Source organism: Lynx canadensis, chromosome D2 (genome assembly GCF_007474595.2).
Source record: "Lynx canadensis isolate LIC74 chromosome D2, mLynCan4.pri.v2, whole genome shotgun sequence".
Lineage (NCBI taxonomy): Eukaryota > Metazoa > Chordata > Mammalia > Carnivora > Felidae > Lynx > Lynx canadensis.
In genome coordinates, this window is record NC_044313.2 from 29,308,617 (window position 1) to 29,452,795 (window position 144,179).

Here is a 144,179-nt window from a genome sequence, read left to right on the forward strand (position 1 = left end):
TACAAAGGGTTAATACTCCCCCTCCCCTGGCCCCCAACTTGCTGCCAGAGATCAGCTAATCTGATAATTACAGCAACAAACACAGTTTAGACAAACAAGACCTGACCCTGAGGGTTTGGAATGAAAACATTTACTCTCTCCCTCCCCAGAGAGACGGTGCCTGGAGCATACACACAGAGACACTGGGAAAATACCCCTGTGCTGGAGTGAGGGGTGAAAACATCTGTGTTCCTGAGCTGCTTGGGAAGATAGCGTTAATGGGGAGGGGGTTCAGTGGGGGAGGCGGAGGAGTGGGCAGTGGTGCAGTGGGAGGGTGTGCAGGCTGGGAGCAGATGGAACATGTACCCATAACTGGAGCTATAAGCCAATTGTAATTGATTTTTACAGCAGAGGCAGAGTGCAGGGAGAGGTACATAGGAGACTCAGCGATTCAGAATTCTAGTGAAAAACCTGGAAAGTGGCTAAGTGGGGAGAAACGTCCTACGACACCAAAGTGGGGTCTATTTTTTTTATTAAAAAATGTTTTTAATGTTTATTTTATTTTTGAGAGAGAGAGAGGGAGAGAGAGAGCGCATGAGAGAGTGGGGGAGACACAGAATCCAAAGCAGGGTCCAGGCTCTGAGCTGTCAGCACAGAGCCCGACTTGGGGTTCAAACCCATGAACCATGAGATCATGACCCCAGCTGAAATTGAGCCTTAACCCACTGAGCCACCCAGGCACCTGAGGATCTATTCCTGAGAGCTAGAGGTGAAGAATATTCAAAACAGCCCGATTCTAAGTCAAGTTGACATCTGCCCACCAGGGAGTGAGGGGCTCATCCTTTTCTCACCCCCAAAATTTGGCTTCAAATTCTACCGGCTTCAAAACATGTCAAAGTATTTCCCCCCTCTTTTACTTCTAAATGCTGGTTCCTAGAAGAAACCTTTCTGGGTTGCTTAAACGGGAGGGGCTGATGTGCCTTCAGTCTGGAATTCCAGCAGTTACTCCTTCCCAACTCCACCCTCATCATTTCTTTCTTACACTTGGCTGATGGTGTGTCAGCCTGTAAACGCTTCCTGGCCACTTTGAGCTCTCCAAATTATGGTGAGGCATCCAAATCCTTGGGGGATTGCAGATCACTGTATGGATTACACCCAGCTAAGAGGAATAACTGTGATTGATGATAGGATCAAGGTTTAAAGTGAATTCCATAAGGTGAAAGATGGTCTAAAATCAATAAGATAGGATGTGCCAAGAATGTGACGCACTGCATTTAGGTCCAATAACCAACTGTACAAGTATGAGATGGAAAGACCTAGAAAACAATAGTTTATGTAAAAACAACAACAACAACAACAACAAAGCAAAACGTTTTGGCCAGTAACTGGTTCAATATGAGATGAGCATATTTGCTTAAAAAGTAAGTATTAATAAAAGTATTGTGATCCCATTAACATTTTACTGGGTTCTTAACAAAGACTGAACAAATCTTTTTTCTTTTTTTAAAAATGTTTATTTATTTATTTTGAGAGAGAGAGAGAGAGAGAGCGAACGCATGTGTGAGTGGGAAGAGGGGCAGAGAGACAGGAGAGAGATTTCCAAGCATGCTTTGTGCTGTCAGCACAGAATCCAACATGGTGCTCAATCCCATGAAACATGAGATCATGGCCAGAGCTGAAATCAAGAGTTGGATGCTTAACCAACTGAACCACCCAGGTGACCCTCCTTTTTCTTTTTTAAGTATAATTGTTGGCTGACCAAGCACAGTGGGGAACAATTTTATTTGTCTGTGCTTTAGTTTAATTTCAAATTCAAGTCCCCTATCACAATCTCTACAGGGTCTACTTTGCAGTTGTCAGTGGATTCCATACCTTATTCAGCTAGGTTCACTCGCCACATGGTTTGAATCTCCTGCGGGCCCTTGTAGGTGCTCCTCTGCTCATCTGTTGGAGAGCCCCCCAGTCCTCAAGGAGACATCCTTCTTTCCAAATAGGCCAGTCTTCTTATGGTTCTGCACACACGCTATGGCCATTTGCTCTTTCATTCATTTGTTCCTGTACCCCTTGGCCAGCCACTATGTGCTAGGCACTGTTTCAGGAACCGGGTGTTCAGTAATGAACAAGGCACAGTCCCTGCCCTCATCAAGCTAATGTTCTCATGTGGGTAGGTAAATCCTAAACAAAAACTAAAAAAAAAGATTAAAAAAAAAAAAGGTATGAAAAGTTACCAGGTACTTGAAAAGCCTTCCACTTGCCTAGACTTCTCTGAATGTCACCTCCTGCCTCCTAATCCAGCTCAAGTGCTTTTCCCTTGAAAGCAGAAAACTGCCCCAGCTCTGTCTTCCCTGAACTTCTGGTGCCCAAGGGCTTGTAACACATAATTAACACTCAACTGGTCTCTAATTGTTTCCCCAGCTAATTTTGCCTCCCAACAGACTGTAGGAGACATAAGCTCTTTGAAGTTATACGATATACCTTCAATTTAAATATATTCAGTTCATCTCTGTCTAGAGTGCTCTTTAAAGGGAAACGCAAAGCACAGTGAAAACACAAGGAGGTTTTAAAGCTGATTCCTAGATAACAAGAGAACTTCCAGTGTCTCTAAATTCCTCTAGAATAAGAATGTAAAGTTAGAACAATAGTTTGTTTATTTGCTGAACCTACCTCCTCCAAAGAGTCCTAGACTCTGTAAGGAGATCCTTAAAGCAACAAACATACCTTACATGGAGTAGTTGTCGGATTAGAGGGAACAGCAGGAGAGAAGCATCCACCAAGCTCAAAAAGGGAGGAAACATAAGGGCAAACAATAGCAAACTCAGAAAAATGCTCAATCCAAAGCTGAGGCCAAACAACATTCTTTGGGGCCCTCATGTTCTATAGAATAAAAGCGCCAAACTGCCCCCTACTGAAACAATACAAATGGCCATCAATGGAGGACCGCAAAGAAATAGTGGCATCTTCATATGGTGGGCCGGCATGTGGGAGGAGTAAAAGTAGGTGAAGCTACATACACTGACATGAAGAGATGGCCACTACTACTTGCTTTAAGAAGCACATCTCAGAACAATGCAGATAATATGATCCTTTTCATTTAAGAACTATGTTTATATATGTGTAGAAAAATGCACATAGAAATATATACCAAACTGTTAACAATGGTATTTCTGGGGATGGGTTTATAGGCAATGGAGTGGAGGAGAGAGACAGGCAGGGGAATTTAAGAATTTTTATAACTTCTGGGGAGGGGCCAAGATGGCAGAACAGCATGGAAGTCTTTTTTGCATCTCATGTCCGTGAAATACAGCCAGATCAACACTAAACCATCCTGCACACCTAGAAAACTGATTTGAGGATTAACACAACAATCTGCACAACCTGAACCACAGAACTCAGCAGGTATGCGGCAAGGAGAGGTGAACTGACGAAGAGAGAAGCGGCGGAGGGCAGGAAGCTGTTTTTGCTTGCGGACAGAGGACGGAGACGGAGGGGAGAGTATGGGAAAATCACCCCCCAAAAGCAGCTGGAGAGAAAGTGGAAAAGTGGAAACAGCCGCAGGGACTGAACAAAAAAGGGAGAAAAGAGAAAGCAGAGGGTTTAAATTCCATGAAGACTCTATAAACAGGGGGAGTGCAGAGTCTGAAACACCACAGCTCAATACCTGGCAGTGCTCTGGTGAGAAGCGTGAATCCCCAGGAGCAGAGTGAAGTCCGGAGGTCTTTGGGCCACATGGGAGACAAGGTTCCCCTGCTGGAAGGACATTTGGTAGAAGCTGTGTGGCCACCCAGTCCCAGCAGACCCCAGAGAATGGCCGCATTCGCTGGTGCTGGAAGAAGGTCGTTAAGGGTGAAGACTGGTGCCAGATGTGTGTTGTGATTTTCCATAATCCCTGAAACGCTGCTGCTACACAATCGCATGAACTTTTTCTGGGGTGGGCTGGCACCCAGCCTTAGTCTCTGGGCGTCGGCAGCAGCATGGTCCCGTAAATGTTCCTGAGTGCAGCCTGCACCTGGCCTTTGCTCAGTGAGACCCTCCCCCAGAAGGTCTGAGTGTTTCAAAGCCGCAGTCCCTCTGAAGTAAGGGGTCAGGAAACACAGCCGCATCTGAGATAAAACTCAGGAGGGAGGTGCTGCCTGGCAACCTGATGGCTTGGTCACGGAGAGTGTAAAAGTGGGGCGTGACTGGAAGCCGGAGACAAAAGACAGGTGTATGATCACCGATCGGGGAGGACAGAGGACTAGAAACTGGGTAGCTGGGTGTCGCCATTTTCATCCCTCGGGCGCATGCGCATAGACACCTACAAGCGCGACAACAAAACCACCCCATTAAGATAAGCAGCGCCATCTAGTGGAGAATGGAATCATCACACTAAGCCGCGCCCAACTGGGTCAACCTCGCTCTTCATGAACACCACAACTCTCTCTGCCTGCTTAGTTTGTGGACTATAAAGTGCTTCACAGTTTGACTTCTCCGGGAAAACAATGTAATTTCAATCGTATTTCAGTCTGTTCGCTGGTCCATCTATTCAATTTTCTCTCTTTTTTTTCCATTTCATTTCTTTTCTTTTTCTTAAGCACAGAAAGAGAAAAAAATCATTTTTATTAAAAACATTTTTCTTTTTTTCAATATATGAAATTTATTGTCAAATTGGTTTCCATACAACACCCAGTGCTCATCCCAAAAGATGCCCTCTTCAATACCCATCACCCACCCTCCCCTCCTTCCCACCCCCCATCAACCCTCGGTTTGTTCTCAGTTTTTAAGAGTCTCTTATGCTTTGGCTCTCTCCCCAAAATATTTTTCTTTAATTTTTTTCTACTATATTTTTTACTTTCTTGTAAATCTTTCAAACTCTATTTTACTTCCAACATTTCATATTATTCTATTTCATTGTATTCATTTTTTAAAATTTTCAAATGTTTTCCTTTTTTTCTTTTTCTTTTTTCCTTTTTTCTCTAATCTATCAAGCTCCTTTCAACAACCAGACCAAAGCACACCTAGGATCTAACGTCATCTATTTGAATTTTGTGTGTGTGTGTGTGTTGTTTTTAATTTTTTAATTAAAATTTTTTTTACTTTATTCATTCCTTTTCTTCCTTCAAAATGGCGAAATGAAGGAATTCACCCCAAAAGAAAGAGCAGGAAGAAATGACAGCCACGGACTTAACCAACACAGATACGAGCAAGATGTCTGAACCAGAATTTAGAGTCATGATAATAGGAATACTAGTTGGGGTTGAAAATAGATTAGAATCCCTTTCTATGGAGATAAAAGAAGTAAAATCTAGTCAGGATGAAATAAAAAATGCTATAACTGAGCTGCAATCTTGAAATGATGCCACGGCAGCAAGAATGGATGAGGCAGAGCAGTGATTCAGCAATATAGGGGAGAAACTTGTGGAGAATAATGAAGCAGAAAAGAAGAGGGAGACTAAGGCAAAAGATCACGATTTAAGAATTAGAGAAATCAGTGACTCATTAAAAAGGAACAATATCAGAATCATAGGGGTCCCAGAAGATGAAGACAGAGGAAAAGGGGTAGAAGTGTTATGTGAGCAAATCATAGGGGAAAACTTTCCTAACCTGGGGGAAGACACAGACATAAAAATACAGGAAGCACAGAGGACTCCCATTAGATTCAACAAAAACCGACCATCAACAAGGCATATCATAGTCAAATTCACAAAACACTCAGGCAAGGAAAGAATCATGAAAGCATCAAGGGAAAAAAGTCCTTAACCTACAAGGGAAGACAGGTCAGGTTTGCTGCAGACCTATCCACAGAAACTTGTCAGGCCAGAAAGGAGTGGCAGGATATATTCCATGTGCTGAATCAGAAAAATATGCAGCCAGGAATTCTTTATCCAGCAAGGCTGTCACTCAAAATAGAAGGAGAGATAAAAAGTTTCCTAGACAAACAAAAATTAAAGGAGTTCATGACTACTAAACCAACCCTGCAAGAAATTCTAAAGGGGAGTCTCTGAGGGGAGAAAAGATGAAGAAAAAAAAAAGCAACAAAGACAAGAAAGGACCAGAGAACACCACTAGAAACTCTAACTCTACAGGCAACATAGTAGTAATCAAAAATCTCCCCAAAAACAAGAGTCCAGGGCCAAATGGCTTTCCAGAGGAATTCTATCAAACATTTAAAGAAGAGTTAACACCTATTCTCTTGAAGCTGTTCCAAAAATAGAAATTCTTTTGAAGCTGTTCCAAACTCTTTCTATGAAGCCAGCATTACCTTGATTCCAAAACCCCACTAAAAAGGAGAACTATAGACCAATTTCCCTAATGAACATAGAAGCAAAAATCCTCAACAAGATATTAGCCAACTGGATCCAATAATGCATTAAAAAAATTATTCACCAGAACCAAGTGGGATTTATACCTGGGATGCAGGGCTGGTTCAGTATCTGCAAAATGTGATTCATCACATCAATAAAAGGACAAGAACCACATGATCCTCTCAATAGATGCAGAGAAAGCATTTGACAAAATACAGCACCCTTTCCTGATAAAAAACCCTCAAGAAAGTAGGGATAGAAGGATCATACCTCAAGATCATAAAAGCCATATATGAAAGACCCAACGCTAATATCATCCTCAATGGGAAAAAACTGAGAGCTTTCCCCCTAAGGGGAAACAAGACAGGGATATTCACTCTCACCACTGTTATTCAACATAGTGTTGGAAATCTTAGCCTCAGCAATCAGACAACACAAAGAAATAAGAGGCATCCAAATCAACCAGGAGGAGGTCAAACTTTCACTCTTCACAGATGACGTGATAGTCTATATGGAAACCCCAAAAAATTCCACCAAAAAACTTCTAGAACTGATCCATGAATTCAGCAAAGTCGCAGGATATAAAATCAATGCACAGAAATCGATTGCATTCCTATACACCAATAATGAAGTAACAGAAAGAAGAATCAAGGAATTGATCCCATTTACAATTGCACCAAAAACCATAAAATACCTAGGAATAAATCTAACCAAAGAGGTGAAAAATCTATACACTGAAAACTATAGAAAGCTTATGAAAGAAATTGAAGAAGACACACACACACAAAAAAAAAAAAAAATGGAAAAAGATTCCATGCTCCTGGATAGGAAAAATAAATATTGCTAAAATGTCAATACTACCCAAAGCAATCTACATATTCAATGCAATACCTATCAAAATAACACTAGCATTCTTCACAGAGAACAAACACTCCTAAAATTTGTATAGAACCAGAAAAGACCCCAAATACCCAAAACAATATTGAAAAAGAAAACCAAAGCTGGAGGCATCACAATCTCAGATTTTAAGCTGCATTACAAACTGTAATCATCATGACTGTATGGTACTAGCACAAAACCAGACACTCAGATCAATGGAACAGAATAGAGAACCCAGAAATGGACCCACAAACATATGGCCAACTAATCTTTGACAAAGCAGGAAAGAATATCCAATGGAATAAAGACAGTCTTTTCAGCAAGTGATGCTGGGAGAACTGGACAGTGACATGCAGCAGAATGAACCTGGACCACTTTCTTACACCATACACAAAAAGAAACTCAAAATGGATGAAAGACCTAAATGTAAGACATGAAGCCATCAAAATCCTAGAGGAGAAAGCAGGCAAAAACCTCTTTTACCTCGGCCCCCGCAACTTCTTACTCAACACGTCTCCAGAGGCAATCGACACAAAAGCAAAAATGAACTATTGGGACCTCATCAAAATAAAAAGCTTCTGCAGAGTGAAGGAAACAATCAGCAAAACTAAGAGGCAACCGATGGAATAGGAGAAGATATTTGCAAACGACATATCAGATAAAGGGTTAGTATCCAAAATCTATAAAGAACTTATTGAACTCAACAACCAAAACACAAAGAATCCAATGAAGAAATGGGCAAAAGACATGAATAGACACTTCTTCAAAGAAGAATCCAGATGGCCATGAAAAAATGCTCAGCATCACTCATCATCAGGGAAACACAAATCAAAACCACAATAAGATACCACCTTACACCTGTCAGAATGGCTAACGTTAACAACTCAGGCAACGACAGATGTTGGTGAGGATGTGGAGAAAGAGGATCTCTTTTGCACTGCTGGTGGGACTGCAAACTGGTGCAGCCACTCTGGAAAACAGTATGGAGGTTCCTCCAAAAACTAAAAATAGAAAAACCCTATAACCCAGTAATTGCACTACTAGGTATTTATCCAAGGGATACAGGTATGCTGTTTTGAAGGGGCACATGTGTCCCAGTGTGTATAGCAGCGCTATCAACAATAGCCAAAGTATGGAAAGAGCCCAAATGTCCATTGATGGATAAATGGATTAAGAAGATGCGGTATATATATACAACAGAGTATTAGTTGGCAATCAAAAAGAATGAAATCTTGCCATTTGCAACTATGTGGATGAAACTAGAGGGTAGGTATTATGCTAAGCGAAATTAGTCAGAGAAAGACAAATATCATATGACTCCACTCATATGAGGACTTTGAGACAAAACAGATGAACATAAGGGAAAGGAAGCAAAAATCATATAAAAACAGGGAGGGGGACAAAACATAAGAGACTCTTAAATATGGAGAACAAACAAAGGGTTACTGGAGGGGTTGTGGGAGGGGGGATGGGCTAAATGGGTAAGGGGCATTAAGGAATCTACTCCTGAATACTATATGATAACTTTTATGTAAATTAAGAAAAAACAAAGAGAAAGGGGGAAAAATATTTCTGTAAAGGGTTTAATATCCAAAATTCATAAGAACCCCTGAAAATGCAACAGAACAGGACTGAACCAAAGACTTGAGCATGACCCCAGGACTGATCTAGGTGGAAGTGTGTGTGGGTGGGGGAAGGTACCAGCTCTCTTCTCTAGGATTGCTAATTATGAAGATGAAACAAACCTAGGGATGCCATGTGAGGAAAGCCTGCCCCAGAGCAAAGCCAACAGAAAGAAAAGCAGTGTTAAGATGAAGAGAAAGCCTAAGCCCTGAGACCATACTCCTTGAGCTGAAGCATGTCTAAAGCCAGCATTCCAATTAATTGTCCAGTTACATGAGCCAATAAAATTTTTTTTGTTAAGCTAAAAAAAAAAAAGATATTATACATGACCCACAGATGAAGCTCTTCCTTTCACTGCCATATTGAATTGTGTTATTTAGCTTTCCTTGTGCCCCTGGCCTATCCCAGTAGTTAGTACCGTGTTTTACATGTAATAGACACAGAAGAATGTTTGTTAAATTAAGTGACACCATTAAAATATCTTTTAATTTCTTTCCTTAAAAAAAGGATTTTTATAACTTCTGAGCTCTTGTACATTATATATATATAGTTTTCTTAGCATGAGCATCTATTGCTTTAGTAAAATAATAAACAGTTAACAAAAGCGGCCAGAGTTTTAATTAATCTGTCTTTTGGAGAAGACACACATGTTGTAGAGAACTATATTATTACTATGTTTGGTTTGCCCCCTGGAGAATTATAGATACTCAGAGTGGTTCCTGGATTTGTACCGGTGCCCTGATAGCACATGGAAGGACCTCTGAAGAGAAAACCTAAGCATTTGCCCACAGGCTGTACATGGCTATGCCCTAGAAGACATTCTTAAGCAGAACAAAAGCATATCCAAGCCAGAGATACGGCGGGGCACACAGCAGAGAGACGAGGGGGCAGCTAGAAGTCTGTTTCATGAGTTTGCTTCCTGAATGCAATTCAAGGATCCACCGAACTGATTCCTTGACAAGTTTTTGTTTTGTTTTGTTTTGTTTTGTTTAGTTTTTAAATGAATGAGCTACTGGAAAAATATGTATAAATAAAATTTTTTTAGGATTTTTTTTTTTGAGAGAGAGAGAGCACGAGAGTGCAAGTGGGGGAGAGGCAGAGAGAGAGAGGGAGAGAGAGAATCGCAAGCAGGCTCTGCACCCAGAGGGGCTCCATCCCACTACTGTGAGATCATGACCTCAGCTGAAATCGAGTTGTACTCTCAACTGACTGAGCCACCCAGGTGCCCCTAAATAAAGTTTTTATATCAACCATAATTTTAGGTAGTAAGGGAAAACAATATTTAAGAGATGTAGGGGTCAAGAACATGGCTTTAGAAAGATAGAGACATTTTGAATTCTGAGTTTGCCACTTACTAGCTTTGTGATCTTGGGTAAATTGAGTCACCTCTCATTGTCTTCCTCTTACATCTCCTGAGTCTCTTCTGGTGGCTCTTCCTCCTCTTTCCAGCCCTGGAATGTTGGTGGTCCCAAGGCCCTGGTCTTCCCCCTTCCCTGGGTGATAGTATCTCCCTGTGACATGCACATCAACAAATCAGGCCACACCTCACCCTTCAGCTATGTGCTCTGACTGACACCTTTCAATGGATCTCCATTTCCCACACACTAACATCCTTTAACATGCTTTACATGGCACCTCAAAATCTAGTTCTGGTTTCTCTCTCCAGTCTCAGTGTTCACACATTGCCCTCTTCTCTCCCTGCTCCAATTGTACCAATCACTTTTCATTTCCTAGACTCACCATAGTATGTGTTCTCTTAACTCTGGGCCTTTTTTTTTTTTTTTTTTTTTTTTTAATTTTTTTTTCAACGTTTATTTATTTTTGGGACAGAGAGAGACAGAGCATGAACGGGGGAGGGGCAGAGAGAGAGGGAGACACAGAATCGGAAACAGGCTCCAGGCTCTGAGCCATCAGCCCAGAGCCTGACGCAGGGCTCGAACTCCCGGACCGCGAGATCGTGACCTGGCTGAAGTCGGACGCTTAACCGACTGCGCCACCCAGGCGCCCCATTAACTCTGGGCCTTTATAACTACTGTCTCCTCAGCCCCAGCTCTCCTCTCTCCTCTTCTCTTGGCTAATTCATCATTCTTTAGATCTTCACTCATGCCTCACTTTTTGCGAGAAACCCTCCTTAATCCTCCTGGTCTAGGCTGTGTCTTATCACCCAACCCAGTGATTTCCTGGTACCACACTCCTCATGCTGCACTGAATAACTTGTTGACACATTCAGATTGTTCAACAGATCATGCACACAGTGAAAGCAAGGGCTGTGTTTGTCTTGTTTGTCACTGTATACTTAGAATATAATATATAACCCCCAATCCTGGCACTCAATAGCATTATGATAGATACTTGTTGAATAAAGCACTGTTATGATTGCTATGATAATATCAGCAAGGTGAAATAATGGTTGAGAATTGGTCTCTGGATTCAAACATAGCCCTACTGCTTAACAGTTGTGCAATGTTTGGCAAGTAAATTAGTTTGTGTGTGTCTCAGTTTCCTCATCTGTCACTCCATCTAAAATGCTTAGGTGTGGGGCACCTGTGTGGCTTTGTCGGTTGAGCATCCAACTTTAGCTCAGGTCACTATCTCACAGTTCATGAGTTCGAGCCCCACATTGGGCTCTGTGCTAACAGCTCAGAGCCTGGACCTTGCTTCGGATTCTGTGTCTCCCTCTCTCTCTGCTCCTCCCCTGCTGATGCTCTGTCTCTGTCTCTGTCTCTCAAAAATAAACAAACATTAAAAAAATTAAAAAAAAAATGCTTAGGTGAAATGACAGACTAAATGAAATAATGTTTTTTGTTACAAAGCAAGTGCTCAATAAATACTGGTTATTTTAACACTTAGAAATACTTAGAGCAGTACGTGGCACATAATAAGAACTTAATAAAAGTTATTATTACTATATTTTTTGTAATGATAAAAATAATCTCTAATTAGTTTTAAAAGTTTAGATTTTTGAGTATAGATTTTCTCAAACCGCAGCATATTGGCACTTAGCAAGTCAGAATGTCTAGCAGCTATTTTCCTCCAGGAAAGTATTTGACTTCTTGGATAGAAAATTATTAGGGACATTAAGAGAGTGAGGAAGGAAAACCAATTGTGTTCAGTGGTAATAATGTTTTGGATCTCAAGTTTTGCAGTACAATGGTTGGAGTTTTACGAGGCCTTTGTTCTAAATGATGGTTCTCAAACTCTGGTGAGTATCTGCATCTACTGGTAGCTCGTTAAACTACTGATCAATCAGCTCTATCCTGTGGGTGGTTCTGGGATGGGGCCTGGGTCCATGGACTTGAACCAAGCTGCCCTGGTAATTCTGATGCACGCTGAAGTTTAAGAACCTGTGATCTAATAAAAATCAACTGGTTAAAATCAACCCTTATGCCTTGTGGCATAAGAGCAGGGGGCTCTTTGTTTCAAGTCTTTGTTGGGAGTTGCCTTCTAGGGGCTCTGAATGGCTGGTCTCTGGGAGATGTCTCTCTGCAGGGAGTGGCCTCTGAGGACTGCTGTTACCTGAAGAAGAATCCTGGAGACAGCTGGCTCCACTTCCAATTGAAACGGCTGCTGAGAACCGGCTCTGGGCCTGTTGGCCAAGGGGGAGAGGAACTCCCCCGCAAAAAGTGCTGGGAACACAGTTAGGAGCCCTTGCTGGAGGTGCTGGTGCAGGTAGCAACAGGGAGCAGCAGTGCTTCTCAAAGTGGGGCCCCAGGATCACCTGCATCCAGAATCACCTAGAGAGTTTGTTAAAATGCAGATTCCTTGGACCCACTCACTCCAGACCTACTGAATCAAGATCTGCATTTTAAATGAACGTCACAGATTTTTCCAAGGCATGTTAAAGTGGGAGAGCCACTGACAGACGGTTGAAGAGACCTTGAGATACCAGCGTGTTCAGTCTCTGAAGTCTGGAGCACAGTGGCGTTTCGTTTCCTTTTATCACACTCCCTTTCCCAGTAATTTGGCAAAGTTGGAGGCCCAGACACTCTGCTCAGAATCTCAGACAGACTTTTCAGATCTTAACTGGTCACCAGCCCTCAAAGACCAAGAGGAGGGTGTAACTCGGAAAAGGTTTTTGCTAATCAAAGCATAACTTCCTTGGAGTTATTAAGTGTTATGCACTTTTCTGAGGACTAGAGTGGGCATTCAGTTTCCAGGAGCTGTCTGGTTACAATGATTTTCTTTTGAGAGAAATCTCAGTTGTGGTCGGTGGATCTTGTCTGGATCACTCTTGAGGGAGGGCCCTGCAAAGGGCGGCCCGGCCGTCCTGGCTCACTTGGCTCAGGTGAGCAAAACGTTTTGTAGATGACATCTACTCTCCTTATCTGTCAAACACAGATAGATGAGCAGGGACTTGCTTGCCACAGGGGATCTTACCGCCTTGCTTTTCCCATCAAAGTCTGTCAGGATTTGTAACTTGAAGAAATGAAAGGGGGTTCAGGAGAGAGACAGTTTCTAACGAGCTGTCAGCAGGGCCCCCCTGTGGGCTGGAAGCCTTGCTCTGTGTCAGTCGGCCTCTGCACTGACTTTATTCCAATGCTATTAGGGTAAGATCCTTGAGTCTTTCTCAGAGAAAGTGGCCTGGGGCTGAGAGGGACAGATTCATAAGTAATTTCTCTCATTATACACTTCCAGTGCTTACTCACCATTTCAAAGAGGAAGAGCTATCCCAGCCGACTCTTGAGAATTTTTCCCTAGACAGAATGCACATCCCTCCTACAAAGGCTTAATCGGCATGCTTTTTGCAATTACCTAAAATGGAGGAGATCTGGCTCTCAGCAAGGCTCAGTTGTAGGGCCCTTCTGTCCTTAGTGACTTCTAGAGCTGGACAAGGGAGAATTTACATAGTGCTAATATAGAGACTCTTCTAGAAGTAGGATCTACTTACATGGGTGAGTTATCCAAGGAACTAGAGAGGTTGTTAGTGTCAATGCCAAGTATATCATTGGATTGGATGGTATCTAGAGAAGTCAGAACAACATAATTCCAGTAATCCCGGGGTCGAGAAGTGACAGGTTGAATAACAAAAATGCCAGGTGCCCTAGCAGTTTTTGTTTTGTGTAGGTATTATAGATATGTTTTATTTTTGTCAGCCACTATAATATTTATTATAAAATTATGCATTCAAGATTATAATATTAAAATAATAATTAGTTTAAATAGTCTATTATCCAGGATTACAAATGGTATGACAGCCAGCAGCCCTGGAATGTATTTTGAATACTTACACAAGTAGCGCATGGATACATTCTTGTAAAATATTTGGAAGCTTACACAGTGAAAAGCCCCTTACCCGCCAATTCTTCTTCCCAGAGGTAACCACTGTCAACAGTTTGGTAAGTATCCCTCAGTGATCTTTCTAAACATTTACATACCCACGGATGTATATATGCACACTTATCTTTTCAGATAAATGAGATCATATATCACATATTGTTAGGTAACTTTAAAGAATTTAACAATACATACCTTGGAGATATTCTCATGGCAGTAGATATAAGTCTTCCTCATTTGCTTTATTCGTTGGCACAGTATTGCATTATATGGATGTGCCCTGCTTATGTGATCATTCACTAATTGGCGGACACTAAAATTGTTTCCAACATGTTTGCTCTTACAAATAATGCCGCAATGAGCCTTTGTGCACATACATCTTTGTATACATATTCTGGTAGAATGGATTCCTGAAAACAGAACTACAGCTATTTTTACATGTGTTTATTATACCCTATATCTAACTCTCCTCATCTCTTATTTATTTCCATCAATGATTCTTAACCCTACCAGTACATTAGATTTACCTAGGGAACTTTAAAAAGTTAGGGCACCTGGGTGGCTCATTTGGCTAAGTGTCTGACTTCGGCTCAGGTCATGATCTCACAGTTCGTGGGTTTGAGCCCCACATTGGGCTCTCTGCTGTCAGCTCAGAGCCTGCTTCGGGTCCTCCACCTCCCTCTCTCTCTGCCCCTCCCCCCCCTCAAAAACAAATAAACATTTAAAACAAATTACATAAGCCCAAGCGGCACTCTAGACCCACTGAATCAGAATCTTTGGGAGTAGGACTTGGGATTTAGATTTTCAGAAAAAAATCTGAAAATTCTCACGTGCAGTAAGGATGAAAGAATTGTTGACCTATACATTAAACAAAATAAAACAGAACTCTAGGGTATTTTAAGATAGAACAACCAATTATTACAGAAACAGAGTCAGTCAAATAGGAGTAATCTTTGTTTACCTCTGAAAACAGCTTTAGTAAATCAAGTTATCTAGGTGAAAATAAATAATATTAAATCTGATGTTTAATAGTTGTATTGCATTTTTATCTCCTGAAAATGCCTTTTGTTATTATTGTTTTAAATCTCAGAGCATCTTCAATTCAAAGCTGTGAGCAAGGTGGGCTGGGCAGGAATGACCTTGTCCATTTTACACTCCTGGAAGCTGATGGGGGTAAAATGATGCTCCTCAATTTTAATGTGCTCAGAAAAAAATCTGAGGATCTTCTCAATGTGCAAATGCTGACTTAGTAGGCCTGGGGGTGGGGAGCTGAGATTTTGCATTTCTAACAAGCATCTAGCTAGGCGATGCTGATGCCATTGGTCCAGGACCACACTCTGATTAGTAAACACCTAGATAAAAGGTAATGAGCTGGATTGGGGAACCCAATCCAATAGCAGACATGGGGTGTCATCAAAACAATGAACACATGACACAACAAAGAAAAGAGTGTAAGGAGAAGGAATGCAGGGTGGGCAAGGATGGAGGGCAAAGGATCCCTTCTCCTACATCCTAGAATCCCAAGCCCTAAACAGGGGCACCTTCATAAATCATTTAATAAAACCAATTAGATCTTTAAATTAAAACATGTGTGTGTGTGTGTGTGTGTGTGTGTGTGTATACACACACACACACACACACACACATATATATATATTATATATATATATATATATATTACTAATGGAAATTCGATTTTTCAATTGATGTTTTGGTGTTTTTGTCTTTTGGAAAAAAAGGACTAGAAGCAATAAGAAAATAATAAATTAAAGATATTATTTTTAATGGGCCATTTTTTCTTGAATACATTGGCTGCCTAAATGGATTCCAGAAATGTAAGCTTAATATGTGCAAGTTGTAGGATCTAAGAGGTGCTGCTGGGGCAGGAATTAGAAGACGGATTCTATCCATGCTGGAGGGAATGTTCTGAGAGGGGAAGAATCAGCCTCAACTACATTCATTCCCCCTATTATATACTTTCATGTCCCTTTTCCACAAAGCTACATAGCACTTACCAAGGCTGTGATGTTCATAATTTCATTTATGCAGTGTTATTATGTGTCTTCTCCATCAGATTAGAGAAGCCATGAGGACAAGGACTTAGCCTTTTTGTTCACCATGTTATCCTTAACACCTAGTGCAATGCCTGGCGGATAGTAGATGGTCAATAATTATTAATTGAATGAATTAAATGCATGAATGAATAAATCATGAAAAAGAAAAGGTAGTATTATGTTATGATTTGAAGTTAAATTAAGGTTAAAACTAAAAAAAACCCCAAAACTCTCAAGTCTATAGGTCCATTGCGTTAGCCACATGGAAGATTAAAACTCACACACACTATCTTTCCCCTCTAAATAATTTTGATCTTGTTATGTAATTCTTCTCTGTAAGCCCTTATGCCTCTTCCATTTCTAGAGCAGATGTCTTTCTGTTTAGAACTTGGAAATGTTGTATGGAAAGTTTATGATGTCAGAAAACAAATATAGTGACTTCATCAAAGGAACAAGGACTGCCTGTGGTCTTTTTTTTTTTTTTTTTAATTTTTTTTTTCCAACGTTTATTTATTTTTAAGACAGAGAGAGACAGAGCATGAACGGGGGAGGGGCAGAGAGAGAGGGAGACACAGAATCGGAAACAGGCTCCAGGCTCTGAGCCATCAGCCCAGAGCCTGACGCGGGGCTCGAACTCCCGGACCGCGAGATCGTGACCTGGCTGAAGTCGGACGCTTAACCGACTGCACCACCCAGGCGCCCCTGCCTGTGGTCTTTTAAAACACAATTCAAGGGGCGCCTGGGTGGCTCAGTCGGTTGAGCGTCCGACTTCGGCTCAGGTCATGATCTCATGGTCCGTGAATTCCAGCCCCGCGTCGGGCTCTGTGCTGATGGCTCAGAGCCTGGAGCCTGTTTCAGATTCTGTGTCTCCCTCTCTCTCTGCCCCGCCCCCATTCATGCTCTGTCTCTCTCTGTCTCAAAAATAAATAAACGTTAAAAAAAAAAGTTTAAAACAATTCAAGAACTAGTAATACATTTTTAAATTAAATTAAATTTTATCTTAGTTTTATTTGAGAGAGAGAGAGGGAGCACATGTGAGAGCTAGTGGGGGAGGGGCAGAGATAGAGAGGGAGAGAGAGAATCCCAAGTGGGTTCCATGGTGTCAGCGCAGAGCCCAATGCAGGGCTCAATCTCACCAACCATGAGATCATAACCTGAGTCAAAATCAAGAATCAGATGCCTAACCAACTGAGTCACCCAGGTGCCCCAGTAATACATTTTAAACATTTAAAAAATATGCTCTACCTCAAAGGGATACTGCAGGATTAATTTTCAGGTATGATTTAACAGAACATATTCTCTGGAATAAAAGCACAATGTAATTTCTAATAAGCATAACATCTCATTAATTCTTTCATTGGATAAATTTTTATCACGTGACTGGCAACATGGCACGGTGGAGCAGGGGCCCTGAAGCTAGACTGTCTGTATTCACATCCCCACCATCGTCTAGCTGTGCTAGCTTGGGCAAATTGCTCAATTGCTTTTTGCTTCAATTGCCTCACCTGTTAAGTGGGATAATAAGACTAGCTACTTCAGCTGTTACTGCAATTTGTTAGTGTTTGTTAGTGTTATGTTTGTAAAGCACTTAGGACAGTACCTGGCATATAGTAAGCACTATATGCACGGTTTTAAATAAACAACCCCCTGTAATGTGGCAGGCTGGTATGAAGCTCAAACTGGCCTCCAGGAAAGTAGTGAACTAGTACCTACTAAACACTTGTTATGTATCAAGCACTAATCCTTAGGCAATCTTGCATCAAGTCTTATGACAACCCTCATGGAAGTATTATTCTCATTCATTCATTCAGCCAATATTTATTGTCGGGAACTGTTTTATTTACATCCTGGGATATAGAGTCTGGGATTTACATTTTTAAAAATCACTATTTTATCAACAAATGATTTTTAATAGTTCTCTTGATTTCCAGGTTAGCTCTAAACCACCACATTATTCTTTATTAAAAGTAGTTTCTCATAACTTCTGAAGTTTTAACTGACTATATCTGTCATGCTTTGGAGAACTATTTTTTTTCTGGTTCTACTTATTTATTGTTAGAGACTATCTTTTTAAAAAAATAATTTATTTAGGGGCACCTGGGTGGCTCAGTTGGCTAAGCATCCGACTTCAGCTCAGGTCATGATCTCACAGCTCGTGAGCTTTATTTCTGAAGGAGAGAGAGAGCGTGAGCTTTGGATTCTGTGTCCCTCTCTCGCTCTGCCCCTCCCCTGCTCATGCTCTGTCTGTCTCTCTCTCAAGAATAAATAAACATTAAAAAAATTCATTTATTTTTATACTTTAGTTAGATAACATACAGTGAAATGGTTTCAGAAGTAGAATTCAGTGTCTCATGACTTATATACAACACCCAGTGCTCGCCACAAGTACCCTCCTTAATACCCATCACCCATCTCCCACTTACCTCCCTCTGTCAACCCACAGTTTGTTCTCTTTGGTTAAGAGTCTCTTGTGATTTGTTTCTCGTTCTTCTCTTTTTCCTTCCTCTTCCCATATGTTCAGGTTTTGTTTCTCAAATTCCACATGCGTGAAATCATATATTTGTCTCTGTGATTGACTTATTTCGCTTAGCATAATACATTCTAACTCCATTAACGCCTCTGTATTCTTGTGAAATCTCTTTCAAATATGTTATTTTTTTCAATAAAAACTTGATTTTTTACATTATAAAATGATACATTTGTTGGAAAGTGTCATTGTTCACTATTTTTCTATTAAAGCAACACTGCAATGCACAGCTGTATACACTTCTGTACCTATCTATCTTGTCAAACTTGTATAAGTGTCTTTAGGATAGATCCCTAGAGAAGAAATTGCTTGGTAAAATGGTATGCCTATTTTAATTTTCACCAATATTGCCAAAATGCACTCTGAGAAAAACTTTCATGAATCAACATCCTTACCAATAGTGCATGAAAGTGCCTTCTCTCCTGTACTCTCAACAATGTCATTTATCAATATGTAAAGATTTTTGTCAGTCTGGTGGACAAAAATGGGTAAATTGGTATGGTTTCAATTTAATAATAAGGATTTGGGTTATGTTTGTTTGCCATTTGTATTTATTCTTTCTTGATTCATTTTTTTATATCCTTAATTCATTTTTCTATTGGTACAATGAAGCTCTGAGCATATAATAGATATGACTGATAAACACGCTCCAAATATTTTTTCCAAGTCATCATATTTCTGTTTATGGTGTCCATCACCATACAAAGTCAGTTTTGTTTTTCTTTATGGCTTCTGAGATTGTGTCATGATTGGGAAAGTCTCTTCTACTCTAATTCTGTTTTTAAAAATCTCCTTTATTTTCTGGGGCACTTGGGTGGCTCAATCAGTTAAGCGTCCAACTCTTGGTTTCATCTCAGGTCACGGTCTCACAGTCGTGGGTTTGAGACCTGCGTTGGGCTCCTTGCTGTCAGCACAGAGCCTGCTTGGGATTCTCTCTCTTTCTCTGCCCCTACCCCACTCACTCTGTCTCTCTCGCAAAAATAAACTTAAAAAAATAAAAATCTCCTTTAGTTTCCATATTTTGCTAGTAGTTTAAAATATTTAAATCTTTTTTAAAAAAAATTGTAATGTTTATTTTTGAGAGAGACAGAGACAGAGACAGAGTGTGAGCTCTGAATCTGAAACAGGCTCCAGGCTCTGAGCTGTCAGCACAGAGCATGATGCAGAACCCATGAACCTTGAGATCATGACCTGAGCCAAAGTTGGACGCTTAGCTGACTGATCCACCCAGGCATCCCTAAAATATTTAAATCTTAAATCCATCTAGAGTTTATTTTTGTTTTCACTTGGTGCAAAAGAAAAAGCCAAATTTTTTTTATCTTGAATGAATGTGACAAGATAATTAACAGTTACTTATGATGAAGCTCTGTGCTTGAAAAGATGCAGTTTCTAAATTTTTTTTTTTCAACGTTTATTTATTTTTGGGACAGAGAGAGACAGAGCATGAATGGGGGAGGGGCAGAGAGAGAGGGAGACACAGAACCGGAAACAGGCTCCAGGCTCTGAGCCATCAGCCCAGAGCCCGACGCGGGGCTCGAACTCACGGACCGCGAGATCGTGACCTGGCTGAAGTCGGACGCTTAACCGACTGCGCCACCCAGGCACCCCAGAAAAGATGCAGTTTCTAAAAGCACATGTTACCCTGAAAGAGTCCTAGAAGCACACATATCTATAGCCAAAGCAGGGTCTTTGGGGAGGACAGTTTCCCTCAATATGCCAGTCCTCACCCATACTAGCTACATAAAAATGCTACTGTGATACCATTAATGATTTAAAATAGTACTTTATTTTCAGTAATTAATAGAAGTCAAGATCCTGAAAATCAATTGGCAAGCGTTTATATTTTAATGTAATAGTTTCCTTCATATAAATGTTTAATTATATGTTAGATGCAAATGACTCGTGAATGCACTTTATAGAGGCACTGTCCTTTCTGGCATATGTTCTCAAGTTTATAGAAAATGACTCATCTGTGGACTAGAGAGCCACTAGGACAGAATCTCTATGAGGGCAGGAAAGATTCAAAAGAGTGGACATCTTTTGCTTTCCTTGTTCCACACATCCCTAGCCACAGGGCCATAGTCCTATATCAGTTTCCTGTTTTTGTCCAGTCAATCAATAAAGAAGCACTTTGGACACCATGAGATGTGGAAGATAGTTTTGAAGAATTCTGGATGAAAAAGTTCGAGAAATCTGTTGCTCAACAATGTGCAAACAGTTAACACCATTGTACTATACATACATTTAAAAATGGTTGAGATAGTAAATGTTATGTTTTTTCTTTTTACCACAATTAAATAAAAAGTCAATTCTGCCTTTTAGCTTTTGTTTTTCATCAACCAACACTTATTTGAGTACCTATTATGTACTAAATATATTCTTATAGAGGATACCAGGAAGTATAGTTGATAGTTTCAGTTCTCAAGGAACTAACAAGCAATTGAGTTGGAGGAGAAAGTTAAGTACCCATGAAGATGAACCATCTCAGGTAATATAATGATACCACATGAGGAGAAAAGACACACAGTCTTATTTTTAGAAAAGGCAGGAATCTCTTTGGGCTACAGTTATAGAAATATTCGTTAGGTACTTAAATGCCTTTCAAAGGGCTTTAATATGTAGTTTCTAAATTGACCCTTTTACTGCTAGATCTAGAAGACATTATCTCTGTTTAACAGATGAGGAAACAAACGCTCAGAGGTTGTAATTTTTCCAAGTTCACACAGGGAGCTGGGAACTAGACCGTCTTCCAGCTCTTACTCCTGGCAGAATTTATTTAAATTGGCACTGAAGATTTGCTGCCAAAAACGTTTTGAGGGTTAGAGCAGAATCCAAATGTGCTATGGACACTATGGTTATATATTTGCTGAAATTAAAGATTATTCTCTCCTCTGTCATCCTGCCAAGGAGCGTGAAGTAACTTTTAGTACAAAATAAGTTTTTTTTTCTTGCTACTTACAGGATAGAGAAACTCAAATCATAGTCCAATAGAATGAGGACCAGCATACAAGCTTTCAGTTTCCCCGCCAGATATACATAGTCCCTTAGACAACTACAGTCTCATGAAAGACATTCCTTACCATCATGTCTGACATCATTCTTTAAGGTCATAATACAAGTGGTATAACTGAGGTAGGTCTGATCTGATCCAAGTGTGACAGAGAGGAAAGCTAACTCAGACAGCAGAATAAAGTCAGTGAATTAGGATTCAAAAGCAGTTATCAGGGCTAAGCCCATATGAGTTACACACATTTTTAAAACCACATCCTGCTAGTTCAGTAGATTGATTTCTATCCAGAAAGTGCAGGAGAATTAGGTCTGTTCATACAATAACCCTATCTGATTGCACAGGGTCAAGCTACTGTTTATCTTTCCTAGGCAGAACCCATATCCTGAGCATACTCTATGTTTTTCACCAGTTACTTCAAGGCAATACAGGCTCTGACGTTCTTTCTACCTAATCACCTAAACAATAAGAAAAAGACTCTAATTTTTTTTTCCTCTAAAGTATTAGGTAAAAGTAAACACACAGACACTGTAGTCAAGAGTGTCTTTTATTTTCCTTCTTATGAGCACTCAGCCTTTTGCAAAAGAAGGGCAGTGCTGCCCTCTACTGCTGGATGTTGAAATGTCAGCAGTACGCTTCTATATACCTCACTAGCTGTGTGGAATAGATTAGGACAGTACATTACACTGCTTTTGACTATCTCTTTAGGAATTGTTTAAAAAGAAATATGTTCTTGGAAAGCCCATTTAATGTTTCCTTCATTATCTCTTCATCTACCTTCATCTTGTATCAAGCATAGGACGTTTGAACACGACCCAATTTAAAAAAGAAAAGGAGGGGCTCCTGGGTGGCTCAGTCGGTTGGGTGTCCAACTTCAGCTCAGGCCATGATCTCTTGGTCTTGTGGGTTCAAGCCCTGCGTCGGGCTCTGTGCTGACAGCTCAGAGTCTGGAGCCTGCTTCGGATCCTGTGTCTCCCTCTCTCTCTTTGCCCCTCCCCTGCTCATGCTCTCTCTCTTTCAAAAATGAATAAATGCTAAAAAACAAAAAATTAAAAAAAAGGATATCCCAACCTGGGTGAGGGGTTAGGGAGAGGGAAGCTTAAGACCTTCTCTAGAAGTAAGAGGCTGTATTTGTCATGCATTTAGGGAGAAACAGGACAAGGAGAGGAAATTTTCTTATGACTTAAGGTCTACAGTCTTCCCACTCTTCTGTTATTTAAGTGTCTTCATTTGCTTTTTGCTAAGTCTATCCATTTCCTTTGTGTTTTTTGACAGGAGACAATAGTCACCTTGAAATGTAGAGGGAATAGTGGAATAGTGTTTTTAAGACACTTTATATTCTTCAGAAAGAGATAATATGGAAACACAAAGTTATTATTAACATTGTTATATTTTAAGTAAATATTAAATATGCTGTCTTGTTACCTTTAAGTTGCTTTGAGATTTTACAGATATCTACAGAGACTTTTTGGAGGACTCCAAATATTTAAAAACTTGTGTTCTCTGCTTTCTTTTCCATCTTTAAAAAATTTCAGAGTATATGCCTGCAAGAGGCCAGGACAGAGAGATTTCAGAGTTAGCCTAACCATTACCCTACAGCTACACAGGGACCAAAGTATAACTATATAACAACAACAACAACAACAACAACTTCTACAACTGTGTTAAAAGTGTGTGTGTTTCAACACTAAGCAAAAATCTTTTTGTCCCAATTTACACTCAGCTATGTTAAGAGATTTACTCCCAAGTTTCAAAACTATTAAGAGGCAAAATTAGATTTTGATTGTGGGTGCAAAGCCTATGCATTGTTCTACTATGCAGCTCCTCATTCAAATCTCAAAGACAAGTGCTTGTAAACAACATCTGTGACGATGATGATGGTGAGAGCGAACATACTGAGTACTTACTGAGTGTCTTGCACATGTCAGTGTTTTAAATTCATTTAATTACATTAAATCATCTAATCTTCACCTTGTGAGGTAGAACTATTATTATCTCCATGTTACAAATGAGGAAACTGAGGCATACAGAGGAAATCTAGTTCCAGAGGCCATGCTTTTAACCATATGCTATACTGCTTCTTAAGTACAAAAACTATATAGCACAACAATTTCTACATTGTGGCCTGGAACTTAATTATGTTCACCAAGTGGATAAAATCATCAATAGTTGTCACCCTATTGATATCTCTGTTATACAAATCTCAGCAGCTTTAAAAAAAGTTCTGCTCATGGAGGTGCCTGGTTCAGATGCTAATATGAGACCCTCAGGCCTTACTGGACATACCCTTCTATGAATTAGGAAGCAACAACAGAACTTCACTTGGTCCAATCCTTGTATGCTGGTGGGGAGAGGAGTCATACATATGGGAGGGAGGAGAGAAATGAGGGATGAGAAGCAAAAGTAGATGATAGTTCCACTAAGTCATGCCCAGGAAACAAGCCAGCTAATTTGAAGGAAGAGGTTGATAAGCAATCACTTTCCTTAACAACAGTGAACTCAATACAGTGAGAGAACAGCACAGCCTTAGGGTCTCTAAGCTTATCTTGTTGCTCACTATTTAGCCACACAGTGGCTTTTTTTCAAGTTTATTTATTTTGAGAGAGAGAGAGAGACAGAGACAGAGAGAGAGAGAGAGAGAGAGAACGCGAGCGCACAAGATGGGGAGGGGCAAAGAGAGAAAGGGAAAGAGAATCCCAAGCAGACTCCACACTGCCAGTGCAGAGCCTGATGCTGTGATCTAGCTCACAAACCGTGAGATCATGACCTGAGCCGAAGTTGGACGCTTAATGGAGAGCCACCCAGGTGTCCCTGCCACACAGCGATACTTGAACAGATCTCCTCTTGCAGCTTTGGTTCTTAAAGAAATGCTTGTTCAGCATACAAGTCAGCTTCTAAATAATATCCTACCCTTAGTAACAGCATACACCTAACTGTAACTGTTCCAAAGCACTTTGCACTTGAAGTCCAAAGTGTGAAAAACTCCTCCCTTATCTGATTTGTTCCTAAGTTTAGACCTCCTGGGTATCAGGGGCAAGATTGAGTACAACAAGCAAGTGCGGATTTGCTTAGAGGTTCATGGAGTGGCCATGGCTGACCCAGCCTGGCCTGTCTATTACGCTATGGGGCACGCTGCTCAGCCCTGAAGGCTTCAGATTTCCCAGAGAGTATATTCTAAAGAAATTTATTCCAGATGAATAATTGGAACCCAGATGTGTGGGTTCCAAGTTCCTCCCTCCCAATTCTTTTGAAGAAAAAAAGGAAAAGGAAAGCATCCAGGAGGAAGATGGTAGTGAGGATGCTTGAATAGACGTCATAGCAAACTCATAAGGCAGGAAGAATACTAGTCCTTCTTTCTTTTGACCCTATTGCCTTCTCCCTGGACACTCACTTTACCTGGCTGCCTGCTTGTCTGGGCAATGTTCGCCTCTAGAGTCTTTTGCTTGATCTATCCATTCAGCAGGGAGGCAGTGTTGCTCAATTCCAAGTCAAAGTTGTTAAAATTAGCAATGGCCTGGAAAGCATTTTATTTCAAGATTGGCATTTTGTGTAGAGGGGTAGCCTGCAGGACTCAAGACAGGATACTGAACATAATCTAAAAGAACCTAAGATGGTCAAGGAAAAAGTTTGAGACTTGGATCCCACATAATATGTAGTTCCCCTCTTTGCTATACCAGTTAACTGTTTGCTCCTTTCCAAAATTTGGAACAGATATTATGAAGACATGAAGAAAAACTGCATATGCCACTTTCTTTGCCCCTATAAGCGTTGACTTGGTTATGGAGCTGCTTAGATTGCCAATAAATATTTATTTGGACTTAGCTAAGTTGATGTTTAGGTGGCCATGGGTTGTTTTTTTTCTCCAGGGAATGACGTAAGAAATGGCCATGATATTGTTGGCCAATGCTGTGAAACTCATGCTTTTCAAACTCTGCGGAGGTTCGGCTATAGGACACCGGTCTTGGCAGTTGCCCTTTGCCTCTGCTTTTGGCACCACTAAAAGTTCATTGTCATTTCACCTTTGGTGTTGAACTTGGAATCTTAGAGGGAAGCATTGTTAATGAAACACTACGGGCAGTTTACCTTTAAAAGCAGAGGCAAAGCTTCTGGAAAAAAGCAGGCGATACAAAGGTTGGCTGGTGTTGCACAGAGATTTCTTGGCTTGTGTTCATTACTTTGAATGGAAAATTCATTTTGAGATTTGTCGTATTATCCAGTGAACAGAGGATGAGGTATTGTTTTCTTCTGTAATACCAAGGGAATGGATTCTTCCTTCCACCATTTATTGAACACTTACTAAGTGCAAAAAACTGGGGGATACTATATAGAGTATGATCTCTAGCCCAAAGAAGCTTACCATCTACACGGGGTATGGCAGATGTGCAATGACAACAATAGCTAACATTTAGGGAGTACTTCCTATATGCAGCCAAACACTTTATATGTATTAACTCATATAATTCCCACAACAACCCTGAGGACAATACTATTATCTCCACTTTACAGAGCAGGAACAGAGAGGTTAAGTAACTTGCCTAAACCTGCCCAAGTCAGTAAATGACAGAGTCAGAATCTAAACCTATGTGGTCTGGCTCTAGAGCTAGGTTCTTAACTAGGGCATTTTCTGAAATGGTAATATTGTCAACAAGGTACAGAAGCACAGGAAATGAGAGACGGATTTTGACCAGAATGAGGATTAAGGAAAGTCTTTATGAAGGAGGCATTTACTTTGGGTCTTGAAGATCACCAGGTGAAGACGGGAGGTGGGGAGGTACAGCCCGACTAAAAGAACAGGCAGTTGGGGTACCAGCCAGCTGCTGACAGCGGGATCTGGTTGAGTGCGTGCGTGGGAGGAAAGCTGGAGAGGGACGCTGTGCCCAGATCCTGAAGGACCTTGAAGACCAGGCCTCCTCTGTAAGGAAAGGGGAGCCAAAACCTCAAAAAAGAGCTGCGAAGGGAATTCCTGGTCACTCCTCCACTTTTAGCAGGCTGTCCCTTGCCTGACACTCAGGCAGGAGGCCCACCCACATTTCCCTCAGGGGGAGCAGCCGACCTGGATGGTCAAGGTCGCCCGCGAGGGCTCCGGAGCTGCACGTCCTGGCCAAGGACTCTCGTTCCCGAGCGCAGACGCCGGGGATTTGGCTGCCAGCCGCGGTCAGGTACGCGAACGCTGTCGGGCCTGGCAGCGAGAACGCCTGCTTCATGGGGACTGGAAGGCCGGTCCTCCGGGACTCCCGCCGGCCTCCTAGCTCCTCTCTTGGCCCTCGAAGGTCATGGAGGCCACTTCCAGCGCACCCAGGCCGCTCGGCTCCTCCCCTCAGCACCGGAGACCCCAGGAATATCGTCCTCAACCATAGGAGTCCGCTCTGCCAATCAATCCTAGCCCCCGCCCCCATCTTAGCTGGCGTGCAGTGCATTGGTTGCATCATCACTGGCCTCCGATAAGATTCTTTTCTTGGATTGGCTAATAGCATACCCTCCCTCCCGCCCTGCTGCGTCAGAAGCTCGCGATTGGTTCACCGCGTTGCCAAGTTCCGGACGCAGCTAGGCCATTGGAGGCCGCGGGCCCGCCCCTGCCGGCTGGGTGAAGGTGAAAGTCTCCTCCAGTCGCCCGGGCTAGACCGGACCGGTGGCTCTGGAAAGTAGACTGGAAACTCTCTGTTGTCTCCAGTTCTTCTGCAATGGCGCCTCCTTCTGTGTTCGCCGAGGTTCCGCAGGCGCAGCCCGTCCTTGTCTTTAAGCTCACTGCCGATTTCCGGGAGGATCCGGACCCCCGCAAGGTCAACCTGGGAGTGGGAGGTAAAGATGCTGTGCTTAGGGAGTAGGAGCATCCTGGGGAGTGGAGCGGACCTAATCCGCGCCGCGGGGAGTGGGACAGGCTGAGGCCCAGCATAGCCTCACGGGGGAGCCCCGGAGAGAAGGCAAGATCTACGAAGCTTTTTCAACCTGCCCGTTTTACAGATGAGCATATGGAGTCTCTGGGAAAAGGAGATGTGCCCAAGGTCCACAGTACAGGTCTAGCAGCCAGGACACAAACCCAGTTTTTACGATTCCTCATTCTATGTTCTTTATACCGCATCCTTTCGCCTGTTAGTAAATGGGGCGCCCAGAGATTGGAAGGAGAGGGAGGAAGCTAGGAAGCCTGATAGGCTCGAAGTTCTGGCTGCTGGGGAATGGATGAGGGAGAACTCTAAGCCTTAGGGAGCTCTGATCTGGGTCAATAAATATTTGAGTGACTACCAGCTAACAATCAGTACTTTACCAAGACTTGTGGGGGCGAGGAGAGGAGACTGAGGGTTGGTTTTGGCCTCAAGGATGTTAAAGTCAAGATGTGATATAATAGAAATTTAGAATACTTCTGAGACAGGTTAATGCTGCCTGGGAGGATCTGGGAAGAATATTCTGGCCTTCACAGATGTGGTAGGAATGGGTAGAGATGGTGGGAAGGAGTGGAAAGAGTGTGGAGGTAGGAGCTCGCTTTTCCCACATTCTTGTCCTCATTTCTTGTTTGTATTTCTTGGACCTTTGACAGCTCAGAACATGGGCCTCAGTTTCCCTTTCTGCAAGAAAAGGGTTTAGACCGGAGTGCCTTAGAATAACTCCAACCTTTGGTGAATTTGTTGTTTCTGTCACTGTCATTTGAACGTTTGAAGCCCCACAGACACTCGACTACATACAAAGGCCAGCCACGTTGAAGAAAATGAGTATGATGTTCTGTGCTAAGGAACACACTTAGAGGACTACAAATTTTGGAAAGAGAAAATCAAGGGTGGCGAGAAGGAGGTTCAGAATCAGGCTTCCCACAGTGAGTGTACATAGGACCTGTTAAAAAAAAGTCTTTACTAAGGAGCATGGGAGAGGAGTGAGAAAAAAGCCATTAAAAAGTATGATTTGTTGAAGCTAGGTAATGGGTAAATGGAACATCCATCATATCATTCTTGCAACTTCTGTATATGTTTGAAATTTTCCGTAATAAAGCATTTTTTAAAAAGTAAATAGTATGTAGTTTAACTCATGGAGAGAAAGTGATGTTTTCAACAGGCAGCTGAGTGGGAGAAATATTGAAAGAATGCCTTGAATTGAATTGGAATCGGGCAGTATTCAAGCTCTTAATTTAAATCCAATTTAAAACCTCCAAGTACTTATTTAGGGCCAGATATATACGTTGATGTTGATTTAAATACATCTTTTAAAATTTTTTGACTCAGTTACCTTTAAACTATCTTACAGAATTTTTGTGAGAGTTAAATACATTTAAAGTACTTAGAATAGTGGCTGGCAAATAAGTAGGAGTTATGTAAGTATTAGTCGTTTTGGCATTTCTGTTACTTTTGTTACTATTGTTGTTTTGGCAGCTCTTAGGTTGCATAGAAGATGTTGAATAAATTTTTCAGCTTAAGAACTGCAAAATGAAATCATTTCTGACATCCCTTAAGAAATAAACTGCTCATGGGGCGCCTGGGTGGCGCAGTCGGTTAAGCGTCCGACTTCAGCCAGGTCACGATCTCGCGGTCCGTGAGTTCGAGCCCCGCGTCGGGCTCTGGGCTGATGGCTCGGAGCCTGGGGCCTGTTTCCGATTCTGTGTCTCCCTCTCTCTCTGCCCCTCCCCCGTTCATGCTCTGTCTCTCTCTGTCCCAAAAATAAATAAAAAAAAAAAACGTTGAAAAGAAATAAACTGCTCATGCAGAGAAAAAGTGCCCTGCCAGCCCAGGCCAGAAATGATTGGCTCAGAAGTATGGTTTGTAGTTCAGGTGGTCACTTCACCTGTGACAGTGCCTTTTTCATGGTTTCCAGGAACCCAGGAACTTTACCTGCTTACCATGAACAACTGATTTATGCATTTAATCTTTTTTAAAAGTTTATTTATTTATTTTTGAGAGAGAGCGAGAGAGCGTGCTCAAGTTGGGGAGGGGCAGAGACACAGAGAGAGAGAATCCCAAGCAGGCTCTGCACTGTCAGAGCAGAGCCTGATGCGGGGCTCAAACTCTTGATCAAGAGTCGGAAGCTTAACCGACTGAGCCACCCAGGCGCCCCTGCATTTAATGCTTACAACGACTCTGAGGGTTGTTTTAGACATAAGGAAGTTGAAGCTGAGATGGATGAAGCAGTTTGCCCCAAGTCATATGGCCATTGGTAAGGGAACTGTCCTCTATTTTGGGTCCTTCAGGTGGTCCAGAGGCTGCCAGTGCACTGTAGTGGCAGGTGCTTTGCATACAGGTCAGCCCCGCAGTTTAGTGACGTGACCTTGGGAGGGCTAGTTAAACATCCTAGGACTCAGTCTGTTAAATGAGGAGCAGGGATGGAATGACCTCTCTCTAAAATTGTACTCTAAGATTCACTAACATATTATATGTAAGATAATGATGTTACTGGCCTCATCAGTTGACTGAGGATGAAATGAATAATTATGTATGAAATGTGATATATAAGTGAAAAGTGTGATATAAATATTATTTTTCTTTTTATGATCACCTTGACCAGTTTTTGTTGTTGTTGTTTTGTTTTTTTGTGTGTGTGGATGGCAGGGGCTCAGGTGAGGGTCTCCTTCATCTTTTGAATGTCCTGTCTGTAGTTATACACATCACCAAGTATATCTTTTGTGAAGGAAATGTAATTAATCACTGACTTTGGGGAAGCTACTTTCTCCCCCTCCCCCCCCCCCCCATGTTAAGATAAAGCTCAGTGGGAATTAACCAGCTCAAGTTCTAGTGATGTTGGATGTGTTTAAAATAAACTACAACTATAATTTTACTACCTAGTTCCTACTTGCTGATAGTTTCTCCAGAGATATTCTTCTTGCTGTTTCCATAATTTCCTTTTAGTTAAAGCAGAGCATCACATGTAAGTATGATATGCTCTGAGTTGATCATTTTAGTGCTTGTCAAAGTTTCAGACAAGTGGCTTTAAGGGCACAAGAGACACAGGTCCATCCCGATGTAGCTGAAGCAAGACATTTCTTCATAGGCTTCAGTCTGTTTATCGCATAAACTTAGATTCCTTTTGTTCCAGATAAACTGCTCTTATTTTAAGGTCTGTTGCTGTTTTTAATGTGGATTTCTAGCATCTTCACATAAAACAGTTGGATAGATGTGCTGTATTAGGTGTTTCTGAGTACTCACTGGCCCTCTTCCCAGGAGCCTAGATGGAGAAGGGCTTTAAGAGGTGTGCATATGTGCCCGGGCTCTTGGGTAGCGGTGGGTGAGGGAAGTGGGGATGTTCAGAGGAGAGGAGGGGGGCGGTCTGATCATTGCATTCTCCATGTTCTTCCTTTCTTCTGGAAAGCAGCACTGCTGCACTGCCCTGAAACTTGGGTGCCTCCTCTAAAAGAGGGGTGCCTGGGGCTGGGAAGCCTGCTGGCAGAGGCCCCTCACACAGTGCTCTGGGGCCTGCTTGCTTCGGGCTTTCCCTAGACATCTCTTGTCCTTAAAAAAAGTACATGGATCCATGAGCGTAATATAGTATGACAGCCTAGCTCTTACAATTCTTTGATCTTGGACAAATTATTCAACTTTTCTGGTCTCAGTTTCCAGATCATAACATCTATTTTGTGAGTTGTTTATAGGAATTAAACAGGGGTTAAAAAAAAAAAAAAGGTGAAGCATTTAGGACAGTGCCTTGTGTGTACTAAGCATTCAGTAAGTTCTTGTTATTACTATGGCTCAGGTACCGTCGATGTCTATTAATTGTGAAGTCTTTCTTTCTATCCAGAACCTCTTCCCTGAATGCCAGACCCATACTTAATACAGTTTGCTAGACACACCAAATTCAGCATGTTTGGAACACAACTGGTCATTTTTACCTTCCCTTCAATCTTTTTTTTTTTTCTGCTTATGTTTTATATCTTGGTTGGCCCTCCCTGCCCCCCATCACCACCAGTCTTTATCCAGACTAGAGAGACTTTTGAGTCATTTGCCATCCTTCCCTTGAACCCATGTCAGTTTATTTGGTCACTGGGTTCTGTATTATCTATCTGTCTCATAAATCTTATGACTGTCTCCTCTTTTCTTTATCCTTGCCATCACTACCTTCATTCAAGATGTCATTTTTCCCTTTCTGGATTATTGCAGTAGCCTCCTGGTTTAACTGTCTGCCTGTGTTCTCCTTTCCAGTTTATTTTCTACAGTGTCACTCAAAAGATCCTTGATGTACAGCTGTCAACATCACCCTGTTTAAATGCTTCCAGTGGTTTCCCCATTGAAACGACGTTCCTTAGGAGAGACTCAGAAGAGACTCCAAAGACTTTTTTAGCCCCTCCTTGCTATTCCTCCTTGGATCTTATATTCGAACCATGAAAATGCACGTCCTCAGAAACCTCAGGTCTCCAGGCCTCTTGGACCCTGCACAGGTGTTCCCGCAGTCTGGTGAAGGGGAGCAAAATTTGCCACACTGAAGTATGGCTTAAGCTGGTTATTTTTAAGAAACTGCAGATAGAGGAGAAGCTCTGAAAACCATGTAGAAGTTGCCCTTTAGTAAGAGACATTTATAGGGGAAATATCCATTTGTAAGAGTGACTCTCAGATGACTCTAAATATTTAGAAACTTACCAGTGGAGAGGGCTGGGCTGAAGTCTGCGTAACAATCTTACTCTTGTTCACTGTGTTTTAATGATCATCTTCCATAACTGACTCCCCACCCTTTTTGTCTCTAGCTGAAGGTGATATTTAATGTGATGGCTTTGGCCATTTTGGGGAGTTACTCAGTTTTCCTGGATATACAGGGAAAACTGAGTAACTCCCATGTATACAGGAGCTACAGGTTATTAAACTTTTTTCTCCTGTTAACCTGTCTTATGTCAATTTAATTATTAGACCAGCCAAAGAACCGAAAAGGGTGGAAGGGAAAACTTCTCTGCCTCTACACTAGAATGCCCTTTCCTTGTCTACCTTTTAAACTTGTATTCAACTTTCAGACTTGATTCTCTGTGAAATCTTTCCTGACTCCTTACAGGAGAATTAAGGGCTCCATGTTCTGTTTCCTTGAGGGCAAACAGTATCCTACCTATTTCTGTGTAGCTACTTGTAGCCAGTGCCTTGTTCTTGGTAGATTCAGTAATGAGTAATGAATGAGTGAATGAAAGAATGAGTGAGAAACTCCTGGCTCCAAGTAGGAATAAAAATCCCCTGGAAAGCAGGAATCATAGTTGTTAATCATGTTTGACTTCATTGCTCTAATCACAAGAGCAGTCTGCTGTTCTGCTTCATTAGGACAGTTAGGCAAGGCATTGGAAATAAATCTGGAACTGAACCTGGGAGAAACTGGGTGGTGAAGAAGGAAGGGGAGGTATCAGTTGGCCAGTTTCTCTTTTGTCCCAATATAGATGCCTCCGTGCCTCCAGTCATGTATAAGATTTTTTAGAGTAGTACAGAATATGCAGTATGGGTAAGAACAGCAGTACTGCAACCTTTCATCTTCCTATTTTACTTATTTATTTATTTAACTGTTATTTTTTAAAGGATTTTATTTTTAAGCAATCCCTACACTCAACATGGGGCTTGAACTCACAACTCTGAGATCAAGAATCACATGCTCCACTGACTGAGCCAGCCAGGCACCCCCCCCCCCATTTTATTTATAATATGTGGTTTACAAATAACATTATTATCATAAATGCAATATATATGGCATAATTATGTAATAGATATATAGCATCCCAACACAGATGTGAAGCATAATAGAACTAGTTTTTCTATGAATACCCACACTCTTGTACATCTAAATAGCATCCCTTCTGTGTGTGTAGTGAAAGATATGTTTGCTGTTGCTACAAGTATCATTTCCAGCAATCAGATTTGCTTTCAAAGGACAAAGATTTGGCACCAATTGAGGATATTCAAAATAATGAGATTTCTCTAATTCCAAAAGAAGAATTCCAAGAATAAGATGGACAATGGTAGCATTGTGATTATAGATAGCGTGATTCCCTTCAGGGACAACTCTTAACTTAAAAGTGGTTATTTTGACATCTCTTTAAAAAACCAGGGGCACCTGGGTGGCTCAGTGGTTAAGCGTCTGACTTTGGTTCAGACCATAATCTCACTGTTCATGAGTTCGAGCTCCACATTGGGCTCTGTGCTAACAGCTCAGAGCCTGGAGCCTGCTTCGGATTCTGTGTCTCCCTCTCTCTCTGCCCCTCCCCCATTCATGCTCTGTCTCTCTCTCTCTCTCTTCCAAAAATAAATAAACATTAAAAAAAATTTAAAAAACCAGACCACCTGGGTGCCTCAGTCAGTTAAGCATCAGACTCTTGATTTCGGCTCAGGTCATGATCTCACCATTTGTAAGATTGAGCCCATTGCTGGGCTTTGTGCTGACAGCATGGAGCTTGCTTGGGATTCTCTCTCCCTCTCTGTCTCTCTGCCCCTACCCCACTCGTGCTCACTCGAACTCTTTCTCTCTCTCCCTCTCAAAATAAATAAACATTTAAAAAAGGAATTAAAAAAAACCCAGACCAAATCCCACCTGATAAAAATAGGCTTTTTAACTTGTTTGGAGGGAATTTAGTGGGTCAGGGGATAGTATGTGAGCATTGTGACAGTGTTACAGCCTCCTACCCAGAGACTATTGGTTGGTTAGTGGCTGTGGCAGTCTGAGCTCTGTCTACATTCTTATTACCAGTTTGATGTGCTTATCAGATCTGCAAATGACACATTCCTAGAGGGTAGAGTTAGTTGATAGAAGACAAACCCCAAATGAAAATGATCTTATAAAGTCTTGACTTATTTGTTGTATAGCTTTTGACCTGTAATTTTACATCTAGAAACATTTTTCTTTTTTTTTTTTTCAACGTTTATTTATTTTTGGGACAGAGACAGAGCATGAACGGGGGAGGGGCAGAGAGAGAGGGAGACACAGAATCGGAAACAGGCTCCAGGCTCTGAGCCATCAGCCCAGAGCCTGACGCGGGGCTTGAACTCCCAGACCGCGAGATCGTGACCTGGCTGAAGTCGGACGCTTAACCGACTGCGCCACCCAGGCGCCCCTAGAAACATTTTTCTAAGGGAACACTCATGAATATGTGTGAAGATACAAGAACATTTATCACAGTATTTATAATGTCAAATAATCAAAAGCAACACAAATATTTAATCAATCATGGAAAGGAATGTTGTCTAGCCATTGTGTTACAAATTGTGTTGTAAATGGATCATAAATATGAAAAATGCCCAATTGCATTTATAATAAGAGAAATGCAAATTAAAACTACTCTGAGGTACCATTTGCATCCTTACACTGGCAAAAATTTACTCTGGTGGAGGCTGTGTTAACTGATGAAAATCCCTGTGGAGGCTAGTTTGGGTATATCTGTCAAAACTACAGATACACATACTTCTTATCCACTTCTTCAATTTTCAACCTGCATCCTACAGATATATTTGCATACATGTATGATGACATATGTATGAGGTTGTTCATTGAAGTATTGTTTTGTAATAGCCAAAGATTGGAAACAACTCAAATGTCCATCAGCAAGACACTGGCAAAACAAATTATGGGACATGCATCAGTTATGCAGCTGTAAAAAAGAACAAAGACATTTTGTGTACAAACAGAAAAAAAAAAGATCTTTAAGTAGAAAAAGCAAGGAACAAAACAGTGTATAGTATGTTGTATGTTACCTTTTATATAAAAAGGGGGAACATAAGCAAGCTGTACTTGCTTGCAGTTTTATAGGGAAATTCTGGAAGGATACAAAAGAATGCAGCTGTTATTTATTGGGGGGTGAGGAGTTGGAACTAGGTAGATGGAGGATAAGGATGGGTTGGAGACATGTGAATATATTACCTATTATAAGAATAGTTAATGACAGTGAAAATACTCATATTTGTTAAGTGGAAAAAAGCATGTTGAAAATTTTATATACAGTGTGATGCATGTTTTATAAAAGAATATACTCATGTAAAATAAAGCTTAAGAGGGTTGTACACCAAAATGTCCATACTCTATCCCTGAGTGCCAGGATTATATATTAATCATAATGTTTATCATTTGCTTTCTGGGTTTTTAGAAAATTTCTACAGTCAACATGTATTGTTCAGTAAATAATATCAATAACCTTTCTAAAAAGTGATTTAAAAAAAAAAGGGATTAATGTTGGACAGAAATGAGCAAGATAAAACAATCAGAATTACTCTGAATATTTCAGTTTCAGGGCGCCTGGGTGGCTCCAGGCTAAACCAGTTGGTTTAGTGTCCAACTCTTGATTTTGGCTCAGGTCATGATCTCATGGTTGTGTGATCGAGCACCATGTAGGGGTCTGTGCTGAGCGTGGAGCCTGCTTGAGATTCTCTCTCTCTCTCTCTCTCTCTCTCTCTCTCTCTCCCCCCCCCCCTCTCTGTCTCTTTCTCTCTGCCCCTCCCCCCTCAAAATAAATAAAATAAACATTTAAAAAAATAAAATAAAATTTTCAGTTCCAAAATCACTTCCAAAGTCTGGGTCTGTTGGAGACATAAACATTCCAGCAAAGTCAAATGACCCCTGTCAGGAATCTGCGCAGATTGTTGGCTTGGGTGCAAGCCACAGCAGCTGCCCTCTAAAGCTATAATCCTAAGATAATCATACGTTAGTAGTGGGGAAAAAGTCAGCGATAGGATAACTGGACTAAAAATACTTTTAGTGTAGAGGTGCTTAGAAATTTGCTGTAGGCAAGACTGTAAATATTATGAAATAGATACATTTAGATCAATAAACGTGTGAAACATGAAGTAGGAGGAACAGTGAAAATGGCCAGCCCTGGCGGAGAGAGGACAAAAACGTGTGCAAATATCAAATAGGTTGCTGAGTGATTGTGTAACCATTTGCTGGAGTCTTCAGCCCCGGGGCATTTGCTTGCCACTTGTCCCGTTTCTGTTCTTACAGGACAAGAGGGGGAGGTGGGCCTTCTGCCATGCCCCTCTCCACATTTTATGTTAGAAGGTGCAGCATTCGTGTGAAGTAGCACCTTGTACTTTCTGGAAATCTCTTGGGGAGATGCAGAAGGAGGGAGATTCGGGGCCCATGGCTATACAGACCTCAGCGCGCCAGTCGTATCAACACAGCATCTGTAAGGTGTAGCTTAGTGTGCAGAGTGCTTTCACGTGCACTCTTTCTCTCAGTCAGGCTCTCTGACGCCCCAGTTGTGTTTCAGCATTCTGTCTTTTAGAGGTCATGCGTTTAAGGGCTCTAACTTCCATAAGGGTAGGAACTATGTCTGTCCTGCCTGCCCAGCATATAGCCCAGTGGCTGGCCCAAAGCAGGCAGGCAGTCAGCGAATGAACTTTAATTTCCCTCGCAGTTCTGTTTGGTTGGAAGATGGTGGAGTGCTCCTTGTTTGCAGGGCTAGCTCTTTCTTGGATGAAGCCTGACTCCTCCTCTGCTACTAACTCTTCCCTGTCTTCCAGCTTATCGCACAGATGACTGCCAGCCCTGGGTTTTGCCAGTCGTGAGGAAGGTGGAGCAGAAGATTGCTAACGACAATAGCCTAAACCACGAGTACCTGCCGATCCTGGGCCTGGCGGAGTTCCGGACCCGTGCGTCCCGCCTTGCCCTTGGGGATAACAGCCCAGCTCTCCAGGAGAAGCGGGTGAGTTTTGGGTGAGTTTTGGGTGAGGGTGTACAGTTGACCCTTGAACAGTGTCGGGGTTAAGGGTGCTGACTCCATGCCACACTGAGTCGAAAATTCTTGTATAACTTTTGACTCCCCCAAAACTTAACAGTCTACTAGAAGCCTTATGGATAACATAAAGTCAATTCATGTATGTTGTATGTATTGTATACTATATTCTTACAACAACGTAAGCTAGAGAAAAGAAAATGTTATTAAGAAAATCATAAGGGGGCACCTGGGTGGCTCAGTCAGTTAAGCCTCTGACTTCGGCTAAGGTCACAATCTCACAGTTTGTGAGCTTGAGCCTGGAGTCCGGCTCTGTGCTGACAGTGCAGAGCCTGCTTGGGATTCTCTGTCTCTCTCTGCCCCTCCCCGACTTGCACATGCACTTGTGCTCTCTCTTTCTCTCTCAAAATAAATAAGTAAACTTAAAAAAATCATAAGGAAGAGAAAATGCATTTACAACACAGTACTGTATTTATTTTAAAAAATCCAGGTATATGTGGACCCATGCATTTCAAACCTGTGTCATTAGGGGTAGACCGTATTTTCTTTAGATGCTACGCAGGGGAGAGGAGGTTGAAAACTCAGTTTGGTTAAAAGTGTCAGGTGTTATGTCTGTTGAACTGTCTCCTGACTGGTAGTGCAAACGGTGTGGCTGTATATCAAGCATGGCTTCTTTGATTGTTCTGTTTTATGCAATAGATGATCAGATTTTAGCTGCTGGGTTTGAAGCAGTCAGGGAATTTAATGAAATGATGAAGAGATCAGGGTCTGGACCCAAATCTGCCCCTTTGGCCATGGGCAAGTCATTTACCCCTCTGACCCCGGCATCTCATCTACATGTTATGAAAGACTAGTTTGTGGTTCATGATCCCATTAGGAGCACTTACATAGAGGGGATCATTTAAGAGGTCTCTGACCCCCTGAAATTTTATGCAGAATTCTGTGTGTACGTGTATTTCTGAAGAGAAGGTTTTAGCTTTTATTGGATTTTTTTTTAAGGTTTTTAAGGAATATCTATGCTATGCCCAATGTGGGGCTTGAACTCACAACCCCCAAGATCAAGAGTGGCATGATGGTGGACCAGCTGGTGGACCAGCTGAGCCAGCCAGGCGCCCTGCTTTTATTGGACTTTCAAAAGGAGTCTGTGTCCCCAAAAGTTCAAGAGCCACTAGTCTAGATGCTTTCTGAAGTTCCTGCCAGTTCTAATGTTCTTTAATTCTTCTAGCCTTGACTTCATCTTCTCCCATTTAAGTGCTTCCTAGTAGGTATTCTGTGTATAGCTGGAGATATATGGAAGAACATATTTGGAAGCAGATATAGCGAAATAGGCTGTATGTGGCTGGAAGTGGTTTGGTAGAGATTCTCGGTGTTGTAGGGACTCAGAGGACAGGGATGGTGGTATGGATGGAATTGGGATGTGAGCTGAACTTTGGGGAATGAGGCCAGGACACTGGCTATACGTTAGCATCACCTAGGGAATTTTACATACATATAGGTGGGCGGACCCCAGTCCAGACCAGTTAAGTCAGAATCTTAGAGGGTACCACCCTTCCCTGCCCTTTCACTCCCTGCCCCACCCACCCCTAACTCCCTTCCCTGCTTGGGCATAGTTTTAAAAGCTCCCCAGCTGATTCCAAAGTACAACCAGGGTTGGGAACCTCAAAGTAGAGAGGAAGGAAAAAGGGGGGTCCTTTTTTTGGAGTAGAAGGAATGCAGGGACAGAGATAGGAGGTAAGTGGGTCTAGGTTGTAGAGACACCTACCTGATTGGAGCTGGGAACATGTCACATAGATCGGGCAGGCTGATTTGGCACCCTGGGCAGGGGAAATCATCTGAAGGTTTGAACAGAGAAGTTACCCAATCAGAGTGTTTGAAGAAGATAAACCTGGCTGCATGGGGAAGGGCTCCGGTTTTTGCAATAGTCCAGTTAGGTATTGTGCAGTTTAAACCAGCTGCCCTACTGCTCCCCTGGGCCGGTGTCGTAGTGCAGCCTTTGTGCACGGAATGGACGAATTCTTGGAATCATCTGATTTATTCTCCACCTGCAGTTACCCAGTTGCCTCCATATGCAGAATGGCAGGGTGAAAATTGAGGGTTGGACACAGGCACAGTCTTTTGTGTATCAGGTGGCAGGGAGGCTCTGAGTGAACGTCCTGGAACTCAGGTCAGTGATCAGGCAAGTCATGAGTGGATTTTGATGACTGACACTGGAACGTTGAGGAGAGTCCTGATGAAGTTTGAGAGTGGAGGACTTTGGCAGCTGGGGGTTATCTTGTGAGATGCTGTTGATAGACGGATGGAATTCTGTTTTTGACAAAGGAAAACCGAGTTTCTGTGTTGGGGACCTTCTTCCTCTGAGACTGCACATTTCTTGTACACTTAATATCTGTGTCAGGTGGATGCTTGTTTCTCTGCCCAGTGCTCCTGTTTTGATTTCATTCTGTAAGACGTGTGGAACATGGCCCTCCCTCTTTGTCTGGTTCATCCTGTGTTGTGTTTTTGATCAGAGAACAAATTTAGATGGCAGTCCATAAATATTTGAAGGCTTTTTTTTTTTTTGAGGGGTGTGGAGGATGGTTTGGGATGCTCTCTTGGCATCTGCGTCACCATAGGTACTGGCTGGTTCTGAGCTCTGAGTCTGTCCTTTCTCCCTGGACGTCTTCACCATCCCCAAGTTCAGCCCACTGTTCTCTCATTTGGATTCTTATAATAGCCTCTTGTCTCTAGTCCCTTCCCCATCCTGTTACATTCTGCACAGTGCAGCTAGGATGATCTTCCTTAGCAAAAAAAGCTGATAATCATGTCAGCTGCTCCCTGCCATACACACACACACACACACACACACACACACACACACACCCTTCCATTATCTACAGGGCAAATCCAGACTTTGAACTTGGCATGTGGCATATTTCATCCTGTTCTCCAGTGACTCACAGCCCCCCTACACCCCACCCACCACCCATTCCCCTTGGGGTCCCTGCCATTCCACAGACCTGTAAGTCCTGCAAGGCCCGGCCAAGGGTCACTTCCATGCTGAGTCCTTAGCTTTCTCGGGCAGAGCTGAGTTATCACAGGACTTTGTTCACAGCTCAGGAATAATTGTACTTATTATGCTTACTATAATGTATAATTTTATAAGTCTGTCTCCCACAAGACCATGACTTCCCTCAGGGCAGGGATGATGGGTTACTAATTTATCTTGTAAATTTTCAGCATTTAGCTCCCAGTCTGACACATCAGAGATTCTCAGATGTTTGAATTCCCTCATTCATTCAGTCAACAGATGAGTGGTCACCATTAAGGGTAGGCACTGTTCTAGAAGCTGGAGCACAGCAGTGACCAAAAGACCCAAAATATTCTGCCCTGGCTTACTGTTATGTGGGGAGAAGGAACTGTAAACATAATAAATAAGAACATGATAGAGTATGTTAAAAGAAAATAAATGTTGTAAAAAGAAAGTAGGAGAGGCACATTAGGAGAGCTGAGGGTGGGAGTAGGGGTAGAATTGGTTTTCACTGGGGTGGTCATGATAGAAATAGAAATGGCATTTCAGCCAGAACTTGAAGGAAATGAGGCGTGAATGAGTAAACCAGAAAACAAATAATAATCATGTCTTCCCCTAGATTTTTCTTCTCAAGATTCAATGTTACCAGGTCCATCAACCATTTTGAGGAGACCTATTTTCTACACTCGTCACTGCCTCTTACTGCTTTCTATTTTCAGACCTTGTACTGTATGTCCAGTTTTCATCTCCAGCACTGTAATGTTTCAGCTTTGGGAATTCCCAAGCCACCATCGGTAGGAGGGCTCATAGGCCATGTGATGCTATCCCAGTTTCTCGCTTTGACCGTCACCTCTAGGAGGCTTAGGCTTTCACTGTGGCTTATCTTGTCACCGTTGTCTTCTTCATCCAGTTTGCCCATGCTTAGCACCCTGTGCCAGAGACCTGTGTGAACTGCTAGCAGTGCCCAGGTTCATGCATCATGGCCTTGGTTGCAAGTAGCTTCTGCTCAGCTTTCCTGCTCCTCATTACATCAGCAAACTGTGATCTCAGACAAATGTTGTCGAGTCTGGCAGGGATTTCTTCAGGCCATGTAGCTAAATCAAGATCACAGGTTACCTACTGGCATCATTCACACCACATGTTACTGGATTTTTCTAGTTCTGGACACCCCAGTTTAGCTGCCAGGTTGGTTGCCTTGTTCGTTTTGAACTTCGCACTTGTTTCCTTCATCCCAAATGTAGGGTTTCCCTGGACTTTAGAACAGTTTGCCAAAATTCAGTTCACAGAGTGACCAAATTGATACATTATTGGTTTGCCCCCAATTTCTTTCTTTTAATTGCTGATACAGTTTGTGTTTCACTGAAGCCGTCCAGTATTCAGTATGTTTTTAGGGAATGATAATTTCTTGAGAATTTGATGTCAAGTGTTACATAAAAGGATTAGGTCACGTTAGTGAAGTGGATGTATCTCTTCCGAACATGTTTTCAATCTAATCTACTGGCTTTTTGACTTCTTTTAGTTAATGAATTTGCATCTTGGAGTGGGAGAGAAAGGAAATAAAAAATTACACCTGAGAACATTTTCACTGATGTCCACGTACACCCGTCACATACCCGTGATAACTTAAAACCAGGTTCAAGGGAAGCCTTGCTCATCTGTATAGAAAGTGTCAACATTCCAGAATTGCCTAGGTGTTTGAAATGTGAGATAATGAATAAAGTTGACATTCAACTTAGCTCATGCCAGGTCCATGAAAAATAAATGCACATATGGCTTAACATCACTGACTAACCGTCTAACCCACTTAGCCACCCAGGCAGCCTGCAAAACCTTTATAAAGTAATGGGAGGGGCCTGGTGCTCAGTGGGGATCACTGTGGAGAACAGAGAAGTTGGTGTGCCCCATCTGACCGGCACTGACCGTTTTCACCCAGTCCACTGCCCTTGCTTTCCTACAGCGCACAACCATGCTCACTTCCTCGTTTGCTTGAACGTCCACTTGGCTTCTATTTCACATTTCAGACCGTATTCTTTCACAGATGCTCAGACCTCTGAATACAAATAGAACACTGGGGAATAATAACAAGTGGTGATAATTGGTATCACTGCCTCGTTCCTGGCTCAAAGAGGATTTCTGCTAATGACTCATTGTTCATCAAAAAGCTGACTTATTCATCATGGCTGAATGAATTTTTCCTGTTACTTTTGAGAAGTATCCATTATTTCCTGTTTTACTGAGCATCAAAATCAGGGATGTCTATGATTTTCTTATCTGTCATGAAGATCATTTGGGTTTTCTGTACCTTAGTGGCATGACACATTTTATATCTCTTAACAATCTTGCATTCATGGGATGACTGTCACTTGAGAAAGGGGGTGTTTTTTAGTGTACTGTTGGGTTCATGCTGTTCATTAATGTTTATCTGGAAAGTGAGTATCAGTGTTCATGAATGAGTTTGGTCTCCCTTTTTTCTGTTTTTTTTCCTTTGTTATCTTTTAGCATCAAAGTTTTGTTACTGTTTTAAAGAAGATTTCAGGAGCTTTTCTACTTTGTCTAGGGAGATTTTTTTAACCTTTCTATTGTGGAAAATTCCAGATATTTACATAAATAGATAATGCAGTGTGATGAAAAAACCCCATGTATCCATCACCGAGCTTCAACAATGATCTGTATTTGGTCAATTTTGTATACCCTCCCACCCCCGTGCCAAAGGTAAGTTATTGTACAGCAAATCCCAGACATCTAAATATATTTTAAAAATTATTTTAAAATTTTGCAAATAATACATGAATATGTTCTCCTTTTTTTAGAAAATCACTTACACATTAGGCCAAACAAAGTCCCCTTGATCACTATTCCCCCGTCCCAGGCCCCTCCCCAGAGGTTGCCAGTATTGTTAGATTGCTGTGCCCTTCCTTTTGATAGATTTTCTCAGGTGATCTTTTTCTGTCTCCTTAATCCTTTAGACACATTGAGCAATTTATGACATTTCTCTACTGAGTCATGCCAAAGCCTACTAAGAATTGTGAGAGGGCGGAACGGAAGGCATGTAGGCAGAACAGCAGAAGCAGGGCAGGTGACTAGATCTGAAGCAAGAAGGCGTGGAATCATTCCCAGCTCTGCCTCTCACAGCCACACAGCCCTTTGAGAGACCCCTTCTCTGCATCGATTTCCTCATGTATGAGTTGGGGATCTATAGCTTACTTCATAGAGTTGTGCAAGGATTGAACAAGAATGTGTGTGAAGGTATTTTGTAAATGGGACAACATAGGACTCTATTATTGCCCATGTGGGGTCATTTTAAGATGCAAGGAAGTTAAGGAAAGTTGTCTTGAGAGGCTGGTAACCGAACAAAGTGCTTCACTTCCCGTAGCCTCGGTTTCCTCATTTGTAAACATGGGCAAATATAGTTGTGAGGTTTTGATAAGATAATACATTTAAAGGGCTTAGCACAGAGCAGGCACAAAGTAAGTGCTCCATGGTACTAATAACAAGTGCTCGTTGTTTCCTAATAATCATCTGACTTCACTATTATCAACCAGTGACCTTGCTTCTCTTTCAGGTGGGAAGTGTCCAGTCTTTGGGGGGGACAGGTGCACTTCGAATCGGAGCTGAGTTCCTAGCACGATGGTACAATGGAACAAACAACAAGGACACGCCTGTCTACATGTCCTCACCAACCTGGGGTGAGTCCTTTAGCTGTAGTGAGAGGAGAAACAGAAGAGCCCCGGGGGGGATTACCCTCATGAATGTCACCGCTTATGCAGAAGATGTAACCCAGCCTGGATCAACTGACATTTGTCGATGGCTCGAGCAGTGGATTATGGCAGTACATGAGTAACCTGATGCTCCAGTTCAGAATAGCAATACTCATTCTCAAGTTTCTTGGTAGACTTGTGTTTTAGCATATGTTGAAATTTCCCAGAGGAGGTATAAAATGTAGACACAGGAAGTCCCATTGTGGTGTAGGATATAAATTTAGCATGACTGACCAGTTGAACTTGTTCTTGGTTACAATCATTTTTCTAAGTCTTTTTTTTAATGTTTGTTTATTTTTGAGAGAGAGAGAAAAAGTGCAAGCAGGTGAGGGGCAGAGAGAAAGGGAGACAGAATCCAAAGCAGGCTCCAGGCTCTGAGCTGTCAGCACAGAGCCCGATGCGGGGGGCTCGAACCCACAAACCGTGAGATCATGACCTGAGCTAAAGTGGGAGGCTTAAACTGACTGAGCCCCCAGGCGCCCCTCATTCTTCTTAACTCCTTACCTCGATGTTGCCCAGGGAATGTTGAACCTGTGAGGGCCCTGGAAGCTGACTTGTGTCCTTTCCAATTAAGCTTCTGTATTTGTAAAGCATTTAACTTTTTACCCCTTTGCTTACAGAGAATCATAATGGTGTATTTTCTGCCGCTGGATTTAAAGACATTCGGTCCTATCACTATTGGGACGCAGCGAAGAGAGGACTCGATCTCCAGGGTTTCCTGAATGATCTGGAGGTGGGCGATTAGATGAAAAGTAAACAGACCCCCATGGTGTCAGGAGGAGCAGGGAAAGGTCTTTGGATCAGTTGATAAGGGAGAGAGTCTGAAACATCCTACCCAAACCAGATGGTGGTTTCTGAGTTAGCACATAAGGAAGAAATATGCTGCCCCTTGCCCAGTGTGCCACTGACTCTGACAGCACCCCCACCATATTCCTGCTAGTGTGGCAGCTGACATAGCTTCCTTCCCCTCAGAATGCCCCCGAGTTCTCCATCTTTGTCCTCCATGCCTGTGCACACAACCCAACTGGGACTGACCCAACTCCGGAGCAGTGGAAGCAGATCGCCGCCGTTATGAAGGTAACTGCCTTTCCAGAGCATCTCTTGAAACATAGTATGTATTATTATTTTATGTATTCAAAAGCAATATCTGTTCACAGAAGAGTTTGGAAAATGGAGAAAAGCCCAAAGAAGAAGATAAATATTAACTGTAAATCCTATTACCCAAAGAAAGCCATTGTTAATTTGTTACACATGTAAATATATTTATTTCACAAAGATGGGGTCATTTTCTTTATGCTGTTTTGTAACATACTTGTCTTTCATTTGGATTCCTTTATGTGCCATGGAATGTTTTATAGCGCCATTTTCCATGCATGGCTACGTGCCATTAGGGATTGATTAAATCAATTCATGGACATTTAGATCTCAGGTTTCTTGTTCTTCTGAACAGTTGTGTATAAGACTCCTTGTTATAATTTCTTTGGGATGACTCTCTAGATTTGAATTTCTATCTCAAAGGGTATATATTCTTCATTAATGTGTTTAAAGAATACTCATTGAGAAACTGCTACGCAGCAGGCATCTGGAGGATATAATAGTGAGCACAGCAGAGACCATCTCTGCTCTCAAAGAGCATACAGCCTGTTTGGGCAGACAGCCAAATACTGTGGGACAGCAGTGTTGATGGGGTTATGTAGAGGCACGTAGCCCAGACTTTGGGGTGTGTGTGTGTGTGTGTGTGTGTGTGTGTGTGTGGAAGGCAGTAGTGGCAGAAGAAGCCATGTTGAGACTTGAAGGATGAGGACAGGTGGGGGCTGGCAGGGAAGGAATGTTCCCTACAGAGGGAGGAGTGTGGTCAAAGCCCAAGGTAGAAGTCATGGCCCATTTAAGGAACTGAGAATAAGTCTCAGTACAGCAAGAGTTCTAAGGGGTTGCAAGTGAGTTAAAGGTAAATGGGGGCAAGATCCTGTGCTGAGCCATTGGACTTTATTTGGAGGGCAGTGGGGAGCCACTGGAGAACATTTATGTCATGCTGTGTTGTGAGCAGATTTGCGTTGTCTTCAGGCTACATAGCAGGGAGTGGATCCAAGGGAGGCAAGGTTAGTCAGGCTGAGAGAGCAGTTAGGAGGCTGTTGTCATGATCCAGATGGGAGCTGTTGGGGATCTGAATGAAGTCAGTGGCAGGGGCAGACCTGAAAGGATTCTCAAGCCCCCAGGAGATGGGGGTGATGGGAATCGGGATGTGATTGGATGTGAGGGATGAGCTGCTGGGGTAGGAGTGGAGGATGCACCCTGGCCTCTGGCGTGGACAGTTGGGGGCATAGAAGTGGTGTCCTCTCAGACAATAAGCATAGTAGGAGGGGCAAGTTCAGTTGTGGGGAGTTCTTTGAGGAGGTTGGAGGGGTGAGAGTAGGGACTACACGGTCTGCTTTGTCTTCAGTGTCCAGTAGACGAGGGCTGGGGTTGTCAGGGACCCCTGGGGAGACCAAGCTGACTAAGCTTATCACACCGAGAATTCTGAGGAAAGAATCCTCCACCAACATGGGACACTACGTCCACGCCTCACAAATAAGCCCTGTTTGGCAAAGCAGCATCATGATACTCTAGGAGAGTGTACTTTAAAAGAATAAGGTTTACTGAAATTGTTAGACTTATTGTTAGCTTGATAGTCTAGAATATCCAACTGCATACTGGTATTTAGCTGAACAGAGGAACAGATGTAAGTGGCGGTTGAATGCAGAAAGGGGAGAGATAGGAGAAATGGGTAGTGTTAGAAATTTTGTGCAGGCACCAGCTGGGGAAGGAAGGCTGGTGTCTGAGGTTGGTTCCAGAAGGATCTCCTGGCCTGACTCACTTTCCTTCCTCACAGCGCCGGTTTCTGTTCCCCTTCTTTGACTCAGCCTATCAGGGCTTTGCATCTGGAGACCTTGAGAAAGACGCCTGGGCTGTTCGCTATTTTGTGTCTGAAGGATTTGAGCTCTTCTGTGCTCAGTCCTTTTCCAAGAACTTCGGGCTCTACAGTGAGTGCTCTCCTGAGTTATAGCCCTGTCCCGCCCCACCCCACCCCCATCACAGCTCCCAAGCTGACTCTCATCCCTCCCTTTAGATGAGCGAGTGGGCAATCTGACCGTGGTTGCAAAAGAACCTGACAGCATCCTGCGGGTCCTTTCCCAGATGGAGAAGATAGTGCGAATTACTTGGTCCAATCCCCCTGCTCAGGGAGCGCGAATTGTGGCCTGTACCCTCTCTAACCCTGAGCTCTTTAAAGAATGGTAAGGGGCGCAAAGCCTGATGGGTGAGTTGTGGGAACATAGGACAGTAATTGTCCCATCACATTTAACCGTCTCTTCCTTTTATTTTGGCAGAGGCAGGACAAAATTACTTTGAACTCTTTGAGTCGCAGATATTTCTGTAGAATAAGGCTGGCACCTGCTCACACGAGCGTAATACAACACACGTGAATAACACAGAACCAGGAACATAGGAGGAAGCACTCAGTGAATGGGGCGTTTTCTCCATTCTCCCACTACCCAGGCTTCCCCCCTAAAAGTTGGGAAACACAGGAAGGAATTCCTGATAGTCTAGAATATCCAACTGCAAGTTAGTGGGACAACTTGGGGACTCTTCATTTGTATCTAGTTTGCATATATTTTGCCTTATTTTGAAACAATTTTTATGTGGTAGCTATCTACAGTCTACTTAATTAGGCCTGATAAAATACATTAGCCTGTCTGGGTCAGTCCCTAGGTGAATTCTGGGTTAAAACATGAGCGGTATCACAGCCACTATACCCATGACTAGTGCTAAATTCCCATCAGAAGCTCAGTTATTTCCTTCTGCCTGGTAAGTCTCTCTGTGGTCTTTATCTGTGGGTTTATCTACCCATCTAGGCCTCCACGTACTGTCATAGCCAGGTCGTGATCTCATCTGCAGTTTATAGATTAAATTATATTTTTTAAACTTACGTGTTTCTGTGTGCCATCTGTCTTGTCTGGACTGATATTTATACTGCTGTCCACTCAGGACAGGTAATGTGAAGACAATGGCTGACCGGATTCTGACCATGAGATCTGAACTCAGGGCACGCTTAGAAGCCCTCAAGACTCCAGGAACCTGGAACCACATCACTGAGCAAATTGGAATGTTCAGCTTCACCGGCTTGAACCGTAAGTGTCCCCCCAGCTACCTGGAATGCTCCCTCCTCTCATTGTTGGGTTTGGCCCCTTTACCTATTTGGTCAGCCATAAAACTGTGGGCCAGAACAAGTTAGGTTTTCTCAGTGTGTCCCACTCATCTGCAGAGCCATAACTAAGTTAGTTTCATTTTTGTGGACTGGGAAGTAACAGGATTTATAGCTTGGAGACTTGCTTTATGAAACGTCTCTCATAAATGCTTGGGTACCTTTTGGTTTTTCTTTAATCCTAAGTATAAGTATCATACATGATTATTCAGGGACCTGATTTCTTTTTTTTTTTTAATTTTTTTTTTTTAATGTTTATTTATTTTTGAGACTGAGAGAGACAGAGCACGAATGGGGGAGGGGCAGAGAGAGAGGGAGACACAGAATCGGAAGCAGGCTCCAGGCTCTGAGCCATCAGCCCAGAGCCCGACGCGGGGCTTGAACTCACGGAGCGTGAGATCGTGACCTGAGCTGAAGTCGGACGCTTAACCAACTGAGCCACCCAGGCGCCCCAGGGACCTGATTTCTTAACAAGTCTTTCCTAGTCTCCAAGCATTACCCTCAAAAAAGAGGTTACAAAGTTCTCTCTCCACTTCACAAATAAGAACTTAGGTTGGTAGCTGGAGTTGAGAGCCGATTGGAAGTCTAGCGGGCAGCCATGTGTGATCTTGGTCAGCGGTCAGTAGGGCATATCAGCCATTGGCTGTCCCTTCTGATGATAGAGGATTCATTCATTTAATATGTGATTACGGAACCCCTGCCAGCCAAGCCACAGGTCATATGGTACAGATGTGGCTGCCCACTGTGTGTGGAGCTTGTGTCTGAGTGGCTCTGGGGACAGTTGTATGCCTGACTTGGGTAGCGAGTGGGACATCAGAGGTGCTAGGAAGCACTGTAAACCAGGGCCTTCAGAGTGCCTGTGTGAAATGGGCTCAGAAAAAGCCAAAGGAAATATAAACAAGAAAGGTGGTACTGTATATGGTAGACCCCCGGAAATACTTTGGGGGAGAATGAGACTACCCAAAAAGTAAAGGGATGTCTTAGTTAGCCATAGGTGTCCTCCTGATTCTGGAATGGGGCATTAGTTCACTTAGTAAAATCATCCTTTGCAATTTTAAAAAATATTAGGTATAATGGAAGTGGTATTTAGTAGCAGTATTCTAAAGGCTCAGAAGGTGGATGTGTCTCCCCATAAGATGTATATATTACCCCACTCTCCAGAGTAGGAAATTTGTTTTATTATGAATTAGAAAACAGTGACAATAGACGGGTGCTCATAACACGTAAGTCATATTTTTAGCACTTGGCACTACTTACTCTGTTTAAAAACATTTTTTTCCCCTCCCAACATTTTATTAAGGAAAACTTTTAAAACAGAACAGTTGGAGGAATTGTGACAGTGAACCACATATACCACCACCTGGGTTCTACAGGGCTCATGCCACAGTGCCTCCTTTATGATATTCTGTCCATCAGAACAGGGGATTGCAGCCTGTCATTTGTGGTGTACTCTAGGAGATCTCTGAAGCCCCTGAAATGATATTTTAAACATTGTGTATGTGTGTATTGGCTTTTTTCTAGGGAAAGAGTTCATAACTTTAGTTTCTCAGTTATGATGCTTCCTTTCCTGACAAAAGTGGAGAGGTTTCATCTTTATTTAAAAAAAAGAAAACAGGGTTGGGGTGCCTGGCTGGCTCAGTTGGTCGAGTGTGCACCTCTTTTAAGTTTTTTTTTTTAATGTTTATTTATTTTTGAAGGAGAGAGAGAGACAGAGTGTGAGTAGGGGAGGGGCAGAGAGAGAGAGGGAGACACAGAATCTGAAGCAGGCTCCAGGCTCTGAGCTGTCAGCAGAGAGCCTGATGTGGGGCTCGAACTCACGAACCGTGAGATCATGACTTGAACTGAAGTCAGATGCCCACTGACTGAGCCACTCAGGTGCCCCAAGAGAGTGCAACTCTTGATCTTGGGGTTGTGAGTTTAAGCCCAACATTGAATGTAGAGATTACTCAAAAATAAAATCTTATAAATAGACAAAAACCCCAAGGTTGGAGCCCTATAACTACATCTTTACAGGTGGTGGTGTGCCTGTGGCTCTGTGGGTGGTTGAGGTTAGTCTTTATCTCCTTGGGTGACTGTAATTCACACAGTTAAAGCTGGTCAAGGCTACTTCTTCTTTTTTTTTTAATGTTTATTCTTGAGAGAGACAGAGTGCGAGTGGGGAAGGGGCAGAGAACGGGAGACACTGAATCTGAACCAGGCTCCAGGCTCTGAGCTGTCAGCACAGAGCCCAACGCAGGGCTCGAACCCACAAACCGTGAGATCATGACCCGAGCTGAAATCAGACACTTAACTGACCAGGCGCCCCTGGTCAAGGCTACTTCTGAAGGTCACTTTGTTTGCAGGGGTCCAGAGTAACACTGACTACAGGGTCCAGATTTTCCATTTCCATACAGAGGCAACTCAGCATCCTGGCTAAGAGCTCAGACTCGGGAGTTACATGGCCTGCCTTAACATCCCAGATCTACCACTGACTAGCTATATGACCTTGGGAAAGTCTTTTAACTTCCCTGTGTACCATCTATACAATGGGAATGATAAGGTTATCAAGATTGACTGAGTTAATATAAGGTGCTTAGAATACTGCCTGGCACATAGTGTTTACTCCTGTGATTATTATGATTTTATCACTATCTTCATTGGGGCTGCTATGACAGAATAGCATAGGCTATTTATTTATTTCTCACAGTGCTGGAGGCCAGGCAGCTTGAGATCGGGACACCAGCATGGTCAGTTATGGTGGGGGCTCTCTTCCTAGTTTGCAGATGGCTGCCTTCTTGCTGTGTGGGGCTGAAGGGAAGAGAGAGAGTGTGCATGCATGCTTGCACCAGCTTGTCTCTTCTAAGGGCATTCCTGCCAACACAGGGACTCTACCTCATGGCGTCATCCAAACCTCATTATCTGACAGAGGCCCCAGCTCCTAATTCTATCACATTAGGGGTTAGGGTTTCAACATATGAGTTTTGGAGGGACATGAATATTCAGTCCATAACAATTATCCCATTCCCTCAAATTAATGGTGCTAATTAAGGGTGCTATTTATTTAGGGAAAAATCAAATAAAATTGTCTCTTGGCTTTGCAATAACCAGAAATCTCTAGAGATTGTGGCATAAGGGAAAAATAGGCCGTTCCTTCCTATTTCCTACACAAGCATTTCTACAAATACAGGAAAGCCCTCCTGTGTGTTTGAACAGGGGACCGAGAAGTGCCAGATCACAAGCGTCTTACCAGTTTTTCAGCCTGTTGGTTCATGCACACAGCACTTGCCCAGTCCCTCTAGCACGGGGTCTGTACAATGTGCTGTGAAAAGGAAATGTTAAAGGAAGTTTGCTGCTGTGTGCTGGGATACAGGTTAAGGAAGAAGAAGCACTTCATACCAGCGTTTCATATCAATGGGATGTTCTTAAGTCTGAGGGTTGTTTTAATAGGTTGTTCTGGTGAATGTAACACGCAAGCTTCGGTCGGGAGGTAGTCCCAGGTGAAAATTCCTATCAGGAGGAGCTGTATTAAACTTCCTGGGGGTTAGAAAGTTAGCTAATAAGTGGTTTCCAGAATCAATTCAGCATACTTCCCTATGTTTTAATTGGACAGAATAGCTCCTTTTATTTTGCTTCTCTGTGTTGGGGGAAAGAAGGAAACCTGAAACTGTTGTGGAATCTTTGACCCTCAATGGCTGAGAGGGTTCCTACTACTCTCATTATATCTCTTTTGGTTTTCAACAGCCAAGCAGGTTGAATATCTGGTTAACGAAAAGCACATCTATCTGCTGCCAAGTGGTCGGATCAACATGTGTGGCTTAACTACTAAAAATCTAGATTACGTGGCTACCTCCATTCATGAAGCAGTCACCAAAATCCAGTGAAGAAACACCTCCCCGACCAGCACCACCAAAGCAGTCCTGTCACGTGTGTTCCCTGCCTATGCAAGCCTAGCTGTACGTGTCATGGATAGAGACTACGGAGGGCTGGAAGGCTGCTCTGGTGAGGCAGCCCCACATGAAGAGAATCTCCCTTGTAAAGAAATGGGGGCCAGGGATTAGAGCCCCTTAGGAGGCCAGAGCATATTAAGGTTTTAATTTATGAAGAATAAAAAGGTACTTTGATCATGACACGTAGATATCTTGCCCCCTCACTAGAAGCCAGAATGTTGCCTCTGTTGCTCATGTGCTTCTGTGTATCACTTGACTCTGCACAAAGTCTTGTCCCAAAGATCAAGTTGTCTGAAGAGCCAGCTGTGATTGTGAGTGTTGGCTGTGTCATTAAAACTCGTCATCTCTACTCAGAGTGTCTGTCTCCTGCTCTTTCTGCATGGTTGTGTCCCTAGCCCTAAGCTCTAGTTCTCTAGGGTGATCAAGGTAAGAAATAGATTTACCTCTCTCTTACACACACACACACACACACACACACACACACACACTTAACTGACACAGAAGTTTAAGCAAACAGTATTTACCCTTGCTGGGAGCAGTGCGTTCTGATGTTTTCCATTCTATTGTGTTCTAACTAAAGAAATAAAAGTTGATTGAGACCCATGGAATTGATTTTGTGATCCACTAATGGGTTGTAACTCATAGTTTAAAATGAATGCTCTAGAGGGATTTGCTAGTTGCTAAAGAAAAAAACTAAACTGCATTCTTGAAGTATGCCTCCCCTTAGTGACCTCACCTACCACAACTCTGGTAGTTTGGTGGGCTTGTCTTTCAAAGGCCAGCTGTCTTCTTCTGTACTTAAGAAACTGGACTTCATGGATTCATGGAAGGGTTGGCATCACTCAGGGTGATTCTAGAACACAGCCCCTCCCACTGCAGGTGGGGTACCTCTTGGTCTGTTGAAACAATGAGAGCCACATAAATACAGTTCACATTTTCCAGAGAGTCCAAGTGACTCTCCAAATGACAGTTTTGTAGACTTTGAGTTTTAAAATAAGAGGGCTACTACTTGAAGTTTTTAAATATTGAGAGATAACTCTTATTATAACAGGATCTGCCCTTTTCTGGGATACCTTTGAGTTGTTCTAAAATTCTACAGTCCTGGGCTATGACTGGGGTCTTATCAGCTCCAGTCTGTCTCCCCCAGTGTGGAAATCTCTTCTGTATCATCCCTGACTCCTCGTTTGCAACTGGACTGGGTGGGAGATGGATTCTTCCAGTACTTGATGAAGCATCCCATTCTACTGGTGAGCACCTTAATTAAAAAGACCTTTACCTTGACCCAGAATTTGATTTGTCTGTCCTGCTCCTCTGTCCCCTCCTCCCCTCCTTTAGACAGTGGACACCACGCCTATTGGCATTTAGGTTGGACCTTTCAAATAGTTGAAAGTAGCAGTTATTCCTTGTTTTTGCTTTTCCATGAAACTCCTCCCTCCCCCCATTTTTCAGTGTTTCTGTACAGGATACGGTTTCCAGATCCTTCAGGATCCAGCTGGATCCCAGGCAGTCGTTCAGAGAACACTGTGTGATTGGGTCTGGTGGGTGTGGACAGATTTGAAGAGATGACCTCACACTCATTTCTTCATTACCTCCTGTCCTACTTTCCTTTCCATCAGTGTTTGTTCTTCCTATTTAAAGATGCTGGTCATTTGTAAGGGAAGACACAAAACCGGGATCAGTAATCCTACCTGCTGTCACTCTTCTGTCATCTTCTCTAAGCACAGCTTTAATCCAGGAATTCTCAACAGGGTATAGTACCTCAAGGGAGCAAAAGAAGTCTGAGAGTAAAATGGTGTGTGGCCCTCCAAAGCACAGTCCTACCCCACAAAGTCTTAGTTCTTAGTATTTCATTTCTCTTGTTAGGGAGAATTTAAATTCAATTTTTCTCTTGGGGGAAGACACTAGTGCAAAAACTGGTTAAAAACACTTCTTTAAACCAGAACGTCCCTATGAAAATGCTGAAATATTTTTTGCATAAAAGAAAGTCCCAATCAATGGGAATTTGGCTCTCATTCTACCCTGGCATATAGGCTAGTGTTTCTCTCAGTGTGTTCCATTGTCCCCATGCTCACCTGACAAAGGGTTTTGTGTTAAAGTTTGGGAAAAGCTGGGCTTAGTGAGTTCCATAGATTTTGCGGTAGGGCTTCTCAGGGCCTCTTCTGCAGGTGTGCCCTGCGAAGTTCAGAGGTAGGACTGTTTTTTTTTTTTTTCCGTTTCCTTTGCTCAGGAGGAGGACACTTACCTCCAGGGCCTGCCACTTCCTGGCTGCGTAACCTTGAGCAAGCCACTTGATGGCTCAGAGCCTGTTTCACAGACTAAAACCTTCACAGGGGGGTTTTGAGACAGAAATGAGTAAATGTATACCTAGCACAATACCTGGCACATAAAGACTTCACCAAAACAGCTGGTGTTTTCATTTATTATTGCTAGTAGGGTTAACAGACTGGAGAGTCTTAAATTGTCCACAGGCCACTAACTGACCGAAGTCTCAAATCCCAACCTTCCTTCCACAAAGATGTTAAATGCCCAAACACACCCTCTTACCTGTCTGGCTGCTCCGTCCTTGCGTTAGTTGGTTGAAAAATCAATATGCCTAGGGGCGCCTGGGTGGCGCAGTCGGTTAAGCGTCCGACTTCAGCCAGGTCACGATCTCGCGGTCCGTGAGTTCGAGCCCCGCGTCAGGCTCTGGGCTGATGGCTCAGAGCCTGGAGCCTGTTTCCGATTCTGTGTCTCCCTCTCTCTCTGCCCCTCGCCCATTCATGCTTTGTCTCTCTCTGTCCCAAAAATAAATAAATGTTGAAAAATCAATATGCCTAGCTCTCTCCTGTTCCTTTTCTCAGCCTTTGGTTGGAAAACACTGGATTTGTAACACTTTGGTTCCTCTCCAGAGGGTCTGCAGAAGGGAGCCAGTGTGGACCAACACATTGTTCAGGGGCTTTCCCGGGTCTGGCCCCCAAGACCTTGAAGTTGGAAGGTGCCCAGCCCAGTGCCTCACCCGTCACGTGGGTTCAACAAATGCCAGCCCCTTCTCATTATCGGCTTGTTACTTCCTGTCCTCATTCACACTTGGGCTTCTCATTTGGGTTTTACTTTCCATTGCTGGCATTTGTTCCAGCAAAATCTTACCCATCTGGCCTCCAAAGTAGAGCACCAGTGCTTTCCTGTAACCTTAAGTACAGCTTTGCACCTGGCCTTGAGAGCCTTGCCTCTTGAGGCAGGTGGGCCTCAGGTGAGACCATTCCATGTGTGCTCCGACCCAACCAGCATCTCAAATGTGAAACTGCTTGAGAACTGAGCTATTTCAGGGGCAAGAAAAACATTCCAGGAAAAGCATTTTCATTTTATTTAAAAATTATTTACAATTAAGCCTTCATGAATGCTTTATTTTAAAATCTTTTTTTTTTTTTTTTTTTAACTTTTTTAACCTGAAGGAAATCTTGGGGAATAGAGTGGGGAATAGGGAGGGGAGTGGTGACAGGCTCCTTTGGGAATTTGCAAAGGGATGGGTGTATGCAACAGCAGTGGCCTGAGCCCCATGGCCTAAGCAATAATGACAGGAAGACTAGCCAGGCAGGCCCCCTTGGGCCAGTGGCCAGCTGGGCAGGAAAATTGCACAATGACAGTTCTTGTTGAAACTCAGTGTTCACCGGTTTGGGTTTGAGGTGCCCGGCACTGAGGGCTGACACTTTGCCAGTTCCTATTAGGCAAGAGTAGGTGTTGGGAGTAGGTGGCAGCTGTGGAATCATCTAGGAGTCATGCACTGCTGAGCCTCAGGCAGAACTGAGCAAGGGGTGAGAAGTCAGGCATACACTGCTGGAAAGAGCATCTCCAGTGGGAAAATCTTTACTTCCAAATGCTGTGGCCCTCTTGTCTGCAACATCTGCTCTGGTTTGGTGGGGAAGCGGGGACAAACGTGTGGGGGTGTGGTATGATACCCTAGGTTGTGCCAAGGATCTCTGAAGACTTCCACTTCTTGGCAGGTCCTAGCTTTCCCCATTGATTTGCTAGACACTAGAGAAGACCACTTGTATCTGTCTCGAACTGCCCACTGTTCACTTCACTCTGCATTGCAGAAACTTTGGGCTGAAAGTTCCACTGAGTTCAAATAGTGGTTTTTAACTCTTTGTGGGTCTGAGACATTTGAGAATCTCATGAAAGCTTTAGCCCTCTGGAAAACACACATAAGAACACATACACTAAATTCTGACAGTCTTACGGGCTTCATAGACCCTCTGAAGTCCAATAATGGGACCCCTGGGGTGACTGACCCCTACATTAAGAACCCCTGAGTTAAAGATTCCTATGGGTAAGCATTTTCTTTTGAGATGCAAATAACCCAGAGGAATGAATTATCAGTCTCCTTCCCTCTCCATGTGATTACTGACTGAATGGGTATGGGGGTGTGGGAGTGACAGTTTGGGGGGAAAGAGGGGGTAAGCCTGGATAGTATACCCCAGGGGAAGGTTTGGAGATTGAGCAGGCACCACGGGATCACTGGATCCCTGATTGAGGGAACTCAGGGAATGGGAGACAGAAAGGGAGACAGGTGTCCCAAAGACAACCTTCACTTATTTCTACATTTTCCCAAAGGTTGGTTGGCTGTGTGGTTAGTGGTCTGTGTGATTAGTGATTTTATTCTTGAATTAGGTATGTGGAGTTATTTCGCCACCTAGTGGCCATACTTGGAATTGACTGTGCCCATCCGGGTGAAAAGAGATCTAGGAAATTCTTGGAGTGAAGTACACTTAGCTGACCTGCTGGGGAGGAGTAAGGGGTGGAGTGGGGGGAACAGATGAAAAAGGACAGCGATTCTTCAATGTTCCTGTTTAATGCACATTGAAGTCCCATGAGAGCTTGCATCCTTCTTGGCTGACCTGGGCACTCTTTGGTTTGTCATGGCTATACTTGCTTTAACAGCTTAGAATTTTTCTACATAAGTTTTTGTTTGTTTGCTTTGATTTGAACTTAAAACCTGAAATTCCATCTCTGGCTCCCAACTGGGTCTCTGCTCTCTGCTCCTTCTCTTCCAGAGCAGATTTATTGATGGATTGATGACTGCTGATAGGGAGCCAAAAAGATGTGTCCCTGGGCAAGACGGTGACTTGATGTTCCATCTCATTGTCTTTCCATTCCAGCTGAGACACACTTCCCAGGCTGCTAGAATCCTTATCTAACAGGAAACTGGTCACCGACAGTTTTCTGTTCTGTAACATCACATGCCACCATTGCCGAGTCCCACAGCTCTAAAGTCCTGGGGAAACTCTTGGTGTATCTCCTGAACTGACCTTCATACCTGCTGCTCCAGCCGCCTATACTCCTGTCTGTCGGTGGCGCCTTCTGAGCTAAGCTAAGCATGAAATATGGCATGGGGGGGATCCCAAAGAACAAAAAGGGAGTCGGGTCCCAGAGTGGCATTGTCAGCTTGGGGTCATTTCTTCTCCAGTCCCAGACTGTGCCGTGGAGAAGATCATTTCTAGCATGTTCCACCGGAGGCCCCTCCATCCATGATGGGCACACCAAGGCTCTGAGTCAAACTGGAGGCAACAAGGGGAAATCTGCCAAACTGACTGCTAGGGGCGAAGAGGTGGTAAGGAAAGCAGAATGCTCTGTCACCTGTGGGAGGCCTCGGGAGACACAGAAGATGGGAGGGTGGGTTCTCCCTCAAAGCTCTTGAATCTCATACACCCAGCAAACACTGTCTGCCCTGTCATGTGATCAGAGGCATTAAATTGGAGTTCTCCTCAGAGGCTCTCTCTCCGTCAGGTGACCTCTTCCTTTTTCGACCACCTGAAAAACAATTTGTAAGGATCAATCTCTGGCTGGGAGGACATTCCTTGATATGGACTCTCTCCAAAACAGATGCGGAAATGGTGGCAAAGCCCTTGACAGTTTTGCAGAAAGTAATCTGCATTGCATCCTGGTGTTGATATCAGCATATTTACATCTACCTGGGATGACATCTCCAAAAAGCCAGGCTAGTGCCAGTGGAATGGAGATTTCCTGAGAGGATTGAGTAAAGCGCAGGTAATGCCTCAGAACCAGGTCTTTCCATCTCCTCAGAACCAGGCCCAACTGCCTGGCAGACACCTCCTGTGAGAAGGCTGGTCTCACAGCCTTTGGCGTTCCATGAGCCAGGGTTTTGGTGGGTGTAGCTGGGGGCCATTCCCACACACCTACGTTCTATAGCTTGGAAACAACCTTCTTTCTGCATTGGGGCAGGTGGGGTAATCATACAATTGTCCTCAAGGATGGAAGGGCACTGTGTTCCCAGCTCTGTTGTTTTTAGGGAGGAGTATTTTTCTGCTATTGACTTCCTTCCATGAAAGATACTGCTTTCCTTTCTACTGAGTCTCTGGGACACAAATTCTTTCTTTAAAGGACCAGACAGTAAATCTTACAGGTTTTGCAGGCCATTTGGTCCCTGTTGCAACTGCTCAACTCTGCTATTGTGGCCATAGATAACAAATGGGTCTACGATCCAATAAGTCTTTATTTACAAGAACGGGCAGGAGAGGGAGGCCAGGATTTGGCCGTGGCCATGGCTTGCAGACTCCTGTCCTAGATGACAGCCAACTGAATGGGATGCATCCCCCCCTCCCCCATTATCAAGGGCACAGTACTGGCCCAAGCCCTGTTACAGATTTCCATGATTATACCTCATTAGGTTCCCACAAGGAGTCAATGGTTCTTCCTCCAGGGGTAATATCCTAACATAATTTTTCTACTAACTAGCTGGTGGGAGGCTTTCATCTAGGTGAAGAGCTACTCACTCAAGGTTCTCAGCAGCTTCTTGCCCACGGTTTCCTCAAAGTCGCTACTGCAGGGGCTGGTCTCTGTGTCCAGGTTGATATTGCAACATTCACTATCTGATGCTGAGAGAAAGGAAAGAAGAAAGAACTCAAGTCTTCCCAACCTACACACCCAGGGATGTAGGAAGGGTGATTCTGAGTGATGTTCCTCAGCAGGTGAAAGTTCAAAACCAGAGCCAAGGCAGCGGTGGCTGTAACAGGAGGGGATGTCCAGGAAGCTGTTGGCTCTCATTAGTTAGCAAAGGGCAGTTTAGTGCCACAAAAGGAACAAAGAGACCAGGAGCGAGAATCTAACAATATAAATGTTATTTGGCAGCAGAGAGATGAAGAGGACAAGATGTTCTCTGTTCAGTATCTTTGCCAGACAAAAAGCACATTTGAGGACCCTGAGGTGGGGATACTTACTCAGACCCTGGGAAATCACAGGACTCAGTAACAATTAAGCACACATCTGTTATGTTTCCCACCGAACCCAGTGGGGATTTAGAGAGGCACAGAATCTCAAAGCCAGGAAGAGGCCCAGGCCCTTAATACCAGTGAGGTAAGAACCTGACCTGGGAGGCAGAGTGGGGTGGTGGAAACAGCATTGCACGCAAAGCTATGAGGCTGATCCTGCTATTAGGGCAGTATATAGACCAGACAAGTCTTTTCTCAGGGCCTCAGGGTCCGCATGCAAGGTCCCTGTGTCATACAAGGAGGAGGAACTAGATGAACTCCAAAGACTATTTTCTCCATTCTTACTCCTTTGATACAATTTCTTGCTACATGATTTAGCTACTGAATTCAGTGTGTGAGGGAGAAAAAGAACACCAGTTCTAAATTCCGGTCCTTGCATGGTGCTTATGTATGTCCCAGATATTCTCAGTTAGCCACAAGTTCAAATATATTGTTGTACTGACTGCAAAAATTGATGAGCACTTGTTGGGTCATTGCTCTGGACTCAAGGGGTCTCAGACTATGGACTGGGGCAGGTCTGGGAGGTCAGGTGTGGGGGCACAGGCACTGCTGAAGGCCTGGGGAAGTAGATCTCAGTGGGGCAAGGACAGGAGGATCTCAGGACAGGTGGGACATAGGGAACTCAGAGCAACACCACTGCCAAGACAGAAGCGTTGAGAGACTCAGAGATGATATGCTCTCAGAACTCAGGACAAGTTCTACAGATTACCTCCTCTGGCCCAAAAGAGGGGAAGAGTGCTGCCAGTAAGAGTGCTGGCTGACGTCAGGCTCCTCATCTGTAAGGCAGGTCTCTAAGAACTACCTAATACAGAGCATGGTACCACGCACTGCGATACACCCTCTGTATAAGCTATTTCATTTATGCCCCAAGCTACTTCATGACCTAGCCACCATGGTTTACATCTATTAACATAAGGAAGAAACTTATCTGTTAAGATAAGGAAACAGCATCTTAGGTTAAAGTAACTTGCTGAAAATCGCATAGCTCCTAAATGAAGGAGCCAAGATCTGAATCCAGATGGAAACCTAGCTCCTAACGCCACCCTACACATGGTCTTCCTGGGAGAATGGATCGACAGGCCTGGTGAGGGGTTGGCACTTAGAAAAGTGTGAGTTTCCCTTCCCTCGCTCACTGTGTGAGGAGGTGGTAATATTACATGGGGGCTGGGGTCCCTCCTTGATTTTCCCCCGGGCCATCCCAGTGCCCAACGGTGACGACCCCAATTTCCCTGCCCGACCTGCTGTCGTAGGAATTGCTGCAGAAGACAGTGAGAGCTGCTGTGTGCTCTGTTCCTCGAGGTCCGTCATTTCTTCCTGGGTGAAGGCCATCTCCTCCATCCTCAGGTACACGACCTCGCCGGGGCTTCTCAGCCCATCTGAGCGGCTGCCTGGGGAGGATAGCAAGTGTGTGCCCATCTGCTCTGGAGAAGACCTGCGGCTCCAACTGCTACAGGATGGCAGCTCTGGGCAGGGTTGAAGGAGGAAGGTGGGGCTGCCCTCACCCCGCGGCAGCCCAGCCCATCCACCCAACGGACTTACACGGCAGGCTGTTTCTGTTGCTCAGGAGGGTGATGGCAGGGTCATCCTTGGGGGTCTGGGGTGTACCCCGGGTCGTAGGGGCTTTGGTGGAGTCTCCGTCAGCAAAGGCCTCCATGTCGGGGGACTGGGGTGAGCTGTCCATGTGGCAGGCAGTGAGTGCATTCTGGTACTGCTGCCGAGTGATCTAGAAAGAAGAGGCAGAGAGGGGAGGAAGCTCAAGAGGGGCTGGGCAGAGCCCTCCTTGGATGTGGTCAGCCTCTCCGAGCTCAGAAGCAGCCCTACTAGGGTGCTTTGGAACTCCTGACCTCTGCGGGTGAGGATCCATGAACCGGGTCCTTTCCCAAGCTGTACCAGCCTAGCAGTTGAGGGACAATGAGTCCCCACTGTCATTTTTATTGGCTCTGGACTTCCATGGTGCCCCTGGAGGAGCCAAGCCTTCTCCTGAGCCTCGGAGGAGGTTGGAGGGCACCTTCAGGTAGCAGAGTACTTGCCCATAGAGAAGTTTTAAATACGTGCTTCCACTATTGCCACGGGACCTCTTCCTAAGGGTCCACAGGGAGTGTAGTGAGGGAAGCTTTGCTGCTCCACGTCCTGCTGTCAGGAAGCTGGATGCTGAGGCCTGGGAGTGCACAGTCATTTCTCATTTGGACTTGGCCCGCCACCGGATGTGGGATCATGCTCCTATGTGGGAAAAGTCCACAGCAGAGGTCTCCGAGCTCCTTCATCAGATCATGGGAGACTTCCTAGCGACTTTCCTGATGTGTCAAGCCTCACCCACAAGTAAAAGCATCTGGAGAATCAGGCTTAGCCAGACCAGAAGGGAATTCCCGTAATTCCAGGAAGGAAACAACATGTCTTTTCTGGAATACAGAAAGGTTTATCTGTCATCTCTGTTCTCTGGGTGTATGTTGCAGACTCATGCCTCGCATCCTTGTGTCCAGTAAAAACTAGCTAGTTTTTGTGCCACCCAGGATAGAAATGTGCTACCATGAATCCATGAATGGCACGGGGTGAAAAGTGACAATGGCACATAGTGCCACACCATGTCTTCTCAAGCACTATGGTCACCTCAAATGTTTTCCTCCCTTCTTCACTGCATTTGGCTAGAGAACAGGCAAAACCACACACTGTTCATGTTCCTTCCCTTTCCTTTCAGGGCAGGATTGGTATTACATGTTGGAATAGTAAGGCTGCGTGGCTGGTAATAGGAGAGGGAATGGTTAAGATTTCCACGTTGGAATGGAGGCGGCTTGAAGCTGGTTTGGTATCTGGCAAGGGCTCTTTTAACAGTGGCCCCTTGTCAACTGCCCACTCTCCAGCACCTGCCCTCTAGACCCTCCCTTCCCCGGTGGCTTGGATGCCTGGCCTCCCTGGGGGCTGTGGGTGATGCTCAAACTGAAGTCCTGGAGTCAATCCTAGACAGCTCAGTACTCACATTCTCAGGGGGGTGACTCTCCATCACTTCTGGCTCATCCCACTTCTGCTTTCCTCATACACCTATGTTTCTCCTTTCCTTTCTGTACAGGCTGTTGCTCTGGTCATTTTTATTGAGTATTTTATTCTGCTTTATTATCCTCTGATGTTCTTTCTACATTTTCTAGATTCTATGGTCCTCTAATTACCCCAAAATGTTTAAAAATTTAGCACTCATCCTGAATGTTAGGTTGTAATCTTCACCAAAATATCTAGCCTCGACAACCATTCAGGCAATGTTTTCTCATCATAAAGAGAAATCTTCTATTTCCCCTCAAGTTGGGAACTCATTACTTTGTTGGACATTATCAATCTTTTCTTCTCTAACAAACTTCAGGATGTCTTGCATGAGGATCGAGCAAATTCCAAGCACAACTAATCTAATCACAAAACACCAATTAAGAATGTATGTCTTTTTGCATTTTGTATGGGAGACCCACATGCAGAGATCCCAAGCGTCTAGCTATACTACTGCCCATTAGAGGGGACAAAGATAGTTCTCTTGATAGTTTAAAACCGTTATTCTCAAATTTCAGCATCGGAATTACCCAGAGGCCTCGTTAAAAACAAGATTGCTGGACCCCATTCTCAGAGTTTCTAATTTGCTAGGTCTGGAGTAGGGCCTGAGAGTTTGCAGGTCTAACGAGTCCTCGGGTGATGCTGATGCAGCTGGTTTGGAGACTGCACTCTGAGCACCACTGACTTAAGACCTAGTTAAAATCAAACACAGTCCTCCTACTCAGGTTTTGAATCCTTTAAAGGATTCAAATGGATAAAGTGGCAAAGTGTTAACTGGCTTTGATATTTTTCAGGCCCAAATGGCATGTTCTCTGCTTTATGGCATGCAACGATGGGGGTCTCAACTTAGCATTTGCCTAAAGTCTTCAATAGATTCAATGTTACTGTAGACTTTTACAGCCCCCTTTGTTGGGAAGTGAGAAATCAGGTTCCAAAATTTCCCCAAGAGATGTCAACTCTGGAGCCTACCCTCAGACTAAAACCTTACCTTGAGTCAATCACAGAACATCAGGCGTGTATTAGAGATTTCACCATCAATTGACTGTGATGCTGCCCATACTGATGGTTCAGGGACTTGCAGTGTTTCAGAGAAAGGATCAAAGTGACACGCTAATTATTCATGCCTCCCAGGACAGTGGTTCTCAACCTTGGCAGCACATTTGAATCACTTGGGAAGCTTTAAGATATCCTGATACCCAGGCAACACCCTTAAGCAATTATATCCAAATCTCTGAGAGTGGGGCACAGACATCTGGATTATTTAAAGCTCCCCAGGTGATCCCAATGCACATCACGGGTGAGTCCAATGCTCTGGACTCTTGGAAATGCCCCTGTAACCAATTATTATCTACACTCCCCTTAATAATTGCCTTCACTGATGTTTGATTTTCATAGTGGACCCCCAGCTTGCATACAGGGCTGAACTAAAAAAAAAGCTCCATATGAAGAACATAAACTGGCAAAACTTGCAGATGAGGCCAATATGTACTATTTTTTTCTGATGTCTTCCATAGTCCTATAGTAATCCATTTGATAAATACTTCAAGAAATTACTGCCAGGAAAAAGTTCCTTTCTCTAGAAAAATGGTATACTTGATGAGAACACAAATGTCCACTACGTTTGCCCTCTTTGCTTTTAGGACCAGGAAGCTCACAGATAAATTTATTATTTACTTACAGTAACAAACTCATGCCTTATTGCTTTTTCACCGAATTGGTTTGCAATTTCTTTTTAATTTCTTATTTAAAATATTATATATCATTTTTGGAAATCATATATATTACTGGAAGGGCTATCAATTTCATAAAAGAGATGGAACTGATATTAGGTTTTAGGATGTGGGTGGGAGGTCTAGTGCTAGTGTTACTAACCCATAAGAGCTTGCTCTTGCAGGTAGAGGTTGGGATAGGAGGGTGGAACCTTCCATCCATAGGGTATATTATGGCTTACAGAGCACTTGGGTATGTGTTACCCCTTTGCTCTTCATAGTGACTGTGTTGGGTAGGCATGAAGGCTCTTTTGATCCCCATTTTACAAATAAGAAAATGAGGTCCAGAAATGTTGAGGGATTGCCTCAAGTTTGACAGTTAGCAAGCTTTCAGAGTCCTAGCCAGGGCACTGTCTCCACTGTATGGGTTTTGCCTGGGAAAGTGCTATTCACTCATGGGAGCCAGGGAGGTGGCAGGGGAAGTGAGACTATGAAGCTCCAAGTTTTCAGAGGGAGAAACTCCAGAGCCTAACAATGGTGCCCCTGTAACCTGGATATTGTAGTTTAAAGGCCTTTAGTCTTGCTCTTCAGGGACAACAATCTCAGCCTGGGCTCTGCACTGTGAGTGGGTGTGCCTGGCTGCACTAGGCTGTCTTTTACAATCCTTTAGAGGAGGTGTCCCAATAACTGCTTTGTAGCTTGGGGTCTATAGGCATCTGATGACCGAAAGCCAGCTGGCACACAACTGGAACCAGTGTCACCATCAAACCCAATTCTCTAATGTGTCCATGGGCTTCCCAAAGGTGGAGCTTTCTTTAGAGTCTTACAGGTTCTTCTGGCTTAAAGGACAGAAACATTTCCTAAATGACTCTTGATAAGCTCACCAGAGTACTTGATATTACTCTTTTTGGGTTAACTAGTTTAGATATGGCTTTTAGTTTAGTCCCAGTGTTGCCACTTTCAAGCTGGCCTGTAACAGAGGCCCAGTGATAATGAGATAACGCCATTGAACCTGCCATCCAACTGTTAGAAATGACTGTTTAAAACACGTCCACATCGGTCTCTCACAAGTTAACTCTATAATGGGCATACATTTCGAAGAAAGGCATCAAATCTATCATCATCTCATTTCATCTAAACTGTGCATGGCACATCATGAGGTGGGGAAGGGGCAGGAGCAATGGTCCCTCTGCCCCCGGAGTAGGAGTGAGTGGAGGTGTTGTCAAGGCAGGATGAGGTCTTAGGGAAGTAAATCCATAACTAAGAAAATAAAGTGAAAGACAAAGTAGGGGAAGGAAGGAGATTCCAAGTAGGGACAATGACAAAAGGAAGATGGAGAGGCAGAGATGATGAGTGAAGGGAAGACGGGAGGAAGGGAGAAGGAAGGGGGTATGTTCTTGTTTGACTGTGAGATGGATTTATGGGCTCAGTTGGGACATTAGCTGTTCTGCCCAAGCTAGAAGCCTCTCAGGAGTGTTGCAAAGTGCTGTATTTAGTTTATTTCTGGACAGGTTCTGTCCAGGCCACATGCACAGTGAGCTGTACCATTCTCTCTTTGTTCTTAAGAAAAAGTGATATGTCCCTTCAGGAACCTGGGAGCAAGGATCCGGGAACTCTAACCCTCTTTAAGCATTGTTCTGGAGCAAAAGAATGAGCTGGGAATAAAACATTACATCTGGTAACAATCCTGAGTAAATGTACTCCTTCCTTATAAGGTACTGAGTTCCGTGTCATGGAGGCATTCACACAGATGTTAAATAACCACTTGTCAATGATGTTAGAGGGAAGATTCAGACAGCTACGGCCAGGACCTAACATTAGAGGGAAGAAGCATGGTTCTGCGTAGGGGGAGCAGGGTGGTTGCCCAGTACAGGGGTAGGGGCAGAGGTTGGGGGCGGGCCTATACTGTTGGTGGATGGTTGTATAGAAGGAAAGGTACTACCCACTAGTTACCTTCTCCCTAAGTCTCACAGCCTTGTTTTCACAATGCTTCCTCTTTTTAAATATATATATTAAAAAAACCCATAATCATAAACTACTGACATGTCAATCTGTCGCCTTGAAAGAAATTGTTGATAAGGCACCACTCTAGAAAATGTGTTCAGGAAACAACCTCTCACCAGCTGCATTTTCTAGATTCAAGCATTACTATTTTTTTTTTAATTCAGTTCTTTTATTGTTACTATTTTTTCACATTTTTGATTCAAGCATCACTTTTCATCACCTTGCTTCTCTTGTTCAACCATGTGAGAATTTCTTACTATCTAAAACAGTACTGTCCAATAGAAATATAATGAGTTGCATAAGTAATTGAAAACTCTCTTGTCACATTAAAAATAAGTAAAAACAAATAGAGGGAATTAATTTTAATAGTGTTTCGTTTAAGCCAACATATCCAAAACAATTTCACTTCAACATAGAATCAATATAAAAGTATTAATGAGGAATTTTGCATTCTGTGTTTGTACTAAGTCCTTGGAATCCAACGTGTACTTTGCATGCACGGCACATTGATTTGGATGAACCACAGTGTGTTTGGCAGCCCCATGTGGCTACTGGCTACTATGTTGGGCAGCAGAGGTCTAGCAGATCAACCTGAATCTCTCTGCCCAGTTCTGATAATCCGGCCTTGTGCCCAATGGTGCTCCCACTGCTCGCACACGCAGAACCACTGGGCCAGCCCAGCTTCTCTCTTCACACTCCCTTGAATGCACTGTGCTTACTCATCTTCCATACGCCTGTTTATTGGTATCCCTCCTCCTGTTCTTTCCTAATTCTTAAAGGTCTGGTCCATTCACAGCAATACAGTGCTTAAAATAAGTGTCACACAAACTCTTAATCAATTAGATACTACCCTGCTTTGGTCACTATTGCTTAACCTACATTTCTTCTCTCTTACTAGATTTTAAACTCATTAGGCAGAGGATATGTTTTACATTTCTTAGTATAGCCACTGGTGTCTAGATCCCTCGTTAATGCTCAACCTACTGATTGGCTCATTGAGGAAGTCAAACCACTGCTCAAAAGCCAACATGTTTTTATTCTCTCTTTATTGCTGTAGATACAGGCATTTCTTAGTGCAGCTTGAGTTCAAATTGTCTTCTCTTACACAGCAGCCAGTTAGGAACTCAAGCATCCTCTAAATTACAAAGGAATGGAGACCTGTTTACCTTGAAACTAACCGAAGTAACTGTACACTTTTGGACATTTTGAGTTGGCAGCCAACGTGTCCAGAAGTTAACCTTCAACCAGTGTGATGACTCCTATCATTTAATGAAGTTCATCTCTCACAACACCATCTTGCAATTTAGGGATTCTGCCACCAGATGGTGATGGGGCATTTTGGTCACGGTTACACAATCTAGACTATAAGACATCGGCCAAATAGTCTTAGTTTAATGATGATATTTACCAAAAGCATTGTTAAAAAATTTATAAGGATTCTTTGGTACCTTCATTCATAATTTACTATGACTAATCGTGGCTTTAATATCTCTCCCAGATAATCGTTAGATACAACTTTCTAATTTTGAAGCTTATCTTTTTTTTTTTTAATTTTTTTTTCAACGTTTTTTATTTATTTTTTTGGGGACAGAGAGACAGAGCATGAGCGGGGGAGGGGCAGAGAGAGAGGGAGACACAGAATCGGAAACAGGCTCCAGGCTCTGAGCCATCAGCCCAGAGCCTGACGCGGGGCTCGAACTCACGGACCGCGAGATCGTGACCTGGCTGAAGTCGGACGCTTAACCGACTGCGCCACCCAGGCGCCCCTTGAAGCTTATCTTAAAGTCAAATTACTTCCGGACTTAATAACGTTCTGGAACTTTTGTTGGACATGAAAACCCCTTGCAAGCTCTCCATGCAGCCAATCACAGGAGCCTGGGCCGTGAGGACACCTCTCTTCAACAGTCTTTAGCTTCCTCAAAAGCTCCCCCTCTGTTAAAAAGGTAGGGGGGCAGGTGGGTGAGGGGAATAAAAGGGCAGCCCTAACAAGTCTATTACATCAGCAGAAGGGAATTTTCAACTTTAGTCTAAGGCATCAACTTAACATATATATATATATATATATATATATATATGTGCACGTGCACATGCAAACAAGTGCACGTTCAAACAAGAGCTTGAACTCCCAAAGTTCCCTTCTATAGAATTGTTACAATTGAAGTTTTTAAGAGACTGGGGCAAGGATTTGAAGGAGGTTTCTGAATAATACTTTAATTGGTTTCTAACCTCCCCTCAACTTCTACTTTTGACATTTAGTCTTCTCAATGTCAACATGTCGAGGTGGGAAAAGGGACCATGTTCTGTGTCACTTAGCCGCCCTGGGTCACAGCAAAGTCCTCTGGCCTGACCAAAAGGATGACACCTGCACCTGAGAACTGACCTCGGGTTTGGGGTTCTCAACATCAGGAAAGACACTTCCCTTTTATGTTCCTCATTAGCTGTAGAATGTCCCCTTTCCTTATGTTCTAGGCATGGATATCCATGAGCTCATCTGTAAGTTTCAAGAAAATCCTTACAAACTCCATGCCAGGTATTCATCTTAACACATTCCTCTTTGTGGAGCTGTCCAATACATCCCCTGAAAGTGCTCCCCAATCCAGGCACACCTAGACATGTTCCAGAAAACTCTGGGCTCACCAGTTGATCATTAAATAGGATGCCTCAAATTCTCATTCATTCTCCTCCCCAAACCAGCAAGCAAAATCTTCATATTGATTTCCTAAACTTAGGATGTAAATAACATTAGGGACTGAAAGTCTATGTCGCTCCCCGCCCCAAATTCCTATGCTGAAATCTTAACCCCCAGCGAGATGACATGTGGAGGGGGCGCCTTTGGAAGAAGTTAGGTCCTGAGGGTGGAGTAATTGTGAACGGAATTAGTGTCCTAATAGGAAGACAGCTTGCTTCCTGTCTCTGTCTCTTCCCCCATGTAAGGATACAAGGAGAAGATGGTTATCTGCAAACCAGAATGTGGGCTCTCACCAGACACTGGATCTGCTGGTTCCTTGAACTTGGACTTCCAGCCTCCAGGACTGTGGGAAAGAAGTGTTTGTTGTTTAAGCCACCCAGTCTATGACTATTTGTTATGGCAGCCTGAACTAAGACAAATGTGAAGACCTAAGAAACAAACTTAATTGAAAATTCCCAGTGCACTTATAGTAGAATTAAGTGCCTTCCTCTGGCTTAAGGATGCCAGACAACATTGCTGCTGACCGTCCACTGTCATTTCATGCCGGCCTCTGTCTTTGCACGCTGCGTACCAGCACTCAGATCCACGAACCACCGAGCTCTTTCCTGCCTCTGTGGTTTCTCTCTTGAACATTCTCCTCCCCTCCCCTTTCAGGTCCCAGAAAAAATGTCGTTTTGTCAGTCTGCTCTGATAACCATTCCTAAAGGAAACCCCTTGCCAGCTCTGCCCAATCACTGTTTATCCCGCTACCTTGTTTGTTACCTTCCTAGCCTTTATCACTACCTGAAATTAGGTTCTTCATGATGCGGTTACTTGTTTATTCTCTCTGTCCCCCTCCTAGAAACTCTAGGAAGGCAGGAGCTTATGGTCTTGTTCACCATAGTATCTTGTCAATATCAAGCACAGAGTAGGTATTCAGTCAATATTTGTTGAACCGCTTACTCATATTGTGACTTTCAAGTTCTTTTTCCACAAACCGTGTGACCAGTACTACAAACCAGGAAGAGCTAGCCCAGTAGAGTTTCTCTGTTCTCATTTTTTCCCTACCTCCACTTCTGAGGAAGGCCTGCAATGAGAGGGCTTCAGGACAAGGAGGCAGGGAGGAGAATCATGGACTTCAGTTTTCTGACATTTAACTTTAGTGTCACATTAGATTTGTTAAGTGTCCCCAGTCACACACACCCATGAGTATTGCTGGGTTAGTTTCCACAAGTTATTTCTTCCTGGGGCTCCTTCAACTCTGATTTCCCACAACTCTTCCTAAAGACTGGGGTTTTGAGGGTTTGGACTCTGGAGACAGAGAGACTGAATTCCAAAGCTTGGCTCTACCACTCACCAGCCATATGACCTTAGACCCCTCAAGCTCCAATGTCTTCATGTCTAAAATGGTTATGACAGTAGTACCTACCTGACAGGGTGGTGATCAGACCACCTGGATCATTCACACAAAGGAGTCCCAAAGCGCATGCACAGAGCACCCCACAAACAGTTATTCACCCCACCTTCCAGGCTCAGCCCCTCCCTTTGGTAACTTTCTATCTTTATGTTTCTGTCTTCACCTCAGGGTATCTGAAGAGTTCTGGAACACAGAAAGCCAGGCAGTGCACACTGCTCTCAAATTATCAGAGCTTGTGTTCTGGACAGAAGGAGAGAACCTCCTCCCTCCTTTGTGATAAATATATCTCTCATAATCCAGCCTGCGACTGGACAAGATATACCAACTCAACTCATTGGGTGTTTTGTTGGACTTGGATAAATGGGGCTCACTCCAGGCATGTAACAGTTTGCAGAATGCTAGCAAACAAAACCTATCAAAGCACGAGAAGGAGGACATTTTAGAAGGTTTCTGTGCAATACCAATCTTAATGTGAGGTATGAAGCAATGGCCCCCCTACTCTTTAACTACAAGGTAATGAGCACTGTGGCCTCTCTCCTGCATGTGCAAAGTGATGGATATTCCGAGCTCCACTGAGCTCAGTGATTGCTAAGGGTGTAATGGTTACACAAAGGGTTTTTGCTTAACATACCTGCCAAATTGCATTTTAGACTTGAAACAGAAAGACATAAAAATATACTATCTTATGGAAAATCACAGCATGGTTTCTTCCATATACTTGGTTTATTAATCACCTGCAAATTTATCTCGGAAAAACAAATCAACCTGGTGGCAATGGCAGGGGGTTCAAAAGAAACAGTTCACTGGCAACTTGTCTCAGGCAACCTAATTCCGCACTGGTTTATGCCTCAGTTTCCCCACACAAAAAATGGGGATCAGGAGATCTTAAAAGAGTGACAAATTAGTAATCAAGCTAACCAAAAACAGGGCCCTTGTAAAGCCAGGGAACAATTAGCACCCAGCGTTATCTTGGCGCATTGGATTGCACATCCTGTCCTGCTTCCCCAGCCGGCTGGCAAGCCGGGGATGGCCCTCCCGGGACAGTTACCTTCACAAATTGCACATCGCTGAGGATGTGCACTGAGTAGTCGGGAGTGTAGAGGTTGTTGCTGCTGCTGCACAGCTGGGTGTTGCTCCCCCCAAAGTCACTGCGCTCGCGGTTTGGAGACTCGGAGCGGTTCAACCCGCTGCAGCGAGAAGGGGACCGGTTTACTGCAGACAGTGAGGGAGAGGTGAGGGAGAAAAGGCAAGGAGAGGCGGGTGGGGAGAAAAGACAGGAGAACAGAAAGAGCGATGGGGAGAGGGAGGGGGAGAGAGAGAGAGAGAGAAAGAGAGAGAGAGAGAGAGGTGTTGTTTACTAAGGGCCCACAGGACTTCTAGGCGGTGGTAGAACCAGGCCCTCACCCTTCCCGTCAGAGCCCAGATGCTCAGTTTGTTACAGAACTCACGGCTCCACTCTGTGCAGGCTCCTCCTGCTCCCCACAACGTCCACCAGGGAGGGGCTGGGGCAGAGGGGTCCACAGCCTTTCTCAGTTCTGGTCTTTGGGTTAAGTGCTGGAGATGAGGACCGAGCTGTGAGCGTGGTTAGCTACTCCAAAGCATGAGATCCTCTATCAGGATATAAACTCTGTTCACGAACCTTATTTTACAAAGGCGAAGGCCTTGGGTTTGACAGCACATAGAACCAACCCTTGCCATGGTGAGCCATTTTGGCAGGGATAACTCAGGTCTGCCCTAACACTGTCAGGACACTGGACAAACGGAGACCCACAGACCTATTCAATCACATGGGTACCTATTCAAATCACATGAATAAACTGTTAAAATCTGTTCTATCCTTGTCCTTGACAACTATACCTTCATAATATAACGTAACGTAACGTAACGTAACGTAACGTAACGTAACGAAACGTAACATAACATAACATAACATAACCTGGAAGGCCAACTCCAACTCCTTAGAGTTTTCTGCTAAAATATAAAACATAAAACAGGGTTGTATGGGGACAAATGGCCCCTACCCTAGGGGCTTCCCAGCCTCCTTATCCGCCCCACCCTGCCCCAACCGGGAGGTTTAGGTGAGGAATTTCAGGATTCTGTATCTGAAATGTGGTCCTGAAGGAAGAACAAAGGCTCTCAGTGGGCACATCTCTTTGGCCCTATGAACTCCTCACCTACACGGAGGGCTGGGACTAAGAAGGACTAAACGGGGGTCCTCTAAAGTGTGTCTAGGGCAGGATTCCATCTAGGCCTAAGTGGGGGTGGGGGAACAGAATACTGGAATAACCCCCAGGACTTCTGTCAAAGGCATCTCAATGTTCAGAGTCAGTTTTGTTTTGTTTTGTTTTGCTTTTTTGTTTTTTTAACCACTTTCAAGAACCATTCCTAGGGAAAGTTCAATTAAGACCACATCACTTGGTTTCAAAATGGATTGTGTGAACTATCTTCCCCAGATCAATGGAAGAGAGGGTCTTGTGGTGACCCTAGCAGAATCTCAACCGCAGAATAAACCTGAAGGAGAGACTGTCAAGCCCCCTCCACCCCTCTGCTTCCCAACAAATGCCACTCTGCATTTCTTCCCAGAAAGGGGAGGGTGTGCCGTCAGCCTCTCCTGACAGATTTAGTTCAGGGGCTCAAATGCAGAGTCCGCTTCCTCAGAGATTCCGCTCCTTGTTCTTCTAGGGCAGGACCTCGGGAATTTAATTCTGTCTCCTGAGATAATGGTGCCATCAATCAAGATAATTGATTAGCATGTATTTGGAGCTGAGTCCTTGAGGGTTGATGGTCTGTTTAGCTGCAAGCTGTTATTGTTGTCTGGCAAACTAGTGCAAAGGGTAAAATAACAATAGGCTGAATCATTTTTTCTCATTAGAGCCATAACAATCGCTGCCTTGATAGGATTATAGAATTGAGGATTTTATTTCCAGCCTCCCCTTCTCAGTAAGTGCCCTTTACATATATTCTGTCACTTATACCAGGAACCTGGGGGGTGCCCTTGACTCCTGCTGCTCCGCAGTCCCACACCAGGCCCTCTCACCTCTACTGCTTCTGACATAATAAGCCCTTGGGCATCTATGTCTGTCCCCACTCAAGTCCCAGTTACCTGGACCACAGTCCCATCTCCCTGCTTATAAGCTTATGATCACCTCAGCTGCCAGAAGCACATTAAATAAGCTTTCTTTTATTTAGTCTGAATAAAATCTAAATTCCTTGCTTCATCCCTAATGTCCCCCATGACCTGACTCCCGATTTCCTGTCTGGTCTCATCTTGGGAACTCTCTTCCCCTCCCCTGCTTGCTCTGCTCCTCTCAACCATGCAAGTGTTCCCCTTCCCTCGCCACCTCAGAGGATGGCATTTCTACTGCCCACCCTGCCCCTTTCACCCCCACCCCCACTGCTTGGCTCTCAGTCATTAGGTCTCAGCTGAAAGCCAACTTCTCTGAAGACTTTGGCTGAACTGAGGTTTCCCGTTTTCTTCTATCACTGTCCCTTGTTCATTCCTTCAAAGTACTTTTCACACATTTTAATTCATTATGTGTTTGTACTTGTTACGTCTACTCAGTTCAGTGCTAAATTCCATGAAGGCAAAGACCTGGTCTTTTCTGGTCATTGTTGTACACCCAGTACCTAGCACTGTGCCTGGCCTAGAGTAGGTGCTCAATAAAAATGTACAGAATAAATGAATCAGCACCTAAGGGTCCACTTAAGAGGTTTTACTTAGAATCTAAATTTTGTTTAAAAAAAGATTTCAGAGCTCTCAAATCATCCTGGATTAGAAAGCCTTTCCTTTGCAACTTAAAGCCATTCTGGGGAAGTTGACTTCTCCAAGAAGCTAGGGGTGGATAGAAGGACACTCCAAAACTGTAGCTGGAGAGAGTCAGAGAGTGGGCAGTGAGAATCCAGGGTACCAAGAGGCCTCAGGCTTTGGCCCAGTAACTCAAGGAAGAGGCCACAGGGAAAATGAGGACTTCGTCTGTTTAATAAAAGCATGTGAAACCAGGAATCCTGGCTCAGGTCTCTAGGGCCCTACCTATCCACTGGCTGATGGCAGGTCAGACCCCCCTCCACAGTGACCAAGGACTGAGAAGGACAGTGGTGGTGCCACAAAGAACAGAGCAAAGCACCCAGGTGATTGGGCAGAAAAATATGCATTTCATTTCTCGTTCTGGCCCCTTGAAAACAAGCTGTTGGGTTCTGGTGTGGCCAGACCCTCTGTGGCTTTTCTGGGGTGGTGGCTGCTAAGTAAGTCGATGGTGTTTCCTCAGGGGAGCTGCTGTGGAAAAGCAGGGCCAGCAGTCCTGCAGGAGGGGGACTTCTTTGTCGTGTGCGTGGAGTGTGGAAAACCCTACCCTGACCTGGTGGTCAAGTACCCTACCCTACCTTACCTCAAGTCCATTTGGAACAAGGGGACAGAGTGTGAGCAGGGCTGTGGATGCAGCCTCCCTGAGAAATAACCATCTCTCCCCGATAACCATCCACTTTGCCTGGTGGGACACAGGCTTGACATACCCCACATTTGCTGTTCCACAGCCTCATCCCTTATGTCACAATCCCAGGCACATTCCAGAAGGATGGCAGAGAAACACAGGCCCATCTATGTACTAGACCACTTCCATCCATAGAAGGCTCTGCCTGAACCACACTCACACTGTTGGACACAGGGGCCACCACTATATCCCCGTTCCCCCCAGGGTTCTTGTCCTCACTGCCACTCTGCTGTCACTCACAGGGACCACACGTCACATGCAAGCAAGATCGCAGTTGGGCTAGGAGGAGAAACATGTTTTGTTTTGTTTTTTAAAGTCAGAACAATGCTATTGAAGGTTTATTCAAAATCCCAAAGGATTCCCAACACCAAAAGATACAACTGTCTTACAAAGGTCAGGCCTATAAAAGCAATTTTTAAAAGGAAAAGAGCCCTCATTTCATGACAAAGAAAGTCCCAGCTCATCTGAGTGTTGTGCAAGATCAATGTTTTCGTGTCCCAGAGCCTGACATTCCTCAATAGGTAGGATGCTGATGACTCGGCATCTTGGTAATTGTGCACATACACTCAGAGGTTTCTGAGCAAGGGGAATGGAAATGCTTTTAATAAAAAAAAAGAGAAGAAATCAGTAACAGACGAGTGCCCCAGCAGCATGGCAAACTAGTTCAAGTTGTATAATTCCCCTTGGCATTTCCTAAGAGCAGAGGCCCAGTTGGGGGAGTAAAGAGGAAAATCCTAACTACAGTCAGAGAGGTCTAAGAGGGGACTGATCAAACAGTGATCATAAAACTGACCACAGAATCCCTCAACAGGAGGGAACAGCCAACATATCCCTTGTTCACTGTTGCTATTATATTACACCCTCGAGCTGGCCCTGGAGAGACTGGGTGGTGGGGAGCAGGGTTTTCTGCTCTAGACTCCTAAGTGCTGGGGAGAAGTATGATAGACCTCATTCCTACAGCCTTTTCATGGTAAGTCTACAAGGGATATCTGTCCTAGATAGTAAGCTAGAATTATTGAGGTTGGGTGGAGAAGGCCCTGGGGTAAAATTGGGTGTGGGGTTGGAGAGGGGGCAGAAGAGGACTTTACACTGTAACTGGGGCTGGATGGAATCTCCTCTGCACTGATAGATGGGGCCCCATGACTCTATACACAGCTCTGGGACACTTGCCTCACTCATGACACCTGTACCTGGAGCAGAACCCATGATACAGAAGAATACCCCACTTCCCTTTTCAGTCTGGGGATCCAAGGGGAAAGTAGGCTTCAGTGGCTTCCTGCTTCTATCTTTTGGAGCATCAGTGAGGGGCAAGGGGGAACAGCCCTCTTTGGTCATGGTCACTGTGCCATGGGCCATCTGTGTTCCCCAAACTGGATGGGGAGCTTAATTACATAGACCTAGAATAGTACAAACGAGGAATATTAAAATTCATCATTCTGGGGTAATATTCAACATCAGACAACCAAATGCCAAAAGCTCTCTGTCAGAGCTATAATGTGAACTCTGCAAATCAGCCCGAGTTAGGAGCCCAGATGAACTCGCTCACATTACATGGAGCTTTAATGGTTCCCAAATGTTTACTACACAAAAGCCAAACCAAAGGAATATTTCCACTTACCACATTTTACAAAGTAAAAGGATTATTTTTAGAGACTCCCTATATATTCTGGGAGGAAACTGTCCCCATCGATCTCAAAGCACATTTCAGATGGTCAGTTGAACACTGAAAAAGACTCCTTGCTTCTGACCTCTCTCCTGCCTCTGTGCTTTTGTGGATTTGGAAGGATTGTCATGGGGAACTCAAAATCATCTCCCCTGAGGAAAGAAAAAATGGATGACTCTGGGGAGAGGGAATGGTAACTGCAATGGAGCCGTGTACTCTCAGTGGGTTGATCAGAAGTTTACTTTTTAAATGAAAGCACCTGCAAAGCTGGCTAACTACATCACGCACTGCAAGCAATGCACAAAACCACTCCGCTCTCCTTATTTCAAACCTAAAGTTCAAATAGAAAGAAACTGCTATGGACAATGGTGGCAATATTTGGCACAGGGACTGGTGGCCTCCATCCACTGTGAGCACCATAATTCATTAGCACAACTGCTTTCAAAATGCTAATAAGTCACAGCCCTCTAGGGGGCACAATAGGAGAGTGGGACCTAGAAGACTTGGATTCCATACATCACCGGGTGCTCATCAGACAAGTGCATTCCTTGATCCCCGTCACCTATTTCCCTCTTTCCTTCACCCCTTCCCCTCTGTTAACCATCAGCTGAACTGTTCTCTATAGTTAAGAGTTTGTTTCTTGATTTGTCTCTTTTCCCTTTGCTCATTTGTTGTTTCTTAAATGCCACATGTCACCATATCGTACACCTGAAACTAATATAGCACTGTACATTAACTACACTGGGATTTAAAATAAGAAAGAATTTTGCAATACATACCCGTATATATCACATACATCTTAAACTTACACAATGTTGTATGTCAATTATGTCTCAATAAAACTGGAAACTTTTTTCTTTTTTTGAGTATAGCTGACACACGGTTATACTGGTTTCAGGTGAACAATTCAGTTTATATCTGATGACAAGTTTATATCTGATGCTGTGTTCACAAGGGTAGCCACCATCTGTCTCATTACATCGCTATCACACTATCACTGACTGCATGTGAGTATGCTCTGCCTTTGATTCCTGTGACTTATTCTTTCCAATTGGAAACTTTGGTTAAGAATAAAAAACAATTGGAAAAATTTGAAAAAAATAAACGTAAAATTAAAAAATAGAGAGAGATTTGGATTCCAGTCCTCACCCTTCCACCTCGTCACCACACCTGTGATACTGATCAATGGCTTTAAGTTTTCGGAGCCTGTTTCCTTATCTATTGTTTTCCAACAATAATTCCTTCGCATCTCCTAAGGTGGTTGTGGGGATCAAATAAAATGATAGAGTTCTTTTTAAACCTAAAGGCCCTATTGATTTCCACGATTTCTCATCTCCTCTGTGTAAGATGGGGGTAAGACATAATATATGTAAATAACTGTATCTGGATCATAAATCAAGTATGGGGCCAGGCAAAAGGGGACTGGATGAAAGGAGGTGAGGAGGAAAGAATCAAAGGAGAAGCAAGGCACCCATGACTTTTCTTTCCTCTTCCTGCACAGTCACTGCTCCACTCTGCAGAGGTAAACCGAAGGTTGGAAGAAGCTGGCCATGCTGTGTGGCCTACCAGTTTCCTTTGGGTTGAACAGCCAGTCATGGAAAATGAGGGGGGGTGGTTAAAAGAGCTCTCAGGGGCAGATGGCGCCAACCAGGGTTGCATTAGAAGTAGCAACAGCTCCTGAGGGGGTGTGTGTCACATAGCAGGAACGAATCACCCTCATCTTGGTCTGACAACTGGGTTACCATCAAGTTTTTCATAATAAATATCAATGAACTAGAGTGAACCTTCCTTTAACCGGAAAGTTAAAATGAACTGGCTTGTCTGGTTAATTGAGGGTTATTTAAAAGGAGACTACAACCTTGCTTTGATCCTATTTGGTTGAAAAATGTGCATCTTCCGTTTCGGCTGAAACTTCCTAACACACTCTTCATTTGCTGAAACTCCCCGAGTGTGAAGGATCTTGAAGGTCCACGATGTGGTCATTTCTAATTGTGCTGGCAGGCAGAAGCAGACCAGTTAGCTGGTGAAGGCACCAGCCTGGCATCCCACATCGACTGAGCTGGCCTAGGGTCATCATGAAGGCATGAGCTCTCACAAAGTGAGAAAAATTTTATTTCTTGGTGGAAGATCACCATTAAGTGAGAGAGGAAACCTTGGTGAAATCTGAGAAGGTGACTGACTTGTCTTGTACAGATAAACATGGGAACCAGATGATTTTTGATGGGAAAAATGTGATTTGGGAGAAAGCAGGAGTCAACATAAATATTTCTGAAATTGCAAACTTGGGGGCTTGGGGTGTCAGGGCATAGCCTTTTTGAAAGTTGAGGGTCTACTGTACAGATAGCAAAACATAACTGGATTCTTGATGACTGAGGTTATGGTAAGGCCTCAGAATCATACTGTAGCATTGGGATAAGGGAGACAGATGTGGAGGATACAGGGAACTGGACTGTGTTTTCACATTCTAACTTTTAACAATTCTTGGTTTCGTCATTACTTACTCCATGAGCCTAAGAGAGCAACCTCTAGAGATGAAAACAATACAAACACTTAATTGCTTATTTAGATGTATTACATTCTACTCAGTCCTTGAGTTACTATATAGTTCTGTGAGGAGCTGCTTGACCCAGTTAAAAAGAAACCCAGCATCTTTTATTTAATTAACAACAGAGGTTAAACCTAATGAAAAGTTGTTTTGAAATTTTACACATATTCTTTGTATGAGTAAGGCCAGAGAGAATATGGTCACTACTGGGTAACATTATGAGGAGGAGGAGGAGGAGGAGGGGTTAGCTAAAGGCAGAGACCACATAGAACAAAAGGTGGAGGAAAAACAGGTAGTAATAAAGAACAGTATTCCATTGTCTCTATTTCGCTCCTGCTGCACTCCTCATCTTCCATTTTGCAGTCAGACAAATGACAGGAAAGCTCACACCATCTCTCAGCCCATCATTTCTCCCTGTACACACACAAAGACATCCCGGGGAGCTGAACCCAAGTGTCACCATTGAACCAGCAATCCCTGGGCTGTATGTGCAAATGAGTGTCACCTGTGTGGCGTGCTATGCCTTAGTCATGGCCGTGCCTGCTGGGAGAGACTAGTTCTCTCACAGGATGGTGACAGAGACCAAAGGCCTCCTGCGAACCCTACAGGATCTACGGACACCCGAAACACCCATGCATGTTTACCTGGGGAGCCCGCCAGAGAGTCCCCTCTGCTGAAGGCGAAGGTACGAGACACAGAGACAGGCACTAAAGAGTCAAGGGCCAAGGATTTGTGAGATGCAAAAGGGAAGATAAACATAAAAGAAAGACAAAGAGCAAAGTGTGTAAGTCATGCTGTTCTTGAATCTTCACAACGTTACATTTCTCCGCTTCTGAAAACAGGGAAATTGCATCCTCTCACAAAGTCACTCTCCAGAAGGAGGAACATAAAACAGAGTTTGTTGAAAGTCTTCTGAAAAGATGTGCAGTAATCTTAGAGGGAATGAGACCTGTCAAGAACAGGCAGTGTCCTGGCAGGGACTGTGTGTATGCAGCATTCCCTCTGAGCCAGCAAATGCACTGGGAGTCCAGCACCGCATCAGCACCAGGCTCTCCCAACTGCCAGACCTGTGGGAAGGCTAAAAGCAAAGTGCACGCTCCTACAAGGGGCGGCCTTAAGGAAGCGGAATCCTCCTGCCTCAGGCTCCTAGGAGCTCCTCGGTGGTCACAGCACTGGGGAAGAATGGTGCATTGCTAGGTTGAGGGGTGTTTCTGTCTGGGAATCTGTCTTCTGTGTTCTTACACGATTATTCTGAGAGCCACCTTCCTTGGGGACTAAATGAAATCAGTCTGCAGGTAACAGCACACCGGAACATGCAACTCTGTAGCCTTATCTGCTGCACCAGATGATTTTACTGAAATTACCCATATACGCAGGGGAGTGGGAGAGCTTTATACCTACCTGATAATCATTTACTCTAACACCAGATGTCGAAGAATATTGGCTCCTAATGTAGTGAGACATACTGGAATAAGAAACTCCATAGTCTCAAGAAGCATCCTAGAGCTTCCTGGGCTGCAAATTAAATGTATACTCCACCAAACAGGTGGGAGACAGTCTATCCCTGCCTACCTCACCCTGTGGGCAGCCGTTCCCTCTACCCTGAGCTCAAGCCTGGTTCCTTCAGAGTTCTAGGCTCACTGTGGTCCTCCTGGGTTCTTGGCAATCAGACCCAAGATAGAGGAGACAGTGCTGGCTGTGTTCCCTTTGCCCTACACAGGAAAACCAGGGGGACTTACTCATAACCTCAAGTTCAATTCTGAGGCATAGGTCCCAGGACCAGTGCTCTGGCAAATCTGTCATCCCATTTATCTCCTTCAAAGGCTAACAAAGCTACAGGTTGGCTTTGAGGACAGGGGTAGTTTGCTAGACCAAGACCCTATAAGAATTTACTGCCTTAAGCTCTCCTTTGATTTCAGGTTGACGTTCTTGGCCAGTGAAAGATGCCAGGTGGCTGGATCCCTGGGCTGAGGATGCATCTGGGACAACTGTGAGGTGTGGAGGCCCTGGCAGATATTTCACACTGGGGAGGGCTTGGGGGGGGGGTGGACAACAGAAAATTTTTCCATACCCATACTGCTAATTCGATTTCTTTTTCCTTCTGAAGATTTATAAAGATGCTCAGAAGTGAGGTGAGGGAAAGAGTTTAATGCTACTTTTTAGTTAACCAGTTTTGAAGGAGAGGTCAGTGTTGCAAGTTTACTCTTGTCTCACTTATAAAATGGAAGGATTTTGATAGAAAGAACTAGAGACAGGAAGAAAGGGAGGGAGGAAACCAGATAACATCTTTCTACTACTTCTAATATATACATGTGTATATATATACACACACACATATATTTTTTAATAAAAGCCATTCAAATTAGGTGGGCTGGGAAGTCTCATGTAGCTCTTTGTTTCCACCTCCTTTGGTCTTCTGAAAGAGCCAGAACAAGGCCAACAGAGGTAAGTAACATTTAGAATCCTAGGAATTACTCCACTTTGAGCAATCCCTAATATGATGGATGGAAATCTTTAAAGAACCAAGATTTACCTGGTCCTCTAGCCCATCCCTCACCCATCCAGAGTTCTTGTTCTAAGATGATGAGCTTCCTTCATCAAACTTGAGATTTGTTGGCTTATATAAGTATATAATCTTACATTTTACAGATCTTCAGCTCATGTTGGGCTATGTCTTAGGTATGGGCAGGTACTTCAACTTCATTTCAGCCTCCTGCTGGGCTAGGTTGTGAATTACACTGTAAAGTGTTCCAATCTTTCCACACAGAAGTTGCATTCTGGAACATGTTGGGTCTCAAATGTGTATTTCATTGTGCTATGTGAACTAGTCTGGACACTGGAATGTATCTGGGTGTCATCAACTCACTGGGTAATTTGGAGCAATTCTTCAGTATCTCTGTGTTAAAATGGTATCTACCTTTCATATCCCAGGGATTGTGATATCAAACTTTGGAACACTCTGATAAATACTGATATAGTGCACTTTGTAAAGTATCTTTTATAATAAGAGAAAACACCCCATTTGGCATTAAAATAGCCACCTTTGTAAACACCAACAGCTGAAAGCAATGCAAAATTCAGACCAGTGAATTAATAGGCAATCTAGAGAAATAATTCTTTCTGGATCACACTTACATTCCAATAAATGCCATGCCTTCTAAATGCAAGGGCAATAACTACACACATGAAATAGCAAGAAGGTAGAGCACAGAAGGGGCAGAACAGACCAGCCATCAGCCCTGGGCCAGCCCCCAACCATTCACATGCACAGCCAGCTGGCAGCCAGCTCTCTACCAGCTAAGATGTGGTGACAAGGAAAGAGATGTAGATAAGCAACATATTGCACCAGCCTGGGACTTACATCCTAAGATCTTGCAGTCACTTCCTACTGACCCCACAGACACAGCAATGACTTACTAGGGTTTTCAAATAAAGGCCAGTGGGTGAATTATATCACAGCAGAGAAGGAAAGGCTGAACCTCCACCAGAGCACGCCAAACACCTGCCTTCATTCCCCAGCATGTGACAACACATGGTGTCCTGCCCCGCCCCCTCCCCCCCCTTACTTTGCTCCCCGTCACTCATCACTTGCCCATGAGCAGAGAAGCAGCAGAAAACATTGCAAACGCAGAAACTAAGCACCTGTGGTCTGTGGGTACCTGGCAGGAGGCAGTGTTCTTGGCAGAGCCTTACAAAGAGGCTGCCAACATTTGTGTTAGCCCCAGCCCAGGCTCAAAGTGCTCAGTCCAGGTCCCCAGAGTGGGCTGAGGCAGGACTACGATGGGGGCAGATGAGGGAGGGGTTTGAGAGATACATACGAAAGACAGAGGATCCAGCCAGACTTCCAACCTTCCGCACATCGTTATCTAAGGACAGAAGGATGCAGTGTGTTTCAGAGGCAGTTCAGAAAACATGCCTTCTTATGGGAATGCCCCCTCTTCCACCCCACCCCCAGTACCAATTAACCCTGCAAAAACCAGGCGATCAGATGGAAGTGTAAAAAGCAAAAGAAACTTGTCTTTTTGGATGGAAAAATATCCACTATCCACTCCTAACACTTGATAATGTTACAGTCTACCATGTACTTCTACAAACAAACTCTCTTAATAAAAAATGACTCTTATACCCATTTTACAGAGGGGGCAACTAAAGCCTAGGAAGTTAAATGGCTTGTTCAGGGTCCCTAAGAGGAGTCAGGACTTGAACCCAGATGTTCTTTCCTATAATATTCCATTGCTTCCCCAATAACCTGAGACTTGGGAACAGGAATACCTGAGCAAGCAGTGGTCATGATGGCTGGGACACCATAGTAGGTGAAGGCTCCATTCTCGAAGCGAAGGCCTTCCTTACCAACCTCCACTTCTACTTTACCCTGGAGAAAGAAGGAACTGTGCTAAGGGTGTGTACGAGCACCTCCACTCCTATTACTGACTATGACCCTAAGCACTTTTGTCTGGATAACAAGTGGACTTACGTTCTTATCCCAGGGAGATGTGAAGTCTGTCCAGACTCATTTCAAAAATAGTGCCTCCAACCTCAGTAGCCCTTTGCAGTAAATTAACTGCTTAGTCCATAAAGGAGCATCCAGTCCTGAATAACCAAGCTCTCTTTGCATGCTATGATGGCCCTTTCATGATGAATGGCCAGGCACCAGCTAGCCCTGGGCTCTGTAAACTGCCCCACTGGTTTAGTGGGGTCTGAGTAGACCATCTCTAAGTCTGGTTGAGACAAAATCTGATTCTGTGTGGAGCTTGTTTGTTACCAGTGATAATGACAGCTAATGGGTAGCATGTAGTGTGTGTCTATGGGCCCAGTACAGTGTTATGCACACGCATAGATTCTTGTTCACTCGGTCCCACAACCTTATGAGGCCCACACTGCTTTTATCCCCAGTTTACGGAAGAATCAATTAGAGTCTCAGAGAGATTAAATGACTTGGTCAAGGTTAGTTAGGAAGTGGCAATACTGGAATCTTAAAGCCAGATCTTTCCAATTTCTGAAGCAATACTCTTGCCACTACATTTTACTCCCTCTAGTTTTTATTTGAAAATGGTTAAGTTTACATTATGCATAAAATAGATTATATGAGTTCATTATGTTACATCAACAATTTAACAAGACCCTCCTTGATCTCCAGCAGTGAAAATCTCCACTTTTGGAGAACGGAGGTCATGTTATTGAGGTTATTTGGACGGATGCGTGTGAGGCCCATCACAGGGTCAGAGCAGACAGGCTGTAGGTGGACTGTAACAAAGAGAGGCCATGTCTAAGTCGATTGAGTTTAATTAAGATTTTAAGGCAGTCACTATATTTAGGGTCCATAAGATTCTGTTGAGGAGAGATGGGAAATAGTGACAGCACTAAGGGTGGAGCCAGGCCAGAGAGCCAGCAGCGTCACAAGCTGGAACCACACATGACGTGTATTTACGCCAGGCCTATTCAGGCACTCAGGCAGAAGGCGATGGTACCTATGTGAGCACCAGGAAGATGCCGCACCTCTTTCATCTGGTCTTCAGTTCCCTTCCTGGTCCTATTAAGGAGGAGAAGATCTGAGAGAGTGCAAAGGCTGACATGTGGCAGAGAGAATGGATGTGTTCCACAATGCCTCCAGGGAGTGGAGCAAGGAGTGGGTGGGAGTCCGATATGGTGAGATTTCAGTGTGACAGAAGGAAGGGCTTTAAACAAGAATCATCTACAGTTTGGGGGGGGGGGCAATGGACAGTTCCATTTCTGGGGATTTCTCAGCAGACAAGGAGGCATTTGGGATTCTATAGGACAATGTTTTTGGAAGTTCAGCCACAGAACCCCTCTGCTGGAAAAGTACCCACCCCACCCCACCATCAACACTGCTGACTGGTTAGACTAAATGCCATCAAGATCCCACCACTCCCAGGACACCAGCCAATCATACTTGGCCCCTTCTGTGGGTCATGAACAAACGTCCTCCCCAATTGGCCTTGCTCTGAAGCAGCAAGCTCAGTCTTCGAACCTGGCACTGGGGAGGCACGGCCATTCCTCTCCAGCCTGGAGATGCCCTTGTCCTACCCTGAGAGGGTCTCCAAATTTCCCACTCACCTGGAGAAGCAGCACGAAGTAGTCCACGGGGCGGTTGCGCTGGTAGAGGTAGTGTTCTGGGGCCTTCTTGTTCTTCTCGTCAAACTTTAGCTCCTGGATCACATTGGGATGTTTCAGGAGCCGGAGCAGGATCTTCTCCGAAAGGTACAGAGATTTAAAGGGTTCCACCTCTAGGGGAGATAGGGAGGGAGGAAGAATCGCAGGTGGAGGAATCAGGATGGGCAAAACCAGGGCATGTATCTAGGGCCACCTCCATTCATGTTCCTGGGCACCAAGCTGGCAGGGCTCTTGTGATTCTCTCAGGTGGAAGGGGTGAGGGTGGTTCTTAAACCTGAGTGTGTGCCTCAGGTTTTCGCCATGCCCTCTGGGGAGTGTATCTCTGTGCTGGCACACTGGAGAACCAGGTCACCATTTTGGAAATGTCAGTTTTGCTACTTATTTTTTTCTTGATTTTATTTACAGTTGTACGTGGATTTAAAAAAGAAGGCAGTTTCGCCATTTGCAACAACATGGTTGAACCTGGACGGCATTATGCTAAATGAAATAAGCCAGACACATAAGGACAACTATGTATGATACCACTTACATGATGAATCTAAAATAGTCAAACTCATAGAAGCAGAGAGTAACAGCATGGTTGCCCAGGCCTAGTGGGAGGGCGACTTGGGGGAAGTATTGGTCAAAGGGTGCAAAATTTTTTATGCAGGATGAATAAGTCCTAGAGATCTCCTGCATAGCTTAGTGCCTATAATTAGCAATACTATACTGTATACTTAAAATTGTGCTAAAAGCATAGGATCTGATGCTAACATATAAAAAATAATAATAAATAAAGAGGGTGGGAGGAAACTTTTGGAGGTAGTGGATATGTTTATGGCATAGACTGTGGTAATAGTTTCACAGGTGTATACTTATCTCCAAACTCAAGTTGTTTGTGTTAAATATGAACCACTTTTTGTGTCAATCATACCTCAGTAAAGTGGTTTAAGAAGAAAGAGTAATGATAAAAAGAGCACAGATAAGTAAGCCATGTGAACAACAAAGGCTTTAATGCTATGATCAAATGAAATACAGAAAATTCAATCTGGCTTATTTGTAGGACATGTATTTGTTGAGTGAAATGAAATTCCAGGGCGCCTGGGTGGCTCAGTCAGTTAAGTGTCCGACTTCTGCTCAGGTCACCATCTCACAGTTCCTGGGTTTGAGCCCCGTGTGGGGATCTGGGTTGACAGCTCAGAGCCTGGAGCCTGCTTTGGATTCTGTGTCTCCCTCTCTCTCTCTCTCTCTTTCTCTCTCTGCCCCTCCCCAACCTGTGCTCTCTCTCTCTCTCAAAAATAAATAAATAAACAAAAAATTTAAAAACAAAGAAATGAAATTCCAAGTTAATAATACAGAGAGTTAATTACTGGATAAGTTATCAAAAATGTGAAGCACTGTTGTACCCTATTTACATATTAACAAATATTATGTGGGATGTGATGTGATGTGATGGAAAACAGGCAGGCAGTAGTGAAATCTGTATTCAGAACGAGAAAACATGTTGAAAACTACTTTAAAGAAGCTCCAATTTAAACTTTTCTACTTGTTGGCACCCAGAACAGTATTAGCACTCATTATATTCTCAATAAATCTATGTTGGATTAACTGACAACAGAACTTAGTCATGGGTGTGATCATTCTAAGTCAGCACCCTAATTAGGCCTGGATCAGAGACACATTTTAGCTGCTTTACAAGAAGGAGAAATTTGTATTTGGATCCTCTTGCTTTTTTTTTTCTTTCTAGAGATTTCAAGATTCACAATTGACTTCTGTATTTTAAGAATTCGAAGGTCACAAGCCTATCTGGTCCTAGGAGGTTATGGGACCCCAGGCCTTGTGGCTAGGTGGCACAGGGCCTTTCCCTCTTCAACAGGAAGTTCCTTGGGGGCACCCCAGCTTCAACAGGATGGAGCTCGGCTCCTGCCAGGAAGCAGGTGGAGGAAGGGAAAAGAGCAGCAGTGGTTCCTTTAGCTCTTTTCTAGAGTAAAGGAGAGAAAAGCAGAGTTGAGTTGTACTCACTTCCACCCAAGATCAGGCCTGGGGCTGAAAAAGAAAAGTACGTGGCATCCTGTGGCCCTACCTAAGGCACCCCATCCCCTGGGACAGTGGTTCTCAGTCTGTGCTGCACACTGGTTAGGTTAAGAATGATTGGTATGTGGGTTTCACCTTCTAGATTCTGCTTTACTTGCCTGGGGAGGAGACACAGGTGGGCAGAGTCATACCTGTGGCCATGAAGCGGTGCGTGGCCAGCAGAAGCTGTGGGGAGATCTTCACCCTCATCTCCGAGTCGGAAAGCTTAAACAAGGAGAAGTCATGCCTCTTCCTCTCCCGGTGTGGGACCCTCTGCTTTTTCCGATTGTCGGCTGTAGGATCACAGGAGACAGATGGCGACTATCTCAGAATCGCTGGTGATTTTTGGAAGTTTCCCCAGAGTCACATGGGACAAATAGATCCTTTGGGATCACATGAATTTCTGCAAAGTGTCAACTGTAGGTGACATCACAACTTCTTTCCCAGGAAGCAGAAGGATGTTGATTGAAGGTGGGAGACAGACGCTGCCATGTCTCAGTATTATTTACACTTAGGTGGTGTAGAGTGGAAAAGGGGACAGGCTGGCCTGGCACCCCCAAGGCTGGGGCTCTAGTGCCAGCTCCCTTCCTTACAAGCTGTGCAACCTCTCTAAGCATCAGAGTGTGTGTGTTTTAATCAATACAATGAGGTTAATAATCAGCAATAACACTTCTACGCGTGCCATGCAGTTATTATGAGACTCCAATCAGAACCTACCTGTGAAATGATTACAAAATGGCATTCATACACGAGGGACTAGCATTCTCAGCATAAAGGGGATTGGCAGAGCCCAGGAGGTTTCTGCCTCTGCCCTTCTCTCGTCCCCAGAGCTGGGCTAACCAGGTCTCTTCCTGCCGATTTAAACCATGCCCTGAGCACCCGAGGCATGTCACCTAAAGGACATAGGTGGTCACCTCTTCCCACTGACAGTTCTCCTGCTCCAACCCTAGCCTCTCCCCTAGGAGAGACTTGAGAAAAAATCAAGGGAAGAAGAAAGGAGAAGGAATGGGGAGAGCCCTATAACTTACAAAGGGAGTTCTCTAGGCAGGGCTCTCAGACGACCTAGAGGGACCCTAGACAGTCTGTGATATTGATTGAGAATATCTGCTTTTTCCAATTTAATTTTTTCTCCCTTATTTTTTAAAGCTTGTGTTAAAAGATATTTTTTTAGGGGTAGGGAGAATGTTTTCTTTGGTCATGTGTCTTTTGCTTTCCCTTAGGTTTTGGGTAAAATTTTGAACTGTCTCACCTATTTCATAGCGCTAAGGGGGGCAGAGAGAGGGATTTTGGGTTTTCTCCAAACTTGGCCTGGAGACAAAAAGGGCCGCAGGGAACTTTCAGTGCAGGCTGAGTGGATGCAGTGTAAATTAAAGGGAATAAACACCAAGGAAAAGAACCAGGGCCCCAGAATCTGGCTCCCTGGTATTGTCCTTCTCCTTTTGGAGCTCACTTCAGCCCCACTGTTTGGGTTTCCTTTTAGAAGTCAGAAAGTGCCCTCCTATCGTGCTGCTGTCTCGTGGGCCTATCTTGGACTCTGGGCTGCTGCTTGAATGCTTCTTTTGCTTGGGTAGCAACAGTGGCAAGAAGCAGACCCGGCTGTCCTGTGGGTCAGGGTCAAGTGAGTAGAAACACCGTATTCCCGGTTCCTTGGCCTTCTCACAGCTTTAAGGAATCATGCCAGAAGCTTATTTATAAGGGCAGGAAAACCCTCGCCTTCTCCTTTAGATAGAGGATTGCTTAGCAAGAGAGCAGCAAATACATGTATCGGATCAATTCTTTTGTTCTCACTGGTGAGCAACCTTCGGATTTATATGACATGCTTGCGTAACTATACCCTCTCCCTTCTCCATCAGAATGCCACTTAACATTTCATCATTGGAGAATCATTCATCTGATCTTCCTCTTTGTTCCCATTATTTTAACAGTGAGTATTGGGAGCACTAAAGTTGTTAAATGCTGAGGTTGTTAAATGCTGGAGGAAGGAATGTACTCATTTAGACTACTATCATTACTATTAGCCACTAACACTTTAGTGTGAATGCCTTCTTCAATATATCTCCTGAGACACTTGGGAATTTTTAATCAAGAGTGGCGGGCAGAGGTGAAGGGAGAAGGGAATGGGGGTGGGGGGTGTAGAGGTTAATCCCTATTGGAAGAAGTTGGGCCTGGCCATGGTATCACAATAAAACCAGATACTGTGACACTCTTGCTATGTTTTGTCAAGGCCTGGTCCACCTTTTAACTTTGATCTCTTCTACGTGTAAAGGGAAGGTAATTTTTCTGCACCACTCACTGCCTTATAGCATGAAAGCTTTTTCTACTGGGAGCTAGTTTCTGAATGGCTGCTTCTAGCAAATAAGGGCAGGGGTCTGGATGGAATGGGCTATCCAAGGCAAGGAAAAGGGACTGCTGTCCCATGAAGTGAAATTTGGAGGAGGAAATACTTGCTGGCCTAGGGATTCCCACAGATTTAGATAACACTCCCATCCCACAGACACAGCAAGCCTTTGTAGTGTTTGCAACCAAAGCTTTGACAAGGCTCAGTAACCAAAAGCAGTGTCACTGTCTACATAGAGTCCATATTGTTCCTGAGGGCTCAGGGGGTGGGAGGGTGAGGAGAAAGGAGATAGGGTGGGTGCTGGGGATGGGAAGGGAGAATGAGAAACCAGGCTGTAGGGCTGAAAAAGCATGAGGGAGAAGAGCAGTATCGAAGAAGGGGTATTTAAGGTTTTGGCTTAGGTTGTGTGTGGGCAATCTCATGGCAGTCTCCACGCATGCTGATGCTGCGGTGTGAGCCGACTGTGGGAACAGTTCCAGGGTGTGCTAGGTTCTGCGTCTAGGTGGATGAAGAGACAAAGCAAAACAACACCGGGGACAAAAAACAAGGGCAGAGTGGCCACCTGAGGCACACTTGGTTTCCTCTAGTTCTTTTTCCATCCAAAGGCCAGGAGGTCCCCTTCTTAATCTTGGCTCGGTTCCTGAAGGTTCTCTCCTGATAAACATCTAGCTAGCATGTTCTCAGTGACTCAGGGTGATTCAAGCCAGGGTATCTTGCCATGCCAGCACCTGGCATTTGGGGGATGACACACAGCAATGATAGGCTTGTCCTGACACCCTTTCACAGCCTATATCAAACTAAGCCAGCTCTGACAGTCTCAGAAGAAATAGGATGACCTTAGACAACAGCCAAGGCCATGCACTTACTGTAGAGGTCAGTTTCATCCAGGATCTCCGACTTAATGATCTCCTCTATGATGTCCTCCAGAGTGACAATGCCCATCACCTCATAGAAGGGGTCCCCTTCTCCCTCATTATTCACCCGCTGGACAATGGCCAGGTGAGATTTTCCTAGAGAACAAATGAAGTCCCAGTTAAGCTCTGGTACATTTTTAGAAATCTTTCCTGATGAGAAATTACACAAAGTTGCTCTGTGACCAATCTTGGGACTGAACTCATCTTAGGACCTCCTTGAAATATAAAGTTTGTATACAAGCTCTTATAAATGCAAACCTTGTACTTTTGGATCTGTCTCTTTTTTAGGAAAGTTACCTACTATACATAAAGGCAGTTACCTTTTTTTTCTTTGAACTTTCACAGATTAGTAAGTGTATCTAAGTTGAAGGAGGATGAATAATCTAATTGAAAGAATGAAAATTTGGAATCAAAAGAATTAGGTTTGAAGCCCTTCTCCTCCTCCAAACTTCCCCTATCCCTTCTCCCTAACTATTCTGGTTACTGTATGTGCAACTGACCCTAGGCAAATCATTTAACCTCTGCTGAGTCTCAATTTTCTCATCTAGAATTAGGGAATAATACCAGTACAGTGATTTTTAAAAAAATGTTTATTTATTTTTGACACAGAGAAAAAGCACAAGCAGGGGAGGGGCAGAGAGAGAGAGGGAGACAGAAGATCCGAAGCAGGCTCCATACTGTCAGTGCAGAACCCAATGTGAGGCTCAATCTCACATGTGAGATCATGACCATAGCTGGAGGCAGACGCTTAACCAACTGGGCCACCCAGGCACCCTAGCAGTATGGTGATTTTAAAACATGATCCCAAATTCTTTGATACATCTCTTAACGAAAGGTGTGGTCTCTGTCTCCTTCCCTTGAATCTGGGTGGGCCTGTGACTGAGTCAACCAACAGAGGACAGGCACATGTCTGCAATGTGACCTCTGAGGCTAGGTCATAAAAGGCACATGGCTTCTGCTGCAGAAATGCTCTAAGAAGGCTGAGGCCACCATGGTGGAGAGGGCACATGTGGACGCTTAGGTGACTGTTCGAGCTGAGCCTGGTCTTGCAGCCATCCCACCAAAAGTGCCAGATAGGTGAGCGAAGCTGTGTCCAGTGGATCTGCCATCCCAGCTGATCCAGCCCCAGCTGCTGGGTTTCCCCACCCCCACCCCCACTCCTGCCAGCCATTTGAGAGTCTTCTCCAGCTGCAGGTATAGACACTGTGACGCCGAAGTGAGCAAGTCCTGCTGTATCTTGTCCAAATTCCCAACTCAGAGAACCTGTGGTTGTTGTTTTATGTTTCTAAGTTTCAGGGTGGTTTGTTAGCAGTCATGGCAGCTAGGATAACCAGTAGCCATAAGGTGATCACGGAGCTCGGGTGACTTAGTGGGTGTGTGAAAGTGCTCTGTAAACTATAATGTGTCACAGGCAGTTAATTTTTATTGCCCAACAATGAATAATAAGAGTCAACACGTATGGAGCTCTAATTATGTGTCAGGCACTATTTGGAGCACTTTGTGTGTACTGGTTCATCTGATCCTCCTAACAATCCCTGAAACAAGTACTATCACTATCTCCATTTTATAGATGAAAGAACTGAGGCACAGATTGGTTAAGTGACATGCCTAAAGTTACACAGCCTATAAGTGGCAGAGCTGGACTGCAAACCCAGGTAACTGGATTTAGTCCTAACCTAAGGACTGAGTCTTACCTAACAGTCCTGCAATACTGCCTCACCTTGGTTTGTTTTTATCTGCTGATAAACACATTTCCTGGTCCTGTTTTTAAAATGCAAATCTGGGTGGTTCTTTTCCTTGGCTAAGAGACATTTAAGGAGCAAATCTAGGGTACTGACTTAGAAGATATTCTTGCCAAAAAAAAAAACAAAAAGGAAGTTCATGCTTTATCAGTGTTATCCTTTATAAGCTTGGCCAATGCTAAAAATATCAGATAAGAGGAGTAGTCAGTTCGCTGGAGGCATAATTAACCATTGAAATCTAAACACATGAACTTCTGTTTCAAATACCTCAAATCACAAGATAGCTACCTTTTGGGCTTTTTAATTATGAGATGGGTTTTGTATCGCTCAAGAATGGTCTTTAATTTCTTCTCCACCTTCAACCTATCCTTCAACTATCCCCAAACTGGTCTGATCATGCCACTACCCTGCTCAAAAACCCTCCAAATCTCCTTAATATGCACAGAATCAAATCCAGACTCATTGGTTTGGTATTATCAAGACAGCAAAATGCCCTGCTACATTCCCTACTCATTCTATACTCCAGGTGCACCATGTTAACTTCACTCTCTCAACCCTGTCTATGTGTATTTTCAAAGTCTTCGTGCACATGGTCTCCTCCCATTCTGTCTCCACTGGCCCTTCAAGATCCAGCTCAGGGGCCAGCTCCTCAAGAAAGTCCTACTGGATCTGCCCCATTCTGAATCTGAATGCATCTCTCCTGGCCTGTTTTTGAAGCCCTTGATAACTCTGTTAGAGCATTTGTCAGTTTGCTGCTTCTCATAACTAGCAATGTATGTGTTCTCTACTGGACCATGTTTCTTCCTCAGGCCATAAGATCCTTCAGGATGTACACCAAGACAGGGTACCTTCCATATAACAGGCAGGCAAATAAATGCCTGATGAATGGAACTGAGACTGAATGAAAATCCATAGTTGATACAATAGATGATATTAAAACCAGACACTAAAACCTTTATTTTCTAAATAAAATACAATGTATTTAAGTTAAAATTTAAACTCTACATCAGTGGTTCTAAAATTATCCTTCTTTGAAACAACTGCAACTGCATTTTATAGCTTAAATTAGCTTATGTTAATTGTTAGAATGTGATCAATTTAAAGGATTTTTTTCCTCAACACATTGTTCTTAAACTTATGGCACCTGTTCTCACTTTTCTGCTAACACGTGCTAACAGATGACAGAACAAATGGTTAGTATGATGAAGAATTCGGAAAAGTGATTTCTTAAAACTATTTTCTGTAAAACTGTATAATTTTTATACTGTGGAGCGCAGAACATATATAATGCAGCCATACAGCCATACTTCTGGCCGCTAAGAGATTAGTTCATATAATGGGATTAAATAAATTAACATTTTATGATGTTTCACAAAGAGTACCATAACTTCCATCTGAAAATCAGCCACTGGTCTACACTTTATAAGGCTGATTTGAGGACACACCATGTGATTGCCAGGGAATAGAGATTTTAAGTCCTAATTATGTAATATTCAAGACAATACTCTTATGTACTTGATTAGAAATACTTTGTAATTCACAATTGGCCTTTCTGATTCCTTCAAATACCTATAGAGATCTACACACAAATGAAGGAAGTCATTCTTTCTTGGGAAGAGACTGAAAAGGAATCAGAAATCACATAGCCTTGTTCACATAACCTCTATTCAAGAGACCAGCTATGTCCATAACACACATACCTGAGGTCCACTCTCTCTCAAAAAGGTTGCCCTTTAAGAGACCTATTTCCCTATACTCCTGTTTCCTGGGCCCCGGAAGGGTTGGGGGTGGCTACCAGTGAAGCCAATCTTGAAACATGGAAAATGTAGTCACTTCCTCCTGCCATAGTACTTTGTATAAATCTCTCTTTTGACATTTATACTAACAACAATAATAGCTATTATTATTATAGCAGCTACCATCTGCTATATCCACTCTAGGGGCGAGACATAATTTCACCATGCTGTTGTTCTCTACAAGTGATTCCCCCTACTTTGATGATAAGCTTTCTGAAGGGCAACAGCTATGTTCTACTTAATCTCCATTTCCCCAGAATCGAAGAATAGCACCTGGCACAGCGTAAGAACTCCGTAACTAGCAGGCGACAAATGGATATCCATATGCAGAAGAATGAAGTTGGATGCCTACCTCACATTATGACTCAAAAGTTAACTCAAAATGGATCAAATGCCTAAATGTAACAGTGTAAACTACAAAACTCTCAGAAGAAAACATAGGAGTAAATCTTTGTGACCTTGGAATAGAAAATGTTTTTTAGATAAGACACCATAAATACAAGAAAACAAGAAAAAAAATAGATAAGCTGGACTTTAGAATACTTTTAGGATGTATTTAATGACTACCAGCAAATCATATATCTGATAGAGAGCTTGTATCCAGAATATATAAGGTGTACGACACATAAAAACACAACTCAATTAAAAAGGGGGCAAAGGATGTAACTAGATAGTTACCTGAGGAAGATATACAACTGGCCAATAAGCACATGAAAGGATGCTCAGCATCTTCATCATTAGGGAAATGCAAATCAAAACTCTAAAGAGACAAGACTTCACACCCACCAGAATGGTTAGAATAAAAAAGATAACAGCAAATGTGGATGCGGATAAACTGGAACCCTTAGACACTGCTGGTGGGATTGTAAAAGAATCACCTGCTTTGGAAAACAGTTTGGCGGTTTCTCAAAATACTAAACATAAATTATCATATGATTCAGCAATTCCACTCTTAAGCATACACCACCCAAGTAAACTGCAAACATATGTCTTCACAAAAATATGTACACAAAGGTTCCTATTATTCCTAATAGCTAAGCGGTTGAAACAACCCAAACGTGCATCAACTGCTGAATGGATAAATAATATGTGGTATATCCAGACAATAGAATATTATCTGGCCATAAAAAGGGAACGAAGTACTGATACATGCTACAACATGGACAAACTTTGAAAACATTATGCTGAATGAAAGAAGCTAGACCCAAGGGAGCCACACCTTGTATGATCCCATTTATATGAAATATCCTATGAATAGGTTAAATCTATAGAGAAAGGAAGTCGACCAGTAATGTCCAGGAGCTAGGGGAAGAAGGAGGTGGGGAGAAACTGTGGGGTTTCTTTTAGGGTGATGAAACGTTCTAGAAGTATACAGTGATGGTTGCACAACTGATGGTCCACTGAATTGTATACCTTAAAAGGGTGGATTTTATGGTATGTGAATTTTATCTCAATAAAGCTCTTAATTTTTTAATGTTTATTTATTTTGAGAGAGATAAGAGAGAGAGACCGAGTGGGGGAGGGGCAGAGAGAGAGTGGGACAGAGGATCCAAAGCGGGCTCTGTGCTGACAGCTCCAGAGAGCCCGATGCGTGGCTCAAACTCACGAACCATGAGATCATGACTTGAGCCAAAGTCAGATGCTTAACCAACTGAGCCACCCAGGTGCCCCTCAATAAAGCTCTTATTAAAGCGAACTGGAAAGAAAGAACTAGTGCTTGAATGAACAGGAAGTCAGTGGGTGAGTAAAAATAGGAACTGTTTCACAAAAAGAGAATAGGCTGAAATATAAGGGCAACACTGGTTTGGACACGGGTGGTGATGCTGCTGGTAAAATGCTAGTTTAGAGTACTTGCCGTCATTTTGTGCTCTAGGACATGGCAAAGACCAAAAGTGGGCACAGGCAAGGCCATCAGGGGAATAGGAATGGGGAAGAGGGCACCACCTTATAAATTTCGGTGGCTGTGGAAAAGCTGAGCAGGGATGAGGGCTTGTCACAGCTGAGAGGAAGGAAATCTAAGAACAAAGATATCATTAAGATATAATGAGGCAAAAGGTAAGGTAATGTGTTAAATGGAAAACTCATGAATGCTACTGCTTTATGAGGTATTATGAGGTCTGTGTCCCTGGACCATATTATTGCAGCACTGAACACCAACAGATGGGAAATCTGTGAGCTGAGTTGAAAGATATAGACAGGGGCGCCTGGGTGGCGCAGTCGGTTAAGCGTCCGACTTCAGCCAGGTCACGATCTCGCGGTCCGTGAGTTCGAGCCCCGCGTCGGGCTCTGGGCTGATGGCTCAGAGCCTGGAGCCTGTTTCCGATTCTGTGTCTCCCTCTCTCTCTGCCCCTCCCCCGTTCATGCTCTGTCTCTCTCTGTCCCAAAAATAAAATAAACGTTGAAAAAAAAAATTAAAAAAAAAAAAAAAAAAGAAAGATATAGACACTGTGGGCTTTATGCAATGCACTGTTCTAAAACTTAAGGCTACATTTGCCTCTGTTGTAAAGAGTATATTTAAAAAGATAAATAATAAATATTTTTAAAAAAGAGTATATTTTATTCAGGTTACTGGTGTTCTACTCCTGGACTGGTAACTATAGAGTCTCTGGCCTCTGGCTTGAATCCCTAACATGTTCCTAGTGTCCAGCCTCAGCAGAATCCCCAGCTCTGTCCTGATGGTTTGACTTGCCAACATACCTTCCCTAGCTTCTAGCAGCTGTGAGCTCCTTAAGCCTTGGTTTGTTTCCCTCCAGCCTGGGCTACTTTCTCCCAGCTTTGGATTTACAGCCTCTAGTTTCAATGCTGTCCACATCCTGGAAACACAAAGTAGAGAATACATGTCTATGGCCTGAGCCTTGATTGGACCACAGCGTTAGGATGGTTTTGTTTGGAACTCTATCCTCAATGAAACATAAGGGGTCAGCCATAACTTTCTGGGATCTTAAACAGGGCTATCTGGAGAGACCCTCCAAGCCCAATGCTTTGGAGTACACTTCACTAGTTCAGTGCTTCCCAATGCTAGCTGTACATGAGAATCATCTGAGAAGAGACACCTGGGTGGCTCAGTTGGTTGAGTCTCTGACTCTTGACTTTGACTCAGGTACTGATCCCAGGGAAATGGGATTGAGCCCCATATCGGGCTCCAGGCTTAGTGTGGAGGGGCTCCCTCTGCCTCTCTCCTCCACTTGCACTCTCTCTCCAAAATAAAAAAAAAAAAAAACCTGAATCATCTGAGAAGCTATAAATACATTCTAAAGACCGGATCTCACACTCTGAGATTCTGGTTTCAACAGTATGGGGTGGGGCCATGCCATCAATAGTTTAAAATGTTCCTTAGGTGATGTTAATGTTCAGTCAAGGCTGAGAACTAATAGTTCTCAAAGTGTGCTCCCTGGACCAGCAGGATCAGCATCACTTGAGAACCGAGTTAGAAATGCAAATTGTCAACACCCACCCCACACCTAGTAAATCAGAATCTCAGGGGTTGTGCCCAGTGATCTGTGATTTTAACAAACTTTACAGCTGATTCTGATGCAGGCTGAAGTTTGTAAACCACTGGTTTATGGTTAGGCTCCATGGCACTCTGGTTCTTTGCCTGATGACTTACTAATGAGGAAAAAAAATAAGCACTGAGATGTCTAGTAAAATCCTAGTCTCTTTGGTGTACCTGGTTTAAGTCACCAGATGCTAAGAACTTACTAAAAGACAGAAAAGAACTGCCTGGAACAAAGGGTAGTTGTAGTAGCCAGGTGATGAGTGCTCTCTCTCATATGATCTGGTGGTTATGGTATTTTGCTGACATTGGGCAGGGAGTATGTGTTGGCTGTTTAATGCTGAGTTTGAAAATGGGTTTCTCATAGTTTTTGTATCGATCACCTCTGAAACAAGCTTGAGGTGCTGCACTATCTATTAGGCTTCTGATGTATCTTGGGTCAATAAAATTTCCCACTACTGAAAATCAAATTAGTCATTTATGTTGTCCCCCAAATCCAAAGGATGAGTGCTAGTACAGGTTGCTGGTAGTAGTCTATCTCAACACCAATTGCATTAACATACCCAAACCACACGTCAGATTTCTTAGAAGGGCAACTAGGTTTTCAGGCATTGCTTTAAATTTTTTTTAATGTTTATTTATTTTTGAGACAGAGAGAGAGAGAGAGAGAGAGAGAGACAGAGTGTGTGGGGGGGGTGGGCAGAGAGGGGCAGAGAGAGAGGGAGACACAGAATCTGAAGCAGGTTCCAGGCTCTAAGCTGTCAGCACAGAGCCCGATATGGGGCTCAAACCCACGAACCGTGAGATCATGTCCTGAACGGAAGCTGGACACTTAACCGACTGAGCCACCCAGATGCCTCTCAGGCATTGCTTTTAAAGTAGAGGGCAGGGATGCAGCTAAACATCCTGCAATGCCCAGGACAGCCCTACAATAAAGAATATCGATCGTGCTGAGGTTGGAAACCTTGCTTTAAAGAGACAGAAAGTTAGCAAGTGGCAGCAACATCACAACTATATTTCAGTATTTGAAGAAGCTGAAACATTCTCCAAGGGTCTTTAATAGATATAGTCTCTAGATGGTTTTGGCACATCACAGAGAAGAGCTCCTAAGGCCTCTGTTAGCATACGCCTTGAAAAAAAAAAAAAAGCGAAGAATTGATTTGCTTCCTCTCTCTTTTAAAAATAGCTACAACACTTTGGTAAGGTAACTGTTCCCAAGATAAAATATAGAAGCTAGGACAAAAGCATAATTGCTTGGAAATAGAGAACAAAGGAAAGCAGAAATCATTTTATGCTTTCATGGTTCCTGCCTCACTTATGACCTTCACCTTGTAAAACACACTGACATTTGCTACATTTTTATCCTCCCTGGTGTCACTGCAGCATCTTTCATTCATTTAGTAGACAGTACTGACTCTTTTTTCTTACCTTGGTATATCATTCTACCTTGGGGTTACATTGAACTTGAAGCGTGTTCCTTGAAGCAGCAGCACTGACCATCACCTGGGCACTTCTTCAAAATGCAGGTTCTCAGGTCCTACCACTGACTTACAGAATCAGGATTCAGGTGGTGAGGTGGCGTCCAGACAGCCGTTTCAGTGATATCCCCGGTGAGTCTCATGCACACTGAAGGTTGAGAAGCACTGCTTCTGACACTTGCTACTCAAAGTGTGGCCCTTGGACCAGCAGCACTGGCATTGCTGAGAAGCCCGTGGAGGCAGCCATTCAGCCTCCAGCTCAGCGGTCTGAGTCAGGGTCTGCATGTCCTCAGACCTCCAGATAATTCTTATGGGCTCTCATACATTGAAGTATGAGAAGAATTGGCTAAGACCCTGGTTGCTTCCCAACTTTATGGCTGACATTTTTCTGTTTCCACTGAGGATTCCTTTATCTTCATCTAAAGATAAATACATGTCAAAGTCTCTAGCTCAGTGAATCTCAACCCTGGCTGCATGTAGGAGCCACCTGGGGAGCTTTAAAACCTATTGATTACCTGGGTGCCACTCACAGAAGTCCTGATCTAACTGGCCTAGGGTACAGTGCAGGCATTGGGATGTTATGTTTCAAACTTCTTCAGGTGACTCTACTGGGCATTTGCAGTCAAGAGCCTTTGCTCTGGTCCTTGATCTTCTGTTCCTCTCTCTTCCTGATTACAGATCCCAGCAGAGCCCATCACCTTAAATATCACCACCACCCCTTTCCTGAGGACTAAATTTATATCTTAACATCAGTGTCTATTTTGAACTCCTATCCTGCTTTACACATTTTGCCTCAGCTCTCTCCTTGTCTTGTCAAAATCGCTTATCTCAACAGGAACACGTGATCTTCAAGAACCATTATCCCCGATCTTCCTGCCGCTTCACTATAGTAAATGGTACCATTAACCTTCTTGTTATCCAGGGTCATAACTCAGGAGTCATTTTTTACCTTCTTTTTCTTTGTTTCCTATTAGGAAAAAAAATCCCCACATTCTTGCAATTCACCTTTTCTTCCTTCATTTTACCAATAAGTATTGTTGATAAATGACTACTACTATGTACCAATCATTATTCTAGGCACTAGAAATGCAGCAATGAACACAACTAACAAAATAATTTTCCTTCTGTAGCTTACATTTTAGTAATTGGGGGTGAGAGATAATAAGCCAGATAAATAGTGTTACGTAAAGTCAGTATCACAGCACTAAGATGAAAAGCAAAGCAGGGAAGAGCAATGGGGAAGCGTATAGGTGTTACAATTTTAGGTAGCAGAGGGCAGGGATTAACTCCCCAAGAAGGTAGTACTTCAGTAAAGATCTGAAGGTGGTGAGGTGGGGAGCCCTGTGGATATCTGAGGGATACCTTTGCAGTAGAACAAAAAGCAAAGGCCTGTAGTAAATGGAAGTACAACTGATGTGCTTAAGGAATGGCAAAGATGCCAGTGGGGTGGCTGCTGAATGTGGGAAAGGACAGTAGTAGGAGCCAAGGTCAGGGAGGTAAGGGATAGGGTAGGTACACCTGTGATAAAGCCTGGACGGCCTTTGTAAGGACTTGGTTCTTCAAGTGACATAGTCATTGTAGAGTTCCGTGTTGGTGTGTTTTTGTCTTTTGACAAGAGTGATATGATCTGACTTATGTTGTTTTTTTTAGAGAGACAGAGAGAGAGAGCATGCATCTGTATGTGCATACATGCGCAGGAGAGGGGAGGGGGGCGGAGGTGGGAGGGGTAGAGACAGAATCTTAAACAGACTCCATGATCAGTGGGGAGCTTGACACAGGGCTCAATCCCATGACTCTGGGATCATGATCTGAGCCAAAATCAAGAGTCAGATGCACAACCGACTGAGCCACCCAGGAGCCCTGACTTATGTTTATAAGACTCTTTTTAGCTGTTGTGTTAAGAATGGACACAAAGTGGGTGGGGGTAGAAGCAGAGACACATCATAGGAAGTTCTGGCCGTCAACCAAGTGAGAGATGGGTGGTGGCTTGGCTGGGAGGCAGTAGGGGAGGTGGTGAGATGTAAGCAGATTCTCCAGATATGCTGAAAGCAGAGCCTACATGAGGGACTGGATGTGGAACAACAGTGAAAGAGAAGTTTGGGCCTGAATGACAAGAATGGAACTGCAATTTCCAGAGTTTGGGAATACTGTGCAAGGAGTCAGCTTGGAAGAGGCAGCAGGAGCTCAGTTCTGAACAGTTTAAGTTTGGGATGCCTTTCAGACCTCTAAGTGGAATGTCAAGTAGTAGCTGGAACCATAAATCTGGGACTTATGATATCTTTGGGAGAATGAATGAAATAGTCATGGAAGTGAGACTAGACAAAGATCCATTTCTGAGCCCTGAGGTGTTCTAACATTTAGAGGTCACAGATGCAACATTCATGCAACAAATATTTGAGTATCTGATATGAGAAGGCCCTGCTCAGTGAATGTGATGTAGGAGGAATCAGTAAAGGAGCCTGAAAAGGAGCATCCTGAAGGTAATGAACTCTAAGAGATTTTCTCCATTACAATTGCAAGTGCACAGTCCTTAGTTTCCACCTCTGTATTGGATCCTGGACAACTGCATTAATTTCCTAACCGATCCTCCCTGTGGTTTCTCCAGTTCCAATCCATTCTATCCACCAAAACAAGATTGACTGCCCCCACAAAGCATTTATGAACTTACTCCCCGCTTCAGTAACATGTACAAGTTACCAGGGAGGATTATTCCTGAAGTCTTCTTGCTGCCATTAATGGCCTCCATGTGTGAGTTTTTTTGTTTTTTTTGTTTTTTTTTTTTTTTGTTTTTGGTATATACCTTGCCTTCTTTTGCACTACTCTATCAAAATGGATTGTGTTTATTCCCCATTCAGAAAATAACTGGTCCAAGGATACTCAGCTAATAAGTGGTAGAGCCAATATTGAGCTCAGGGAAGTGAACAGGACTCACCTAGCTGGGGTTTGTGAAAAGCTTCAAGACAAGTAAATGAGACTGGATACTTGAACTTCAAGCCTCTCAGACCCAGAGCCTATCTTGGAGGCAGCCTATGGGGCCAGTTTGTCTCTCTCCAGGTTCAGGCTAAACATAACCAGAGTCCTTAGCTTAAAAATCACCATGATGACCCTAAGTGACCTGGCTAAGCTTTGACTAATGGTGACATTCTCAGGCCATGAACCAACCTCAGACATGAAGAAAGACACTGAAAGGCAAATAGGCCTGCCTAAGTTGCCTAGAGATCATACAGTTCTGGGCCAGCCCAGGGGCTATGACTCAACTAGGCTGGTCCTAGGGAGGAGAGAGATGTGGCTCTCAGGGGTTCCATTCGAAGTAAGCCAGACTCCAGAAGTAACCTTAAAACCCACCCTTTTGAAGGTTCTCATTCCAGGTAAAGACAGTCTACAGCTACTCCAACATTCTCCTCCACTGTTTCTGATCTAAATCAAGCTGACTCCCAAGAGCACACCCCATTTTCCAGTTTTTGCCCTAGTGGTAACTGCCATACCTATTAAACCCTAATCTTTATAGTATCTCTGCCAAATAGGGATTGTTACTACTACTATATGGATGAGAAAATGGAGACTTAGAGAAATAGTGACTTGTCTCTAAGCAGCTCTCACTTCTGTTCATTATGTACAGTCACGTTTACATGGGTTGGATCAGAGAAAGCACTTGTTATACTAAATGACTAACTAGATACAATTCATGTAATTAGATCAGGGAGGTAGAAGGCAAATGGTGGAGTGTCTTGAATGTGGTACAGGCATTATCTTCAGCCTTTGCAGTAAACTTACAATATAGTATCATCATTCCCATTTTAAGAAGGGAGATAAGCCTCATTCAGAGTCGTAGAGTGACCTTCCCTAGTCACACAGCCAGGAAACATAGAAGCCAGGATCTAAGCCCAGGTGTTTAGGAATCTATGTCTGTGGCTCCGTGGTCTGAGGTAGTTAAGTCATAGATGTGGCTTCTGATTCTGCCTCAGTCACTAACACTGAGCAGGACACTCCTGTCCCCAGATCCCAGGTGCCTCATATACAAAAAGGGAAAAAAATTCTATTGAGTTCACCTGCATGGTGGGTACAAAATGAGTTACTGTTTTGGAAAGATCTTTGCAAATGTAAAGATTAACTATAAGGGATTATCATCACTATTTTTATTATTTGTCTTTTCTGGGCCTCAGTTTCCTCCACCTGAAAATTAAAGGAAGAGAGCAGGTGACCTCCAAGGTGCCTTTTTTGGCTCTAAAATTCTCTACTTTTATTAGGCTAAACAGTCCTGGGGCTACAAAAACAGTTTGGCTTTACAGGATGCTTCTTTGTGATAATATATGATAACACGGGAATTCTAATAGTGCCAATAGTTACAGCGTCTTGCGTTTACAAAGGGTTGTGAACTCCTAATGTTTATCTAACGTTAATATCTTAATATTGAAGAATTCCATTGGAGTAAGATGAGAAAAAGATGCTTTGACACATGATAGATTTTTTTTAAAAATCTACAGAATCAAATCAAATCACTTTCTATCAAATCAGGAAGAGAAGCACAAAAATGTTACCTTACCTAACCAGCCTTGTAGCAACCACCTTGATTTAGAAAAACAAAACAGTTCCTTTCCCTAGTTTATTAAAATAAAAAGGCTGTACTTTGTAGTAATTATCTTACTCTACTTCATCTAAAATAGAATAATCAATACACTTATCACAAAAAATTTTCTCGAGCCACTAAAAGGCAATTATAAAAAAGCCAACAGTGTAGAACACCATGGTAACCAGCATCACCAGGGCATGAAAACATAGTTGTTAGTCACTAGGATCTAAGCTGGTTGGCAGTTTGGCTTGCTAAGCAACACTCAAAAATAGCAGTGTAACAACCCATTAACTGAAGATATGACTTTGCACAGCTTTGAACCTGCCCAGAAGGAACTACCCCAGGTCCATACACCAACCTCATGCACTACTAGGCTCCCAGTCAAGGCCTAAGTAGTCATTTATTCAACAAATACTTATTGAAGCTTACTATATACCAGGCACATAATTCCCAACACGTGTACTTACTTGATTTCTCAGTTAAACAGAAGCTCTGAAATAGACACAGAAAGAGTGGTTTTGTGATGGGTGAGGTTGGGGGATGGATTTGCTTGAGGCTGACTCAGAGAGAAATAGCAGCTGATAGCCAGAGCCAGAGGACAGAGAAAAAGAGAAAAAGTAGACAGTGGACTGCTTTATAATACAGCATAAAATAACTACATTCTCATGACCATGATCCTGCGTCATCAAGAAAAGATTAAGTTATATTTAGGATCCTTTCCTAAGGAAGGCAGGAATGGGCATAAAACATTTTAGAAATATCACCACCAAAAATGGTTAAAATATACAGTTTTGGCCTTTGGAGAGAACAGAAATTATGTTTGATGAATATCCCATTCTGCCTAGTTCCCCACTTTGCTGGGAGAAAAGCAGCATTAAGATCATTGCTTTACCAGCATTCAAATACAGGGTTGGCTCCCTTTCTGCTTTTATTTTTCTAGTTCAAGCTCCTGCCTCAGCTGGAATGCCTTTTCCCTTCATAAATGCTTATCAGAATCCCTCTCCATTGACTTCCTTAGAGTTTTCCCAGATCCTCCCAGGGAATTTCTGCCTTCTCCCTTCCCCCACAGAGGTCTGGATGCCCTTGCCTGTCTGCCAGGCTGTTTGATATCATTTCCATCAAGGCTCTTCCTACTTTCATGCTCCTGGAGGCCAGGCTCTTTCCCATATTCATATCCATAGCCATCTCCCAGAGCCCTGGAAGCCAGGCACTCAGTGAATATTTGTGAGCTCAACTGTCTACACAATCCCGAGGGGTAGAGGGGAGGTTGGCTGGGAAGGTAGCACTTTCCCTAATGGATATTAAATGGCTCAGGAACCCACATGGCACCCACACTGTCCCCCTTTCCTTGGATCCTTTGCACGTCTGCTCCCTTCTGGAAAGCTCTTCCTCTAGTGAACTTCTTCTTGCCACCCTTTTAGGATTCAGCTCAAATATCACTTGGGGACAGGGAGGAGTCTATTCTTAGCCACAAGACCAGGTCAGAGCCCCTATTATATGCTCTCATGGCTCTATTTGTTCTTCAAATTACTTGTTACCACTTGTAATCAGTTACTGGTTAGTGTATATTTTCCAACTGCATGGCAAGTGCCAGGAGGGCAGGAGGCCTGATATAGAATGATGTCATATGGAAGGAAGGAAGGAAGGAAGGAAGGAAGGAAGGAAGGAAGGAAGGAAGGAAAAAAGGAAGGAAGGAAGGAAAGAAGGAAAGAAGGAAGGGAGAAAGAGGGGAAGGAGGGAAGGGAGAAAGAGAGGAAAGAATGAATTGAGAAGAATCCCAATTTGGAAAGGAACAGACAGCAGAAAATAAGAAGGGAATTGAAGAGTTGTTATGGAAGGTCCAAGGGTCCCCAAATGTGGGCCTAGAGGTAAACCAGTTGAAGAAAGTACTTGGAACATTTACAGACCCCCCCTCCACCCCCCACCGTGATACACAAATGCTTTAAGGGCTCCAGAAACACAACCAAATGTATCTGACTGTTAAAAAATGGAATTGAGGTGAGCTACTATACTCTTCAGATAAGAGAGGACTCAACAAGGATGATAAAACAAGGAAATGGAATTTAACTGCAGCCTGTGGGATTTAGATTAGATAAAAAGTCTGACAATGAAGGCTGTTATATTCTGGAAAAGACAACTAAATCTAAAAATGAATGCGTGAATTAGATTCTCTGTCAGGTTTTTCAGTGCCCTTTACAGCTAAATTCTACTGTTACCTGGTATTTCTTTTGCCAGGCTGAGAAAAAAAAAATTATTTCAGAACCATATTACAACAATCATAATAAAAATTTTTAAAGAAATATAAATCAACAATTAAACACTTTGTATATTTAATTATTTCTACTTTTTCTTGTTCCTTTTTGTTCTGCCTCCCTCTACATGATGGACTATGCTCTGTTTACTGCTTGCGCTAATTATTGTTTAGAAGGTAAACATTCTAAATTTCACTAATTACTATCTAGCAATGTTTAGCACATTTTTAAACATATTACACTTAATTATATCAGCAAAATATAACTTTGAGTGAAAAGAATTTTTTATTTTCTTTTATGAAAGACAAAAAATGTAGCGCTAATGTTTTAGCAGCTTCTTATAGAATAAAACAATGGGATAATTATTCTTTTTTAAAACTTTTTTAAAGTTTATTTATTTATTTTGAGAGAGAGAGAGAGCACATGTATAACTGGGGGAGGGGCAGAGAGAGAGAGAAAGGGAGAGACAGAATCCCAAGCAGGCTCCACACTGTCAGCACAGAGCCCGATGACGGCTTGATCCCAGGAACCATGAGATCATGACCTGAGCCAAAACCAAGAGTCAGGCCCTTAACCAACTGAACCACCGAGGTGCCCTGAAGGATTATTCTTCCTGCTAAAATATCACACCTGAATTGGGAGTGATAAAGCAAAACACTGACTTTCCAACCAGATTATTCCTCAGTGAAAATGTTACGTGGCATATCTATGCCAGCAGCACTTACTAGCTGGCTGGATTTGAACAACAGATCACATGCGGTAGAACCAAAGCTTGAAGAGGATACCTTTCAGCTCCACAGTGTCTGTCTTGTTCACCATTGTATTCCCAAGGCCTAGTACAGTGCCTGGTCCAAAGCAGTTCAATATTTACTGAATAAATGAAAGAATGAATCAACAAATGAACAAAGACTGAGTATGAAAACTGCAATAAGCCGCTTTACAGCCACATTAATCTATAGAGAGAATAACCCAACAGTATGTGTACTGTGCCATCTTTTGTTTAGGAAGATGGTGTTACTAACCCAGCAGAGCAAAATTGTCTAACTGTTAAATATTACAGCAATTGCACCTAGAGGCCTCTGACTTCAGAACAAAGCTTTATTCCTTCTCCCTGTTTTCTGCATAGGGTTGATTTTCTCCTAATAACAATCCGATAAGCAGAGTAGTGAACTTTAGAAATTAAGTTCAACAAATCTTTAAGGATCTATTTCATAAATTTGTCTTCCCAAATTATAGGACTTACTCCCAAGGAGGCTACAGTGAAAATAATATCATCATATAAAAAAATCACTTTTAGGATTCGAACAGGATATTTTATTAGTGGAAGAAGGCAAGATCATGGGTTTTCCTCTTTATTGTCTTTTTAAGAATTAAGGTTGTGGGGCGCCTGGGTGGTGCAGTCGGTTAAGCGTCCGACTTCAGCCAGGTCACGATCTCGCCGTCCGTGAGTTCGAGCCCCGCGTCGGGCTCTGGGCTGATGGCTCAGAGCCTGGAGCCTGTTTCCCATTCTGTGTCTCCCTCTCTCTCTGCCCCTCCCCCATTCATGCTCTGTCTCTCTCTGTCCCAAAAATAAAAATAAACGTTGAAAAAAAAAATTAAAAAAAAAAAAAAGAATTAAGGTTGTTAGTTTGGGTGCTACACTTAAAAAAAAATTTTTTTAATGTTATTCATTTTTGAAAGACAGAGAGAAACAGAGCACAAGCAGTGGTGGGGCAGAGAGGGGGACACAGAATCTGAAGCAGGCTCCAGGCTCTGAGCTGTCAGCACAGAGCCTGACGCGGGGCTTGAACTCAGGAACCACGAGGTCATGACCTGAGCTGAAGCCGGATGCTCAACAGACTGAGCCACCCAGGCGCCCCGGGTGCTACACTTTTAACATGACAAAATATTAGGAGTTATTATTTCAGGATAGTGGGATGATTACCTTTAGGTGATTTTCATGCTTTCTAAAATTTTCAGTTTTCTGTAACGAATATGCAGTATAGAAACTTATAAACTTAAGTAAAATTTTTATAAAAGTAAAATTTTATAAAAATTTTATAACCTAACTATAGTCATTCTCTTCTCCATGTTCTCATTGAATTTTTATATTTCTATTCTATCACTTTTATTGTAATGATTTATACACAGGTCTGTCTTATCCACATAGGTCCATGACTTGTAAATTGTAACGTTGTTAAAGTTGGAGGAAAGGGGAGTCCAACCTGCCTCCTACCTTTCCAAAGGAGAACACTATTCTTTCAGGCTGTCGGCTCTTTGGGAGCAGGGACTATATCTCATACATCCAACTCTGAGCATAGTGCTTTGAACATGAATAAGGATAAATAATTATTACAATATAGATTTACCTAAAAATGTGGAGGAAACATACATGCAGCACATTTCTTCTAAGACTAAAATTTGCCTTTGTCCTGCATCGTCCAAAATGATTGAGCTCTGCAGAGCCTTTCTATTATATTAAAGTTTAACTCCTTCAGTTATTCATTCATTCAACAAACATTTACTGAAAATTTAGCATGTTTCCTATCCATTGTTAGGTACTACAGCTACAAAGACAGATAAGATAGTCTTTGCTCATCTTGGGGGTGCGCAGCATTAATAAGCAAAAAACCCATAACACAACTTGTTAGTTCAATAAGAGAGATATGAGACAATTAACTTGGCTCAAACTGAGGTTTACAGGAGAAGCTTTCCAGAGGACGTGGACCCTGTGCTGAGTGTTAAAGGAAGAGCTGGAATAGGGATTAATCAGGCAATGCATATCGTGAGGAAAGAGACAAAGGCAAGCAACAGCAGTGGGGCCATGAAATTCAGTTGCTGGAGCACAAAGCTGTGGCAGGAGTGGTGAGGGATGGGCCTGGAGGGGAGGGCAGGAGGAGGTCAGGAGAGCACAGCTTAGACTTTATCCTGCAGGCAGTGGGGAGTGCAGCAGGGTTTTAAGAAGGGGATGACGTCACCAGAGATTATTTTGGTGGCACTGCAGAGGACGGATTTGAGGGAGACAAAAATTGGAAGACACAAAATTTCTGAGGAGGCATTTGCACAGAGGAGTAACAGGTTTGTGTTTGTATTTAAGAATCTTAGTTAACATTTACAATGACAATTACTAAATATGCATTATAAAGCAATACTGTATTACTATTTCAAACAACTCTATGAGTAAATGCCATTATTATCCTCATTTGACAGCTAACAGAATAGGTAATTAAGTAACTGTTCCAAACCTCAGGCAGTCTGGCACCAAAGCTTATGCTCTTCATCACTACCTCATGTGCTTAATTTCAGTCTCTCACTTTGGATGAAAGCTCTGTGCAGACAGGAACTGTATGTCCTCCACTGTGCCTAAACGGTACACAGTAACTATTTCTTGAATAAACTCAATGACTCACCTAAGCGAAAGAAATAGTGGACTATATTATATATATACAAGAAATATTTTAGATGCAATCTTGGCCAATTTTTGGCAGACTTTGGTGATTGTTATGGACTGAATATATCTCTCTCCCCACCACCCAAATTCATATGTTGAAGCACTAACACCCCCCACATACTCGGATGGGGCCTCAGAGGAGATAGTTAAGGTTAAATAAGATCATATGGGTGGGGCCCTAAACCAGCAGGATTCGTATGTTTATAAGAGTTAGAGAGACAAGAACTGGCTCTCTCTGTATACATGCACCAAGGAAAGGCCATGTAGAGATACAGAGAGAAGCTGGCCCTCTACAAGCCAGGAAATGAGCCCTCCCCAGAAAACAAATCAGGTGGAACCTTGATCTTGGACTTCCAAAACTCTGAGAAAATAAATTGCTGTTGTTTAAGCCAACTAGTCCATGGTATTTTGTTATGGCAGCTGAAGCAGAGTAAGACGGTGGTTAGTAGCATGAGGGTGAAGGGTAAAAGGGGGGTTTTTAGCCTGGGAGACTGGAGGAGCAGTGCCACTGACTGGGGTAGAGAATCTGGGAAGTTGAAGAGGAAAGGTTGGTTGTGGTCAATGGAACAACACTAATTATTCTATACTTTGGGTTCACCTCACTCAAACATAAAAATATAGTAGAAATTAGCTACTTAAAACCATTCATTCAACAAATACCTATTCATCCCTTTGCCACGGTTGCCACTGTGTTTGTCCTGAGAATGTAAAGTAAGTAAGATTCATTCTCTGCCCTTAAGGAACTCACAGTCCAGTTGGGGAGAAATACTGTTACCTTTTGTAAAACTACCACGCTAGCTAGAAAGACCTTTCTCCTTTTCCCCACTTCTAAAGACCTGGAGCTCATAAGAAGTATAGAGGTGAAATCCCATATGGACAAGAGCTTTGAGTCACATGACCTGGATTTGAATCTGGGCCTTGGCATACTAGCTCAGTGAAGGTCCTAGGTAGGCCAAGTAACCTTTCTGGGTCTTATGGGCCTCACCTGTAACTGCAGAGTTATTTTAAGGATCAGATAAGATGGGTAGAAATGTTTTGTAAAATGCAATATATATGTTAGCAAGTATTGTAATTATAAAAGCTCCATTTCTAACCTTTGAAAACTAGAGGTAAATCAGACATGGGCAGCAAGTCAGAGGTGAAAGGCCAGCTTTGAATCCTGCCGGTGGCAGGAGTTCTGGGATGGAGGATGGATTAAGACTGGTGTAGTGGGGAAAAGAACAGATTCTGGTGTCCACAGATCTAGTTCAAATCACAATTCAGTTATCAACTGTGGAAAGTTGAGTAAGTCATGTAAGGGGTCTGAGCTTTAGTTTCTTCACCTGTAAAATGGAGTTGATAATATCTACCCAGGAGGGTTGTTCTGAGTGTGTAAAGGGCTTGGCAGGGTGCCATGCAGAGCAAGTCGCTCAATTAATGGTAATTGTTGTTCCTATTTGTCATTTTCCTCCCCTACCTCCTAATGGGTTTGTTTAGGTAGTTAAGTTACTTGAGATGCAAAGAAGTGAGGGAAACAGAAGGGCTTTTATGACTTACTTTAAAAGTTATTTTTAAAGGTAAGGAGAAGTCGTTCAACTCTTTTCCTTTACTAACCTATGGTGCAAACATAATGTTTTTGGAAAATGACCACTGTGTTACATGGCATGAAGCCAGAGAACACTCAGCTTGATGCTTATTTCTGGTATTTATTCTAAGTAAGTCTACCAATCACTGTTAATAAGGGTTCTCTGAAGGCAGTGCTTCTCAGACTTTAATGTACATGAGTCGCCTGGGGGATTGTTAAAATGCAGATTTTCATTCAGTGGATTTAGAATGATGTATGAAGTTCTGCATTTCTAACACGTTCCCAGGTAAGGCCCATGTTGCTAGTTTTTGGACCGCACTTTGAGGAAGGAGAAATGCTCTGAAGGGATGTGGAAATTTCTTTCCTGGCATGGCGTTTGATGTGGGAAACAAAGGCAAAAGAAAAAAAATTAAATTTCCTTACTACCTACAACCCACTGACAAGTCCTTGAAACAGGTAGAGTGACCTTCCTCTGGGAGTTCAGCTGCCTCGATGATGACACTTTGCTAAGGGCAAAAGGCAATCTTAGCTTAACATTATCCTGACCCCCCCCAGGATGCTGTAAGTCTACTTTAACACATAAAAATTCCTTTGGAAACTTCCTTACTCTCTACCCACCAAGATATGTTAGCAAACATCCTCTAGGCAAATGGCCCACTGCTGTACACTGGAAGGGTCTCATGACTGAGGATTTACTAAACAGTAATAAATGACCTTTTCCTATTAACAGCTAGCCCCCCTCAGGGTCCTGGAAACCTTGTTTCCAAAAATACCTTGAGGCTTGTGTTATCCCTAACTCCCTCCCAACTTAAAAGTATATAATCGGCCATTTTTTATGACCCCAGTGCAGCTCTTTGGGCCCACAGTCCTGTCCCCGGCTTTAATAAAAACACCTTTTTGCACCAAAGATGTCTCAAGAATTCTTTCCTGGCTGTCGGCTCTGAGCCCCAACATTTCCAAATTGTGTTCACCATAATTCCCTGCTTCTCTTTAGTGATCTGCCTAATTACGAACTAATGATACAACACTGACAAGCCTTTTTCAGACCAGATTTCAAAATTCTTCAGCAGGACTCATTTCAAATCAATATTGACTTTTTTGAGCAGCCTACCTTGTGCAAGGCACTGTGCAAGGTGCTAGGGATCCAAAGGTTAGTGAGACACAATTCCTGCTTCTGAAGACTGTCCTTACTCTGACACTACCCCTTTGTAGACTGTTAACTTTCTTGGCAGTGTTGTCGTCTCGCATTATTGCCTATAATGCAGAAGCTCAATAAATAGTGAATGAATGAATGAGTTTATAGTTTCCTGAAAAATGTCCTCCAATAGCACATGACAATGAGACACCATCTTAACTGCACTCTGTCCTAACTATCACATGTAAGGGATAGATAAGTTACAATCAGGCTGATAGGCTGGGCCTTAATCCAATCTGACTGGTGTCTTTATAAGAAGTAATTATTAGAACCATAGAGATTCTAAGAATGAGCTCACACACACCGAAGGAAGACCATGAAAGGACACTGAGAGAAGCCAGCCCTCTGCAAGCCAAAAAGAGAGTCCTCGGGAGAAACCAAACCTGCCAACACCTTGATCTTGGACTTCCAGCTTCCAAAACTATAAGGAAATAAATTTCCATAATTTAGGCCACTCAGTTTATGGTATTTTTTATGGCAGTCCTTACAAATTAATATACAGATTTTTACAGTTTTTATGCCCAGATCCAAGACTCCCTTCTGCAGGAGTCTTACAAAATGTAAGACTAATTCTAAGAGTGGATGGATGAACCTTAGGTTACAGTGGGAACAAGTCATACAGGGACTTAGGGGAGACAGAAGAGGGGGAAAGAGTAGGCCAGATTGGGCTAAAACAGCTATAATGTATATAAATTTTCCTTCCCTTCTCATGATACCAACACAAAGTTTACAGCTTGGATAGAAAGTCAGTTTTCAACTTTCCCCTGCTTTTCAGGCTACACTTGGATACTTAAGACAATTTTACTTCTCTAAAAAACTTGTGGCAGGAGGAAGATCCAAGATTTCTCTCTGAATGAAAGTTCTCAAGAGTGCAAATGATAAAGTAATGAGATTGAATTTTTGATAAACAGAAAGATGTGTCAAGATGTGCCAAATGGGATTCCTGCTAGCCATAAGGAAGTTATATTTGAAGCTTGATTCTAAAGTCAGGGGACTGATTTTTTTTGTTTTGTTTTTAATAAACATGCTAATTCATATGTACAGATGAAAGCCTCCTTCAAAATGGTCATTCTAGAAGGTTCTACACTTATTCTAACCATGTCACTGTTCTCAACTCATTTCTGGAATTGTTTTCAGGGTCTGTGAGATAGTCTTCTGAACTCAATGGTGACTCTTGAAGGTAGATTTGATTTTCAAAAACAATCAAGTGTCTTTCTGGTTAACTAGGAGAACCAGTCAAACTGTGCAATTCCAAGAAAACCCTAAAGAATCCAACTGATTTTTCTTGAGTGAACCGTACTCAACTCCAGAAGACAGTTTCTAAAGACAAACCCCAGACATGCATGTTACACACATGACACTGGCAGGGTGGTGACTGCTCTGAAGGAAACCCTACTCATTTACATATGCAAATTTTCTGGTGGTTCCCTTTACCAGAATATTTCCTTACATTTACCCTATCACATGGGACCCCAATTCCCAGAAGTACAAGGACCTCACCATCTTAGTCAACCTTTAATCTCCAACCTGGTTACCTGACATATATCAAATGAACAGCTGATGGAAAGTTAAATAAGACAAAAAAACCCACAAAAAAAACAACTAAGGTGTCTGTGTGATTCAAAGGGCAGAACTAGGACCCAGAGAGCAGTTCCTAAGACATAGCTTTCTGTTCCATGTAAGAAGGGCATTACCAGCAGCTGGAGCTGTCCAACAACAGAGTTAGTTTGCCCTGGACATTGTGAGTCTCCAGCCCTGGGAAGAGTTTAAAAGGAAGGCTGCTAGCTATGGGAGGCTGTGAAGGTTCCTCCAGTATTGGGTGGGAGCTACCCCAAGACCTCCAAGGACTATCCCCAGAGTCCAATCTGCACAATAATACCTGCCAATTGTTAGATCCTGAAAAATACTGAGAGGGAATGAATGAGGAATATGGGGCATCTTAAGAGCCAAGTAAAAGGTTAGAGGCTGGGGCTCAGTCAGCTGCAAGGAAGGTAGGGAGAAGTGAAATGAAAATAGCTGCCATGAGGTGGGTCGGGCCTTCCTTGGGTTTTTGCTACCATAGGAGAGTTGCTTTGCAACTCTACCTGAAACTTCACATGTTTATGAAAGGGTATTACTTTTGAAGGGGGAAGCAGTTGAGAGAGGTGATAGACCACTGCTCACCCTTCTTAAACTCCTCCAGCACGGTGTCCAGCCGAGTATCATTGAAGACGCAGTGAAGGGGCCGGTTGTAGAAGCGGGTGACGGTGAGGAGCGGCGTGCAGTCGTCGGGGTCCACGAAGGCCAAGTCCTTGACAAACAGAATGTCCACAATGTTGTGCCGCTGATCGCCCTCATACACGGGGATGCGAGTGTAGCCGCTGCGCAGGATCTCCGAGACCGTGGCAAAGTCTAGCACCGCGTCAGAGCGCAGCATGAAGCAGTCCCCGAGGGGGGTCAGCACCTCTTCTACCACTTTGGTGCGTAGCTCCAAGGCGCCCTGGATGATGTTGAGCTCCTCCTTCACCAGGTCGCTGTAGGGGTCCGCGGCCCGTAGCGTCTCCAGCAGCTTCTCCCGAGTGTAGAAGGTGCTGATCTCCTGACGCAGCGCCCAGTCCAGTAGACGGCCCAACGGGTAGCACACGGGGAAGGCGGCCGCCATCAGGAGCCGAGTCAGGCACACGCTGTGCGAGGCGATGGCCAGCCCGTGGCGCGAACACACCGAGTAGGGGCAGATCTCGGCGCCCAGAAACACGGCTCCGGTGCACACGAGCGCCGGCAGCCACGGGAAGTGGATCCCTGCCTCGCTGTAATCTTCCCCGGTGCCCCCGACGCCCGGCGGCAGCGAGGCGTACAGCCAGCCAGCCAGGGCAGCGTTGGCTCCGGCTTGGCCCAGGAGCAGGGTGCAGAGCAGATGGGTCCCCCTGCCGCGCACGGCCTGCACGCGGCGCGCCTGTTCCTGCTCTGCGGCGGAGCCGCTATTCCGCAGCACCCGTAACTCCACCGGGTCCAGCGAGAGCAGGCTCAGGCGCAGGCCGCTGAAGAGGGCAGACAGGGCGAGCAGCAGGAGCGCCCCGAGCGCTCGCAGCCACGCGGGGGGCAGCAGGTCCCCGCCGGGGCCGTACAGCCGAGGGCGGACGCGCAGCAGGAAGCCGCCGGCGGCGCCGTGGTGGTGCCAGGCGCGCCCATCCCAGGCGCACAGCGAGAAGAGCTTCCCGCCACCGCTTGCACCGCCCCGCTCTGCCTCGCCCTTACGCAGCTCCCGCACCCGCACCTGGACTAAAGCCGAGCCCGCCACGCCTCCGGGTCGCAGGGGCCCCAGGACCTCCACGTCCGACGCCCAGTCGCTCTGCTCGCGGCAGCGCTGCGGCCCCGGCGGGCGCGTGGGGACAGCGCTGGGCGCCACGCCGCTCGCTCCCGGGGGCTCCTCGATAAACACGAGCCGCGGAGCCCAGTCGCCGGTGCCGTTCTCTCCCGGGGAAAGGGTAGGTGCGGGCATCGGCGCCGCGGGCGCAGCGGGCCCGGGCTGGAAATAGACGCGCAGGAGGAAGCTGGTGCCTTCCGCCGCGCGCAGGGTGCCCCCCTCCAGGGACACGCGGCCTCCAGCGGTATCCTCGGGCCGCAGGCCCAGCAGCCAAGCGGCGGCAGCCGGGGGCTGAGGGGACAGGGAGAAGAAGAGCAGGAGCACAGCGCCTCGGCTGCAGCAGTCCCGGAGCCTGACACCCACCGCTGTTGCCGCAGCCGCCATCCTGCACCCGGCGTGGTTGCACGTGATACTGCAGAGAACGGAGCGAGATCTGGAGGAGGAGCCGGAGCCGAGAACCCGGGCGCGGGCAGGTCACCACGTGTACGCCCCTGCGTATGTGGGCTGGAGGTGGTCGGGGTTCAGACTATGCCCCCGCCCGGGGTCCCCGCGGGAGGCGAGAGATGGCCACGCATCACTGCACCATGCATAACTCCCGACGCACTTCGGTATATCTGAGCTGCAGTCTAAGGAAAGCTTATCTTGGAGCACGGCCTCCTGCTCCAGCAGTAGGGCGCCCCTCCGCGAACTCCTACCCGGCAGTAATTCTCTGTCTGCCCCAGTGCTTCCCGATTGGCCAGGGATATTTCCCAGCGTTTTGCTTCTTCTCCTGCCTCTTGCGTTCCCCCTTCTGGTCAAAAGATATTAGGGAGATAAGTTTTGAATCTGTAAAAATTGTGCGTTTGGTCTCAACTCCGGCTGACCTTCTAGGTTTAAAAAATTTCCAGATTACGTAAATTCAACTCCTTGTTAAGATCCAAATGTCCATCTATAAGAAGCTGTTGAAATAAATTGTGACACTACTATGTGATGGAATACTATGCAGCAGGAAAAAAGAATGACGTGGATCCATGTGTTTGTGATATGGAAGTATCCCCAAAGTAATCGTTGAAAAATAGCGACATGCAAAACAATATGTATAACATGCTAGTTTGTATTACAAGTTAAATTTAGGGGCGCCTGGGTTGCTCAGTCGGTGGAGCGTCCCACACTTGATTTTGGCTCAGGTCATGATCCCGGGGTGGTGGGATTGATCCAGGTTTTGGGCTGAGCGCTGAACGTGGAGCCTGCTTGAGAGTCTCTCTCCCTCTCTCTCTTTCTCTCTCTCCCTCTCCCCAACTCATGCTCTCTCTCAAAAAAAGTTAAATTTATATGTGCATATATACACATATAAAATATTATATGCAGAAAATACACAAGAAATTTCTAAGTGTTAACTTCTGGGGAGCAGGAATAGAGTGGAAGTTTGGTTGAGAGATACTTCCAAATATATATAAACAGGAAGTTGCAAAGAAAATACAGAGATCCTAGTAATCTTCACCCTGTTTTCCCCAGTGGTTACCCCTTAACTATAGTATAATACCAAAAGCAGGAAATTGCCATTGGTGTAATGTATATGTATAGTTCTATCTCATTTTATCACGTGTGTAGATTTACATAGCCATCACTGCAAATCAAAATGCAGAATTTTCTCTATCACCATAAAGCTCTGGGAGGGAGACTTTTTTTTTTTTAAACTGAATTCTTTGCATTGTTTGAATTTACTAGGGCCTGTTCCTTTATTTTTACTCTTATAAATTTATTTTTAAAATTTATACAGTAAAATTCACTTTTTGATGTGCTGTTCTGAGTTTTGACAAATACATATTCATGTATCATACTCAAGAATAGTGCCATCTTGGGGCCCCTGGGTGGCTCAGTCTGTTAAGCCTCTGACTCTTGATTTCGGCTCAGGTCATGATCTCACAGTTGGTGAGTTGGAACCCTGTACTGGAATTTTCTGTCTCCCTCTCTCTCTGTCCCCTGCCTCTCAAAAATAAATAAGTAAACATTTAAGAAAGAATAGTGCCATCATCTTCCAGTATTCACTCTGAGTCTCTCTCTGTGGAACCCCTCCCTCAATCCCATCCTTTGGCAACCAATGATTTGTTCTTCCCCCTGTAGTTTTCCTTTTCCAGAATGTCACATAAGTGGAATAATACAATTAAAGCCTTTTGGATCTGGCTTCCCTTATTTAGCATGGCACATTTGAGAATCATCCGTGTTGTTGGGCTTATCAGTAGTTCATTTCTTTTTATGGTTGGGTAATACGCTATTACATGGATGCACCACAGTTTGTTTATCCATTTACCAGTTAAAGAACATTTGAGTTATTGATAGTTTTTGGCAATTATGAATAAAGCAACTATCAATGTTTGTGTACAGGGTTTTGTGTGAACATATGTTTTCACTTTTCTTGGGCAAATTTATCATAGATCTGTATTACTATTAATTAATTTTAATTTGAGAGAGAGTACATGTGGGGGAGAGGGGCAGAAGGAGAGAGAGAGAAAGAGAGAGAGGGAGAGAGAATCTTAAGCAGGCTCCAAGCTCAGCACAGACCCTGACATGGGGCACAATCTCAAGACTCTGGGATCATGAATTGAGCTGAAATCAAGTCACTCAAATGACTGAGCCGCCCAGGTGCCCCTATATCACTTTTTAATATGTAAAAGTAACAGTAATTTGACATACTTCTTTTGGTACCTTTGACTAATTTAAAAATCATTGCTGTATGTAAATTTTATTTTCCCTAGGATTTGTGAGACCCCAAAGATATTCAGAAAGATTTACAAAGGGTAAAGCTCAATACAAATGGTTCTGACTAAAAGTTACCTTGTTTTCATTACAAACTCTTATCCAGAGTGGACGTAGCCCCTTCCCAGTTTGGGACTGGACAGAGAATGTGAAATAGGATGTAGGGACTGGAAAACAAGCCTGCCATTGCCTCAAAATGCACTAGATCCTGTATACCACAAGCTGCCTTTTGCATGGGCTGCTTAAGAGACAGAAGGAAGATTTAATCTGAAGAGAGAACATTGAAGCATGTATGGGAAGTATAAGGGAAAGCGAGAAGAGGGGTCAAGCATGTGATCATTTCTCTTAAGTATTGGCAAGAACTGCTCTCATTTTTCTCCTGACACTTAGATCTCTCTCTTCTCCCAACCTAAGTTCCTCAGCACAGAGGTCCCTGCTATCCTAAGGGTTCTCCCACCTCATTTAAGCCATAGGACTTTACCATCATTATAATACCACTTAACAGCTTTATCAAGTTTTAGTGCTACAAAGGAATTTCATATATATTATTTCATACACACACTCACACACACCAATAGTCCTGTGAAGTAGATATAATTCCACCCATTTTACAGATCAGGTTAAATGACTGGGTAAAACTTCTTTGGCCTCTAGATTGATGCTCCCTCACCTCTCAGTGTTTACCAGTACCAGAATAAAACCTTTCAAAAATTAGATCAGGAATTTAAAAACCTAAATTTCTGATTATAAAGTATGACATGCTCATTGAAAATAAAATTTTAATTCAGAAGAGCATTAATAAAAATAAACTATAACCTCACCATCCAAAGGTAAGCATTGTTAATATTTTGGCACATTTCCTTTTTTATTTTCTACATAGATAACAGAAATATACACACACATACACACACACACGCCCTAGTATGTTTGTATATTTTATAATTGAATGCATATTATACATACAATTCTACTCTGCATCTGTCACTTAATATAACAAGAGCATTTTCCTGAATATAATAAAAAATTCTTTCATAAACATAATTTTTAATGAATGATACTATTACTATATCTACCTGTATCTATTATATTGGGAGAGAGAGAACTGTAAGAATGAAACTATTTCCAGTGGCATCAGCTCTATTACTCACAAGTGTTAGGTGTAGGAAGGTGAATCCACTCTTCTGGGCCCATTTCCTCATCTGTGAAATGAAAGACAGTTTTAAGGCCCCTACCCTTTCATAAGTCAGTGAGTAAGGGCTAATGCACACTGGGTGAAGATAATCTAGAGAGACTGAGTACTTTTCCTTTACTGAACAGGAGATTCTGGAAAAGTACTGGGTTTCCAGAGCTCTACTATAACTGAAAGGACACCTGGAGACAGGTTTAGGCAGTATGATTCTGGTAAGGAAGATCTGCCAAAAATAGCTCCATGGAATCTGAATGTTGACTATCTTCCTAGCTTATAAAATGGGCACTTCATAGTTTATAAGAAATTCCTCACTTTCCAGAGAGATGGAGGAAATGATACTTGCTTTTAATCTCATGACTATGCTATTTCAGAATGTTCATGTTAAAATGCCTTTTGTTATTTCATTACTTGTTCATTCATTCAGTAAATTTTTGTTAGTCACCAAAGTACAAAGCCCTGTGTTAGATACTGTGCATAGACAGATACCATGGTTGCCATCATGGAGTTAAGATTCTACTGAAGGTGACAGACATGAACCAGAAATTGCTTAACTCCCTAATTAATTAATTAATTACTCCTATGAAGGAGATGGTCAAAGTGCCATGTAAGTATATAATCTGGGAATTCATTTAAAGAGGAAGGTTTGTAAAGATTAAACCCCAAAACAGAATTTAATGAAAATGGAAGAATTTATACATGAGGAAGAAAAATATATTTTGTACCTTCTATCCCTTTCCCTTTTTGTACTACTTTAAAAATATGACAATGTATTAATACCATTCCTAATAATATTAACATTTATTGAGAGCCTACTATATGCTAAGTACATTATCCTTTTTAATCCTCAGAATAGATAAAAAAAAAAAACTGAGGCTCTGAATGGGTAACTGTGAAAGTCATGTCATTAATGGGTAGTGGGGTCCAATTGGATACACAGTCTGAGTCTGGAGTCTACAGGTTAAAAAACCAGGAAAACAGTAATACCAGGGAACCCTTACATAAGGTTTATATATCAGGCATAAATAAACTCCTTTAATTCTCAAAAGAACCTTTGGAAGTAGGTATTATTATCATTTCCACTTTATGTGAGGAAATTAGGCTACAGACAGATTAAGTATTTTAGTAGCCAAGATTATACAACCAGTGGCATAAGCCCTATACTACACTATTTTACTCTGCACATAGTATTTCTACGTGTCACATTTTTGCCTGTTTACGTACATTGTTTTATACAGCTTGCACTTATAGTGTTCCTATAATTATAATAGTCCTTTTCTTTTCATTCATCATTATGGCATATTTCCTTCAATAAAAGTATTTACAAGCATGTTTTTTCCTTTTTACTACCCTCTCCTCAACCTCTATTGTTATTGTGGTTGTTGTTGATTTGTTGGTTTTACCATAGGCCCAGAGGATTGAGTTAATCACTTGCCTCAGTTCATGGGCTGTAAAGAGTCCTTCTTTACTTCATCCTAATCCCCAATCCCAATACCTCCCCCTTTAGGTAGCTACTCCAATATTTTGATATGTCCTTAAACATATGTATCCTTGTGAAATATATAGTATTGGGGTTTTTTGGTGTTTTTTATTGAGATATGATTAACATATCATAAAATTCACCCTTTTAAACCAAACAAGTCAGTGTTTTTTAGCATGTTCATGAAGTTCTGCAACTACCATCACTATCTAATTCCAGAATGTTTTCATCACCCCCAAAAGATATCCTGTACCTGTTAGCAATCACTCTCCTTCTCTTGCCCCAGGGTCTAGCATCGGCTGATATACATTTGTCTGTGTATGTGCTTTTCATTTTCATTAAATGTGCTATGGAACTTGTGTTTCCTACATTTTCACTCAACACTATATTTGTAAAATCTGCCCATGTTGCTGAATGTATGCCTGGTTTAATGTTCCTAAATGCTGGGTGTCTTCCACAGTGGATAGCCATTCCCTTGGTGGTGGACACTTAGATTACTATCAACTTCCCACTACCATGCACAAAACCACAGTGAAAACCATGGCCATTCACTACTGGACATATAGGAGATTCCTCTGGGATGTCACTGCTGTGGCACTGTTGGGTCACAGTGTATATATACACTTAATTTCACTCAGTATAGCTAGATTATCCTCCACCGATAGTGTCTGTAGTTTCCTGTTTTCCTACATCCTAGCTAAAACTTAGTATTATTCACTCTTCAAATGTGGCCAAGATGATGGGTGTGGAGTGCTATCTCATTTTAAAAATATGAATGTCTTTGCTTCCTAACAATTTTGAGCATCTCTTCATATATTTGTTAGCTTTTGGGTATGAAATTGGGTGGAATGGGGCTAAAGTTTTGGGTTTGCATTTAGAGTATACCTGCTCTTTTGTAGGACATACATTCAACCTTGGTTTGTATCTGAAAACACTGACCCAGCTTTACTCTGCTTAAAGCTGTGGACCCTACTCAGACAGAAGCATAATATGTAGCTTCCCAGTATAGCAGGGGTAAGGCAGTCTGGATTTGTTAATGTCCAGACTTGTGTGCACAGCATTTCTGAGATACAGGCATTTCTATTGTTAATAAGAAAAGCTTTTGCCTAGGGAAGGGAGGGCTCCCCCCCCCCCCCCCCCCCCCAAAAAAAAGGTCAAGGGTTTTTTTTTGGAAATGATTAATCTCCAGTATCTGGGCAGTCAGAAGGTCAACCCCACATGATCATCAGCTAATCAATTTATTTAACACTGAAATCAGGTAATTCAGTGTGGGGTACTAGAGTGGGTCACAAAGATCTGGAAACAGAGGGACACTCTAGGTAAGCAGAAAAGAAGATTGAGGATGTTTTCTTTACTGAGAAGAAATGGGGAAGATGGAATGTTACTCAGATGTGATCAGCCTGAGTATTGTTTTTCAGGATAATATGTTCTCAGATGGGTAGGGAAAAAAATCAATCTCATTGAGACAGTCTTTAATGTGGGAAAACATATTTTTTTTATTTTTTATTTAAAATTTTTTTTAACATTTATTCATTTTTGAGAGAGAGGCATAGACAGAGCATGAGTGGGGAAGGGGCAGAGAGAGAGAGGGAGACATAGAATCAGAAGCAGGCTCCAGGCCCTGAGCTGTCAGCACAGAACCTGACGTGGGGCTCGAACTCACGGACTGCAAGATCATGACCTGAGCCCAAGTCGGATGCTTAACCGACTGAACCACCCAGATGCCCCTGAAAACATAATTTTTTATAGAGCAATGTTTCTCTAATTTTATTTGGCGTAATAATCGTAAAAATCACCTGGGAGGTTTGTTTTTGTTTAAACAGATTCTAGAAGAATACATAGGACACTGGTAACAGTGGTTGCCTCTCTCAAGAGAAACTGGTTAGCTGGGAAATGGACAGGAGAGAGACTTTTTCCTTTTGATCTTTTAAATTTAGTACTATTAACATCCATTTTTGATTCAAAATTATTTATATTTAATAAAAATTCACATTCCTATTTCCATTTTGAATTTTTTATTTTTTTTACATTTATTTATTTTTGAGAGACAGAGAGAGACAGAGCACGAGTGGGGGAGGGACAGAGAGAGAGAGAGAGAGAGATACAGAATCCAAAGCAGGCTCCAGGCTCTAAGCTGTCAGCACAGAGCCTGATGCGGGGCTTGAACCCACAAACTGGGAGATCATGACCTGAGCCAAAGTCAGATGCCCAACCAACTGAACCACCCACCCAGGCACCCCTCCTGTTTCCATTTTGATTCTGTGGGTCAAGAATCTGCATTTTAACAAGCATCTCATGTGATTCCAACACAGCTGATCTGTTGGCTCACTTCTGGAGAAAAAGTGGTACAAAGAAGTGGTTCTTAATCTTTTTTGGATTTACGCATTCCTGTGAATTTTTAATGAAAGCTATGGGCCTTTTCCCTAGAAAACTGCACATGTACTCAAAGACACAATAATGTGAGTATGTTGTGATTACAGTTATAGAGGGTTCATGGGAACCTCAGCAGCATCATGTCCATGATCCTCATGTTAGGGACCCCAATACAGAGGTATTGTTCTATACCTTGGCAAAAAGTTATTTTTATTTTTTTTAACGTTTTATTTATTTTTGAGACAGAGAGAGACAGAGCATGAACGGGGGAGGGGCAGAGACAGAGGGAGACACAGAATCGGAAGCAGGCTCCAGGCTCTGAGCCATCAGCCCAGAGCCCGACGCGGGGCTCGAACTCACGGACCGTGAGATCGTGACCTGAGCTGAAGTCGGACGCTTAACCGACTGCGCCACCCAGGCGCCCCAAAAGTTATTTTTATAAGAAGTTTAGAGACTTGAGAACAATTTTAAGTGTGTGTATGTGAGTGTGTGTATGTCTGTGTGTACGCAGGTGACCTGTGTGTGTGTATAAGACAAGAACAGAAGTGATTTCTGCTTTTGATGAAGGGGGTCCTTCTCCATTTCTAGAAGTAGTTCCTGACTAATAAAGGAACAGAAGATGGATCCCTCAACAATTCCTTCTAGCTACATCCTGTCCACAAACATGTTAATGAAATTTGCAGATGACCCTAAAAGAGGATATGCTGCAAACACCAGGAAAGCCAAAGAAATTATGTAAAACATTAGCAATATGGCAAAGAGAATGACACTCAACTTGGAAAAATTTCAGGTAGAGGCATCTGGGGAGAAGTAATTGGAAAGAAAATTTTTCATGGGGAGGGCAACACCTGGAAAGTAGTAATGGCTGTAATAGGCCCAAGGGTGATGCTAAATGGCAAATTAGATATATGTCTGTTGTATAATATTGCGAGAAAAATATGACACTGGCCTCTTGTTACAAAGCAGGGAGATAATGCTTCTTTCTGTTTGGCCCTGGTGAGATAGCACCTGGGATGCTGTTTTTAGTTTTGGACACTTCATTAGTGGAAAATTGTTGGTTAGCATTTGGGAATTTGGAGGCAAGAGACAGGAACAATTAAAAGCATTTATTTGACATGACACAACGTCACAGAGGGAAAGAGGAATAATGAAACTCTATACTTAAATTGTGTTGCTGAGAAATCAGAAGTTCTTTTCACTGTAATTTCAGCATAGAACCGTTGATCATTGGAGCAGGGAGGAAATTTGGAGATGACTTTCGGTGACATTTAAGTTCCTGGGCTGTGCTAAAATTTTGTTGGCTGGGCAGGTTGCTCTTGGGTTATGCATTTCACAGAGGTCTAGAAAGGGTCCTCTCAAAACATAGATCTGATTATTATTCTCTCGATGAAAACCCTCCAGTGGATTCCCATGGCATTTAGAATAAACCTAACTTTTTAACAGGGCCCACATTGTTCTGCTGAATATGACGTTTGTCTAAATCTTGGCTTCTACCACTCTCTCCTGAGCTTACCAATCTTCAGCCACACTGGCATCCTTGCTGTTTCTAGAACTTTCCAAGATCATGTTCTTTGCATTTGCTGTTCATTCCTCCAGCTTCTTGCATTATTGATTCCTCCTCATCTTTCTTCCTTTCATAAACATGTTATCTAAAGTCCCCGTCCCCACACCACCATCCAGTTTATAGCACTATCTCAATCTGTAATTATATTTCTTTACTTACTCGTTTATCATCTTTCCCCCCTATTAGGACAACCTAGTAAACACTAAGAAGAGCAACTGTTGGGTCATATGATAAGGGGTAAGCTTTGTAAGAAACTACCAAAACTGTCTTCTGAGGTGGCAGTACCACTTTACCTCCCCACCCAGCAATGGATGAGATTTCCTGTTGCTACACATCCTTTCTAGCATTTGGTGCTGTCGGTGTTTTGGATTTTGGTCATTCTGATAGGTATGTGGTAGTGTCTCTTTGTAGCTTTAATTTGCATTTCCCTAAACATATGTGATGTGGAGCATCTTTTCATATGCTTGTTTGTCAACTGTGTATTTTCTGTGGTGAGGGATCTATTTAAGTCTTTTTAAAATCTCGTTTTCTTACTGTTAAGATAAGACTGACAGATAAAATTGTATATATTTAAATGTACAATGTGATGGTTTGATATACATATACATTGTGGAATGATGACCAGGAACAAGTTAATTAACATATCTGTCATCTCACATAGTTAACTCTTTTTGTGTGTGTGCAATGAGAACACTGAAAATTTATTCTCAGCAAATTTCAAGTATAAAATACTGTATTATTAACTATAGAGACCATGCTGTACGTTAGATACTCAGAACTCATTCATTTTATAATTGAAAGTTTGATCTACATCTCCCCATTCCTCCCTTTTCCCAATCCCTGGAAGCCACAATTCTATTCTGTTTCTATGAGATTGACCTTTTTTTTTTCTTTTTAATTTCACATATAAGTGAGATCATACAGTATTTGTCTTTCTCCATCTGGCTTATTTCACTTAGCATAATGTATTCCAGGTTCATCCATGCTGTTGCAAATGGAAGAGTTTCCTTTCTTGTTTTTTAAAGGTGGAGTAATAAAAAAGGTGGAATCCATTGTGTGTGTGTATATCACATTTTCTTTATCCGTTTACCTGGACACTCAGGTTGTTTCCATAAATTGGCTATTATGAATAATGCTGCAATGAGCATAGGGGTGCATATATCTTTTCAAATAAATTTTTTTGTTCTCTTCAGATAAATATCTATAAGTAGGATTGCTGGATCATACAGTCATTCTCTCTCTTGCTCTTTTTTTTTTTTATTTTGAGGAGTCTTCATACCATTTACTTTTAAAAAAATTTTTATTTATTTATTTATTTATTTATTTATTTATTTATTTAATGTTTGTTTATTTTTGAGAGAGAGAGAACATGAGCAGTAGAAGGGCAGAGAGAGGGAGACACAGAATCTGAAGCAGGCTCCAGGCTCTGAGCTGTCAGCACAGAGCTCAACACAGGGCTTAAACTCAGGAACCATGAGATCCTGTCATGAGCTGAAGTTGGAGGCTTAACTGACTGATCCACCCAGGCGCCACCATACCACTTTCCATAATGACTATTCCACCAACAGTGCATAAGGGTTCCCTTTCTCTACATCTTCACTGACACTTGTTACCTCTTCTCTTTTTGATAATTGCCATCCTAACAGGTATGAGGTGATGTCTTGTGGTTTTGATTTTCATTTTCCTAATGATTAGTGATGCTGAGCAACTTCTCATGTATCTATTGTCCATTTGTACATCTTCTTTGGAAAAATGCTCATTCAGATTCTTTGCCCATTTAAAAATTGGATAGTTTTTCTTCTATTGAGTTGTATGAGTTCCTTATATATTTTGAATATTAACATTTATCACATATATAGTTTATAAATATTTTCTCTCATTATGTAGGTTGCCTTTTAATTTTATAATTTCCTTTGCTGTACAGAAACTTTTCAGTTTGACATTGTTTCACTTGTTTATTTTAGCTTTTGTTGCATATGCTTTTGGTATCACATCCCAAAAAATCATTGCTAATACCAGTATCAAGAAGCTATCCCAATACATTTTCTTCTAGGAAATTTATGGTTTCAGGTCTTACATTTAAGCCTTTAATCCACTTTGAGGTTTTTTTGTTTTGTTTTTTGTTTGCTTGTGTTTTGCTAAGTGGTGGAAGATAGGAGGTAAAGTTTCATTCTTTTGCATGTGGCTGTGCAGTTTTCCCAGCACCATTTATTGAAAACACTATCCTTTCCCCATTGTGTGTTCTTGTCAAAGAATAGTTGACTGTCGATGTGTAGGTTTATTTCTGGACTCTCCATCCTGTTCCATTTGTGCATGTGCCTTTGTTTATGCTAGTACCTTACTGTTTTAACTACTGTATCTTTGTAATATTCTTTGAAATCAGGGAGTGTGATGACTTCAGCTTTGTTTTTTTTCAAGATAGTTTGGTTATATGGGTATTTTGTGGTTCCATATGAATTTGTTGATTGTTTTTATATTTCCATGAAAAATATATTTGAAATATTATTAAATAAATAAATTCTATCTCAGATATAATTGACATACATCTCTGTAAGTGTAGGGTATAACAGAATAATGGTTTGATTTACATATATTGTGAAATGATGACTGCAGTAAGCTTAGTTCACATCCATCATCTCATATAGACACAATAAAAAGAGAAATTTAAAAAAGTAGGGAGGAAAAGAAAAAAAAAGATTTTTTTCCTTGTGATGAGATCTCTTAGGATGTGCTCTCTTAACAACTTTTATATATGTCATATAACAGTATTGACTGTAGTCATCATGCTGTACATTACATCCTTAGTATTTATCTTGTAACTGGAAATTTATACCTTTTTATCACCTTACTTCAATTCCTCCATCCCCTCTCCAGCTTTTGTATAGCCGCCCCTTTTCTCTTTTAGTTTCTGTTTGCATGGCATATCTTTTTCTTTTTCTTTTTTTTGATTTTTAAAAAATTATTTTCATTAGTTAATATACAGTGCAATATTCGTATCAGAAGTAGAATTCAGTGATTCATCAGTGACATACAACCCCAGAGCTCATCACAAGTGCCCTTCTAAATACCCATGACCCATCTAGCCCATCTCCCACCAACCTCCCTCCATCAACCCTCAGTTTGTTCTCTATCATTAAGAGTCTCTTGTAGTTTGTCTCTCTCTCTTCTATTCCCCCCTTTCCCATATGTTCTTCTGTTTTCTTTCTTAAATTCCATGGCATATCTTTTTCTACTACTTCACCTTCAGCCTATGTTTGTCCTTAAAGTTAAAGTGAGTCTTTTGTAGGCAGCATATAGTTTGGTCTGTTTGTTTAATCCATTCAGCCTCTTTCTGTGTCTTTTGATTGGAGAATTTAATCCATTTACATTTGGAAAAATTATTGCTAGATAAAGATTTACTATTGCCATTTTGTCAGTTGCTTCCTGTTTGTTTTGTAGTCCACCTGTTCCTTTCTTCCTCCTTTGCTGTTTTCCTTTGTGATTGGTAATTTTTTTTTTTTGTAGTAGTATGCTTTGATTCTTTTCTCTTTATATTTAGTGTAGCTACTGTAGGTTTTGCTTTGTGCTTACTATGAGACTTTCATAATACATCTTATAATGGTCTATTTTAATCCATCATCTTAAGATAAATTGCATAACAAAGCTCTACATATTTACTTGTCCTCCCACACACATATTTTATATTGTAAATGTCACAATACAACTTTTTATGTTGGATATCCACTACAAGAATATTCAGCTCTAGTTATTTTTAACACTTTAGTCTTTTAGTCTTTACACTAGAATACAAAGCAATTTTTACACCATCATTCCAGCATTAGAGTATTGTAAATTTGACTATATATTTACCTTTACCATGAATTTCAAGCTTTCATATGTTTTCTGGTTACTAATTAGTATATTTTTGCTTCAGCTTGAAAAACTCCTTTCTTTTTATGGAGTTCTCCCTCCAGTTCTTGTAAGGAAAGTCTAGTAGTGATGAATTCTTTCAGCTTTTGTTTGGGAAGAGATGTATGTATGTATGTATAAAACAGAAATATGATTACATCAACCCCTGCCTTCAATGGTTCTCTATTGGTTTTAGGATAAAATACAGATCCTTTAACATGGCTTATCAAAGTCCTCTGTGGACAGCTTTCTCTTTGTTTCATCATTCTACTTCTCAGTAGTGCTAAGTGACAGAACTGGAATTTGAACCCAGATAACTGACTTCCCAGGACCAATATTCTTAATTGTTTCCTTGCATTGTCCCAACAGTCAACCATAATGAACCTCTTTTATCATCTCCCATGAACTAATTTTCTTATCTTTATATTTTGCTACATTCTGTTGCCTCTGCTTGGAATTTTCTCTACTTTTCTTGACTTGGAAAACTCCTCCTTTATTTACCCTTCAGATCTCAGCTTAGAAGTTTCCCTATCTTACATACAGCTTTACATAATTCCCTAAGTCTGGGTCAGAAGTCCCTGCCTTACATTCCTTTAAATCCCCTTTCTTCCCTTGACATACAATTTATTCATTATATTATAATGGCTAGTGTATTTACTTCCTTGACAAGAATTTAGTTTCTGTGATTTCAAGGACTGTGATTATCTTATGGGTCATTACATCCCCCAAGGCCTACCACATAGTAGGCACTGGGAACATACTTGTATAATGAACAGAAGGTTTACAATTCCTTTAAAGGGTATTCTCTTATTGTGGACATTTTTATATGCTTAACACTGGGGGTCGGTAAGGTAATACTAGAGTTATTTTCCTGTTAGGCTCTCTTGTGGGGGCGAATCAAAGCACAACCTGGAAAGAACTCAAAGGCAGCAGAGATGCTCAGGTGAGACAGAGACAAACGGAGGCCTGGGGTGGGGGGAAGCTGGCACCGCTTTGCTCCTAGTGTTTCCCCTCAACGGCCTTTTTTGCCGCTGTAAAGGTATTTTGGCTAGGTGCGGCCACACCTTCCCTAGGGGGCGTCTGTGAGCCCCGGGAGGACAGCTACTTCTCAGCCAGGACCCACCTCACGGCCCGGCCCGTAACATCGCGATATCTTGTCACCAACGAAGAAGCGCCCGCAATACCTCCTCCTCAGCCCTGAATGATCCCGTTTGGCAGCTTCCCCCGGGTCATAGAAAGTTCGGGAACTTTTCTTAGGTCTTCGAATGTGCAGTGACCTCCCAACACGTGTTCACCTCTGCGCTTGTCTTTCGTGGGGCCGAGGACACCGGACTGGACCCGACAGAGCCTGTGGGAGAATGGTGGCCGCCTGACTGGAGTCCCTGACAAGAAAAATCCCTTCCAGGAAGAAGAGCGGGTCTGCCCTCGGTGGAGGTCGTCGTGTGCCCCGCGAGGGCGGAGGGGCGGGCAGTAAGCGGGAAAGTCAGGATTGGCAAGCGCGGGAAAGCTCTGCTTCCAAACAAGAGGGACCCAGGAGGCCAGCAGTGGAGAAGAGCCCTGGGGCCGGTGGACCCAAGAGGCTGACGGACCTGACCCCCGGACCGGCCGAGGGACCCTGAGGTCAGGGAGCGACAGGTGGTGGCCAGTGGACAGGTGAGCACCGCCCGCTTTAGAGGACTCTAGAGGGACTAGGAGAGAAGCGTGTATCCCGACAACATATGGAGTCCCTGTTAATAAGGCGGGTGGGGACTGAAAGCACAAGATTTGGGGTGTGGCCTTAACCGGATCAGATTTATAGTCACCTTAAAGGAAGACCGCAGAAAATACTGGTTGTATTTGGACTTAAAGTTGCTGCATTTGGGTGACTGTGGAACTGAGGAAGAGGTGAGTAGGTAGGACTCCACTGAACAACCTAATTCTGTCTTACGATGTTGATATGAAATCACCAGAGAAATAACTATAGCACTGGGAGTGAATATCCAAGCTTATTTGCTTAGCTTGATTCCAGAGATTTAGATATATATTTTTCTTGCTTGCCCTCCTTCTCTTCCCCTCCTCACTTGTCACTCCTTCCCTTGCTTGGTTGCCTCATCGCTCCCACTTCCATCACTTACATTTTCCCAGGCGTTAGCCCTAGAATTTTGGAGATTCGTGAACTACGATGAAAAGAAAATCACATCTTTATTTTGTTTAACATCCATCTAAATCAACTTTTGCATTTTCATCAATTATGAAATTGTAAACCACAGAAGTATTAGCAGTGCCTGTGACTATGTCATTAGTAGAAATCCCATAGTAGTAACAGTACTTGTACATTTGACCATAGAAATCACAGATGTTGTCCTTCACATTGTGGGTACTGAGAAATATTTTTGCTTATTACAGTGAAGTTATATGAGTTATTTGACTGGCAACCTGACCTTTTATTCATTGCATTAACATTGAAACATTTAATACTATGCCACTAATTTAAAAAATATTTTGATAAATATAATTCAATATAATTGGTTTCCTTTGCATATTTCTCATCCATTCCTAATCTTACTATAGTGCATAGAAGGAAAATTGGTGCTGATCTTTAGGAAATGAATGACCCAAACCATTGTACTTTTACAATTTAGGTGGTTTCCAGTTCTTTCTTAAAACACAATTGAAGGAGCACCTTCTATACTTGTTAATTGATAATTAAAAGTAATTTTAAATAAGAGATCACTGGGATTTGGCATATAACTCTAGAGGAGATCAAAGAGTTATGTGATGTTGCCATAAGAAAATGATTACTATTCCTATTATTTATGTGAACAAGCTTTCTCAGAGCTCATATTTAAAAATAAATTTAAAAAAGGAAGGTAACTGATTTTGTACATTGACTATCAGTAAGTGCTTAGATTTATAAAGTAAAAGCTACATTTCATCTAAGATATATCATGCCAGTAAAAATTTTCTTGAGCTTAATAGCTGTATAAATTTTGTTTATGCTGTTTTGCTCAATTGGGTACCACTAGTAATTGTAATGACAGTGTCATTAAAAATAAAATTTTTAATACTTTGAGTCTTAGGGTCACAGTAGGTGATAGCTTGATTTTGGACTTCTGGCCTCCAGAACTGTGAGAGAATTAATTTCTGTTTTAAATTTTTTTTTCAACGTTTTTTATTTATTTTTGGGACAGAGAGAGACAGAGCATGAACGGGGGAGGGGCAGAGAGAGAGGGAGACACAGAATCGGAAACAGGCTCCAGGCTCCGAGCCATCAGCCCAGAGCCCGACGCGGGGCTCGAACTCACGGACCGCGAGATCGTGACCTGGCTGATGTCAGACGCTTAACCGACTGCGCCACCCAGGCGCCCCTTTTCTGTTTTAAACAATCAAGGGTATGATAATTTGTAACAGCAGCAACAGAAAATGAATACATAGGGTATATAATATATGCAAATGTTTAGTTTTAGTAGATAATGCCAAACAGTTTTCCAGAGTGATTGCACTGATTTACACTCCCAGTAGAAATGTAAGAGTGTTCTGGTTGCTCTGCATCAAGGTTTGGGGCCAGGTATGAAAGAGTCAGCTAGTAAATATTTTAGGGTTATAGGCCATATGGACTTGTGACAAATACTCAGCTCTGTCATTGTAGCATGAAAAAAGCTGCAGACAATACATAAATGAATAAGCATGGCTGCTTTCCAAAAAAACTTTATTTACAAAAATAGGTTACAAAATACTGATCCTTACTCTGTATCCTTACCAACACTGGGTATTTTCTGTTCTTTTCATTTTAGCCATTCCAGTCAATGTGTAGTAATATTTCATTGTGGTTTTATTTTTTTATTTTTTATTTTTAAAAATTTTTTTTTCAACGTTTATTTATTTTTTTTGGGACAGAGAGAGACAGAGCATGAACGGGGGAGGGGCAGAGAGAGAGGGAGACACAGAATCGGAAACAGGCTCCAGGCTCCGAGCCATCAGCCCAGAGCCCGACGCGGGGCTCGAACTCACGGACCGCGAGATCGTGACCTGGCTGAAGTCGGACGCTTAACCGACTGCGCCACCCAGGCGCCCCTCATTGTGGTTTTAAATCACATATCCTTGATGGCTGAAGTTGAGCATCTTTTCAGGTGTTGCCCATTTTTTTTTTAACATTTTTATTTATTTTTGAGACAGAGAGACAGAGCATGAATGGGGGAGGGGCAGAGAGAGAAGGAGACACATAATCAGAAGCAGGCTCCAGGCTCTGAGCCATCAGCCCAGAGCCCGACGTGGGGCTCGAACTCACGGACCGTGAGATCGTGACCTGAGCTGAAGTCGGATGCTTAACCGACTGAGCCACCCAGGCGCCCCTCAGGTGTTGCCCATTTAAATGTACTCTTTGGTGACATGCCTTTTAAAGTACTTTGCTCATTTTAAAAATAACAATTTGAGATATAATCCATATACCATAAAATTCATCCTTTTAAAATAAGAATTCAGGGGCACCTGGGTGGCTTAGTTGGTTTGCTGACTTTGATTTTGGCTCAGGTTATGATCCCGGGGTTGTGAGATTGAGCCCATTGTCGGGCTTCACACTGGGCATGGAGTCTTTTTAAGATTCTCTTTCTGTCCCTCTCCCCTGCTTGCACTTTCTCTCTCTAAAATAAAATTAAAAAAAATTAAAGTAACAGTTCTGTGTCATTAGTATATTCACAGAGCTGTGTAACCGCCACCACTACCTAATTTCATAACATTTTATCACCCCCCCAACACCAAAAAAACAAACCATACCCATTAACAATTACTCTCCATTCCTTCTGCTCCTAGCCTCTGGCAACCACTAATCTACTTTCTGTCTCTACAGATCTGCCTTTTCTTAACATTTCATATAGGTGGAATCATAGAATATGCGTTCTTTTGTGTCTGGCTTCTTTCACTTAAGATAATGTTCTCAAAGTTCATCCATGTTGTAACATGTCACTTCTTCATTCCTTTTTATGGCCAGCTAACATTCCATTTTGTTTACCCATTTGTCAGTGGATTGGGCATTTGGATTGATTCCAGTTTGGCTATTATGAATAATGCTGCTATTAACATTCATGTATAAGTTTTTGTGTGGATGTATGCTTTTAATTCTCTTGGGTATATATACCTAGGAGTAGAATTGCTGGATCATATGGTAGCTTTATGTTTAACATTTTGAGGGGACTGCCAGACTGTTTCCCAAAGCAGGTGAATCATTCCACAATCCTACCAGGAATATATAAGGGTTCCAATTTCTTCATATCCTCACCATCGTTTGTTATTGTCTGTCTTTTTTCATTATGGCCACCCTAGTGGGTGGGAAATGGTGTTTCATTGAGATTTTGATTTATGTTTCCTTAGTGACTAATGATGTTGGGCATTTTTTCTTTTTGGCTTATTAGCCAATTGTATATATTCCTTGGAGAAATGTCTGTTTAAATTCTCTGGCCACTTTTTATTTGAATTGTCCATCTTTAAAACAATTTTTTAAATGTTTATGTATTTTTGAGAGAGAGAGAGAGACAGACAGACAGAGCGTGTGAGCAGGGAAGGGGCAGAGAGAGAGGGAGACACAGAATCCCATCTGGATCTGAGCGTCAGCACAGAGCCTGACACAGGACTCAAACTCACGAACAGTGAGATCGTGACCTGAGCTGAAGTTGGCTGCTTAACTGACTGAGCCACCCAAGCACCCTTGTCCATCTTTTTATTGTCAGATTTCTTTATACATTCTAGATACAAGTCCTTATCCGATATGTGATTTGCAATATTTTCTCCCATACTCTTTTTTTAATGTTTTTTTTTTTTTTTTTAAATTTATTGTTTGGAGACAGAGTACAGCGGGGGAGGGGCAGACACACACACACACACACACACACACACACACACACACACAGAATCCAATGCAGGCTCCAGGCTCTGAGCTGGAAGCACAGAGCCCGATGCAGAGCTGGAGCTTGTGAACTGTGGGATCATGATCTGAGCTGAAGTTGGACGCTTAACGGACTGAGCCACCCAGGAGCCCCTGTCTTGTCACTTTCTTGGTGGTGTTCTTTGAAGCACAGGTATTTTATTTTGATGAAAACTGATTTATCTAATTTTTCTTTTGTCACTTGGGTTGTTAGTGTCATGTCTAAGAAACCATTGCCTAATTCAAAGTTACGAAGGTTTCTACCAATGTTTTCTCCTATGACTTTTATAGTTTCAATTCTTACATTTAGGTATTTGATCCTTTTTGAGATAATTTTTGTATAGGGCATCAGGTGAGGGCCCAACTTCACTCTTTTGCATGTGGATATCCAGTTGTCCCAACATTTGTTTAAGAGACTTTTCCCCATTGAATGGTCTTGGTGCCATTGTTGAAAATCAGCTGACTATATATGTAAGGGCTTATTTTTGGATTCTCAGTCTGTTTTGTTGGTCTGTATCTGTCCTTACACCAGTATTACACTTTATTATTGTAGCTTTGCATTAAATTTTGATGTCTGGAAGCATTAGTCTTCCAACTTTGTTCTTTTTCAAGGTTGTTTTGGCCAGTCTGGGTACTGAAAACAAGTTTTGAGAAAAAGACAGCTGGGATTTTGGTATAGGTTGTGTTGAATCTGTAGATCAATTTGGAGAGTATTGCCAGCTTAACAATATGAAGTTTTTCAATCCACAGATGGTGGAACAGGTGATGTTCTTCCATTTATTTAGGACTTCTACAGTTTCCTTCAATAATGTTTTATAGTTTTCAGTGTACAAATTTTGTACTTCTTTTGTTAATTTATTCCTAGGCATATTATTCCTGTTAATGCTACTGTAGATGGAATTGTTTTCTTAATTTCATTTTTAGGGGCTCATTGTAAGTGTATAGAAACACAATTTATTTTTATGTGTCGATCTTGTATCCTGCAACATTACTGAATTGTTTATTAGTTCTAATTGTTTTTGGTGGATTTCTTAGGATTTCCTGTGTGTGTGTGTGTGTGTGTGTGTGTGTGTGTGTGTGTGTGATGTCATCATGAATAGAGATCATTTTATTTCTTTTCCAATCTGGATGCTTTTAAATTCTTTTTCTTTCGTAATTGCTCTGTATAGGTTAAAACCTCCAGTAAAATGTTGAATAGAAGTGATGAGAAGAGATATTTTTGTCTTGTTTCTGGTTTAGGGAGAAAACTTTCAGACTGTCTCCATTAAATATTATGTTAGCGGTGGGTTTTATGTAGATGCCCTTTATCATGTTGAGGAAATCCCCTTTTATTTCTAATTTGTTGAGTGCTTTAATTATGCAAGAGTGTTGGAATTTGTTATATGTTTTCTCTGTATTTACTGAGATTGTCATGTGGTTACTCTCCTTTATTATGTGTATATGATTTATTATATTGATTTCCATGTGTTGATAGCCTTTTTTTATATGTTGCTTTTTGTTTATTTTAAAGTTGAGTTTTTGTTTTTTATTTGTAAGAGTTTGTTATATCTTCTTTTTGTGTCATTGCACTCTTAATGATGTCTGTTAATAAGCACAAGTTCTTATTCCTAAAATAATCCAGTTTACCATTTTTTTCTTTATGGTTAACACTTTTGTGTCTTATTTAAGAAATCTTGGTCTACACCAAGATTATGAAAATGTTTTCCTGTGTTCTTTTTCTTGAAAGCTTTATTGTTTGACTTTTCACAATTAGGTCTATAATCCATCTGGAATTGATTTTTAGGTGTTAGAGGTCAAGGTTATTTTTATTTCTATATGGATATCCAATTCACTTTTCCTTTTTTTAAAATAAAGTTTAATTATTTATTTTGAGAGAGAAAAAGAGAGAGAGAGAGAGAGAGAGAGAGAGAGAGAGAGAGAGAATATCCCAAGCATGGGGCTCAATCCCATGAACCATGAGATCATGATCTGAGCTGAAATCAAGAGCTACCCAGGCGCCCCTAAGTTGAATTACAGACTGTGTTACTTTTTGTGATTGGCTTCTTTCACTTAGCAAATGTTTTCTGCTTTTATCCACATTGTAGCATGTATTGTTATATTAGTTTTTGTTTATCCTTGCACCAATGTCTTAATTCTTAGAGTTTTTAAAAAAATTAAAAAAAATTTTTTTTGAGAGAGAGAGAGAGAGAGAGAGAGAGAGAGAGAATGAACACAAGTGGGGAAAGGGCAGAGAGAGAGAGGGAGACACAGAATCTGAAGCAGACTCCAGGCTCTGAGCTGTCAGCACAGAGCCCGATGTGGGGCTCAGACTCACAAACCATGAGACCTGAGCTGAAGTTGGCCGCTTAACTGACTGAGCCACCCAGGAGCTTTTATAATGGGCCTTGTTTTCTGGTAATTCAATCATTTTATTTTATTTTTTTCAAGATTGCCTTGGCTGTTGTTGGTCCTTTGCATTTTCTTATACATTTTAGAATCAGTTTGTCTATTATATATTAAAAAAAAACTGGCTAGGATTTTAATTGGGATCTAGGAGGCTTTTTAGGGAAAGCAGGGCTAGGCTCCCAATAGGTCCAAAAATGACTTGTAAGAACCAGGAGAGCTGACTGGCTTTGGCTTTTATTGTGGTTAGGGGTTGAGCTAGAGTAAGGTTTTTTAATGTGGGCCCGGGCTTGTGTATTTTAAATTTCCATCTGTACCAAAGGAAGGAGTTCATCTACATTGTTATCAGCTTTCTCAGATATGGGGTTTGAAAGCCATTAGTAGTCAAATGTCAAAAATTGGAGTCAGACTCTTTATTATAATTCAATTCTGATATTTGACAACTGAGATGTTCCATGTTTCATTTGATTGAATTTGAACTTGTTTAAGCCGTGTGGCATTTTTTTGAGCCCTGCAGCCTGTGGCTGGTAAGGGAGTTACAGTTCTTGAGTTCAAGAGCCCAGTATTGTGTATTTTGAGAATTGAATTGTGTGTCTTAGTCACTGTAAATAATGTTTGGAACACCAAAGGGAATAAAAAGTGTCTTAGTGAGACCTTGTAGTGTGTCTTGCAGTGTGGCATTAGGATGTGAAGAGATATGAGCGATTTTGATACATATTTTGGGTATCAGTAAGGCATGAGATTCTGAGAGTTCTTTACCTCAAATGGGGCACTCTTGGATAAGAAATCGTTTTCTTGTACCATTTGCAGTGACCAAGAGTCTGTAAAAATGGGTAAAAGGGGCAAATTGTGACTAGGGCATCCAGTGATAACATTGCCTGAAGTTTGGCCAAGTTTGCTGACCTTTGGGTTGTATCCTTTTTATTAGTGATGTGCTATTAAGGGATGAAAAGCAGTAGTTGTCCATTAAACTCCATCATGTGTGATGGTGGTCTGCTGTCTGTAAAGTATATGAGCTCTCTTCGCTGTTCACTCGTTTGATCCTAAGGGGCTCCCCAGGCATCTGGGAGATAAGTGACCTTTTCCAGCAATGTGGCATTGTCAAGGGACTTAGAACAGGAGAGGCTACCAACTCCAGCAAATGGGGTATGCCACAGGGCTCAGATTTGTTTCTAACTTGTAGGTACTATTTCCATTTTAGCAAGGGGGCCTCACTGGTCATGCTGAATTTGTGGGTGCTACTTCCATGACCAATGGCATAATGAGCAGCTGGGTATGGGGAGTAACTAGGTTAGGGTCTGTGAGAGCCTCTGTTTCCAGAAGAGCCCAGCAATGAGCCAATAATTGCCTAATAGTGTGTAGTGTGGGGTTGAGGAGAGCAGTTTCTTGCATTGAAAACTCACGGACAGTTTATGGCTATCATGATTGGTCCTGAGCTCTAGGATCTATGAGAGGAGTTTTCTAAAGCATTTTTGTGGTAGGCAGAATAATGGCTCCAAAGATGTCCATGTTCTAATCTCTGGAATACTTTACATGGCAAAAGGGACTTTGCAGGTATGATTAAGTTAAAGACTTAACTGATATAGGGAGATTATCTTGGGTTATCTGGCAAGGTCCAGTCTAATCACAAGACTCCTTAAAAGTAGAGGACCTTTTTGACTGTAATCAGGGGAGACTTGATTGTGGAAGAATGGTCAAAGAGGTGCAATATTGCTGATTTTGAATACAGAGAAAGGTTCCATGGGCTAAGGAATGTAGGCAGCTTCCAGAAGCTGCAAAAGATAAGTAAATGAATACTTCTCAGCGCCTCCAGAAAGAAATGTAGCTATACTGACCGCTTGTTTTAGCCTAGTGAGAGCTGTGTTGAGTTTCTGACTTACAGAATTCTAAGATAATAGATGTGTGTTATTTTAAGCCACCAAGTTTGTGGTAATTTGTTACAGCAGCAGTAGAAAACTAATACACCGCTACAGTACAGGCTCTGTTATACTGGAATTTGGACAGATTCTAGAGCCTTTTGTTGGAGGGAGCTCTATTTAAGTGAGCCAGTGTGTGATCAATAGCGTAAGTAGGCTTAAGTAAAATTTGTTAGTGAGAAATATGTTGCTTCTAGAACCTCCAAAGGCCTAAAAAATGTTAAGCTTTTTTAACACTGTAGGTGCTGAGAGGATTAATAGCTTTTGGCAGTATCAGGAAGGAAGGCATACTTGTTTGTCCTTTTGTCTTCTATTTTATTTTTCGTAAGTCCCCTAGGAGTGTCCCATTTAAATTTAGTGGGATTGGCAGGTTTAAGTGTAGTTTGAGCCTCAGTATCAATTATGCCACACAGATTTGCCAATTGGTATATTTCAGCAAATGTTAATGTTAATTCAGAGCCTGTGTTATAGAGGCACAAAAGCCAATTGGCACTCTTTTTTTAAAATGTTTATTTTTTTTTGAGAGAGAGAGAGAGAGAGAGAGAGAGAGAGAGAGAGAGAGAGAGACAGAGCGCGAGTGGGGGAAGGGCAGAGAGAGAGAGAGAGAGAGGGAGACACAGAACTTGAAGCAGGTCCAGGCTTTGTGCTGTCAGCACAGAGCCTGACGCAGGGCTGGATCTCATGAACCGTGAGATCATGACCTGAGCTGAAGTCGGAGGCTTAACTGACTGAGCCACCCAGACACTCCATCAATTGTCACTCTGTTTTTCTTTTTGTTGTTTTTAGCAAATTTTGAATTTTCACTTGGATTGAAGTGTGAACTTCTGTTCCAGAATTTTGTTTCTGCCCTCTGTAACCATGTATGTGTGGTTTGCCAGATATATTGCTGATGTGGGAGTTATCTCTACTAAGCTTGTCTTTGTAACTTTATTTTTCAGCAGATTCTCAAATCCGTAACCATCAGGATTAGGGGCCTACCCCATGGCAATGGTAGTTTGGTTGGTTGAAGGATACTGGGCTTAACTCAAGTTAGAATTAACTCCTTGGCTGTGCCATGGGGGTCCTATGAGTGTTTTCTCCATAAATCTGAGGGTCAGGATTTTTTTGGGGGGGAAAACAGAGGCGCAGCTGGCACCAGCAGACTCAGAGATATTTAAGGCATAGGGTGCTGGTGCTCTTAGGAGAGTCGACCTTAGCATGCTACATGGTGATTATGACTTTTTCACACAAGTGATGATGTCAGCTATGTATTGCACAGTATATCGTTTTTTTTTTCCCTCTGAGTGTTCTATAGAGTAGTGACTAACAGTTGTTTGAGATACACAACCATTGGCAATAGGGTAAGAGTCATTTTCCTGAGTCTAGTATTCATGATGGCTTATGCTAGAATTGAGATACAATTCAGTGTGAGACACAGTGATAGGTCCTGGTCAAGACATATGACCCTGGGGTACTTTAAGGAGGGACCCACTCCCATATTCCTGTTTCTAGATGTCAATTATTGAAACTTTCAATTTAAGTCAGTTAAATCTCAAATAGAAGCTTAGTAGGCATCAGAAAATGCAGTATAAAGCAGCACAACGGAACTCTAAGTGCAAGTTCTCTAGCAGGCAGCAGCTTGAAGTTCATGTTCACTAGCAAACAGCAGAGCTAAAGCAAGAGAAGAAAGCTGCCCCAATCCCGGCCCCTCCCCCCCCCCCCCCCCCCCCCCGCGCCTCCCAGCATCAGTGGTCATCATCTTAACATCCTGCTCACAACACCAATTTTGTTATGAGTACCCTTTAGGGGTCTGGCTCAACCCTCTTCACCAAAAATTTCATTCAGAGGTTGAGACTGGTTTTATGTGTATGAATATGAGGATAGAAAACGATTTATTATTTTCATAATGAGGCTTTCTGGAAGAGAGCAGAGCAGGCAGGTCCCAGAATGGCGTGAGAGAGTGAAGAGACACTAGCTTTAGCTTTTATTGTTGAAATAAGGCAGGGATGGGGTGAGAGTAGTTACACATGGGCCAGGGCTTGTGTGATTTGAACTTCCTGCCAGTGCCAAAGGAGAACTCTTACTGACTTGCCCGTAAGACTTGTCACTCTTACTGACTAGCAAGAAGGTAAAAGGGAGGGGTAGGGCCTGAAAACAGCCCCAGAGTCAAATGTTTTATTCCAGTGGATCTTTGATCAATTTTAGAAAATCCTCCATCATTATCTCTTCAGATATTGCTTTTTCTCTCCTTCTTTTGGAACTCTACATGTATGTTAGATCTTTTGGCTGCGCCCCACATGTCCCTGCGCTCTGTTTGTTCTCTTTCTGTTCACATTCTCTCTCTCCTCTACCATCACCAGCAGTCTGTTTGTTTCTTTGTGCTCCAGTTTGGATATTTTCTATTGATTTCCCTTTGAGTTCATTTCCTGTCTTCTGATAGCTCAATCTATTTTTTAAACACATCTGTTGAGTTCTTAATTTCATGTATCTTATTTTCAGATTTTTATTTTCCATTTTAGAATGTCCATTTGATTTTTATATAAATTCTACTTCTTTGTTGAAATTTTTTATCTCTTTCATCTCTTTTGTCCACAATTAACCTAATTTTCTTTAATATATCAATCATTTAAAGTCCTTGTGTGCTCTCATATCTGCTTTTATTGGTTATCAGTCAAGTGGTTCTGTTTTCATATTCTTAGTAATTTTTGTTTAAATGTCAGATGTTTTAATTAAAAAATACACCTACAGCTCACACACACACACACACACACACACACACACACCAACACACCAACAACTTTAGAGGTTTCAGAGTGATAGTATCATTCATCAGAGAGGTCAGATTCTAAGAAGATAGAATGGGTGTCTTATCAACTTAATCCAGTTGTGAACTTATTTAGGTCAAGACTGGTTTGCAGTCTTGGTCAGATCTAGCCTACATTTGTTTTCTTTGTTCCTAAGACATAGTCCTTCATAGCTTTTCATTGAGAGCATGGGTGGTCTAGGAAATTGTGCTGTGCTTTTTGAATGTTTTGGCTGAATTCAGAATTCAGCAAATACCTCGAAGAAGAAACTGGCCTTGTATTTGCATTTCTCAAATCTTCATTTTTATCACCTCAGCCCAAGCAGCTGTCAATAATTTTGCTCATTTCTTTGTCCTATATTCCTGTATTTGGCCCAATTTCAGATCTCAGCCATTAGTCTGTGCCCCAAAATGGGAAATCCCTCCCCAAACTTCATAGATCTTTAGATCACCTCTGAATGGTTCTTTGCTCTCTGGAATTTTGACCTTGATATTCCTTATTGCCTTATCAGCTTTTTACTTTTAAATACTTTTAAATATGATACTTTTAAATATGTCATTTTAAAAAATTTATCCAAGTTTTAGTTGTTAAGTAGTAACGTTTACATGCTTCAGACTACTCCATTCTACATGAAAACATAAGTGTTGAGACATCCATATTTTTATAAAGTCTTTTGGAGGGCTATGTGAGTAACCTTTGAAGGCCTGTAAACTAGAAAGTGATTAAACAGGCAGTGTGATAAGTGTTGTGACATGTTTAGGGAAGTAAGGGCTACCTGAGCCAGGGTTAAAGAAATTAGATTTGGGGAGTCAGAGAACACTTTCTAAGTAGTGTTGTCTAAGATGATAACCTAAAGATTAAGTAGGAGTTAATCAGGCAGGGTTGAGGGTAAATATTTTGGATATTTTCTTGTAATTTCCCACTTTAGCTAGCAGATGGTACCTGGCCTATACCTCAGACTTTCCAGGTAGTCATGAGCCCTTGGAAACTGTATACCATGATTTTGGTGTCCTGCAGTTTGCATGTGCTCATACCACACTTCCTATCTGCTGTTCTCAATTGACCCACCTTTTTGAAAATCCTTATTACCCCATATAAATTTAGGTGTTAGCTTCTTGGAAGCAGAGTATTTTAAATTGGATCTGGATTAAGCTTTGGGTTTTAATTCCATCAGCCTAGGATAGCATTATTTTAAACAAACTTCTCAGTGGAGAAATGAACTTTGGTGGGACACCAGGATAAAGGAGAGCAAAGATTTGCTAAGGTTCTTTACTGTGCTATGTCAGAGAGGATGTTGAGAAAGTGAAAAATGTTTTCACAGTCCTTGAAGTTATGAAGTAGAATGTGGTACCTGTGAAAGTTGAATTCTAATCTGGACTTTTCTGTGTCTTCAGACACCCATGTTTATCTTCTAATCCTTAAATATTATCCGGGATGGCCATAGGTAAAGCTATGAAATTATTAGGAACTTTGATGTTATAAACCTCCCCTCTATACTCCTTTTTTTTTTTCAGTTTTACTCTTTCACCTTGGAGATCAAAAAAAGGAACAATAGCAGTCTTTATAGTCAGATCACCAACACTTATAAAGCATTTTCATGTCATGTGCACTTTCTTTATACTCATCTTGTGAGGTCAGTCTGGCATTTTACCAGTGAAAAACAGCTCAGAGAAAGTAAGGGACTTTGTAAGGGACAATGATGGGCTTTTCTTTGTGTCTTTAGTGGGCTCAAATGGTCTGGTGGAGTCTGGAATATATTAGACCCTATTGTGAACAGATTTAATTTCATTACAGTTTTTCTTATTCTGCCATTCTGTGGTCCAGTGTTTTTAATGCATTTCTCACTACTTATTTTTTTTTTTAAGCAGGCTTCATGCCCAGTGCAGAGCCCAACCTAGACTTGAACTCATGCCCCTGAGATCAAGATTTGAACTGAGATCAAGAGTCAGACACTTAAACGACTGAACCACCCAGGCACCCCTTGCACTCTTTTAGATCATGGTTTGATCTGCTGTAAGTTATTTATGAGTTTTATCTGCTGTCAGTCATTTATGAGTTTGAATAGACTGACTCAAGCAAGATTATTAGAGTTCTGTTCCCAGAAACTACTTGTTGAGAAGATCTTCCATAGATTTAAACTGTCTTATTTTGTTTTCCCTTAAACATATGGTTTTTATTTTTTATTTTTTTCCCCAAGATTTCATTTAAATTCAAGTTAGTTAACATATGGCGTAGTATTGGTTTCAGGAATAGAATTTAGTGATTCATCACTTACATATAACACCCAGCGCTCAACCCAACAAGTGCCCCTCCTTAATGCCCATAACCCATTTAGCTCATCTCCACACTTATCTCCCTTCCAGCAACCCTCAGTTTGTTCTTTGTATTTAAGAGTCTCCATGGTTTGCCTCCCTCTCTGTTTTTATCTTATTTTTCCTTTGCTTCCCCTATGTTCATCTGTTGAGTTTCTCAAATTCCACATGTGAGTGAAATCATATGATACCTGTCTTTCTCTGACTGATTTATTTCACTTAGCATAATACCCTCCAGTTCCATCCATATTGTTGCAAATGGCAAAACGTCATTCTTTTTCATTGCCTAGTAGTATTCCATTGTATAAATATACCAAATCTTTATCCATTCATCAGTCAATGGAAATTTGGAGTCTTTCCATAGTTTGGCTATAGTTGATAGCACTGCTATAAACACTGGAGTGTATGTGCCCCTTCAAATCAGCATTTTTG

At 42.7% G+C, this 144,179-nt stretch overlaps 3 protein-coding genes across 6 annotated transcripts; 1 reads left to right on the top strand and 2 right to left on the bottom strand.

Moving 5' to 3' along the window:
* Positions 1-26,116: 26,116 nt before the first annotated feature.
* LOC115527442 lies at positions 26,117-27,099 on the bottom strand. The gene is made up of 2 exons (XM_030335071.1): positions 26,678-27,099; positions 26,117-26,536 (listed from the first exon to the last, which is right to left on the bottom strand). Exons 1-2 carry the CDS (start codon positions 27,096-27,098, stop codon positions 26,349-26,351), a joined length of 609 nt encoding a protein of 202 aa, XP_030190931.1. The 5' UTR covers position 27,099; the 3' UTR covers positions 26,117-26,348.
* Positions 27,100-27,198: 99 nt separating this feature from the next.
* Positions 27,199-52,499, top strand: GOT1 (glutamic-oxaloacetic transaminase 1). The gene is made up of 9 exons (XM_030334678.2): positions 27,199-27,423; positions 37,002-37,183; positions 43,783-43,906; positions 44,599-44,711; positions 44,951-45,055; positions 46,848-46,998; positions 47,085-47,250; positions 48,002-48,144; positions 51,939-52,499. Exons 1-9 carry the CDS (start codon positions 27,306-27,308, stop codon positions 52,076-52,078), a joined length of 1,242 nt encoding a protein of 413 aa, XP_030190538.1. The 5' UTR covers positions 27,199-27,305; the 3' UTR covers positions 52,079-52,499.
* Positions 52,500-55,521: 3,022 nt separating this feature from the next.
* Positions 55,522-115,902, bottom strand: CNNM1 (cyclin and CBS domain divalent metal cation transport mediator 1). 4 transcript variants are annotated; one of them, XM_030335380.1, is made up of 12 exons: positions 114,052-115,902; positions 90,321-90,464; positions 87,269-87,409; positions 85,008-85,177; positions 83,205-83,304; positions 82,751-82,798; positions 79,577-79,639; positions 71,286-71,449; positions 60,949-61,132; positions 60,648-60,797; positions 58,915-59,016; positions 55,522-57,931 (listed from the first exon to the last, which is right to left on the bottom strand). In XM_030335380.1, exons 1-12 carry the CDS (start codon positions 115,613-115,615, stop codon positions 57,852-57,854), a joined length of 2,910 nt encoding a protein of 969 aa, XP_030191240.1. In that variant the 5' UTR covers positions 115,616-115,902; the 3' UTR covers positions 55,522-57,851. The 4 variants fall into 4 exon arrangements, with proteins under 4 accessions (XP_030191240.1, XP_030191241.1, XP_030191242.1 ...); XM_030335381.1 differs by lacking the exon at positions 79,577-79,639; XM_030335382.1 differs by lacking the exon at positions 60,648-60,797.
* Between the last annotated feature and the right edge of the window lie 28,277 nt (positions 115,903-144,179).

Bases quoted from the DNA above. Each gene is read 5' to 3' on its own strand.
- LOC115527442 (XM_030335071.1), bottom strand. From the start codon at position 27,098: ATGCTATTAGCCAATCCAAGAAAAGAATCTTATCGGAGGCCAGTGATG. The intron at 26,537-26,677 runs GTCGGCTGCTCC...CTTTCCTTACAG, and splicing joins GGGCGACCTTGACCATCCAG to AGGAGGCCTGGTCTTCAAGG.
- GOT1 (XM_030334678.2), top strand. From the start codon at position 27,306: ATGGCGCCTCCTTCTGTGTTCGCCGAGGTTCCGCAGGCGCAGCCCGTC. The intron at 27,424-37,001 runs GTAAAGATGCTG...CCTGTCTTCCAG, and splicing joins GGTCAACCTGGGAGTGGGAG to CTTATCGCACAGATGACTGC. The intron at 47,251-48,001 runs GTAAGGGGCGCA...CTGTCCACTCAG, and splicing joins CCTGAGCTCTTTAAAGAATG to GACAGGTAATGTGAAGACAA.
- CNNM1 (XM_030335380.1), bottom strand. From the start codon at position 115,615: ATGGCGGCTGCGGCAACAGCGGTGGGTGTCAGGCTCCGGGACTGCTGC. The intron at 87,410-90,320 runs GTAAGTGCATGG...GTGATCCTACAG, and splicing joins GGATGAAACTGACCTCTACA to CCGACAATCGGAAAAAGCAG. The intron at 59,017-60,647 runs GTCGGGCAGGGA...CCTTTCTCTCAG, and splicing joins AGCAATTCCTACGACAGCAG to CATCAGATAGTGAATGTTGC.